The following is a 127,416-nucleotide window of genomic DNA, read 5'->3' on the forward strand; positions in this document are numbered from 1 at the left end:
GGAACTGGTTTGAAAGCACTAACAAAATAAATAAGCCCCTAGCATGACTGATCAAGGAAGAAAGAGAACGAAAGAGGGTAACACTACAGATCCCACGGACAATAACAGGACAAAGAAATACTGTGAACAACTCTCACCCAACACACTTGGCAGCTCAGAGCACATGGACGCGCCCTCTGAAGTACACAACGCCCCCAGTGACACAGATGACATAACAGATCTCAACAGCCCTGTGTCTGAATCGAATCTGTTACCAAACACCACCTCACAAAGAAAACTCTTGGACCAGAGATTCTAGTGGTGAATTCTAACAAATATTTAAGAGGAAAAATAACTCCAAGCTTAGACACACTCTTTCAGAAGCGAGAAGAAGAGGGTATAGTTACCAGATCATTTTGTGAGGCCAGCATAACCCTGATTCTGAAACCTGACAAAGACATAATAGGAAAAGAAAATTGCCTGCACAGTCCTCTCGAATATAGATGTGAAAATCCTCAACAAAAGGTCAGCAAATAACAGAGGAGGGGGCACTGTTGATAGGAGAATGCCAGCTCGAGCCCTGCGCGGACACTGGCCCAGCCGGTCAAAGCTGAGGGAGGGAGGTGCGGTCTTCCCGGAGCTCTGCCGCTGCTTCCAGAAGGGCAGGTGGCACCCTGAAGAAACCCGACAGGGCCACCTGTACGTTCAAGTTCTCAGCGTGGACATCACCCCACCCACGCGGGTTCAAGTCCTGTGTCTCCCCCCACGCCTCACCGAGAACATCCCGTTTCTGTGACGCTCCTGGGGAGACGCAGTCGGATCAGACATGAGACGCCAAAGCCCACCGAGAGGCGTTCCGCCAGAGCTCTGGCCTGTCCACTCCCAAAGCCCAGGAGCACAGTCCCAGAGCAGTGGGACCCGAGGGCCGTGACAACTGCGCACTGGGCCCGTGACAAATGCCAACACTGATCAAGGGCGGTGGGGGAGAGACCTCAGCACTGTGTCACCAATTTCCCGATTTTGATTACTAGATTATGCTTGTAGAAGACAGAATTTCCTGCCTTTTAAGATACACACACTGAAGTGTTCAGCTGTAAAGAGGCACAGTGGCTCCAATTTGCTGTCAAATGGTTTGGAGAATTGTGTACATATACGTATACATACCTATGCGCACGCACAAGTGTGTGTGCCTGCTCGCGAGCAGAGAGAGACGACAATAAAACAGCTAAATAGAAACTATTAGACAAGCTGGACAGTGGATACACAGGAGTTCCATTACTCTTCTTTTCTGAAAGTTTGAAATAAAAATGACAAGTGATCAAAAAAAACAAAAAAAAACCAAACCTGTACAAAGAACGCTCCAAACCTGTCCTCACGCCCAGTGTCGTTTGCTTTGAGGAGGAAGACGGTTGTTTGGACAGCAATGACGACGTCACTCGGGACGCCTGCAGCCCTTATCGGAGCAGGGTCTGGGTTTGAATCCAGCTCTGCTCCAGACTCCAGCTTCCTGCTAATGTGGACCCTGGGAGGCCGTGGTCGTGGGGTCCCTGCCATCCATGTGGGAGACCCGGACTCAGTTCTGGCCTCGGCCTGACCCAGCCTTGGCTGCTGCAGCCATTTGGGGAGTGAACCAGTAGATGGAAGATCTCGCTCTCTCTCCTTTTCAAATAAATAAAATAAACAAAAATTTGAAAGGAAGAACAATGGAGGCGGGCCGGCTGGGAAGGCAGAAGTGGCAGGAGGGAGGAAGGACCTCTTGTCCGTGGAGCCCACCGTCCTCCTCACGGCAGATACGGCCTCTTCCCGTAGAGCGGGGCCAGGCCGAGCAAACCACCTGCCATGCTCTTTGGGATCCGCACACAAGCAGACAAGAGAGGATGGCAGAAGGGGACGCCAGCCCCACACACAAATAAGGCAAGGCTTGTGTCATGTTTCTGATCTGGCGTTCGCCAGGGCTGTCGAGTGACAGCCACAATAAAGGGGGACGTGAGGCTTCTGTATCCAGGGTAACAGGCAGCCAGAGTGTCCAGTGTCTCTGTCCACCCCTCTCCACCTCCCCCGCCCACACGGCCTTATTACTACACAGTATGAAACACTTCCAGAATCATTAAAAGTCAGCCCCTCGAGTGACACGAAATGACATTCCTGCGGCCTGGGAGCCACCGGGGTACGAAGACAGCCCTCCCTGAGTTGCTGGGAGCCAACTATTCTTCGCAGCACAAAACCACACATTCCTTCTAAATAAATGCACGAATAAAAATGAGCTGAACACAGGAATGACGTCAAAAAGATGAGGAAGCCGTCACGTGAAAGCATGTTGAGAGAGGGACACGGCTCCCGACGATGAGTTATCATCTCGGAATGCTAATGGCCTGTTTGTCCTGTCCAGATATAATTACGAGATACAGCGCTTGCAGTTTTTCCTGATTCCTTCATCCCACAACATTTATTGTGTACCGACCCTGGGCCTGGCACTGTGCTGGGTGACGAGGCTGTAAAGATGCACGGTCCCGTGCGTAAGAAGCTCACTGTCTTGAGGGAGAAACAGGCAAACAGCTGACCCTGCGTCTCAATTGCTAAGCCCTGGAAGACAGGTCTGGAGCAACCTTCTGACTGTACACAGGAGAGTCACTAAGGCTGCTCGTGGCATCTCGGAAGACCGCACGCACCATCCAGGTGAGAAACCCACCAGCCCGTGTGCCCACGTCCCCGCAGGGAAGCCGCCGGCACGTCTCCATGGTAAAAGGCCCCGGGCAGGTGCACTGGGCTATGTGGTTTTCCCAATCAGGAGCTATTAGCACCAGAATCCACTGGCTGCAGCTTCCAGTGAGAAGAAGTCTGACAGAGACACAGATGTTTCGTCCACGTGGTTTGCAGCTTGTCACAGCAGTCAGAAGCAGCTCCTTCGACATGGCACAGTTCCGAGTGGGTGTGTGTTCCCGGATACACAAACGGAGCGACGTTCGCCCCGATGGCTACAAAGACAGCCCAGTTTGCTTCTTTCCTCCTCTATCTCTCTGCAAGAATCACCTCCTAAGAAGCAACCAGGGGCCAGAGCTGTGGCGTAGCGGGTAAAGCCGCTGCCTGAAGTGCCAGCATCCCATATGGGCACCGGTTCAAGACCCAGCTGCTCCACTTCTGATCCAGCTCTCTGCTATGGCCTGGGAAAGCAGTAGAAGATGGCCCAAGTCCTCGGGCCCCTGCACCCGCGTGGGAGACCCGGAAGAAGCTCCTGGCTTTGAATTGGCACAGCTCCAGCCATTCTAGTTACCTGGGAAGTGAACCAGTGGATGGAAGACCTCTCTCTCTCTCTCTCTGTCTGCTTCTTCTCTCTGTGTGTAACTCTGACTTTCAAATAAATAAATAAATCTTAAAAAAAAAAAAAGAAGAAGCAACCATTGGGGCCCACGGTGTCACACAGCAGCTGAATCAGGCCCTGCCCTCCAGGGGCGCATTGCAAAGCACACCCAGGGCTTTCTTTTCCTTCAACGATGAATGCCCCACTTCACCCGTTGTCATCGCCCAGGAAGGAAGACAGCTCTCTCTACGCTCATGGACCCAACGAGGAGAGGGGTCCCTTCCAAGACCCTCTGTCTCCATGCTCCGGAGAAGGAACTGGACCAAAGCATGCATGGGCAGATGACATCCCTGTGAGGCTCTTGTCGGGCTCTGTGGGAGGAGAAGACAGGGCCAGGAAGCCATGGGGAAACAGACAGGCACCCAGCCCGGGGCCAGGCTGCAGGGCACACTGGAGTGCTCCGCGCACACAGCCACGCTGCAGGCCACGGCACAGCAACTCACTTTAACTGAGAAACAAGCTACGTGAACCAGTTTGTTCTGGATGGAGCTTTCTAAAGGCTTTGTTGTCATTTCCAAATATTTCTTTCTTTCTTTCTTTCTTTTTTTTTTTTTTTGACAGGCAGAGTGGACAGTGAGAGAGAGAGACAGAGAGAAAGGTCTTCCTTTTGCCGTTGGTTCACCCTCCAATGGCCGCTGCGGCCGGCACATCGTGTTGATCCGAAGCCAGGAGCCAGGTGCTTCTCCTGGTCTCCCATGGGGTGCAGGGCCCAAGCACTTGGGCCATCCTCCACTGCACTCCCGGGCCATAGCAAAGAGCTGGCCTGGAAGAGGGGCAACCGGGATAGAAACCGGCACCCCGACCGGGACTAGAACCCGGTGTGCCGGCGCCACAAGGCAGAAGATTAGCCTGTTAAGCCACGGCGCCGGCCATTTCCAAATATTTCTACCAGGAAAATAAAAAAGGAGAAGGATATTGCTAGACAAGAATGAAATGTTTGGGAACAAAACAAAATAAAATGTACGCAAAGTTGTCTTTAGCATCATTCTTCCCGGTATTGTCAGTCTTTAGGGATAAGGTATGTGGTTGTCAGTTGTACCCTTGGAAACTCGCCTAACCAACATACAAATGGAAAAGATCGGGTTGCCGAAGTTCACTGCTCAGCCACCAAGAACCCCAACTAAATGCTAGCAGCCAGGTTCATCTTGCAAACCAAATTTAATTTCTTACAGGGAAAATTTGAAATTTATATAAAAGAACCCTAGAGAATTTGAATTTTAATAATCAATTATTCTTCAGCCTGATTCATCTTATAAACATACTGAATATGCAAAAATTAAATTACTTTAAAAAGCTAGACCTTCAACGCATAGTTGAAGAAAACTCTTACATAAATGAAGAATAATTACCAAATGTTCTGGTGCTATAATACAATTTTTTAGCTCCACGGTGTATGAAGTTTCTGCACTCTGGAAAAGAAAAGAATTCTTTTCTCTAACATTTTTCTTTTTCTTTTTTTTTTAAATTTATTTATTTGAAAGTCAGAGTTACATAGAGAGTGAAGGAGAGGCAGAGAGAGAGAGAGAGAGAGAGAGAGAGAGAGAGAGAGGTCTTCCATCCGATGGGTCACTCCCCAATTGGCCACAATGGCTGGAAATGCACTGATCCGAAGCCAGGAGCCAGGAGTTTCTGCCAGGTCTCCCACGTAGGTGCAGGGACCCAAGGACTTGGGCCACCTTCTGCTGCTTTCCCAGGCCACAGCAGAGAGCTGGATCAGAAGTGCAGCAGCCAGGACTTGAACTGCTGCCCATATGGGATGCTGGCATTGCAGGCGGCAGCTTTACCTGCTATGCCACAGCGCCAGTCCAATTTTTTTTAAAAATTTTTCTTTTTCAAACAAGAAAATAACCATCGTCTGTATCCTTTATTTTACTCATAACAAAGACTTACCAACTTTTAAGTCCTTTACATGTGACTTCTTCCTAGAGTGCTGGAATGTGCCTGGAGCCACTCACACAGTAACACAAACACAGTGGGCCATGCCCATGGCATCGTCTCTCAGGTCAGTGGAGAAGCAGCAGCCAAAGGAGGCAGGGTGGTCCACGGCGACCTCCCGTGAACCACACAGGAGGAGGTGCAAGGACAACCAGGCCAGTGGCCGAGGGGCTGCAACGCCGACGCCAGCCCATCAGCTGCCACGTTTTCCAACAAGGGCCCCGGCAGTGCGTGGGAAGTCCTGGTTGACAGTACAATCGGTTAACAGCGGGGACAGGAACTCACAAACGCAGGACAGCATGTTGTGAACCATGACACGTAGAACACGTGGTCCTTGTGTAACTGATCCCCAAACTGCGGCAAAGACTTGGGTCTCATCTGCGTTCAGCAGCTCTTCTTATGGGCGGACAGCCCTGTTTAGTCTTCTCTCAGTCTATAAAATTCATACACAGGCCTGTTAATTTTTTTTCTTAACTATCCAAGTACCACCTAAAATTGTCCCACACACCACACCAGGTTCTTTCCATGGAGAAACAAGGCCCATGATCCAAGTAGGTTCACCGACTTCTTGCCCACAAGTCTAAGCCACCTGCCTCAGCTACCGCCCTGGTCACTTTGCCGTCCCAAGCCTTGTCTGCCTAACAGTGTCTAAGGACGATCACTCCCAAAGCGTGCTCAGAGCTGAGCTTTGAGCCTCCTCGGACCTCGGTGGAATCAATGGCCACCTAGCGTGTGGACACAGTACTGACCAGAATGGAACACGTGGAATCCTTCAGGTCACGCGTCAGCCAGCTACGGCGACAGTCCCAGCAGGTGCTGGGCAGACTCGCACTCGTGGCTTCTGACTTACATTCATCATCGTGGGCTGGCCTGGACAGCTCCTGCAGAATAGGACACGTTTTGCCCTCAACATCACGCTAGAAAATTCGGTCTCGTTCCGGAAGAATCCAGAGCACTTCCTGACTTGATTCTCTAACCCAGAAGAGGGAAAAGGCAGCAGGTGAAACCCAAACCTGAGACGTGCTCTCAGGACCAGAGACAAGTCTCTGAGCAGACACTGTGCCCCAGCCCTGCGGTGAGTGACCACCGGGCCTCCCGCCCTGCTGCCCCAGCCCTGCTGTGAGTGGCCACGAGTGACCACCGGGCCTCCCGCCCTGCTGCCCCAGCCCCTGTGTCCCCTGCTGTGAGTGACCACGAGTGACCACCGGGCCTCCCGCCCTGCTGCCCCAGCCCTGCTGTGAGTGACCACGAGTGACCACCGGGCCTCCTGCCCTGCTACCTCCAGCCCCCACTGTGAGTGACCACGAGTGACCACCGGGCCCCCCACCCTGCTACCTCCAGCCCCCACTGTGAGTGACCACGAGTGACCACCGGGCCTCCCACCCTGCTGCCACCAGCCCCTGTGTCCCCTGCTGTGAGTGACCACTGGGCCTTCCTGCCCTGCTGTCCCCAGCCCCTGCTGTGAGTGACCACTGGGCCTCCCACCCTGCTGCCACCAGTCCTTGCTGTGAGTGACCACGAGTGACCACCGGGCCTCCCGCCCTGCTGCCACCAGCCCCTGCTGTGAGTGACCACTGGGCCTTCCCATCCTGCTTCCCCCAGCCCCCGTGTCTCTGGCTGTGAGTGACCTCTGGGCCTTCCGGCCCTGCTGCCCCCAGCCCCTGCTGTGAGTGACCACTGGGCCTTCCTGCCCTGCTGCCCCCAGCCCCTGTGTCTCTGGCTGGAGTGACCACTGGGCCTTCCTGTCCTGCTTCCCCCAGCCCCTGTGTCTATGGCTGTGAGTGACCTCTGGGCCTTCCGGCCCTGCTGCCACCAGCCCCTGTGTCCCTGGCTGTGAGTGACCACCAGGCCTCCCACCCTGCTGCCACCAAACCCTGCGTCCCCAGCTGTGAGTGACCACTGGACCTCCTGTCCTGCTGCCACCCCTCCGGCCTGACACCATTCCTCCACTCAGCCCAGAGCCCCTCTTCTCCCCGACCCCAGTGGGGCCAGGGCCTCAGTGTACACATGAACTGTTGCCAGATTCCTGCAAACACGTTCTCGCACGTGCACACATCTCCAGTGCCACCCTTCAGTGCCAGTAGATGGACAGTCGCAGGCGATGGGTGGACAGCAGGTGGTTCAAGGAGGGCAGAACCTGGAGCCCCAGTGCACGGCAACACTGGCACTTCAAACCGGTGACAAAGGAAAACAGTATTTCAGAAAGACCACTCTGCCGGTGCGGGCTGAGTAGGTGGAGGCGATGAAAGCTCAGAGCAGGGAGGTCAGCACGGTAGCTACTGCAACACTGCCGGTGGGGGGAGGGGGCTGGGCTGGCACCAGTGCAGAGGAGAGGTGACGCTCCCGCAATGTTACCCAGGGACCGGGGACAGGCTGCGGGGTCCAACTGGAAGCAGCGAATGTCCGTGGAAACGCTAAGGTGTCCAACTCTGATTGAGGACCTGGCGTTGGCAGGAGGCGAGAACATGACAGGAGCAGGCAAAGACGGACAAATCCACAGCCTCCTTGCTGCACATGGTTCGGGCGATATGTCGGGGACACACAAAGGTGGCAGGGATGGCGTCAGGCCTCGAGCAGCCGACACAGAGTCAGAGGCTAAGACGGGCATGAGTATGTCAGGTAGTGGGTGGAGTCGTAGCCCCCGAAAGGTATGTTCTTGTCAACCCCCAAACCCTGACTGTGACCGCCTTTGGGAAGGTCTTAGATCACCCAGGGTTGCTCAGGCGGGCCCTAAATTAAATCAGGAACGTTCTGATAAGCGAAAGACACGAGGAGAAAACATGGAAGGAAGAGGAGAGAGGCCACACGAGATGAGGGTCCCTCTCCCCACCTCACGATGACACCTGAGCTCGGCTTCTGGCCTGATAGCTGTGGGATGACCCACGTCTGCTACGCCGAGTCACCCGGCTTCTGGATTGGTCATTGCAGCCCCAGGAAGCTAGCCCAAGCAAGGAGAGGGAAGGAGAGGGTCTTCCTGCCTGAGCCCTGGGGAGGCAGAGGCCTGCGTGGAATGTCACAGTGGCAGCTGCAGGGAACTAAGTCCACACTGAGACAGCGACGCCCCGCTGAGACCACCAGTGGTCATTCCAGGCGCAATGGGGAATGACCAGGAGTGACCACATGAGAGCAGGCCAGGAGCTCCCGCTCAGGGCTGTAATCAGCAGAAGGGAGAGGGGGGAGTTGAGACGCTGGAGAGGACAGCTGGGCGTGGCCCCCAGCACAACCACAGAAGCCAAAGTTACTCTGCCATCTTTGTCCGCTACCAAGGACCAAATGGGAAAGCAAGGTGGAGGTTAAGGAGGACAGGATGGGCACTGGAGTCTGAGCTCAGGTGACCAGGCCACCTGACGGAGCCGTCCAGCGGGCTGTGGCAGTGCAGGGCAATGGGTCGTGAACGCCTGGGGCTTGCGCAAGACAGCAGCCTGCATCCAGCTGCGTGTAGACTCTCTACGGGGCCACAGCAGCAGGGGAGTCCACACAGGGAACCTGGCATCGCGAGAAAATGAAGACCAGACACTCTCCTGAGAACACCCACGCCAAAGCACAAGCAGGGGGCAGGGCCGACCATGGACGCCGGGGAAGATGCAGGCACAAAGCCGGGAAACAGCAGCGAGGGACACCCAGGGCTCACTCTGGCTGCGGAGTGCGGCGCCATGGCCCCGTCCGTGTTCTGCTTCTCGCCGAGTGGTCTTGGGAAGCGAGCTGGCCTCTTGGAGCCTCGGCTTCCCATCTGTGAAACCGGACGACACAGACGCGCCTCGACTTCCAGTGGGGCTCCCTCCCGGCAAACCTGCAGTCACCTTGGAAATAGTGTAACGGAAAATGCATGTAATACGCCTGACCCGCCAGACAGCCTAGACAGCCCTGCCCCCCTCAGACGAGCTCAGAACACGGACCTCAGCCTACGTTGGGCAAAACCACCTAACACTTTATTTTACAGATATTTATTTTACGATAAGATGTTGAGTATGTAATGTATTGATTATTGCACTGAAGGTGGAAAACAGAATGGCGGTACAGGTGCACTTCTGATCCGCCCTAAAGATGCACCACCATCAGTCGGGGACCATTTGCAGTGCCCGTCTCACAGGGCTGTGGTGGAGAGGAAAGGCTTGGAGCAGTGCCTGGGACCCAGAACACCATTCTCGTTACACGCAAAGGGAGGGAAGTGTTTGGAGGACCCCTGTCCACGGTCCAGGGCTGCAGAAGGATCGGGGACACATCTGATGGCCTCTTCTTCCCACCCCCTGTGGTGCAGTGCTAGCAAATCCCCAGCGGCCATTCAGTAAAGGCTTTTTTCAAAAACCCCAAAGCAGTTCACAGTTACAATTCATAGGAATGGATCAAGCAGAGGGAAAAAAAGCCACTGGACAAAAAAATTATGAGAAATACGTAAGTGCAACACCATACAAATCACAATGAGTGAGCAGGAGCCACCTGGGTCGGTGGATGGGTCTCAGAGAGACCACGGGGATGGGCAGGGCCATGTGCAGTCTGAAGCCCTCGGGGTAAGGTCTCCCGGAGCCCAGACTGACGCTCTGGGCCCCTGAGAGCACTGTTGTCAGCAAGGTGACCGGGAAGGACCCACCCACGCTCCTGTGCAAGGGGTGCGAGGGGAAGTGGCACTGAACAGCTGTGAGCGTATCCACAGTCTCCATTTAAAAAACAGAAAGGAAAACAATTAACCATGAGTAAACAAATAAATATTTAAAATAGAAGGGTATGAAGGAAAACCGTGAAACGTTACCATTTGTTTAACAGGAGCTGTGGGCACCTGAGTGTTGAGTGCACAACACGTCCATGTGTAATTACAGTATTTCAGGCTTTAACAACTAAAACTGTTAACAAATAAATTTTAAAAAGAGGCAAGTTTGGCATGCCAGGTAAGACACAGGTTGAGATGCCTGTGTTGACCTCCTACAGAAATACCTGGGTTCAAGTTCCAGCTCTGCTCCCAATTCTAGCTTCCCACTGACGCGCACCCTGAGATGCAGGGGGTGATGGCTCCCATGCCTGGGTCCCTGCCACTCATGTGGGTGACCTGGGTTGAGTTCCCAGCTCCCAGGTGCAGCCGGCCCAACCCTGGCCATTGCGGGCATTTGGGGAAAGAACCAGAGAATGGGAGCTCTGTGTTTGTCTATCTCTCTCTTTCCCTCTGCCTCCCTGTCTCTTAAATAAATAATATTCAAAAATAAAAAAGCATCTGATTGCACAAGGACCAGACCAGCTGCGTCCATGGCAAGACACCCACCCCTGAGCTCACAGGAATGGGAGCCACTGCACCGGGAGTCGGGGGACACGTGAGCAGGAGTCCGGAGGAGGAGGCATGTTCCCACTCCACCCCCTTACGAAGAACTCTGTGTCTGAGCTGAATTCAAATCCTGATTCACTAGGGACTCTCGGGCATTCCTGGTGAGCCCCCTGTGGACAGGTGGGGCAGAGACCAGTGGGAGTGAGAGGAAGAACAAGCAAGTCGGAATACGCCGGTGCCAGCTCCGGACCAGGCAGACGCTGGCGGAGTTCAGGGCGGGACCGGGCAGCTGGTCCACTGAGGAGTCCGGGCCGCTCCTCAGGGCACCAAGGAGTCGGAAGAATGAATGTTCAGGAAGGTAGAATGCTCAGGAAGGTAGTTCCGTATTTGAGGATGATGGGAATGGAGGGGGGGTTATGGATTTACAGTGGGAACAAAGGAGACAGGGTGAGGGTCTAGTGGGATGGGGGAGGGAAGAAGGAAGGATTCTGAGGGTTCCCAGGTTGTGGCTCTGGGGAACTGAATAAAGTAGGCAATGATTCCACTCATTGCCATAGGGGATGAAGACTGAAGGTCACCTGCTTGGTTGGAGGCCGGGCGAGGCGAGGGGCCCAATGAAAGTGGCAAAGGTCTAAAGAGCTGCCAAAGATAATGTGGAAAGCAGCCGAGGTGGGACAAGACTGATGGCCAAGCAGCGCTGCAAGCCCGCTGCGGCGGGAAACCATCAGTTTGCAATGGCGTCAATCAATGCATGACGGGAGGAAGGAGCCGGTAGGGGGCCGGGGCTCTGCAGATGGAGTCAGTGTGGCTACAGCACTGTCCAAAGAGGGGAACAAAAAAAGCAGGTGATTGTTGGGAGGGGTCTTGCAAGAGTGGGATGAGAGAGGGAGCAGCTCAAGAACAGGAAGTGCACACCAGGGAGCTGTGGGACCAGAGCCTTCAGGGACAGGCGGGCCCAGGTCAGGGGCAGGGAAGACAGAGGGCGCGCGTGTCGGAGCGTGGAAGGCATCCTCCGGCTTTCAGGGGTGCTGCAGCTCTGGGGGGGGCGGGACCTGAACCGTGGAAGCAGTGTGGGCTGACAGCAAGGAGCCCCTGCTCTCAACCCGACACGCCTGCGCACACCAGCGCTGCCCGGGGCCAGGGACCATGCTGACCCTGGGCTCCCTCCCTGCCTCTACCCTTTTGGACCAGAATACACCACAGAGACACGTGACCAAGGTTAGGACAATGTCAAATCCCCTGGCCCAATAGATCCTCATTTTCGAGAATGCTTGAAGGAAAAAGGTAAGCCAACCAAAGAACAAAACTGCACCCTTTCGACGCTCGCTGTGTCTACGGGACAAAAACGCTGAAATGAATGAACCTAACATCAACAGAATTAAAATTATGAAGCCTGTGAAAAAGCAGGGTAAACTGTGTCCTGTGGACGAGCTTTCTAAGGACAGAACACCGTCCTCCTCTCTCTGTCCCCAGGCACAAAGCACCACACTCATTCACAATAGGCACTCAGACAGGGTCAGGACACCGAGCGCGGGAACGAAGTGGCAGCACGTTAGGATCAGACTCAGGCGGAAAAGACAGGAGTGCAGAAAGAGGAAAACCCCCACGTCAGCAGAGCGGGAAAAGCATGGCTGTTCCCTTTATTTGAAAATTCCATTTAATCCCGTCATACTGTTTAACAGCTAAAAATGAGTGTTTACTCTTTTAAAAATGCTTGGATCAAAGAACAAATTCAAAGCAAAATTGTGGGATTTCGTAAAGATAATAAAAAGATGGCATGGCATTAAAAATTAAATACATCTTTCTGGGGAAAGGCATCCCCAAACTACAGAAGCACAAGAGAAATGAGGCAAGGCTATTCAATGCAGTAATTGTAAAGCAGCAAAAGACTAGGAATAATAATAACAACTGCAACAACAATAATAATAATGTCTACTGATAACTCTGCTCCACAGACCACAACGTCCGCTCTGCTCAGGGAGAAGCGAGGCACAGAGCAGCAGGAAAAGCAGGCACCGGGCGTCTGCACCAGGGACACAGGGACAGAGCCCAAGGAGTTTGCTCACATGTGTGAGCTTAAGATATGAATAGGCCAAAAACATGGGGCCTAACCTGCGGCACAGCAAGTAAGCCGCTGCCTGCACTGCCAGTATCCCATGTGGGTGCCAGTTCGAGTCCTGGATGCTCAGCTTCTGACCCAGGTCCCTGTTAATGTGCCTGGGAAAGCAGCGGGGAAATGGCTCAAGTGCTTAGGCAACTGCCACCCACATGGGAGATTCAGAAGCCCCTGGCTCCTGGCTCTGGCCTGGCTCAGGCTCAGCCACTGCAGACGTCTAGAGTGAACCAGAGAATGGAAGATCTAGCGCGCGCGCTCTCTCTCTCTCTCTCTCTCTCTCTTTCTCCCCCCCCCTCTCCCTCTCTCTCTCTAATTCTGCCTTTCAAATGAATAAACAAATATTTAAAATAAAAAAGATACTAATAAGCCAGAACTTAAAGGAAACGGTGTCAGTGGGCAGGGACAAAGGGCAGACGGGTGGACAGAGATGGAAATCAGAGCTCTCTGGATGTGCTTCAGTTGACTGTGGAATCAAGAAAACGTCTAAAATCAAGATATAAAAGTTAAAGCAATTGCTAAAAATTAAAAATGAAGACAAGCTTCTATCAAGCTGGTGGCTTAACCGTCCAGACCACAGCTGATGCAAGTGACTATAAAACAAAGAACTGAGATCAATATCATGGAGTAGCAGGTTAAGCCATTGTCTGCAACACCAGCATCCCATATGGGCGCCGGTTCAAGTCCCAGCTGCTCCACTTCCCATCCAGCTCCCTGCCACCCACGTGGGAGACCCAGATAGGGTTCCTGGCTGCTGGCTTCAGCCTGGCCCAGCCCTGGTCACTGTAGCCATTTGGGGGGTGAACCAGTGAATGGGAGATCTCTCTCTCTCTCTCTGTTTCTCCCTCTTTTTGTATCTCTGCCTTTCAAATAAATAAATAAATCTCTCCCCACCCCCGGCAAAAGAGATTTATTTATTTGAAAGGCAGAGTTACAGAGAGAGAGGGAGAGACTGCCAATTCACTCCCCAGATGGCCACAATGACTGGAGCTGGGCTGGGCCAAAGCCAGAAGCCAGGAGCTTCTTCATGGTCTCCCACATGGGTGGCAGGGGCCCAAGGACTTGAACCATCTTCCTTCTGCTTTCCCAGGCACGTTAGCAGGGAGCTGGGTCAGAAGTGGAACAGCCGGACTCAAATTGGCACCCACATGGGACCCAGGCATAGCAGGCAGCGGCTTTACCTGCTACCCTGCCCCCCTATATAAATCCGTTTAAAATTTGTTTTTAAAAATAAACACGAATATGGCTGTGTGTCTCTAGCAGGAAGAGGCATAGAAACAAAAAGGCATCTTCAACTATGCTCAATAACCCTATTATATTGTTAGTAATAACACTACGGTTTTGAGTTCAGATACACACATACGTGAGCATCATTATAAGCAAGATTTATAGCAGGAAAATGAAAAATAAAAAGGTACAAATACAAAATCAACGACATTAAGTAAAAACCCTCTAATCCTAAATTTCAGCTGGAAACATCAGTAGCAATTCATGAGCAGTTTTTACTAAAAATAAATAAATAAATTTCTTTTGCTGTGTCAGTAGAAGCCATGAGCACCCCCAGTAGTCACATTCTGGTTTCTTATTATCATTTCTCTTGCAAAGGTACCCTAGCTCCCTGGAGAAACGGCCACTTCCGGGAAGGGGTGCGATCCGTCTACTGTGTCATGCCGGTAGGATTCTGTAGAAGGGCTCCTCCCAGCCAGAGCTCAAGAACAGGTTGATCATCAAGAAAAACAATGACTGAGATGAACAGAAACAGATCTGATATGTTAAAATCCAGGAGTTCAGAACAATAAACAAATCAGCATTTAACTGTAGACAGGTATGACATCAACTTATTATTTCTGGAAACTCAAAAATAAAGTAGGGGGAAAAGGCATTTATCCTGTCTTCCCCATACAGACTGGTTGTCAGGGTTACCCACTGGTTGACAAGGGAAGTTCTCGAGGAGAATTCTCGCTCCTACACTCAGAAGGCGCAGTGGAGTGAGTGCGTCAGAGTTTGCGCACCTGTGATGAAGACCTGGGTCTGAGCACGGACTGTCAGTGTTCAGTGGCGCTCACAGGCTGATGGGGAACCAACTAGGAAAGGCGGGGCTGCCAACCCCTGGGTCCAGAGACCAAATGCAACTCTCGGAAGAGAACAATCCGGGCTTTTGTCTCCCTGACGTGATGCAGCAGGAAAACACAACGCCAGCCACCAGGTATCTTGCTAAGACAGAAAAACTGAGCCTCATCGAACATCAAGATGCAGATATCGGTTTACAGGAAATACTTGGAACATAAAACATCTGATCAGCGGCCAACGCTGTGGTGTAGCAGCTCAAGCTGCCGTCTGCAGTGCCGGCATCCCACACGAGCGCCAGTTCAAGTCCCGGCTTCTCCACTTCCGATCCAGCTCTCTGCTGTGGCCAGGGAAAGCAGAAGAAGATGGCCCAAGTCCTTGGGCCTCTGCACCCGCGTGGGAGACCCAGAAGAGACTCCTGGCTTCGGATCAGCCCAGCTCTGGCCGTTGCGGCCATTTAGGGAGTGAACTGGCAGATGGAAGACCTCCCTCTCTCTCTGCCTCTGCTTCTACCTCTCTGCAACTCTGCCTTTCAAATAAATAAATCTTTTTTTAAAAAAAAATCTAAACACTATACAGATGCAATCAACCAGATCCAAAATGTGGGAAATTCTATAGGTCAAAGGCTGGTCTCCTCAGCAAATAAATAGCAAGGGGAGAGAAGAGGTGGAGCAGCTGTTATAAGTTTAATGAGATTTAACAGATGTATCACTAGACTCAAGGACTGGAACTTAATGTATTCTGATTTGAAGAGACCATCTGCCAAAATCACATTTATCCAATAACTGGATACTAGATGATATTAAGCACCTATTGATAATTTTTATACTGATAGTAGTGATATAATACTGTCATAAAGTTTGCTTGTTTAAGATTTATTTACTTGAAAGGTGGAGTTACAGAGAGAGAGAAGCAGAGGCAGAGAGAGAGAGAGAGAGAGAGATCTTCTACCCCGTTTCAGTCTTCAAATGGCTGTAATGGCCAGGGCTGCGCCAGGCCGAAGCCAGGAGCCAGGAGCTTCACCAGGTCTCCCACATGGATGGCAGGGGCCCAAGTACCTGGGCCATCTTCCACTGCTTTCCCAGGCACAGCAGCAGGGAGCTGGGCTGGAAGTGGAGCAGCCGGGACTCAAATTGGCACCGTATGGGATCCTGGTGCCGCAGGTGGCAGCTTTACCTGGGACGCCACAGCGCTGGCCCCAAATATTTTTAATGTATTTTAGAGTGACACGGAAGTATTCACAGTTGAGATGATGTGGTGTCTAGAATTGCTTTTATCTGGGGTGGATTTTATCTGGAGGAGAGAAATGCAAAAGACTAGTCAAATGTTAATGATGGTTGAAGCTGGCTGAAGGGGACACCAGCATTCATGGTAATATTCCTCTATTGCTATGTGTGTTTGAAAATTTCCATAATAAAAAGTTAAAGAAAAAAAGCAGCGGTCTCGTGGTAATAAGAAAGAGTGCTGTCTGCCTCCTGCGTGCCAGGGCGCGGGCACACACAGACCTGGTCCTCAGCGGCCTGGCTCTGAGAAGCCGTTTTCTGCTTTATGAATATCAGCTAAAATAACACTAAAGAGAATTTGCTAAAGGCATCTTAAACTCACAATTTTTCAAACCTGATTATTTGGATCTGCGCAGTATCTTGTGACAATACGAATGAGGTATTCAGAGAACAACACTGGAAAATTTGATCTGTTTTCTTGTAAAAAAAAAAAAAAAGAAAGAAAGAAACTGGCAATGGGGGAATTTGTTGCATCAGCCCAGTCCACACGGTGGGCTCTCAGCAACAAAAGGGGAAAAGGAGGAGAATTACATTAAGAGCCAGCATAATGTCTCATACAGCGTGCCCTGAGAGCGTCTAGCTTTTCTTACTAAAATACTTCATCAAGGAAATTAGACAAATGCAGTTTAAAAATCATTTCCCATTCAGAGTATTTATGCTACAGACAGGCTTAAAAAGCTAATAAGCTACAAAGCGATATAAAAACATAGAGAGAAGAGAGAATGACAACTCTATTAGAACAAGCCATGTATAAATCAAGGAAGAGCAAGGAGCCTGCACGCTGGGCCGGCGTCCAGAAGCCATTACGACTGATGGCTTGTATGCCAGACCTATGGGCTGAGCTTATTTAAATTCCAGCCAGAATGTATACATTATAAATAATTCTTTCATAAATGCACTCCCCCACAATCCACATATCCCAATTATTTCCAAGGCAAAGCATTAACCAAAAGAGCGACTGCAGCTCCAATCTACCACATTAAATCTAACACAGACATATAATTGCTGCAGCACGGTAAATGGTGACTCGTTTATAAGGAGAATCCATTTAAAGACTCCAAACGTCCACTTGGGCCTTTTTAAAGGCGTTGTGTCACATTGCTATGAATATTTTAAACTCATATGGAAGCTATATGGAAGGCTTACTTTTCTATTTTCACTTAAAATGATCACATCCTAAAGCCGGAACTTCTGAAACTCTCCGTTCATCCGGGCTGCGGGGCGGCTGTCAGTGCCGGCGGCCCCGGCGCTCGCTCACCTTCCTGGGCTTCCCGGCGAGGCCGGGCGGGGCGGACGGCATCCCAGCCTCCGCCGTGCAGCAATGCGCTTTTCTCCCAGAACAGCGATCACGAAGCGGAAGAGAGAGGAAAGGAAAATCAAGTATAGCCCACAAAGGTCATAGGTCGTAGGTGAGGGAAACCAACAACTGGGATTGTTCTGACCCAGAGGATTTCTGTTTTTATTATTTGATATTTCTTCGCAACCAAGAGCCTGGCCACACTCAAGAAAGATCAAAGGCCTAACTGCCAAGGCAAAGAGCATTCACAGCCATCAGCCACCCTAACTCTAAAAATAAGGACGATCGGAGCCGTAGTCAAATAAAAAGCCCATTCTTCATGACCAGATCCATTCATAGATACCGCACACAATTGATCAGTTAATAATCAGGTTTTACAAATTAGCTTCCATTGGTTAAATACGCTTTCGTATAAGTGCAAATGTAAAACACTAACATTAGACAGTGATGACAGAAACCTGCGTCCCAGCTAGGAAGCCGTGTTGTCGTCACTAAGCCCTGAGGACATCGAGGAGTCCTCTGGCTCTGACGTGACTATGGAGACAAGCAACAACGGCACACCACGTAGGCCACGCTGTCCAGAGGACTGCCACACTCCCGGCGCTGTGCTGTGAGCACATAATACAAATACGGAGACTCTGCTGTGGCCTGGAAAGCAGTAGAAGATGGGCCAAGTCCTTGGGCCCCTGCACCCACGTGGGAGACCCGGAAGAAGCTCCTGGCTCCTGGCTTTGGATCGGCACAGCTCCGGCCGTTGCGGCCAATTGGGGAGCGAACCAGCGGATGGACGACCTCTCTCTCTTTCTCCCTCTCTTTCTCTCTCTCTGCCTCTCCTCTCTCTGTGTAACTCTGCCTTTCAAATAAATAAATAAATCTTTTTAAAAAAATGGAGCAAAAGAAAGTCGCAAGCTCTGTTCAGAGTGGGACAGAGGCTTTCCAGGAATATTCAAAGACAGTCGCCCCAACACAGATCAGATCCCTTGGGCGCAGGGACCCACAGCCTTTCTGGCAGCCATTAGAGGTCAAAATTATTCACTTGCTGTGTGGGTTAAGCCGCTGCCTGCAACGCCCGCATCCCAGATAAGCGCCGGTTCCAGTCCTGGCTGCTCCACTTCCAATCGAGCTCCCTGCTAATGCACCAGGGAGAGCAGCAGAGACGGCCTGAGTACCTGGGCCTCTGCTACCCATGTGGGAGACCCAGATGGAGTTCCTGGTTTCCAGCTTCAGGATGGCCAGCCCCGGCCACTGTGGCCATTTGAGGAGTGAACCAGCAGACAGAAGATCTTTCTGTCTCTTCCTCTGTCTCTGAAATAAAAGAAAAATCTTTTAAAAAAAAAAAAAGGAAAAAAACTAAAAATTTCTCTCTTCTTTTCTGACTGATTGTTGGAGTCTAGACAGCCTTGCAGGAAAGTCTCATGTGTGGCAGCGAGTGACTGACACACGCAAGGAAAAGGCCCCAAGAGGGGCCGGCGCCGTGGCTCACTAGGCTAATCCTCCGCCTTGCGGCGCCGGCACACCGGCTTCTAGTCCCGGTCGGGGCACCGATCCTGTCCCGGTTGCCCCTCTTCCAGGCCAGCTCTCTGCTATGGCCCGGGAGTGCAGTGGAGGATGGCCCAAGTGCTTGGGCCCTGCACCCCATAGGAGACCAGGAGAAGCACCTGGCTCCTGCCATCGGATCAGCGCGGTGTGCTGGCCGCAGCGCGCCTACCGCGGCGGCCATTGGAGGGTGAACCAATGGCAAAGGAAGACCTTTCTCTCTGTCTCTCTCTCAGTGTCCACTCTGCCTGTCAAAAAATAAAATAAATAAATAAATAAATAAATAAAAGAAAAGGCCCCAAGAGGGATCTGACGGCCTCGTGAGGACCGTCTGAGGAACCACGAACTGTACGAGCCTTGCGAGATGTTTTTAACTCAGACAATTTCAGCCCCTGCCCCACTTAGTAGTTTTGCTTTCCCATTATCCTCTGATTAACCACAAAACCCCAAAATGAAAAGGACCTGCAAAGCTGGAAAGAAAGGAAGGAAAAGACAAGCTGGGGAGAGGCCACAGGGCCAGAGCAGGCGTGGCCAAGGCAGAGGCCGCCGGTGTCAGCCACCTAAGGAAGCAAGCCGCCCTAGGCCACGGGGCAGCCTGTGGTGGAGGAGCAGGCCTGGACCCAGAGAGGAGAGCTAGGGCAGCTCGCACTCACGACGGCAAAGGCCCTGAACACGCTCGGGCACTCCAAACAGAAGCGCTGGCCGTCAGGGACAAAACAGGAATGCCACCACGGGACTACGTGTCCACAGTCCATCCTCATCAGAATCGGGGCGGTCGAAGGCCTACTCAAGAGAAATCCCAAGGTCTCTGCTATGGTGAACCCAGTTTGCTGATCAGGGGAGGGGGCACGCTGACCGCGTGGGGCCTTAGGGACCAGTGGAGCCACCAGTGCCGGACGCCACTGTGACCTGCAGCTGGCCTGGGGTGACCCAACGACAGGAGACAGGAAGTGAATAAAGATCCTTTTACATTGAACAACGGGATGAATCCATCACCAGAATCCATCCTGTAAGAAATGATACAGGAAATCCTTTAGGCAGAAAGTTAATGACACCAGGTGGAAATTCTACAGAAAGGAGTAGATCATAACCAGAAATTATAACTACATGGAAAGGTATATACAGCTTTATCTCATTATTTTAATCTTTAAGAAATAATTGACATGGGGAGGGCGCTGTGGTGCAGTGGGTTAAAGCCCTGGCCTGCAGTGCCAGCATCCCATATGGGCGCCGGTTCTAGTCCCCACTGCTCCTCTTCTGATCCGGCTATCTGCTGTGGTCTGAGAATGTAGAAGATGGTCCAAGTCCTTGGGCTCCTGCACCCACATGGGAGAAGAAGCTCCTGGCTCCTGGCTTCAGATCAGCACAGTTCCAGCTGTTGCAGCCATCTGGGGAGTGAACCAGTGGATGGAAGACCTCTCTCTCTCTCTGCCTCTGCCTCTCTGTAACTCTGCCTTTCAAATAATAAGTAAATAAATCTTAAAAAGAAGAAGAAGAAGAAGAAGAAGAAGAAGAAGAAGAAGAAGAAGCAGCAGCAGCAGCAGCAACTCACAAGGGCCGGCGCTGTGGCACAGTAGATAAAGCTGCCGCCTGCAGTGCTGGCATCCCACATGGATGGGAGACTCCTCTCATTCTCTCTCACCTCTGATTCTCTGTAATTCTGCCTTTGAAATAAATAAATAAATCTTTTAAAAAATGAAATGCAGGGGAAAAATAGCATAGAGACTAGAAAAGGGGAAGTTAAGTCATACTATTATAGGGTACTGTACTATATATCTTTTTTTATTTTTTGACAGGCAGAGTGGACACTGAGAGAGAGAGAGAGAGAGAGAGAGAGAGAGAAAGTTCTTCCTTTTTTTGCCATTGGTTCACCCTCCAATGGCCACCGCGGCTGGTGCACTGCGGCCAGCACATCACGCTGATCCGAAGCCAGGAGCCAGGTGCTTCTCCTGGTCTCCCATGGGGTGCAGGACCCAAGGACCTGGGCCATCCTCCACTGCACTCCCGGGCCACAGCAGAGAGCTGGCCTGGAAGAGGGGCAACCGGGACAGAATCCGGCACCCCGACTGGGACTAGAAGCCGGTGTGCCGGCGCCGCAAGGTGGAGGATTAGCCTATTGAGCCGCGGCGCCGGCCTGGGTACTGTACTATATATCAAGTGGTAACACGTCACTAGAAGGTAGACTGTGATATATGCTGTAAATGTTAAGGCAAATGCTAAAATAAAACAAAGCAATAATTCATAGCATACAAGCTACTTTAACAAGACAGACTGAACTTGTAAACAAAATATTCAATGAATCCAAGAGAAGGGACACACAGAACAAGCAGGGAAAAAAATAGATGTGACAAATATAAAAATTAGCAAGATAATTGCCTTAAAACTAATTACATTAATAATTGCATTAAATTTAAGTGGTCTAAACAGCCCAACTAAAAGATAAAGATTGACAGAATGGATCAAACTGAGAACACACTGCTTAGAAGAACCCACACTTCAAAGGTTAAGCTGGGGGATGTGTGAGTGGCTCACAGCTGAGACGGCCACAGCCCCCCCTGGGGCGCCTGATTTGATCCTGGCTCTTCTTCCAGTCCAGGCTCCTGCTAACACACATCCTAGGAAGCAGCAGGTGACGGCTCGAGTACTTGGGTCCCTGCCACCCACCTGGGAGACCACACGGAGTTCCAGGATCCTGGCTTTGATCCGGTCCAGCCCTGGCTGTTGTAGACACTGAGGAGTGAGCCGGTGGATGGAAGATCTCTGTCTTTCTTCCTTTTAAGTAAAATAAAGAAAAGAAAATCCAGAAATTTATTTTAAAAAAATAAAGATGCAAAAAAACAGTCAAAAGGCAGCTGGAATGCCTCCATTAATATCAAACACAATAGGTTTTAGGACAAAGATGATCATCAGAGATAAAGGACATTTCACAACGATAAAGGGGCAAGTATATAAGGAAAATATAAAATGTTTATGTGCCTAATATCAGAACTTCAGAACACATGAAGCAAACACCCACAGAACTGCAAAGAGAAGCAGACAAAGGCTCTGCGAGAGCTCACAGAGTGACACAGGGTCTCGGGTGAGCCACAAGGCTCTGCGAGAGCCCACAGAGTAACACAGGGTCTCAGGTGAGCCACAAGGCTCTGCGAGAGCTCACAGAGTGACACAGGGTCTCGGGTGAGCCACAAGGCTCTGGGAGAGCCCACAGAGTGACACAGGGTCTCGGGTGAGCCACAAGGCTCTGGGAGAGCCCACAGAGTGACACAGGGTCTCGGGTGAGCCACAAGGCTCTGGGAGAGCCCACAGAGTGACACAGGGTCTCGGGTGAGCCACAAGGCTCTGTGAGAGCCCACAGAGTGACACAGGGTCTCGGGTGAGCCACAAGGCTCTGGGAGAGCCCACAGAGTGACACAGGGTCTCGGGTGAGCCACAAGGCTCTGCGAGAGCCCACAGAGTGACACAGGGTCTCGGGTGAGCCACAAGGCTCTGCGAGAGCTCACAGAGTGACACAGGGTCTCGGGTGAGCCACAAGGCACGGCGAGAGCTCACAGAGTGCACAGGGTCTCGGGTGAGCCACAAGGCTCTGCGAGAGCTCACAGAGTGACACAGGGTCTCGGGTGAGCCACAAGGCTCTGCGAGAGCTCACAGAGTGACACAGGGTCTCGGGTGAGCCACAAGGCTCTGCGAGAGCTCACAGAGTGACACAGGGTCTCGGGTGAGCTTTCTCACAGAAGAGAACAAGGAAAGGATAGCCTTTTCAAAAAGTGATGCCAAAACAGATATTCATATAAGGGAGAAAATGAGACTTGGTCCAGCACAGGTCAAGCTGCTGCTTGCCACACAGGCGTTCCACATCAGAGCAACGATCCGCTCCCTGCTGATGCGCCTGGGAAGCCAGCAGATGCTGGCCAAGTACTTGGGTCCCTGCCACCCACATGGGAGACCTGGATGGAGTTCCTGGCTCTTGGCTTTGACCTGGCCCAGCCCCGCCATTGTGGTCATTTGGGAAGTGAGCCAGCAGATGAAGATAACTAACTCTCTCTCTTTTTCTCCCTCTCTCTCTCTCTCATTCTGACATTCAAGTGAATAAACAAATCTTTTTATAAAATCAACCCTCTTATCTCATACCATACCCAAAAGTTAATTCAAAATTGAATACAGATGTAAATGCAAGAGGTCAAACATAAAACTTCCCGGGGAAGAAAGGACAAAAACAGAAAAAAGCTTTTGTGGCCTGACATGAGGCAAAGATTTCTGAGGACTCAGAATACACAAACCACAAAAGGAACTGACCGATAAGATGGTCACTGGCAAAGTTTAAAACTTTATACCCCAATCCATACCATCAAGAAAATCAAAAAGATATACCATGGACTAGGGAAAGCAACTTAGAAAGACTGTTCACAGGATACGTAAGCAATTCTTACACTGTTACAACTCAGTAATAAGAAAACAGCCCAATTTTTTAAAAGGAAACTGCTCACAGATGATCCCAGTACCACGATTCACAATAGCTAGCGTCGGAAACAACTGAAATACCTATCACCTGGTTGAAGAATAAACCACACGTATCCATTCGATGGACTGAAGAACAACGGACTGACACCTGCTACAGCACGGCCAACCCTGAATACAGCAGACACATGCCACAGCATTACATTTCTGGAAAAAAATCTAGAATTGGTAAATCAGTAGAGAAAGAAAGTTAAGTTTGTAGTCGCCGTCTCAGACTGAAAACTGTCTGGGTTTGAAAACAACAGATGCCAGGTCAGTGGCTGCCCGGGCCCATGGCAGTGGGGGAGGACAGGACTGCCAAGGGGCACACAGGATTTGCTGGGTAACGAAAATTTTCCAACTTGATTGTGGTGATGGCTGGATGAATACACACAGACCCAAACTCATGCCAACAAATGCTTAAAGCCGGGGAATTCTAGTGCATGTAGAACACGCACCGTGAAACTGCTTTAAACAAAGGCCGATGAGGGGAAAGTGAGGGCGCTCGTCAGCGGCCATGGGGGCCATGTGCGTGCGCAGGGACCGTAGTTCCCAGAAGCTCCGTGTAAGCAAGCAAAGAGGAGGGGGCTCCGGCCGGCTTCTGTCTGCTCCCCTGGGAACTGGCCATCCAGCAATGATGAATGCATGCACCAAAATTAGCAGAAGTCAAAAACCCACGCTGATTTTCAGGGAAAGATTAGAAATGAGGGATTCCAAGAGGCCGTCCTTTGGCCCAGCGTATGACAGGAAGAAATCCATCAGCTCCGTGAGAGACTTACACCTCCCTGGGGATGAAAGGTTGCGATCTGAACGCCGGGGGGGCTGGGAAAGCCAGACACTATAAAGTCACTGATTGCATTTCACTGGACCACATCCAGGTCCGCCTCCCCTGGGAAATCAAGCACCAAGCTCCCCAGTCTGCGTCTAAGGCCGTAGCACAGGTCTGCGTCCAGCCTCAAGTGCTCACAAGGGACCTGCTCGCTTCAGGAAAGAGAAGGAGAGGATCAGAGACAGCCACGGATCAGGGACAAACCTACCCCAGTGAATACAGAATGGGAGAGAGCTGGAGACTCACACGGTGCTTTGGGAGCCACACTCTGGAAACTCTGGCTGCTTTCCATTGGAACGGCCTGGAGAAGCCAGAGCAGATGGGCAGAGCCCCAAAGCCCTGGCTCAGGACCTCCCACTGTCAGCGGAGCAGCAGAGGCTGGAAAGAGTGTCCCAAGGGCACACACAGGGAGCCTGCAGCATGGTCTCTGGCTCCGGTAAGCCCTCCAGAGTGTCAGCCTGAGTCTACGATGAGATCAAAGAGTTACAATCAACCTTTTTGTTTTTAAGATTTATTTTATTTATTCAAAAGACAGAGTTACAGAGAGAGGTAGAGCCTGAGAGAGAAAGAGGTCTTCCACCCGCTGGTTCACTCCCCAAATGACTGCAATGGCCAGAGCTGAGCTGATCCGAAGCCAGGAGTCAGGAGCTTCTTCCAGGTCTCCCACACGGGTGCAGGGGCCCAAGGACTTGGGCCATCATCCACTGCTTTCCCAGAGCTGGATTGGAAGTGGAGCAGCCAGGACTCGAATCAGCGCCCATATGGGATGCCAGCACTGTGGGCCAGGGCTTTAACCCTCTGTGCCACAGCACTGGCCCCTGCAATCAACCTTAATGTGGACCAACAAAGGGAAGTTTATGTAAATCAGATCTCTCCCTTGGCATTATTATATAATTATTTTTTAAAAGATTTATTTCTTTATTTGAAAGGCAGAGTTACAGAGAGGCAGAGGCAGAGAGAGAGAGAGAGAGAGAGAGAGAGAGGTCTTCCATCCACTGGTTCACTCCCTAGATGGCTGCAATGGCCTGAGTTGCACTGATCCAAAACCAGGAGCCAGGAGCTTCCTCTGAGTCTCCCACGCAGGTGCAGGGGCCCAAGGACTTGGGCCATCTTCTTCTGCTTTCCCAGGCCACAGCAGAGAGCTGCATCAGAAGTGGAGCAGCTGGGACTCGAACCGGTGCCCATATGGGATGCTGGCATTGCAGGCGGCAGCTTTACCCACTATGCCACAGCGTAGTATATACAACTATTTTTTTTTTCATTTATTTGACAGATAGAGTTAGACAGTGAGAGAGAGAGAGACAGAGAAAAGTCTTCCTTCTGTTGGTTCACCCCTCAAATGGCCACTACGGCCGGAGCTACGCTGATCTGAAGCCAGGAACCAGGTGCTTCTCCTGGTCTTCCATGCTGGTGCAGGGGCCCAAGCACTTGGGCCATCCTCCACTGCACTCCCGGGCCACAGCAGAGAGCTGGCCTGGAAGAGGAGCAACTGGGACCAGAACCCGGCGCCCATATGGGATGCCAGCACCGCAGGCAGAGGATTAATCTAGTGAGCCACGGCACCGGCCCCTATACAACTATTTTTAAAGGGACTGTTAGGTGTGTGCCAACTTAGAAAGATGTCCATAAAATAACAGAAAAAAAAAAAGGTAAAAAGTTTTACAGAGGAACTCATTTCTTAACATTTTCTGTGTGTAGGTTTATATGTGCAGAACATGTACACACGAACACGTTACATATATCTGCTCATTTAGGACACAGTCTGTTCACAGTTATTAGCAAGACTGCATTGGGCAGGAAGGGAAACCCAACTATTTAAATTCCCGAAATTGCCAAATGCTCCACTGAACAAGAACTTGTATTATTTGTATGGATCCTTTTAAATATAAAGAAAGAAGATGGTTCCGTTTGATGTGGCCACGGGCCCAGTGTTCCCGGGAAACGTTCGGAATGGCAGCAGCCCGTCATGTCTTACCCCCAGCTGCTCATCCAGCTGTGACCCTGTGCTGGACCCAGCCAGCTCTCAGCTCAGCACAGCAAGCTTGGGATACAAGCAAGAGCAGGGCACAGGCCTGGCCACATGAGCTCAGCCCATCCCTGGAGACAGGCAAGAAAACCAGCAATGACCCACAGCGATGGAATCCACAAGAGCCAGCCAGGGAGATGAGGAGTGACGGGGGACTGACAAACCAACAGACCACACACAGCGTTTTTCCTATACCCAGGGAAAACTGGACACAGATTGACAGACCGGAAGGAAGTAGTACTAATTTTATTGAGTGTGGAAACGACAGTGCGGATTTACTTTAAAATACACCAGCAGGGCCAGGTGCTATGGTGCGACAGATTAGGCCACGGCTTGAGAAGCCCACATCCCGTATCAGAGTGCTGGTTCGGATCCCGGCTGCTCCAGCATTCCTGCTACTGGGCCTGGGAGGCAGTGGATCAGGACCCAGGTACTTGGGTTCCTGCCACCCACGTAGGAGATCCAGATGCAGTTCTTGGCTCCTGACTTAGGCCTGGCCCAGTCCCCGCTGCTGCGGGCATTTGAGAAATAAACCAGCAGACGGCAGATCTCTCTCTGCCTCTTTCTCCCTCTCTCTGTTACTCTGTCTTTCCAGTAAATAAATAAATCTTTTAAAAAGATAAATAAAGTACACCAGCAAAGCCAACCACATAACTTCTACCCAGGAAATGATCAGACCTGACAGGCCGGGACGAGGGACAGTGATCATCACAGGCGACCACAAGGGCCGAAATGCAGAAGAGCCACGGAACTCCCACAGCCCTGAGAAAAAGCCACTCCTCCCGCTACCCCTCCAACAGACTGGACAGGCACCTCCCAGGAAAGAAATGAGAGGCCCAGCAATGAACAGGCCGCACAAGCCTAGCAAGGAGGGTGAAAGCTCACGTCACAGGGGCCACTGTTACATAAACCACACTAGGAGGCTGACTGACACGGTCATCTCGGACAATACGGACCACAGATAGAACTGCAGGGCAGAGGAAGGGCTGTAACTGAGACGGCCACTGGGGAAGGTGCGTGCCCTGTGGAGAGGCTCTGACCGCCCCAGGTGCACTCACCAGCCCCCAACAACGGCCGCTGGAGAAATGTCAGGATATCAAGAACACTGCCCCAAGAGGAATAAGCTCAGCTACAGGCAAACTCCACAAAGTGAATCCTGGATCATCTCACGTATTTTGCGTTCAGAAACAAAATTAAATTATATTATTTGGAGACAGATACTTGGGTGCTAAGAACAGAAAGAAAATTAAAGATGTGACTAACACAGAAGGGCAGACCGTACTGCTGGGAAGGAGGAAGCTGCGATCCGCCACGGGGCGGGGTCCGGGTGGGTGGGAGGGGCGGGAGGGAGGATCCTCAGGGAGGACACAGATCCATGGGCATTACCTTCACAATTCCTTAGACGGACGCACGTGTTAGACAATTTTCCCTATGTGCTATATTGCACAATAATAAAAGTTTAGATAAAGTTTTAAAAAGAAGGTTTTAAAAGAAGAAAAAAACCTGGTAATCTCAATAGATATTAAAAATATAAAATCCTGACTTCATTGATGATTTGAAAAACTCTTAGTGAAACAAGTTGATTTTACAAAACAAGGAATCTGTTCTCTTCAAAAATGCCAATACGAGGAGAGGCGAAGGAAAGCTGAGAGAATTCAAGGTTAAAGGACACTAAGCACACATAGAAATTACATGCAACACGTGATGGCAGATTTGGGTGCTGGACCTACAAAAACAAACAACAGAAGACTGATAAAAGGCACATTATCAGGGCAGTTGGAAAATGTTTTATTAAAATACATAATTAGATAACAGTATATCAGTTAAGCCACTTGGAGTTGATCATTGCACTGTGATAGGAGTGATGGATGCCCTTGTTCTTAGAAAAATGCACACTGACGTATGAGGGCATTTCAAAGAACTCCACTGCAAAATGAGATTAAAAGATAATTACTGCAATACAAAAAAAGTTTGAGATCCATGCACAGTTTTTCATAATATGAACTTTCTGAAGACCTTCTGTGACTGGGGAAAAGCAACATGGGGTCCACGACCTATTCTCAAATGGTTCAGATAACACAACATAAAAATAGAGGGTGAGAAAGCTAATGGAGCAAAATGCTAGCAACGGACGTGTCGTAGGAAGGGACAGAAAAGAACGCCTTCGACTCCTCCTGAAACTTCTCCTGTTATTATTGCCAAAAATTAAAAATAATCTCTCAGCAAACCAGCAATATGAAGGTCACTAAGCTGACAAAGGGGCGTCATTAAGAATATAATAAGGGAAAGTAAGAATGTCATCTTTCGCAAACAGCATCACTGTATCCTGTAGAAACCCTAAAAGAACCCACAGGAAATTAGTCAATGAACTTAGTATAGTCAAAGGACACGAGGAGAAGTATAAAAATTAAGCCCATCTTCAGGTACCAGTAAAAATTAGAAGGTTTAAGAACTGACACAATTTGTATTAGCATAAAAAAATCAAACGCCAGGGAATGCAGCTGGCATGGCAGTCGGAACACCACTTGGGAAGCCGGCAGCCCACACTGGAGCAGCTGGGCTTGCGTCCCCACTCCACTCCAGGTTCCAGCTTCCTGCTCAGGATGCACACATGGAGGCTCAAGCAGCTGAGCCCCTGCCACCCATGTGGGAGAGCTCGATTAAACTCCAGGCTCTTGGGGCCAGTGCTGTGGCACAGTAGGTAAAACCGCTGCCTGCAGTGCCAGCATCCCCTGTGGGCACTGGTTCAAGTCCCAGCTGCTCCTCTTCCGATCCAGCTCTCTGCTGTGGCCTGGAAAAGCAGCAGAAGATGGCCCAAGTCCTTGGGTCCCTGCACCCTGTATGGGAGACCCGGAAGAAGCTCCTGGCTCCTGGTTTCGGATTGGCGCAACTCCAGCAGTTGTGGCCAATTGGAGAGTGAACCAGTAGATGGAAGGCCTCTCTCTCTCTCTCTCTCTCTCTCTCTCTCTCTCTCTCTGCTTCTCCTTCTCTGTGTGTGTGTAACTCTTTCAAATAAATAAATCTTTGTCTTGGCCCAGCCCTGGATATCAGCAGACAGCTGAGAATTAAACTAACAGATGGAAGATGTCTCTCTACCTCTCTTTCTATCTCTGTCTCCCTCCTTGTCTGTCTTTCAAATCAATCAATCAATCTTAAAATCAAGTACTTAGAATGAAATCTAACCAGACACAGATGTCTGCAACACAGAACTATGTACTGCAGCTTTAAATGCCCATGTATGTATACACAGAGAAAGTGGAGCTCTGTGGAAGGATTCGAAGACTGACTACTGCCTAGAAAGTGATGAGCTGATGTATCTGAAAAGAATGGCCAGGGCCGGGGCCGGCACTGTGGCATAACAAGTTAAGCCTCCACCTGCAATGTCAGTATCCCATATGGACACCAGTTCGAGTCCCAGCTGCTCCACTTCCAATCCAGCTCTCTGCTATGACCTGGGAAAGCAGCGGAAGATGGCCCAAGTCCTTGGGCCCCTGCACCAGCACGGGAGACCCTGAAGAAGCTCCTGGCTCCTGGCTCCTGGCTTTGGATTGGCCCAGCTCCAGCATTTGCAGCCATTTGGGGAATGATCCAGCAAATGGAAGACCTCTTTCTCTCTGCCTCTCCTTCTCTCTGTAATTCTGCCTCTCAAATAAACAAACAAATCTTAAAGAGAAAGACCAGACTAGAAGAACAAGACGGAGAACTCACGCTGTTTAACACCAAGACTGCATTGATGACATTCAGGTAGAAGATGCAGAACTGGAGCAGTGTCAGGTGGAGACCCGACGTGCACACCCGATTTAAGAAAGAAGTGGCAGTGCATGGCATAGACAAAGGAGTCCATTTAATGACAGAGCTGGGTGGACCGAGCTCCACTAGAAGGAAACGAAACCTGACCCCACCTCCTACCGCCCACAACCCAGAACCAGTCACTCCAGGGGGACTGTGCGCCCAGCTGCAAACGTGTGGAAACTCCTGGAACATAATCCAAAAGTACTTTGAAAAGCTTATGAAAAAAGTGCAGTACATTTTATCCAGATTTATTTATTATTTGAGAGGCAGAGTTACAGACAAGAGAGAGGGAGACACAGAGAGGTCTTCCATCCACTGGTTCACTCTCCAGTTGGCCATAATGGCCAGAGCTGGATAGATCTGAAGCAAGGAGCCAGGAGTTTCTTCCAGGTCTCCCATGCAGGTGCAGGGGCCCAAGCACTTGGGCCATCGTCCGCTGCTTTCCCAGGCACATGAGCAGGGAGTTGGATTGGAAGTGGGGCAGCTGGGATGCGAACCGATGCCCGTAGGGGATACTTGTGCTGCAGGCAGAGGCTTCACCTACTACACCACAGTGCCAGATCTGCGCATTCCCCTTTAATTCTGTTTTTTCAGAAACTTTTTGAAGTCTCTCAAATAACAGCATATAAGTCAGATCTGGGACAGGCAAGTGTTCCTTTACGTGATGCGGAACACTCTGACTATAAAAAATAAAAGCTGACAAACCATGAACTATATTTAAATTAAGCCTTTCATCAAAAGACACGGTTCAGAGCCATCCTTTCCCCATCTATAAAATGGGGATAATAACTGGAGTCACTGGTAACACGGCCGTGAGCTTCCTGTGATCCAACAGATGGTGGCACAGAACGTACGTCTACAAGTACCGGTGGGTGACAGGTAAGGGCCGGGCCCGTCAGCATCACCTGGCACTCACTGCGGGGCGCTGCTTCTGGGGAGCAACAGGGAAGCCCAGGGAGACGGACAGGAAGCAGGCACTGGGCCAGCCGAAGGGGCTGAACAAGAGGAGAGCCACTGCCCCTGTGAGACAGGCGGGAAGAAGGCTCAGCGCCGGCAGCTGGGCGATGGAGAACGGAGGGCTGCCTTAGTTGTTTCCTTCAGGAAACAAGGAAATCAAGGGCATCTGCTGCAAGCAAGAACCCAGGGGCCGAAACCTGCCAGCGCCACACGGGGCGACGGCGGAGCACGGCGGGACACGTGCCACAGAGGTCCCTGCAGCCCTGTGAGGTCAAAGACCAAAGCCAGCAGACAGCGCCTCCCCGCTTCCCAGCGCGTCCTCCCGGTACTGCATTTCCATCATTTAAACACCATTAGATTTCACTACCACTTCCGTTCTGGCTTGCAGGTGGCCCGTAAACATGGTGGCATCCAGACACAGTCCCGCCGTGCTGAAGACAGCCAGGATCCCACCTCATCTGAGTCTCCTCAGAGCTGTCAGAGAGGCGGCCACCAGCGTCACCTTACAGAAACACAGCACAGGGCCAGCTCACCGGTTGAAGACGTCGCTGAGAGCACACGTTTCCTGGCGAGTGAGCGGGGGCGGATTACCCTGGCCTGGGACGTCCTACAAGGCCGTCACCCTCTTGCTCTCCTAATCTGGACCACAGTCTCCAAATCCATCTAAGGGAAGATGGGAAAAAGCTGTACTCATTAAGTGACAGGCCCCCCGCCCCCAGGCAAAGAAGAGGCCTTGTGCCGGCCTCCCACCTTCAGCTCTTCCCAGCAAAGCCTCTTGGAATTGCAAACTTGAGACTTCCTCTAAAACCCAGTGCGCAGCTGGTTTTAGAAACCAGGAAAGAAAGGTAGGGAGGTCCAGAGCCGTCAGGAGAAGCAGGTGTCTTTCTGGCAGTGTGGACGGCCTGGCACAGGAGTCAGCCCCAGTCACGCAAGTAGGAGCTCCCTGGGGAGCTGAGGAACAAGGTAGTGCAGCTGCTCAGCCCCAGAGAACCTGGGTTCAACACCCAGTTCCAGCTCCTAACTCCAATCTCCTGTTAATGCAGACCTGGGAGGGAACCATGATGGCTGGGTTCCTGCCATCCACGTGAGACCTGGATGGAACTCCCGGCTCCCAGCTTCGGCACAGCCCTGGCTGTTGTGGGCATTTGAGGGGTAAACCAGCAGATGAAGGCTTTCTCTCTCTCCTCCCCCTTCTCCCACTCAAATACATAAATACAAATTTTTTAAAGATTTATTTATTTGAAAGTCAGAGTTACACAGAGAGAGGAGAGGCAGAGAGACAGAGAGGTTTTCCATCCGCTGGTTCACTCCCCAATTGGCCACAATGGCTAGAGCTGAACAGATCCGAAACCAGGAGCCAGGAGCTTCTTCTGGGTCTCCCACACAGGTGCAGGGGCCCAAGGACTTGGGCCATCCTCCACTGCTTTTCCAGGCCATAGCAAAGAGCTGGATCAGAAGTGGAGCAGCCAGGACTCGAACCGGCGCCCATATGGAATGCTAGCCCTGCAGGCAGCGGCTTTACCTGCTACGCCATAGCACTGGTCCCCCAAAATTTTTTAAAAAGAAAAAAATACAGACAATTCAGCCTTCACCAGTCAGGGGCTGGGCCAGGTGAGCCCATGGAGGTGAAGACCCGTGATTCTGGGCCCCATCCCTTTCACAACCAGGCTCTGGTCTTGGAAACACTGGGGGTTCTCACATCCCCAAGGCCTCCTGCAAACACTGTGCCCCACCTGCTCTCTCCTCCATGGACCTGAGGTTTCAGACAAGGCTCGGCTTCTCCGGGAAGCCCGCCCTGCCTGCTCTCCTGAAGCGGGCAGTGCTCCTGGGGGCGGCAGGCTGCGCTGGCCTCCACGGCAGTGCTGCAGGGGCCTCGCCTACATCAGTGCTCCCAGGGGCAGCACAGCTCAGTTGCCGCTGGATTTTCTGAGCCTAGCATCTCGTGTGGCCTACAGTAGATGTTCATTAAACATATAACGAGTAAGTTCACTTCAAAGCCATGCATCTCACCAAGGAAGCTCTTAGCCAGCCACTAAGTCAATTAATCTTTGCATCTCCTCTATAAAACACACTAATTCCCAGGCACACTGGACACTCAGAACTCAGAGGATTCTAAGATGACGGTGTCAAGAGGAATTGAGGTGGGCAGTAACAATAATGAAAACAATGGCTGTGGCGTTTGAGTACTTGTGAGGGAGCCAGGGTCAGAGGAGTGGCTGATGGTCTGATTCAACTCCCAAAGCAACTCAACCAAGCAAGGACTGTTCTTATCCTCAGCTGAAGACAAGCCGACCGACACCGGAAGATTCCAGGAACCTTCCTCCAGTCACCCGGTCTGCCCGACAGAAGCACCTGCTCCCTAGAGGGCGTTCCTGGCTTCCCAGACCTGTCCCAGCCTACCATCCTTCCTGCTCTGACCCCAATACTCAGTGAATTACCGTGAGAACCTGCAAAATAAAGTTCTTCTCAATATTAGTTTAAATTCTTCAGAAAGATTTGATCAAGATGAATTACTAAAATACACCTGCCAACGTGGGTGTGGAAAACACTGTGAGCACGTTGGGAAAAGCTGCCAGAACTGAGTGCGTGTTCCTTAGCACGGGACTCTGAACCTGGACTCAGGCCTGAGGCCTTACAGGTGTGGTCCAGGAAGGAGGGGAGAGGGCCCACAACCCAAGACAAGGCCTCGGCTCAGATCGCATCCCTATTTTTAGGTTAAGATAAATAACATTCGAAATGTGCGCATCTTTCTGGACAACGTCACCAGAACGGCACCCTGTTCTGTGAAGTGGACAGCTCCGGTCCTGGGGAGACAGCCACCTCCAAGACCAGGCGGCAGGGACCTGCCTGGACCCAAAATTCAATTCTCACGAGAACTCTCGCTGTTTCAGGAAGAGGCTGGCTGGCGTTTGAGCTTTGCACCCAGCAGAATCCTCTAAACTTTGTATTTTAACCTGGAAGAATAAGAGCTGGAGAAACAGCCGCCAAGGCCTTCCCCGGGGCTGGTCTTGGCACGAGCGCAGCCTCCACAGTTACTTCTGGAAAGGCTGCCGGCCTTGCTGCAGAGCTGTGACTGCCTCCCTGCCACTCTGCGCTGAAAATGAGACAGCCGGGCGAGCGGCACCGCAGGTGCACAAGGCGGCGGCGGCCTCTCGGGCAGACAGGAAAACCACGGGCAACTTAAGCAGGAGAGGCAGGGCTTACAGAGATGCCAAACATGTGTCTGCCCTCTCTGAAACACTAACCACATTTTTTCCCCCGACTAATTCTTCTAGGCCAGTACTAAGAGCTTATTAAAAACTTACACCATGTAACAGAGAATTTTAGTAAAGAATTACACCTTGTGTGGCAATCAAGTGTGTCATCTCTGTACAGTCCCTGGCTTGCATGAACGGGTCCACACTGGATCACAGCCAAACCCAATGACACGGTCCCTTGGTGTGAACTCTTCTCAGTACAGTCCCCACCCCACAGGTACCCCACAGCCAGACCCAGCCTGGGGTGGGCTTGAAAACATTATGTTTAAAACAGTGATTCCCGGGACCAGCACTGTGGCGTACCGGGTAAAGCTGCTACCTACAGTGCCAGTATCCCATATGGGTGCCGGTTTGAGTCCTGGCTACTCCACTTCTGATCCAGCTCTCTGAAATGGCCTGGAAAATCAGTAGAAGATGGCCCAAGTGCTTGGGCCCTTACATCCACATGGGAAGTTCCTGGCTCCTGGCTTCGGATCAGCCCAGCTCTGGCCATTGCAGCCATTTGGAAACTGAATCAGTGGATGAAGATCTCTCTCTCTCTCACTCTGCCTTTGCCTCTCTGTAACTCTGCCTTTTCAAGTAAATAAATAAATCTTTAAAAAAATTATTCCCAAATTTCTGAGGTCACAGAAATAGCTTTGAACCTGAAGATACTCACAGACACACACTCAAAATTTTTCTCACGGGATTCTCGTGGTGGGGGGAGACATTCAAAAGGTCCTCGGAGACGCTGGCACTGTGGCACAGCAGGTTAAGCCATCATCTCCAGTGACGTCATTCCACATGGGTGCTGGTTCAAGTCCCGGCTGCTCTGCTTCTGATCCAGCTCTCTGCTAATACACAAGTATGCCTGGGAAGAAGATGGCCCATGTCCCTGGGCCCCTGCTATCCACGTGGGAGGCCTGGATGAAGTTCCTGGCTCCTGGCTTTGGCCTGGCCCAGTCCTGGTCATTGTGGCCATTTGGGGAGTGAACTAGTGGATGGAAGATCTTTCTTTCTCTCTCTCTCTCCCCCTCTCTCTCTGCAATTCTGACTTTTGAATAAATAAATAAATCTTTAAGTATATATATAATTTATGATAGGATCACAAGTATGAAATTCTTGGAAAAACTGAACAAATGACATGCAAATCTTGGCCGAGAGAAATGCGGAAAGAACTTTGTAAATGGTTATGCCACTTTCACAGATCAGAGGACTCAACACTGCTACCAGGTCAGTTCTTCCCAAGTTTACTGGAATATTGCACAGAGAAGTAAAGAGATAGAAAAGCAACAAGGATGCCTGAAGAATCAAATGCTAACGTCCAAGACAAGTACAAAGGGATTTCCAGAGGTAGGGATAAGTAAAACTTGGAAGGGGCGATAGTCAAAGAGATAATGCACAATAGTTTGCCACAGTAAAACAAAGGATGAGGATTCGATTTGAAGTAGTGCAAATCCTAAACTGATTAAGTACAAGCCCATAGCTAGCTGCATCACAGAACACCAAGGGCAAAAACAAAAACCAGAACAATGGAAGATTAGGTCCCAGACTCCTCACTAAAAAGACGCTAGCGGCACTGCTGTGTGGTAAGCAGGCGTGGGGGCCTTGGGTTGGATACCTGATGCTGACATCCACCCCTGCCTCTCACTAAGTGCACAGCCTTGAACCAGTGTCTCACCTCTCCAGTCCCCACCGTCCTCAGCAGCACATGGGCACGGCCAAGCTACCTCAGAGGATTGCCGTAGTGAAGCCTCAATGGCCACGAGGCAGAAGGACAGAGAGCCAGCCCCAGCTATACGGCATCTGACACGCACGAGCACTTGGGAAGTACCCACTGCTGTTTTGATTATTATTAAATCACCGTTTATGATAATAGTGATATTGTTTATGATTCTGTCTCCAGACTTCAAGACGATCATATCATTGGAAGGGGTGCAGGGGAGGGAGGAGGCAGCTCAGACCGGGGAAGCCTACCCACCCTGGCTTAATTTTTTAACCATCCATTTGTGTGGCAAAGTCTGAGCTAAGGCTGGAAGTACTGAACAAAGATTTGGATGTTATCTGCTGTAGGAAAGAAAAGTAAACAGTTTGACCTCAGTCAACTTAAGAGCCTACTAAAACAAAAGAAACACAGTCATAATAAAATCAGTACTCTTTGGAGGCAGGTAGCAGAATCCAGACGTTCCACCACACATAACATTCACAAAATCCAGGTTGCGATCCAAAAGTACTCAAAAAGGAACAGGAAAACATGAACTCACTGAAAGAGTAAAAAATTTAAAACTGACTCAAATGATTCAAATGTTGAAACTACCACAAGCATTTTTACACCAACTATTACAATAACGCTTGGGACCGCACAGGGAAATATGGTGATGGAGGAAAATAAAAGGAATCTCAGCGAAGATATGTGAACTACAAAAAGGCACCAAGTAAAAACTCTAGAACTGAAATAACAGCTGAAATTTAAAAATTCACTACATGGGCTTAACACAAAGATGGAAATGACAAGATGATAACCAGAACGGCATCCCAGACTGGAGCACTGGCTCACGTCCCAGCTACGTGGCTTCCGATCCAGCTTCCTGCTAATCCACCTGGGAAAGCAGATGATGGCCCAAGTGCCTGGGCCCCTGCCACCGCCGAGGGAGACCCGGACGGAGTCCTGGCTGCTGGCTTCGGCCTGGCCCAGTCCTGGCTGTTGCAGTCATTTGGGGAGTGAATCGGTAGATGGAAAATCTCTCTCTCTCTCTCTCTCTCTCTCTCTCTCTTGCTCCCTCCTTCCCGTAACTCTGCCTTTAAAATAAATAAAAAAGCTAAAGAAAAAAAAAAGTCTTAGTGAGCCCCAGGGGAATAAATACACACACAAAAATCCCACCTCAACACATCATAGGCAAACTGCTGACGACCAAATGTGGCAATTCTGAAAGCCACAGAGGAAAACAAACACTGCACACACAGGGTAATGACCCGAATGACCTCTAGCAGTGGAAGGCATGAAAGAAAAACTGTGCACCCAGAATCCGCTCTCAGCGAGACGGCCTTCAGAAATGAAAATGGAATGCGGGCAGTACCCGACTTTTCTACGAACCTGGAATTTTATTTCTAACACAGCACTTGTACCACCAGCCGCTGACAGGGACTCCGGGAACCGCGCTGGAGAGACAGCATCCGGGATTTCTCCTCGTCCAAAGGAACCACGAGCACTGGACATGGTAAACATAAAACTGCTCCCCTCTCGATGTCTCTAACAGTGAAGGGAACACAAAAACCTTGTGCTGTGAGATGTCCACCAGAGAGGCATTATGGGAGAGTTCATGGGAAGCCCACGTTACGAAAAACCTGCTCAGGCTTCAGTATTTTTGACACCAAATTAAGCATCTCTGAATGACATTTCCCATGAAACTTCAAAAGTGTCCTTGTACATAGTAAACACTGTACCACAGAGGGGAGCGCAGCAAACGGCCCTCCGCAGACGTCAGGTCTGGCCGTTGACATGGGCTGGCCAACCGCGGCTGTAGGCAGGCTGCTCCTGCCCCACGGCCGGCGTGGAGGGCCTTCGAGTGCCGGGCCGTGGCACACAGCGTGCGGCACACTTCTGTAGAAATCGGTCTCATGAGACTTTGTTTTATTTTGTTTTGTTTGTTTTTTGACAGGCAGAGTGGACAGTGAGAGAGAGACAGAGAGAAAGGTCTTCCTTTGCCGTTGGTCCACCCTCCAATGGCCGCTGTGGCCGGCGCACCGCACTGATCCGAAGCCAGGAGCCAGGTGCTTCTCCTGGTCTCCCATGGGGTGCAGGTCCCAAGCACCTGGGCCATCCTCCACTGCACTCCCTGGCCACAGCAGAGAGCTGGCCTGGAAGAGGGGCAACCGGGACAGAATCCAGCACCCCGACCAGGACTAGAACCCGGGGTGCCGGTGCCGCAGGCAGAGGATCAGCCTAGTGAGCTATGGCGGCGCCGGGAAGTCTCCTGAGACTTTGATTGCCGGGATTCAGCTTCCTCCGAGAACCCGAGGGGCAGCCTCCAGCCCCGAGTCGCCCCGGCCGCGCCCACACTGGGAGCTAAACAGCAAAAAGGCGTTAATTAATTCTCTTCTGTTTACAAAAATGAGACATCTCGGTTTCAGAAACGGGAGAAAACAGGTCCAAAACTAGTATGAAACCGTTCAAATAAAATTAGTGAAGTCTCACATTCAATGCAACGTACATGATTAATCAAAACTCAATCAGCTGACAACGAACATAAAATGCTGGAAGTTCAGGCTAGGGAGGTAGGGGGTAGATGCACAAAATTCATCCAAAAGGAAGAAATCTGAATTACACGGATTTTTGTTTTAAGAAATGGAATTGCAATCTTGGCCCTCCACAGAACAAAGCACCAGACTGCCTGACCGCTACCTCCCGGAGAGAGTTCTGCATTCACACAGCTGGTGCGAGCCGCAGCCAGAGAGCGCCCGTCTCCGTGTGTGGATCACTAACGGCTTCCACGCCGTCTGGCAGCAGCTCTGAGCCCAGCCAGCCACGCTGCAAGTACGCAGCCTGGTCACCAGGCCCCAGTGTACAGCCATATGGGGACAGCAAACCCCCAAGTGTGACACATTAAATGGCATTAGAGATACGTCAGGGGGCACCGTGCCGTGCAGCACGTTGTCCTTGGGACACCGATATCCGGTATCGAGCGCCAGATTCCAGTGCTGCCTGCTCTACTTCCGATGCAGCTTCCTGCAGATGTGTCTGGGAAGGCACCAGTTGATGATTCAAGTACCCGAGGCCCTGTCACCAGGAGGGCACCTGGCTGGGGACCCTGGCTTTGGCCTGGCCCTGCCATGGCTGTTGCTCCCATTTGCATGGTGAACCAGCAGATGGAAGCTCACTTGCTCGCTCGCTCTCTCTCTCGCTCTCCTTCTCTCTGTCATCCTACCTTTCAAATAAATAAATAAACCTTTTTGGCCGGCGCCGTGGCTTAACAGGCTAATCCTCCGCCTTGCGGCGCCGGCACACCGGGTTCTAGTCCCGGTTGGGGCGCCGGATTCTATCCCGGTTGCCCCTCTTCCAGGCCAGCTCTCTGCTGTGGCCCGGGAAGGCAGTGGAGGATGGCCCAAGTCCTTGGGCCCTGCACCCGCATGGGAGACCAGGAGAAGCACCTGGCTCCTGGCTTCGGATCAGCGAGATGAGCTGGCCGCAGCGGCCATTGGAGGGTGAACCAACGGCAAAAAGGAAGACCTTTCTCTCTCTCTCTCTCTCTATCCACTCTGCCTGTAAAATAAATAAATAAATAAATAAATAAACCTTTTTTTCTACCAAAAATAAAAAAAAGTCTACATTAAATATCCTTCAATCACACAGTGGGGAAGCTAGTCCTCTCTTCTCTAATTAAATCCAAGAAAGTTTCCTTTTGGTCCTGGAGTGTCCTGAATCTTCCCTTAGACTGGGAATTTTCCTTCTATGAAGATGATTGTTCCTTTTAACATGAAGCAGGTCTCGCCCCCAAAATCACTTCCAGGAAACTGTGTCTGTCTAGAGTTTAATAATGTTAGTTCATGGCTACTTTATCATATTTTAGCTAGCTGTTACAGGCATTTGGGGAATAAACCAGGAGATGGAAGGTCTCTCTGTGTCTGTCTTTAAATAAAATGGAAATCAATATTTTAAAAACTATAGGTGGCACAGCGATAAAATGAAAGTACAACACTTGGTACACGAGTGTGAACAACACTGGACACGATCCAGGGAACACATTTCTCCATACACAAGGAATAGTATCTTTTACTCCAAGTATTGGGAATCGATTTCTTTTTCACATAAGTAAACGTGTTCCCTTGTGTGGATCAAATTCCTGGATCCTTTCAAAACTAGAAGAGCCCACTGTAGTCTAAATTAATTGATTATCAGCAAGATTATGACTGTTTACTGCGAATGATGTGGCCCCTTGAACTGCCACTGAAATACCAGCTTTTACCGAAACGTGCGGGCAGGACCGGGGCCCCTTCCTCCATGAGAGCAGAGCAGCTGGCGTCAGCCCCAGGGCCAGCGTCAAGGCATCCTGGCCCCCGCTGTGATTTCACAGCCTCTTCCTGCGACGCTTTAATGGTTTTTTCTTTATTAAGTCTTCAGCGACAAACAGCTGAAGGACTACAGAACACGGAGCAGCGCTTCTCGGGCTTGGCCCTGCCCGCCTTCTGGGCCAGCTAGTTCTTTGCTGTGGGGTGGTCTGTGTACCACAGGATGTCAGCAGCGGCCCTGGCTTCCCCCTCATGTGCCCGGAGCACCCCCATTTAAGTGTGGTGCTGCCAGGCACGTGGGGCGTGGGGGGACACAGGGTGATAGTCACCCCAGCTGACTGAAACTGGTTTTTTTTTTTTTTTTTGACAGAGTGGACAGTGAGAGAGAGAGACAGAGAGAAAGGTCTTCCTTTGCCGTTGGTTCACCCTCCAATGGCCGCTGCGGCCGGCGCACCGTGCTGATCCGAAGGCAGGAGCCAGGTGCTTCTCCTGGTCTCCCATGCGGGTGCAGGGCCCAAGGACTTGGGCCATCCTCCACTGCACTCCCTGGCCACAGCAGAGAGCTGGCCTGGAAGAGGGGCAACCGGGACAGAATCCGGCGCCCCGATCGGGACTAGAACCCGGGGTACCGGCGCCGCAGGTGGAGGATTAGCCTAGTGAGCCGCGGCACCGGCCCAGAAACTGTTAACGTGTGTGTGTGCACGGGTGACAAACGCACCCGCAGCGGAGACTCCGTGACAGACGTGGACCTATGAGGCATTGCGAGCGGACAGCTCCCGGTCAAGAGGAAGTGCGGCCCACCCTTCTCAGACCTCAGTTCGGGCTCCCTCCTCCCCGCCCCCATCCCCTCTGGTCTCAGGGCCTGCAGGCTCTTCCCAGATGTCGTGGTCACTTCCCAGCCAGGGGCCTTCGCTCTGGCTGCTCCCTGGGCCTCCCCGCGCTGTCAGGGAATTGTCCTCTGACAGCTTGGCTCAGCGAGGCCTTCCACAGACACCACCTGCACCACCCTCGCCCTGGTCCACTTTTCTATTTTTCCAGGGAACTCATCTCGTAACACACAAAACATCTTCCTCCTCTGTCTACTGCTTATGCGCTACATCCGTCCATCCCCCAGAACCCCGCCCCAGGCCAGAATCGTCCATTAACTCATTAAAATGCCTGGCGCGGAGCAGGAACTCGATGAACGTTGCTGAACGAATGCAAAGGCCACCAGCTAGCTGGCCGTGCCCCTTGACAACTGGACCAGGACACAGAATGACCCCTGCTCTCAAGAAGAATTTTCCAGTATTTGCATCTCCAGCTGCTACAGGAGCAAGGAGTTGAGATCCCCATGGTGGTGCCACAGCAGTCAGTTCTCCTGGGGCCTGGCGAGTTCAGTCCACACATAAACGGGGGGAAATCTTGAAGTCAGAAATGAAATTGGAATCAGCATAGAAATGATGTTAGGGCCGGTGCTGTGGTGTAGCAGGTAAAGCCGCCGCCTGCAGTGCTGGCATCTTATATGGGCATCAGTTCAACTTCCGGCTGCTCCACTTCCCACCCAGCTCTCTGCTAATGGCCTGGGAAAGCAGTGAAAGATGGCCCAAGCGCTTGAGCCTCCGCACCCGCGTGGGAGACCAGGAAGAATCTCCTGGCTCCTGGCTTTGGATCAGCACAGCTCCGGCCATTGCAGCCAACTGGTGAGTGAACCAGCGGATGGAAGACCTGTCTCTCTCTCTCTCTCTCTCTCTCTCTCTCTGCCTTTCAAATAAATAAATCAATCTTTAAAAATAAATAAATAATTTATTGCTCAAAAGCTTAATGTCAGGCAGAAAAGTAAAGTTTTCTAAAGAAAATCTAACTAACTTCCTGCTTCCTTGTTCCTATTTAAAATACAGATTACACCAATATCGACCATGTTTTGACTTCATTTCCCATCTATGCCATGATGAACTTCAGAAGTTGGAGCTGCCACGTATCACGTTCACTGGCAAGCTTACTTGGGATATCGTGGATTCTTCACCAAGATCAATTAAAGCCAACAAAGAAGAGCAGGGGGAGGTCTGGAAGATTTACAAGGGCTGACGGCCCTCCCTTCATCCCACTGCTCAGCACCTGTGCCTGTGACGCACGCACACTGCCGTCTCCCTGGCTGGTGTGCCCAGCGTCTGTGAGGCACACACACAGACTGCCGTCTCCCTGCCTGGTGTGCCCAGCGTCTGTGACGCACACACACACACACTGCCGTCTCCCTGGCTGGTGTGCCCAGCGTCTGTTATGCACACAGACTGCCGTCTTCCTGGCTGGTGTGCCCAGCGTCTGTGAGGCACACACACACACTGCCATCTCCCTGGCTGGTGTGCCCAGCGTCTGTGAGGCACACACAGACTGCCGTCTCCCTGGCTGGTGTGCCCAGCGTCTGTGAGGCACACACACACACACTGCCGTCTCCCTGGCTGGTGTGCCCAGCGTCTGTGAGGCACACACAGACTGCCGTCTCCCTGGCTGGTGTGCCCAGCGTCTGTGAGGCACACACACACTGCCGTCTCCCTGGCTGGTGTGCCCAGCGTCTGTGAGGCACACACACACACACTGCCGTCTCCCTGGCTGGTGTGCCCAGCGTCTGTGAGGCACACACACACACTGCCATCTCCCTGGCTGGTGTGCCCAGCGTCTGTGAGGCACACACACACACTGCCGTCTCCCTGGCTGGTGTGCCCAGCGTCTGTGAGGCACACACAGACTGCCGTCTCCCTGGCTGGTGTGCCCAGCGTCTGTGAGGCACACACACTGCCGTCTCCCTGGCTGGTGTGTCCAGCGTCTGTTATGCACACAGACTGCCGTCTCCCTGGCTGGTGTGCCCAGCGTCTGTGAGGCACACACACACACAGTGCCGTCTCCCTGGCTGGTGTGCCCAGCGTCTGTGAGACACACACACACTGACATCTCCCTGGCCTGTGTGCCCAGCGTCTGTGAGGCACACACACACACACTGCCGTCTCCCTGGCTGGTGTGCCCAGCGTCTGTGACGCACACACACACACTGCCGTCTCACTGGCTGGTGTGCCCATTGTCTGTGATGCACACACACAGACTGCCGTCTCCCTGGCTGGTGTGCCCAGCGTCTGTGAGGCACACACAGACTGCCATCTCCCTGGCTGGTGTGCCCAGCGTCTGTGAGGCACACACAGACTGCCGTCTCCCTGGCTGGTGTGCCCAGCGTCTGTGACGCACACACACACTGCCGTCTCCCTGGCTGGTGTGCCCAGCGTCTGTGAGGCACACACACTGCCGTCTCCCTGGCTGGTGTGCCCAGCGTCTGTGAGGCACACACACTGCCGTCTCCCTGGCTGGTGTGCCCAGCGTCTGTGAGGCACACACACACACACTGCCGTCTCCCTGGCTGGTGTGCCCAGCGTCTGTGATGCACACACACTGCCGTCTCACTGGCTGGTGTGCCCAGCGTCTGTGATGCACACACACAGACTGCCGTCTCCCTGGCTGGTGTGCCCAGCGTCTGTGAGGCACACACAGACTGCCATCTCCCTGGCTGGTGTGCCCAGCGTCTGTGAGGCACACACACACACTGCCGTCTCCCTGGCTGGTGTGCCCAGCGTCTGTGACGCACACACAGACTGCCGTCTCCCTGGCTGGTGTGCCCAGCGTCTGTGACGCACACACACACTGCCGTCTCCCTGGCTGGTGTGCCCATTGTCTGTGATGCACACACACAGACTGCCGTCTCCCTGGCTGGTGTGCCCAGCGTCTGTGAGGCACACACACACACTGCCATCTCCCTGGCTGGTGTGCCCAGCGTCTGTGAGGCACACACACACACTGCCGTCTCCCTGGCTGGTGTGCCCAGCGTCTGTGAGGCACACACACACTGCCGTCTCCCTGGCTGGTGTGCCCAGCGTCTGTGAGGCACACACACTGCCGTCTCCCTGGCTGGTGTGTCCAGCGTCTGTGAGGCACACAGACTGCCGTCTCCCTGGCTGGTGTGCCCAGCGTCTGTGAGGCACACACACACACTGCCGTCTCCCTGGCTGGTGTGCCCAGCGTCTGTGATGCACACACAGACTGCCGTCTCCCTGGCTGGAGTGCCCAGCGTCTGTGACGCACACACACACACACTGCCGTCTCCCTGGCTGGTGTGCCCAGCGTCTGTGACGCACACACACACTGCCGTCTCCCTGGCTGGTGTGCCCAGCGTCTGTGAGGCACACACATACAGACTGCCGTCTCCCTGGCTGGTGTGCCCAGCGTCTGTGAGGCACACACAGACTGCCATCTCCCTGGCTGGTGTGCCCAGCGTCTGTGAGGCACACACACACTGCCGTCTTCCTGGCTGGTGTGCCCAGCGTCTGTGAGGCACACACAGACTGCCGTCTCCCTGGCTGGTGTGCCCAGCGTCTGTGACGCACACACACACTGTCGTCTCCTTGGCTGGTGTGCCCAGCGTCTGTGAGGCACACACACACACTGCCGTCTCCCTGGCTGGTGTGCCCAGCGTCTGTGATGCACACACACTGCCGTCTCCCTGGCTGGTGTGCCCAGCGTCTGTGAGGCACACACACTGCCATCTCCCTGGCTGGTGTGCCCAGCGTCTGTGAGGCACACACACACACAGTGCCGTCTCCCTGGCTGGTGTGCCCAGCGTCTGTGATGCACACACACAGACTGCCGTCTCCCTGGCTGGTGTGCCCAGCGTCTGTGAGGCACACACACAGACTGCCATCTCCCTGGCTGGTGTGCCCAGCGTCTGTGAGGCACACACACACACTGCCGTCTCCCTGGCTGGTGTGCCCAGCGTCTGTGATGCACACACACAGAATTCCGTCTTCCTGGCTGGTGTGCCCAGCATCTGTGAGGCACACACACTGCCGTCTCCCTGGCTGGTGTGCCCAGCGTCTGTGAGGCACACACACACTGCCGTCTCCCTGGCTGGTGTGCCCAGCGTCTGTGATGCACACACACAGACTTCCGTCTTCCTGGCTGGTGTGCCCAGCATCTGTGAGGCACACACACTGCCGTCTCCCTGGCTGGTGTGCCCAGCGTCTGCGAGGCACACACAGACTGCCGTCTCCCTGGCTGGTGTGCCCAGCATCTGTGAGGCACACACAGACTGCCGTCTCCCTGGCTGGTGTGCCCAGCGTCTGTGACGCACACACACACTGCCGTCTCCCTGGCTGGTGTGCCCAGCGTCTGTGAGGCACACACACACACTGCCGTCTCCCTGGCTGGTGTGCCCAGCGTCTGTGAGGCACACACAGACTGCCGTCTCCCTGGCTGGTGTGCCCAGCGTCTGTGAGGCACACACACACACACTGCCGTCTCCCTGGCTGGTGTGCCCAGCGTCTGTGAGGCACACACAGACTGCCGTCTCCCTGGCTGGTGTGCCCAGCGTCTGTGAGGCACACACACACTGCCGTCTCCCTGGCTGGTGTGCCCAGCGTCTGTGACGCACACACACAGTGCCGTCTCCCTGGCTGGTGTGCCCATTGTCTGTGAGGCACACACACACTGCCGTCTCACTGGCTGGTGTGCCCATTGTCTGTGATGCACACACACAGACTGCCGTCTCCCTGGCTGGTGTGCCCAGTGTCTGTGAGGCACACACAGACTGCCGTCTCCCTGGCTGGTGTGCCCAGCATCTGTGAGGCACACACACACACTGCTGTCTCCCTGGCTGGTGTGCCCAGCGTCTGTGACGCACACACACACTGCCGTCTCCCTGGCTGGTGTGCCCAGCGTCTGTGATGCACACACAGACTGCCGTCTCCCTGGCTGGTGTGCCCAACACCCCAGAAGCTGCGCATGTTAGCTGCTGAAGCTGCTTCCTGCCCACCTGGGGCGCAGGCCGAGTGAAACCTCCACCAGCTAAGACGGTCAGCGCACCTATACCTCCCAACCCCAACCAGAGTGGTTCTGAGCTGACAACCAGACCAGGTCTGGACCCTCTTCAGCCAAGGCAAAGAATCATGGGAATACTCTGTGGCCCTGAAGCCAAACAACACAAGAACAGATTTAACTGTACCCAGCTAAAAGGCCAACAAAAGAATAAAAAACACATTTCTGGAATCTACAGCTCTAGGAAAAAAGATATGCCCTCCTCTATGCTAACTGGTTACTTTTAAGTGTTCACTACCAAACTGGCAAACACTGTCCGTGGCCCCGCCAGGAGAGACAGCCTGGGATACCAAATAAATCAAATGAGGACGAGGTAGCGAAAATGCACCAGGCAGCCTTGAGTTCTTGCCTACACCAGTGCTTTTCACAAGACACCAAAGGGTCTTAAAACAGGTGAAGGGCGAGCTAATGGTAGGTGAAAGCGCTCTACAGGTTCACACAAATACAATTCAATAAAGGGAGAGAAATGGACAATCACTTGACACAGCCGTCAAGACGCTGCTTGGGATGCCTGTTCCCATATTGGAATGCCTGAGTTTGAGTCCCAGCTCCACTTCCAATTTCTAGCTTCCTGCTGGTGTGCACCCTGGGAGGCAGGAGTCATGGCTGTGCTGCCTAGCTCCTTACCACTTGTGTGGGAGACCCAGACTGACCTGTAGGCTCCCGACTTTGACCTGGCCCAGCCCTGACTGGGCAAGTATTTGGGGAGTAAATCAGCAGATGGAAGATATGTGTGTGTGTGTGTGTCTGCCGTTCAAAAAAATAAAAATAATTTTTTTCAAAACTAAAATGAGAGAAATAATAGAAAATTCTCAGATCATTCTGCAGCAACAAAAGGTAAAAAAGATCAGTATAAAAAAAAAAAACAGAGGCCGGCCAGCGCTGCAGCTCAATAGGCTAATCCTCTGCCTGCGGCACCGGCATCCCAGGTTCTAGTCCCGGTCGGGGTGCCGGATTCTGTCCCAGCTGCTCCTCTTCCAGTCCAGCTCTCTGCTGTGGCCCGGGAGTGCAGTGGAGGATGGCCCAAGTGCTTGGGCCCTACACCCGGATGGGAGACCAGGAGAAGCACCTGGTTCCTGGCTTCAGATCAGCATGATGCGCCGGCCGCAGTGGCCATTGGGGAGTGAACCAATGGAAAAGGAAGACCTTTCTCTCTGTCTCTCTCTCTGTCCACTCTGCCTGTCTCAAAAAAAAAACAAAAACAAAAACAAACAAACAAAAAAAAACACCCCAGAGGCCTAGGGGGGCCACTACTGTGGTGTGGCAGGCTAAGGCTCTGCCTACGGCACCGGCATCCCATATGGGCGCCAGTTCATATCCTGGCTGCTCCTCTTCTGATCCAGCTCTCTGCTGTGGCCTGGGAAAGCAGTAGAAGATGGCCCAAGTGCTTGGGCCCCTTGCACCCATGTGGGGCACCCAGAAGAAGCTCCTGGCTCCTGATCTGCCCAGCTCTGGCTGTTGTGACCATTTGGGGAGTAAAGCAAGGATGAAAGACCTTTCTCTCTGTCTCTCCCTCTCTCTATCAGTAACTCTGCCTCTCAAATAAATAAATATTTTTAAAAATGCAGAGGCCTGCGGCCAGTCTATGGAATTAGGGGTAAAGCTGCCACCTGCGATGCGGGCATCCCATATGGGCGCTGGCTCGAGTCCAGCTGCTCCACTTCCAGTCCAGCTCCCTGCTTATGCGCCTCAGAAAACAGTGGAAGATGGGCCCAGTGCTTGGCTCCCGGCACCCACATGGGAGACCCCATGAAGATCTGGCTCCTGGCTTCAGCCTGGCCCAGCCCTTATCACTGAGGCCATTTGGGGAGTGAACCAGTGGATGGAAGAGCTCGCTCTCTCTCTCTCTGCCTCTGCCACTCCTTCTCTGTAACTCTTTCAAGTAAAAAGATAATTTTTTTTTAAAGAGAAGCCTATTAATAGCAAATCCACCTTGAATACACATGAAGGTTAACACACGTTAAGGTCAGGTAACAACAGCTAACCACAATTCAACAGAGTATTGGGGGTTCAGAGATGAGAAGTCAGGATTCCCCCGTGCCAAAAGCGCCCAAGGGAACGGAGGTCACCATATCAACACCGCTAACACCACAGTGGCAACAGCTAGGGGACACGGCTATGAACAAATGACGGGGGGACCGGCGCTGCTGGGAAGAAGGCGGAAGAGAGGGTGAAAGCACCCCGGGACAGAAGTGATGCGTGAGCTGGGTCCTGAAGACTGAGTGGGAATCGCCACACAGGAAGAGGGGGGTCTGGGAGAGGCAGAGGAACATTCTAGACAAAGAGATGCGCACAACGGAGGGGAGCAACACTGCCGGCCGCCTTGCGAGGTTCAGGGGTGCCAGAGATTCCATGGGAAGCCACCGGGCTCTGAAGGAGACCCACACTATCATTGGTTGTAAGTGGAAAGGCGAGAAAAAAAATAAACACAATAAAACATACTCAATGAGATACCTTTATTGGCCCAGACATGAACAGAGCTAGAGCCGGAGGCAGAATGCGAGGGTGCGTCTATCCCAGCAAGCATTTTCATTAAGAATCCGTTCTCCAGGCATTCCCAATATTTACGATTCTCCACTCAACATGTCATCCTGTCACTATAACTCTATGTGAGATGTGCCACCCTAGGCCAGACCAATTATCCATGCGATCCAATATTCTGTCCCTGACAGCGCAAGAGGGGACACAGCACGGGGAACATGATAGACGTGGCCACTATGTTTACGTCCGACTCAAAGGCTGGAAGATTGGCTGATGGCGGCCACAGAGGCCAGCCTTTTCTGTATAATTTGTACTTAAAAAAATGAGAGAGAAAAATGTATTAATGTTGAACTTATAAAAAAAATGGTTTGTAGAAGGTATCAATAGCCGCTCTTTGATGGACAATAACTTAGTAAAGTCATCAGTGCTTTGATGGTAACTAGAATAAACCATGTGTTTATTTATTCAGAATGTGTTTTGTTCCTCTTGCTAACAGGCTGACAAGTCCTAATGCAGATCCCCAAACTGAGACTATTTCTAAAGACCAGTCTAGAAAAACCTGACCCATCTCAAAGGCGGGTTTCCATTCTTCACCGGCACCCGCTGCAGGTCTTCAATTGCAATGGCACGTGGCCCAGGCAAGCGTCCTCTGAGCGTCTCTCTCCCGAAGACCCACACTGGTGTATTGGCTCTCACAGGAGAAGACCCACGCCATGTGTGATGTTTGCCACTGCGCATGGTTGAGGGCCACTGACGTCACTGCCAGTGCCACACGGTGGGCTGGCTGAGAGGACCCACCTCGCCTTCCCACACCGTGCATGCAGGCAAACTCCTCTGTGATTTGTGGCCGTAATCAGGGCTTCCAAAACCTGTCGTTATTTACGACTGACTTTTACACTGACGGTCAGTGGGAAACATTTACTTGAATTACCTCACAGGAAAGAACCCTGCAGCTGGAAGGAGTTCATATGCTCACTTTGATATTACACATTTCAATTTTCCTACCAGCTCAACCAGTCGGGGGACAGAAGTAGAGGGTGGGAGGCGGAAGAGGCGGGTGGAATCTACTCAAGGTTAACGAACGGAACAACAGGACTCAAAAGTACGACTCGAGGCTCGTTCAAAGGGGAAAACCGGCTGCAGGTTGCCGGCGCTGGGGCACAGCAGGTAAAGCTGCCACCTGCAGTGCCGGCATCCCATATGGGCGCCAGTTCGAGTCCTGGCTGCTCCATTTCTGACCCAGCTCTGTGCTATGGCCTGGGAAAGCAGAAGATGGTCCAATTCCTTGGGCCCTTGCACCCATGTGGCAGACCGGGAAGAAGCTCCTAGCTCCTGGCTTCACACTGGCTCAGCTCCAGCCATTGTGGCCAATTGGGGAACGCGTGAACCAGCAGATGGAAGAACTCTATCTCTCTCTCCCTCTCCCTCTCCCTCTCCCTCTCCCTCTCTGCCTCTCCTTCTCTCTCTGTGTAACTCTTACAAATAAATAAATATTTTTTATAACAAGAATCACATTTTAAAAAAACAAAGAAAATGGGCTGCAGAAGAAAGCTAGCAACCTTGGGGCTGGCGTTGTGGCGTCACAGGTTAAACCCCAATCAGAGCGCCGATCTGAGTCCCGGCTGCTCCGCCTCCCCATCCAGTGCCCTGGGAATGCACCTAGGAAGGCGCGGGGCCCTGCCACCCACGTGGGAGACCTGCGTGGAGCTGCAGGCTCTGGCTTCAGGTTGGCCCAGTCCTGGCCATTGCGGCCATTTGGGGCGTGAACCAGCAGGTGGAAGATCTTGCTCTCTCTGTCTCTCCCTCTCTCTATAACTCTGCCATTCTAATAAGTAAAATCTTAAAAGAAAAAAAAAAACCTTTATTAGTGGGTTTTCTTTTTTTAATATTTAATAATGCATGAACATTATCACAATTGCTCCAGACTTTTTTTTTTTTTTTTTTTTGACAGAGTGGATAGTGAGAGAGAGACAGAAAGGTCTTCCTTTTTGCCGTTGGTTCACCCTCCAATGGCCACTGCGGACGGTGCATCACGCTGATCCGAAGCCAGGGGCCAGGTGCTTCTCCTGGTCTCCCATGCGGGTGCAGGGTCCAAGGACTTGGGCCATCCTCCACTGCCTTCCCGGGCCACAGCAGAGAGCTGGCCAGGAAGAGGGGCAACCGGGACAGAATCCGGCGCCCCAACCGGGACTAGAACCCGGTGTGCCGGCGCCGCAAGGCGGAGGATTAACCTGTTAAGCCACAGCACCGGCCATATTAGTGGGTTTTCAAAAAGAAAAGAAAGTAATCCAATAATGTGTATGGTTGTTGAATGGGGGTGTGCTATGTTCCCACAGTTCAAAACACGTAATCAAACAATGCTAAGCAAAATAAAGGCACTCACTTCTCTGTCACCCACCTGGGCCAAACTGCCAGAGGGCTGTCCTCGTCCTTCCACAAAGAGGTGGACTCACCAGCAGCTGCACGGGGCTGCACTGCCGGCTGCCACAGCGCAGTCCTCCGCCTGCTCGCTCCCTCCTCCCTCACTCGGACTGCTTCCCCTCAGCCCAGAAATGCTCTCCCCCTCCTTCACTTCATTTTATTGGAAGTAGAACAAACACACAGAATAACAGCGTGGAAGTAAGAAATGCACCACTTGAATTTCCCCAACAGAACGTGCCTGTGACCAGCACACAGCACCTCCAAACCATCTCCCGCTCCTCTCCAAGGGTCAGCCCTCTCCTGCCCACGGTGGCTCCCCCAGCTTTTGTTCTAGACAATTCATTCTTACAACTGTGGTTTTCCATTGTGCAAACGTGCCACACTTTATAATCCATCGTACTCACAAAGGACATTTGAGCAGGTTCCAGCTTCTGACTCCTTAGAGCAATGCTACTATGAGCAAGTCTTTGTGAGAATGTGTCTTTTTTGAGAACATGTGTTCACTTTTTGTTGGGCATTTAACCAGGAGTAGAATTACTGGGTCACTCGAATCCCTTTGTTTGTTTTGAAGGTTTTCGGAGCACAAACAGTGCAGATGTATCCCGTTCTCATCCACCCTTGAAGAAAACCTCTCCAGCTTCCTGTCTCCCACTGAGCCTCCAGGAGCAGTGACCCCTCCCCGAAGTGGCCACTGCCCAACAGCACCTGCAACAGAGTGGGTGACCAATGGCCACTCCCGAGCTATGGGACTGCCAGCTACACTGCCTCAACTCCCAGTGCCTCCCCAGCTACTCTGAGCCGGCCCCTGCTCCTCACTGTGGTCACTGAAACACCCCATGGCCTCTCTCAGTCCTCCTGTTCCCTATGCAAGTGACATAAATAAACGGTCACCCCAGTAAAGCCCCGGCTTCAAGGGCCTCCTGGTTTCTTACCTCCACGGCCAGTGAGCAGGCTTCTGCTCCCCGGAGTTCTCACCCTCGCCTTCTCCTCCAACACCCAGCTCCTGCTGCTCTCAGATTCTCCCATGCTCCAGCTACCACGCGTCGCCAAGGACTCTGGGTCCTGTGCTCCAGAACCCTACAAAGAGGCTCTCCAACGGCCCGGAGAGCGACACCAGGATCTCCTGGGAGCACTGTCTCAGACAGAAGCAGTAACTGTACTGCTCCCCTCCCCCCCAAAGCACGCTTCCCACATACTGGCCAGTGCCATCCACAGTGCTGGTCCACCGTGAACCACAGACAGAGATGGACCCACAGATGGCCATGCCCGAGCTTACAAGCTGCCACAGGGTGACACAGGGTTCAAGGAGCACAAAGAAGGTGGACCTAACTCAATCTGGGTAGACGGGAGTGGGGCTGGCAAAAAAATCCCTAAAGGCCCTGCCTCTGAGCGGACTCCTTCCTGCCCACCAGACATCTGCCCCCACGCCCCTTTGAGACTCCACTCCCTTGCCCAGATCCATTAGGAACATGGTGGGTATCCTGTCTCTGACTCGTTGACTTACTTTTATTATTTTTAAAGATTTATTTATTCATTGCAAAGGCAGAGTTACAAAGAGAGAGAGAGAGGAAGAGAGACAGACAGATTTCCCATTTGCTGGTTCACTCCCCAAATGGCTGCAACGGCAGGCTGGAGCCAGGAGCTTCTTCCAGTGGGTGCAGGGGCCCAAGCACTTAACGCCACCCTCCAATGCTCTCCCAGGCACATGAGCAGGGAGCTGGACCAGAAGTGGACAGCCAGGTCTCAGACCGGTGTCCGTATGGGATGCCAGCATCGCACGCTGCGGCTTTACCAGCTTCGCTAAGCGGGCCCCTCTGATTCACGTTCTCAGCAGTCCGCCCATTGTTCAGTGCATAACTCAGCTCTAGTCCCTTCCTTGGTTGAAGTTCGCCAGTGGTGGGGCAGACACCTGGCCTAGCGGCTAAGACGGTCCCAGCCATGTCTACGTTAGAGCACCGGGTTCAATCCCCGGCTCAGACAGACGCCAGCTTCCTGCCAATCACAGCAGTGGTGACTCGAGCCACCGAGTTCCTGTCACCGACATCAGAGACCTGGACTGAGCTGCGGGCCCAGAACTCCTGCAGGCATTCGGGAAGTGAACCAGCAGAGGGGAGCTCGCTCTCTCAAGGAAAATTTTTAAATTAAGAAACAAAAAAAAAAAAAAAGAAAGAAAAAGAAAAAGACAGCTGGCACTGTGGCTTAACAGGCTAATCCTCCGCCTGCGGCGCCGGCACCCCAGGTTCTAGTCCCAGTCGGGGTGCCGGATTCTGTCCCGGTTGCCCCTCTTCCAGGCCAGCTCTCTGCTGTGGGTGCAGTGGAGGATGGCCCAGGTCCTTGGGCCCTGCACCCCATGGGAGACCAGGAGAAGCACCTGGCTCCTGCCTTCGGATCAGCGCAGCGCGCCGGCCGTGGCAGCCATTGGAGGGTGAACCAGCGGCAAAAAGGAAGACCTTTCTCTCTGTCTCTCTCACTATCCACTCTGCCTGTCAAAAATAAAAAAATAAAATAAAATAAATTAAAAAAAAAAAAAAGAAACTCTCCAATACCTCCCCATGACTATTTGCAGGAAAGGCCAACACTTTAGCCTTGCGATGGGCGTAAGGACACGGGTGGCATGCCCCGCCCACCCCTTTCACCCACACTCCATTCCTCACACACAGGCCTTCCCACTGGTCCTCAGGGAGGAAGAGTACCCAGGACGCTTTCTCCCACCCTTCATGTGAATGTCTGCATGTTGTCACTCACATCTCAACTCACAAGCACCTCTCAGAGCGCCAGAGCGCCTTCTCTGGCCCCTGGATGAAAACAACACCTGCACCCACCCAGCACCTGGCCCCTCGATGAACACTTGCACCCACCCAGCACCTGGCCCCTGGATGAACCAACACCTGCACCCACCCAGCACCTGGCCCCTCGATGAACCAACACCCGCACCCACCCAGCACCTGGCCCTGATGAACCAACACCCGCACCCACCCAGCACCTGGCCCCTCGATGAACCAACACCTGCACCCAACCAGCACCTGGCCCCTCGATGAACACTTGCACCCAACCAGCACCTGGCCCCTCGATGAACCAACACCCGCACCCACCCAGCACCTGGCCCCTCGATGAACCAACACCCGCACCCAACCAGCACCTGGCCCCTCGATGAACCAACACCCGCACCCAACCAGCACCTGGCCCCTCGATGAACCAACACCCGCACCCACCCAGCACCTGGCCCCTCGATGAACCAACACCCGCACCCCTCCAGCACCTAGCCCTGATGAACCAACACCCGCACCCAACCAGCACCTGGCCCCTGGATGAACCAACACCTGCACCCCTCCAGCACCTGGCCCTGATGAACCAACACCCGCACCCACCCAGCACCTGGCCCCTGGATGAACCAACACCTGCACCCCTCCAGCACCTCCCTTCACACCCGCGCCACACGTCCTTCACTGCCCCAATCCCATCTGACGTTCCTGTGCTCGTTCATGTTTACCTGCTCACTGTCTCTGCCGTGGGACTGAAAGCTCCATGAGGCAAGACCAGGTTTGTTTTACTCACCCGGGTATTCACAAATCACCTGAACCTAAGTCCTCAGTGAACACTGGACAAATGAATGAGTGAATGAATACATGAATGCAGAGAGTCCCTCGTGGCTAAGGTGACTTCCGCAGCCAGACCGCCTGGCTTCACCTGCAGCTCGGCCACCGCCAGCTGTGTTGGCAACTTTGCCTTTCTGCCCCTCAGGAGCCCTACTCAGCAATAAGTGGGGTTAAAAATTCTGCCTCAAGGTATTTTTTTAAGATTTATTTATTTATTTGAAAGTCAGAGTTACAGAGAGGTAGAGACAGAGAGAGAGAGGTTTTCCATCCGCTGGTTCACTCCCCAGATGGCGGCAATGGCCGGAGCTGAGCTGATCCGAAGCCAGGAGCCAGGAGCTTCTTCCAGGTCTCCCACGTAGGTACCATCTTCCACTGCTTTCCCAGGCCATAGCAGAGAGCTGGATCAAAAGAGGAGCAGATGGGATTAGAACCGGCGCCCATATGGGAGGCCGGCACTTCAGGCCAAGGCTTTAACCTGCTGTGCCACAGTGCCGGCACCTCAAGGTATTTTTTACTTCAAGGTACTGTTTATGCCAGTGCTGGGATACCTACAACCTACATTAGATACCCAGTTCAAGCCCCAGCTACTCGGCACTTCCAACCCGGCTTCGTGCCAATACAGGGAATGATGGCCCAAGTACCTGGGTCCCTGCCACCTACTTGGGAGACCCAGATGGCATTCCTGGCTCACTGGCTCAGCCTGGCCTAGCCCTGGCTGCTGCAAGCAGGCGGGGAGTGAGTCAGCAGACAGAAGCACCCTCTCTCTCTCTCTCTTTCTCTCTCCTCCTCCTCCTCCTCTCAGTCACTCTGCCTTTCAAATAATTTCAAAACAAAAACACTACCTCATAGGTTTTTATCCTTGAATTAAAATCTAGAATACTCAGAGCAGAGGCTGGCACACGGGTAGCCCAGAAGAAATGGCCACTTCTGCACCGCTGCTTGGGTTGCCTTCCTAAGTGCCAGCCAAAACACAGTCTCTACCACTCCCAGGCCAAGCCAGAGCCGGTTGACCAGAGGCAACCACGACTGAGGGCTCCCAGCCTCACCCCACTTCCTCCTCCCACACCCCCTGTTCTCCAATCTCTGACCTGCTTGCCAGGCCCTCTCCAAACTCCACCTGAGCACACACACTGCTCCGATTCCCACCCCCTTCTTCGGCCTAACCCAACGCCCACGTGACCTCCCCTCGGAAGCCCTCCTCTCTACTCCCAGCAGGTTGAGTTCTCTTTCCAGTGCCCCAGCTCTTTGCTCATTCCTGCACCCAGGGCAGGCCCTGGACCCCCAGCCCCTGAGCTATCCTTCCCGTCGACCCCCCCTCCAGGCTGTCAGTGTCAGGGGCTGAGGCCAAGGCTTACTCACACCTCTGTGCTCAGCACCAGCGGAGCCGGAGAAACATCTGTCCCGTGGACGAGTGACTTTGTGACCAGCCCTGCTCTTAGCCTTTGCCCGTAAGAGAAGTAACTGGCGTTCTAAAGGTCAAAGCCACTTTCTCTTTCATTAGCTAGGTTCTGTCGCAAATGTGCCATTTAAAGGTTTATTTTTGTGATAAGTCATTTTAAAACCTTTTTTTAAGCAGACAATTGCTGATGTTTGTTTTTTTGCCTCACAGGAAATGGAAGATGCCAAGCAACAGAGTGATGGCATCACCATGATGGGGCAGACTGCTCCCACCACTCGCTCTTTTGTTCCTCGTGGGGTCTCATCAGGCTGCGAGGAAGAAGATTCACGTTTTTATGTCCAACACATCAACAGGAGAAACAAGACGTGAATTTTGGGCACGTTGTCAAGAGTGATTCAACAAAGCAGAAAGCCCAGCTCTTTTAACTGCACCCGGCGGCGGAGTCGGGATCCAGCGGGCTCAGCTAATGCAGACTTAGGGACTTGAAGGGCATGAAACCAAGTTTGATTTAGAGCCAGGTGCCAAATTCAGCCTAGCGCCTGTTTGTAAATAAAGTTTTATTAAGACACAGCCAGACCCACTCATATCTGTGCCGTTTATAGCTGCTTCCTGGCTACGGCAGCAGAGCTGAGTGGTGGTGTCACACTCCTGGCCGGCACAGCCTGAAATATTTACTCTCTGATTCTCTACAGAAAAAAATGTGCTTGTCTCTGATTTAGAAAACAGTTTGATGCCTGGGTTTTTGTTTTTGTTTTTTTTTTTTTTCTGCTTCCCATGTATTAAGATACTCAACTACTTTTTTATCTTGTTCAAATTATCTCACTTGACAGGGAGATTTTTATATATATCAAATTAGCACTCTGATTCAAGCTTATATTATAATTTTGACAAAAGGTTCAATGGTTTGGCTTAGGACTCAAATGATGATAGTATCTCCGCTACTGGGACACACAGCTTTGTTGCAGACCTTGAAGCGAGCATTTTTACAAACATGGAACAAAGTGGGCAGGCGAAATGAAGACGCTTTTGCTCTGAAAGATGTCTTTTACTAAGGCTGAACACAGACTGCTCCCTCCAGAATGCAGCTCTGAGGCGTCTGTTCACATCCCACCAGCTGATCATCTTGCTGTCAGCGAAGGCCCAGAGATCATTTGCTGGCATCTCACTCTTCTCACAAATAAATCTTCCCTTTCTTCCAAGTTCTTCCACAGATACCTCTGAAAACGACACATTCGACAAGAAATGCACTGTACCTCGAACACTAATCTTTCCAGTCACTTCAAGCTAAATGCACCTTCCAGCAGCTTTCCCGGGTCTTCAGAATGGAAACCCAGCCTCTCAAGTGTCCCTGCTGACCTCTGATCAGATGTTGACACTCTCATTGCATTTTTAAAACCTTTTGCCATGGAAATTTTCAAACACATGCAAAAACAGAGAAAAGCCCCCAGCTTCCACAACCAGTTTCCACAAGTATCAACATTCTGACATTTTTTTCCCATTTATTCCTCCTCCTGACTTATTATTATATACTACAGTATTAGACGGCACTTCACCAAGAAATCATTTCAACCATCAGTGTTTATTTCGGTTAGATGAGGTCCTTTTCCCTTGAACAAAACCATGACACCACTCTGACAGCCAACAAAATTAGCAGTTCTCAATACCTAATGCCAGGTCCAAGTTCAACGTTCCCCAAGTGTCTCAACACTGTCTTTATATTCGGTTTGTTCTACTAAGGATCCAAACATGACCGCACACTGCCTTTTGCTGACAGGTCTCTTCGGTGTCTCCCTATCTGCAATAGATTCCCCTCTTTTTCTTTTCTTTTTCTTTTTTCTTTTGCTCGCCCGTCACTGGTGTTCACTTAAACCCCAAGCGGCAAAGCAAACGTATCCACAGTAACACCTCTTCAGGCTCGGTTTGCAAACTCAGACACTCACGAGCCTTCAGACTCCTAGGCAGAGACTCACGCAGCTCCACGTGCCCTGCACAACCCAACACAAAAACCAGCCTGCCAGGCCACCCCACGTCTGTCTGCTCTCAAGAGAAGGAATTTAGATTGCTTCGGCAAACCCATTCTCTAAAATTAAATCTCTTCCGAGCTGTGATGGCCCCAAGACTCTGAATGATTAAAAAAAAAAAAAGGCATCCACTTGTTAAAGCTTCTTTTTTAAATTAGTCAAACTTAATCAAGAATCACGAAGTGCATCAGACAAGCCTCCTAATCCATGACCACTTACTGCAGCCACATTCACGGAGCACTCGGATCCGGCAGGACACTGGGTTACAAAAAGGATGACCTGCATCCCTGCCCAAAGGGACCTGCAGTCTAAATGGAAAAGCCTACTATCATTTAGACAAAAATACGGCTCCATCCAGCCAACACCACGCATGCCCCACCCCCTGGGTTAAGAGAGCTTGTGAGAGCGATTTGCATGGCAGAATAAAAGAGAACAAGAGAAGAGTTTGAAGGTTGGGTCTACCATTTATGAGTTGTGCCACACTAGCTAAGTTACCTAACCTCTCTAATTTTCAATTTTGTCATTTGTAAAGATTTATTTTATTTATTATTTGAAAGTCAGAGTTACACAGAAGAGAGGCAGAGAGAGAGAGAGAGAGAGGTTTTCCATCTGCTGGTTCACTCCCCAGATGGCCGCAACAGCCGGAACTGTGCCAATCTGAAGCCAGGAGCTAGGAGCTTCTTCCAGGTCTCCCATGCGGGTACAGGGGCCCAAGTCCTCTTCCACTGCTATCCCAGGCCATAGCAGAGAGCTGGATCGGAAGAGGAGCAGCCGGGACTAGAACCGGCGCCCATATGGGATGCTGGCGCTTCAGGCCAGGGCTTTAACCCACTGCACCACAGCGCCGGCCCCCAATTTTATCATTTGTAAAACAGGAATAATCCCACATCCCTCATAGGGTAGCAGCTATGAACACTGAATCAGAAGATCTTAAATTAAAGCCTGGTGACGTGCATGACGACAACCAGCCCACTGAGTGGAACACCACCATGACAGCACGGGCTACGATGCTCCCGGTGCACCGCCTCATCGAAGCAGTCCTCATTCTCGGGCCATGTTCCAGACAGAGAAACTGAGCAGAGTGGGTGAGTGACCCACCCAAGCTAAGACAGCCACAACTACGGGAGAGCCAGGACAGGACATCAGAGACCTTGCTGTCAATCACGTGCTAACGTGGCCCAGATACCACGTGGTGTGATACAAGGACCACATGGTGTGATACAAGGACCACGTGGTATGATACAAGGACCATGTGGTGTGATACAAGAACCACATGGTGTGATACAAGGACCACGTGGTATGATACAAGGACCATGTGGTGTGATACAAGGACCACGCGGTGTGATACAAGGACCACGCGGTGTGATACAAGGAACACGCGGTGTGATACAAGGACCACGCGGTGTGATACAAGGACCACGCGGTGTGATACAAGGACCATGTGGTGTGATACAAGGACCACGCGGTGTGATACAAGGACCATGCGGTGTGATACAAGGACCACATGGTGTGATACAAGGACCATGCGGTATGATACAAGGACCACGTGGTGTGATACAAGGACCACGTGGTGTGATACAAGAACCACAGGGTATGATACAAGGACCACGCGGTGTGATACAAGGACCACGTGGTGTGATACAAGGACCACGTGGTGTGATACAAGGACCACGCGGTGTGATACAAGGACCATGCGGTGTGATACAAGGACTACATGGTATGATACAAGGACCACGTGGTGTGATACAAGGACCACGCGGTGTGATACAAGGACCACGCGGTGTGATACAAGGACCACAGGGTATGATACAAGAACCACGTGGTGTGATACAAGGACCACGTGGTGTGATACAAGGACCATGCAGTGTGATACAAGGACTACATGGTGTGATACAAAGACCACGCGGTGTGATACAAGAACCACGCGGTATGATACAAGGACTACTTGGTATGATACAAGGACCACGCAGTGTGATACAAGGACCACGTGGTATGATACAAGGACTACGTGGTATGATACAAGGACCATGTGGTGTGATACAAGGACCACGCGGTGTGATACAAGGACCACGCGGTGTGATACAAGAACTACAGGGTATGATACAAGGACCACGTGGTGTGATACAAGGACTACGTGGTGTGATACAAGGACCATGTGGTGTGATACAAGAACCACGTGGTGTGATACAAGGACCACGTGGTGTGATACAAGAACCACGTGGTGTGATACAAGAACCACGTGGTGTGATACAAGGACCACGTGGTGTGATACAAGGACCACAGGGTATGATACAAGAACCACGTGGTGTGATACAAGGACTACGTGGTGTGATACAAAGACCACGCGGTATGATACAAAGACCACGTGGTGTGATACAAGGACCACGCGGTGTGATACAAGGACCACGTGGTATGATACAAGGACCACGCGGTGTGATACAAGGACCACATGGTGTGATACAAGGACTACATGGTGTGATACAAGGACCACGTGGTGTGATACAAAGACCACATGGTGTGATACAAGGACCACGTGGTGTGATACAAGGACCACAGGGTATGATACAAGAACCACGTGGTGTGATACAAGGACTACATGGTGTGATACAAAGACCACGCGGTATGATACAAGGACCACGTGGTGTGATACAAGGACCACGCGGTGTGATACAAGGACCACGTGGTATGATACAAGGACCACGCGGTGTGATACAAGGACCACATGGTGTGATACAAGGGTAGGACCCAGAGGAGCATGCACGGGGGTTCTGGTTTCATGGTTACCAGATTAACTCACCAGGAAGTCATAAGGTAGGGTACCTGCCCCTCCCCCACTCCTGCCCCAAGAGTATCCCAGAGTCTTCCCATCCAAGGCCTGGTGACAGTCCGCCACGATGATGGCAGCTCTTCAGCCTGTCTCACTACAAGTTCCAAACAGCCAAGATCTGTTCCAATAGGGCCGAAGTAAAATCACAATCCTACATAATCCCACATAATCTCTTACTTCCTGTTCACAGACACACACACACACACACACACAAAGCCGAGGGAAGCTACCGTCTAGAAGAGTTCCACTCCTCTGTGACCACCATGACCTAGCCGAGCTGGGTCTGTGCCTTCCCAGGGTCCCAGAGACCACACGGCGTAGAAGCGCCACACAGTGAACCCCCAGAGTTGTGCAGAGCAATGCAAGGCTGTTAGCTGAAGCTGTTGGTCTCTAGGGCGGTTGGACAACCAGGACTGCGGGGAGCCGGCTTCTCCAGCCAGCCCATTCGACCTACCTACTGGAAGCGCCTTGCCCGCTGCTCGACGCGGTTCATGGAAATGGCCACGGCATTCCTTCAGTCGAAGATGCCCCGGGCTGAAGCCATCAGGCCTCTCCCCACCTGCCATGCGCACCGGCCATGTAGTAACAGCCACAGGGAGTCAATAGTCACCAAGCATTTCAGCGCGAGGCTTTAGGCTAGGCCCTTTGTCACGAATGCCCTTGGGTGAGCCCACAGATGAGGCCACTGACCCTCGGTATGGCCCCGCGATTTCCCGGAATCTCAGCGCCGGCAAACACCGGGCAGGCCGTGCCACGCCAGGACCGGGGCTCCTAACCACTGGCTCGCACCGCCCCTTCCAGGGTCAGATGACTTGAACACGGCTGCGCCCGGCCAGGTGTTCCGTCCACGCCAACGGTGGCGACCCGCAAGGAAGGGAAGAGGCGAGAAGTGCCGTCTGCGAGCGGCATACAGCCAGCGCCCACTTCGTGTCGGCCGTGTCAGGCCCCTGCAGCCCGGGTCTGGGCGTCCACGGTCAGGCGCAGGCTGGAGCCCCGGGGGCGCTCGGCCCCCCACCTGCTGTCGGTCACCTCGCCCAGGAGCCACTGGCCACGGCCCTGGCCACTCCAGCGCCGGGAGAGGGCGGGGAGGGCCGGGCCCAGGGACCCCGGGCCCCCAGTCACGGAGAGCGGGGCAGGGGGCGCCCACGGGGACGCGGCAGGAGGAGGAAGCCCCGCGCGGGGAGGGCGCCGGGCTCCGGCGGTTCGGGTCCCCGGGACGGCGTGACGGGGCCCAGGAGGGGCGGGCGCCCCGCGCGGGGAGGGCGCCGGGCTCCGGCGGTTCGGGTCCCCGGGACGGCGTGACGGGGCCCAGGAGGGGCGGGCGCCCCGCGCGGGGAGGGCGCCGGGCTCCGGCGGTTCGGGTCCCCGGGACGGCGTGACGGGGCCCAGGAGGGGCGGGCGCCCGACTGTTACTTACAGTCGCCTAAGTCCTCCTGCAAGTCCACCAAGCACAGGGCCGCTCTGAAAACCACACACACCCACGGGGTCACGAGGGGACCGCGGCGGCCAGCGCTCCCCCAAACCCCGGCTTTGCGGGGCGGCCCCAGGCGCCTCAGGAGCCGAGCCCCGCTCGCCCGCCATCTTGGGACGCGCTGGAGGCGGGGGCGGGGCCTGGGAGAGGGGCGGGGACTCGGCCCCAGACCCCGCCCCCTGGCCCGCCTCCCCGCGAGCCTCGCGCGCCGGCGGCCCCGCCCTCGCGGCGAAGGTGGCTGCCGAGGTGGGCGGGGAGGTCAGGTGACCCGGCCGGCGTCCCAAGATGGCGGCGGCGGCGGCGGCCGGGAGGCCCTGGCGGCGTCCCGGCTACTAAGGCGAGCTGTGCGCGGCTGGCAGCGGACGGGCCGCGCCGAGGGCCGGCGGACAGGCGGCCGCTGTGCCCCCGCGCTCCGCGGCCGGGGCTGGGCCGTGTGGCGGCGGCGCCGGGGAATGCTTGTGCTGGGCCCGGCCTCTCCTTCCTCAACTTAGGGCGGCGGCGGGCCCGCGCCCCTGGGTCCCGGGCCATGGCGCTGCGGGAGCTCAAAGTGTGTCTGCTGGGGGTGAGTGGCGGCGGCGGGCCGGGCGGGCGGGGACCCCGGCGCCCCCTCCCCTTCCCCGGCGTCTGCCCGGGACGCCGCCCGCCCTCCCCGCGGACCCTGCGCCCAGCCCCGGCCGGGCGGGTCCTGGAGACCGGAGGGCCCCCCACCTGCTCCCGGGGGTCTCCGGCCGCCCCCCACAGTGCATCCGGGCCGAGAGCAGCTTTCACACAGCTTGCTCCCAGCTGACCGACGGGCTGGTCGGGAGCCGGCCGAGTCTTGCAGGGCAACCCCAGTGCCAGGTCTCAGGTGTGAGCAGCACCCGGGCCTGCCTCCCCTCGGTCGGGTGGGACCCCCGACACCTCTCACGGAGTTCCCTGGCCCAGCAACTCTCCCTGTGGGGAAGGGGGCTGCTCCGGCGCCCAAGCTGCAGTTTCCTGTCTGGTCGGGACAACGTGGCCATCCGAGGCGGACCCTCTGCGTCCCTCCGCCTTCAGGGAAGGAGTCCCAGGACCTGTTCCGGTGCCCCCCACGTGGGACGAGCCCGAGTTCAGGCATTGCTCGGAAGGCACCGGGAGTTGGCATTGCACTAATGCATGTTGGGAAGCAGGTGGGCTTGTCGCGTGGCAAAGCCGCAGCGCCCTCCCCTAGAGCGCGTTTTGCAATCTCCTGGTTACCCCACCGAGTGTTGAGCGGAACCTCCCGCGTGTCCCCAGTCGGTAGAATTCAGACACCGAGGGTAGCTTCTCGACAACGTGGACCTCCGTTCCCCAGTGCGGTTTTCGGAGCCTGCAGGCCAGTGAACCCGTCTCGTTCTCTTTCAGGATACGGGTGTTGGTAAATCAAGCATCGTCTGGCGGTTTGTGGAAGACAGTTTCGATCCGAACATCAACCCAACCATAGGGTAAGAGCTTGTTTACCGTCATCTCCAGGGGCACAGAGTCCTCCCGGATGAGTGACACGTGTGGGTGTGGCCCTGCCGCCCCAGGCGCTGGTTCCAGTCACCTCTATGAGGACCTGAAAGAACACAGTGAGGGCTGCGGCGTTTTTAGGAAGATGGTCCTCAGGTCTGTGGGGCGTGAAAGCTTGCTCGTTGTCAGAATAGTCTTGGAAGCTTCCGTCTGGATACTCCTTGAAGGCAGGCAGGGCAGACGGGCCCCGTGTTGCCGGTGTGTCAGCCACGAGGTGCTTAGGTGGTCTTCGTCTTTGCTGAGAACCCTTCTCACACATCCCTGTACTCGTAGCAGTACTGAGTTAGTAAAAGTAATGTTGACGTGGAAGGTTTTTTTCGGGTGTCTGGTTCTTTGGGTCAGTGAAGTTGTGCCTGCAGGTACACGCTTCGCAGGGTGTGTGTGAGTTTCTCCGTGTGAGCGGGGCTGATTGTACGCCAGGCTTGTGACGCCGGGTAGCTGGTGTGCTCCCTTGTCGATCCCTCCGTTTAATGAGAACCTCGATGTTCTCCATCGTAAGGATGGAATCCGTGTTTGTGCTCTGTGCAGAGTGGGCTCTGCCTGACCTGCCAGATTGCCCGCTGCGGCGCGGGAAGCCCCTGTTGTCAGTTTACGCACTCAAAATCTTTGGTACGCGCTTTGTGAACTCTGGGTTTCCTACACGTTTGAAGCCAGGGGATGGAATCCACCCCCAACTAGTTCTGTAATTAACATGCCTCACACGAAAGAACTGGGTGTGTCCCCATGTTTGAAGTCTGACCTCACCCTCGGGAGAGCCTGCCTGTCGCTACCTGCGTGGAGAAGGGAAGTTGACAGGGAGTTGACAGCACGTAGCACTGATGACTCCTGAGTGACAGCCTCACACTGAGTCAGAACTGGAACCCTCCGCCACCGTGGTTAGGCGAGAATGAAGGGTGTAGCTGGGTCCCTGCTGGTGAGGCCGTGGCTCCTCCCAGCCTCACTGTGGCCTCTGTCAGTGGCTCCTGAGCCTGCGCTCATGGCTCTGCACCAGATCTCGGCTCACGTCTCACAGGAGAGAGGAATGCATGGCTCCCTCTTCGTTCCCTCCCGCCTCCCTTTCCTTTCTCACCACCCTGGGCCCTGGAACCCCAGTGTCTTCCTCGCTTACCCCTTTCTTCCCAGCACCGCCCTCCGGTCGACACCTGCAGCCATGTTCCCGACCGCCCGCTCCTCTGCGGGAACAGCCCCTCCCTGCTGCTCAGTCCTGGGCTCCCAGGAGAGGCCAGTGTTTCCTCAGCTGCTGCTCCTTCCTGGCCACGGGCATCTTTTCTTTGGACCCTGTGGTAGGAAAAAGGGACCGGTGTGTCCTCAGTCACTCAGGCCTGCTACGGGAGCACCCTTCTGCCGCCCACTCCTGACTCCACACCCCTCCCTCCCCACCAGCGGCAAGTTACTCGCTCCTGTGCAGGCCTGGGCCTCCTGGCTGTCCCAGCACTGACTGCTGGTGTCTGATTCCTGGGCCCTCACCTTGCCTTGTGGGGACGAGAGCCGACACCGGCAGCCGGCTGGACCACAAGTCTGCCACTTGCCAGCCAGTCACCCTGGACGGTTCAGTACCTGATCCATTTCCTCATCAGGACAGGGCCAGCTTCAGGTTGTCAGGTGAGTTCCGTGAGAGATGCGTTGAAATACTTAGCAAAGTGCCGGGGCGCTGCGGGAGCTCAATAAATAGCTGCTAGCTTTATTTTTAAAATCAAGTCTTTAAGATTATTTTTGTTGGGGTGGGCATTTGGCACCGTGGTGAAGCTGCCACGGGAGACCCACGTTCCGTATCTGAATGTCTGGTTCCAGTCCCAGCTCCACTTCCCGTCCAGCTTCCTGCCGACACACACGCTGGGAAGCAGCCGATGCCGGCTCATGTGTTTGCGTCCCTCCCACCGTGTGGGATACCCAGATGCAGTTAAGACTCCTGATACCAGCGTGGCCGAGCCCTGGCTGTGGCCGGCATCTGGGGCATGACCCAGCCTATGGAAGCTCTTTCTCCCTGTCTCTCTGCTTTTCAAATAAAGTGAAAACAGAATTTTTAAAAATACATTTTAAGAGAAATTTTTATCAATGTATCATGTATGTATAATATCTGTGGAAAATAATGTTTCAGAACTGATAAGTTCAGTTTAATATTTAATATTGCCCTGGTCCACCCGATTGCTCCCTCCAGGCATTTAGCTCTGTTTCCTGACCTCTCCTGGTGTTTCAGACACGCGTGTACTGACAGGTCATGAGCCCGACTCCTGCGCTCCACTTTTAAGTATTAGCCACTGATTTTTTTTTCCCACCTCCTTCTGCTCGTTCGCCTCCCTGCACGTTGGTGTCGCGGTTCCGTGACTGAGAAGAGGTTGTGCTTAGTGTTTACCACACAGACACCCGAGCCAGGTGTCCTGCCCTCTCCTCCCAGCTCCAGCACTGCGTTTAACATCTTTGTGACTGACTTTGCACATTCGGGAAAACTCTGTGGCATCTAACGTACAGAGTTGTAAAATCAAGTTAGAACAGAAAAATTACTTAGAATGGTGCTTGCCATTTTTTACTTCTTAGCAATTTTTTTTATTTTTATTTTTTAATTTATTTGACAGGTAGAGTTATAGACAGTGAGAGACAGAGAGAAAGGTCTTCCTTCTGTTGGTTCACCACCCCCCAGATGGCCGCTACGGCCAGCACTGCACCGATCGGAAGCCAGGAGCCAGGTGCTTCCTTCTGGTCTCCCATGTGGGTGCAGGGCCCAAGCACTTGGGCCATCCTCCACTGCCTTCCCGGGCCACAGCAGAGAGCCGGACTGGAAGAGGAGCAGCCGGGATTAGAACCGGCACCCATATGGGATGCCGGCGCTGCAGGTGGAGGATTAACCAAGTGAGCCACGGTGCCAACCCAGCAGGTTATTTTTTTTTTTTTTAATCTAGCACTAGTTTTGAATGTTACATAGATGGGATTGGGCAGGACGTGTGTATTTCATGTGTCGGTTTTCAAGAATTCGGAGATTCATCTCTGCCGTTCCCTGTGGGAGCAGTGTATTCACTTTTGTCACTGGGAATCAGTGTCCCATTGATTGAATAGACCATAGTTTGCCAATATTTGTCTGTTCCATGGTTGGCGATTTTGTTTCTCAGTTGGACATTTGATGTTAATTTGAGGTTATTATGCCTAATTCTGTGAACATTCTTGTACCCATATTTATAAATTGTTTTGGTGGATATTTACAAGCAGCCATCAAAAAGGTCATGGATATGTGTATTATCTTTAAAAAAAATTATTGTTATTTATTTGAAAGAGTTACAGAGAGAGAGACAGAGTTCTTCCATCTGCTGTTCACTCCCCAATGACTGCAACAGCTGGAGCTGGGCCGATCCAAAGCCAGGAGCCAGGAGCCTCCTCCTGGTCTCCCACGTGGGTGCAGGGGCCCAAGCACTTGGGCCATCTTCTGCTGCTTTCCCAGGTAACAGCAGAGAGCTGGATCGGAAGTGGAGCAGCTGGGACTCGAACCGGCACCCATATGGAATGCCAGCACTTCAGGCCAGGGATTTATCCCACTGCGCCACAGCACCGGCCCCTGTGTGTTATCTTTAGTTTTATATTTAGTTTTATTTTTCCATGAACTTTTTTGAAGCTTGTTGGTGTGTGTGTGTCTGTCTCTCTCGCTCTCGCTCGCTCGCTCTCTCTCTCTCTCTCTCTCTCTCTAGCAGTGCAATTGCCAGATCACAGGAAATAAATTCGTGAAAAGAATTAAAAGATTACTTTGATGCAGAAACGTTTTGACACTTGTTGCATGGTTTTTTATAATGCTCGCTCCCTGGGAACTCCCTCAGCTATCTTCAACTCTGATCTGTCCATCAGTTGCTCTATGGCCTCCACGACTCTTGGTATGATCAGTCCTTAATTTGTGCGCTGCTGTCTCATTTTGTGTCCCTGAGGGCTAAAGCTGTTGATCGATTTTTTACGTGTTGATTGGCCGTTCGGACATCAGGCCTTGTGAAGCACTCATTTCTCACGGTGTTGACACACACTTGGAGTGTCTCGTGGAGACTTGTCGTATGTTGGCTTCCGGAAGATCAGAAGTTCTTATTTTTAATGTAGCCCATTTGTTTAATCTGTCTTTTCCTATATGGTTGGTGCTTTTTAGGTCCTGTTTAAGAAACTTTGATTTACCAAGTTTATGAAAATATTTTCCTCTTTAATAGAAACTTTGCTTTTCCAATTTATATCAAAAACTCACTAGAGGTGTTTTTCGGGTGAAATATAAGATAGAGACTAAGTTGTGGGGAGCTGGGTTATTTTGTTTTGTGGCTAATTTCAGTGAGCATGTCCAGTGGTCCTGCCCAAATCTTACAGCCACCTGTAACCACTGCTCTGTTCTGAGCCATAGTTGTCATTAATTGATCCGTCTATGTTTATAAGGCTCTGTATATGAATTTTCTGTTATAATCCATTGCTCTGTGTTGTTAATTGACTTTATTAAGTGCAGTTTACATTCAGTAAAATGCACCTATTTTGAGTGAACTTCCGGTGGATTTTCACAGATTTTGCATAAATCGCCAGCACAGTCAGGATGGGATACACCTCCCTCCCCTAGTAGGTTCTCTTTCGCTCCATCCTTTTGAGCCCCACACCTGCCCCTGGCTCCAGGCCACCACTGATTAAACTTTGCACTTTAAATTTTATTGTCTTTTATAGAGGGTTTCATGTGAACGCAGCTGCTGTCTGTGTGCTCTGTATGTCTAGATGATATTTTTTTGAGATTCGCCTATAGTGTTCTTTTAAAGATTGTTGATCTGAAAGACAGAGTGACAAAGAGAGATCTTACACCTGCTCGTTCACTCCGCAAATGTCCACAACAACCAGGACTAGGCCAGGCTGAAGCCAGGAACCCAGAACTCCAGACCCAAGTGGGTGGCAGGGACCGAAGCACTTAAGCCATCACCTGCTGCCTCCAGAATGCACTAGCGGGAAACTGGACGGGAAGTGGAATATCTGGGACCCGAACGACCTCGGAATGCAGGCGGTCCTAGTGGTGGCTTCATCTACACACTTCTACCCCAGTAGCTTGGTGCTTTGAATTTTGGTTGATGGCCTGTTGCTACTGGTTTTTGTTTATTGTGTGAGGTAGAGGTGAAGGATCATTGTGTCATTACAGTCATTCTAGCAACGTTTAATAATGTTGAGTTCAGCTTGTGTTGTGTTTCCTTGGCACCTTTCTCAAGAGAAGTGTGTGTGTGTGTGTGTGTGTGGTGTGTTTCTGGATTTCCCCGTTCTATTCCATTCATCTCTTTATCCTTCAGAGCAAGATCGTGTTGATTGCTGTAGATTTATGGGAAGTCTTGAAATTGGGTAGTGTGTGTCATCCAGTTACAGACTGATTTTTCGGATTTGTTTGATTCCTCTATATCAGGAGTGGGGAACCTTTTTTTCTGCCATATAGATATTTATAACATCATTTGCAGGACATACGAAATTATTAGCTTAAAAATTCACCCGCTATAGATTCATTGAATTTTGAATCCCCTGGAATCGCCCTGGCAGGACCAGACCAGATGATTTCACGAGGCTTATGTGGCCAGCGGCTCTACCCCACTTCCAGGCCCCAGCTCAGGTGCCTCTGCCAACATTGCCTCCTCTAATTCTCCTCCATGGCCTTCCCTGTCCCTTTATAGCAACGCGCATCTCTGCTGACTTTTCTTTCCTTTTTAAGATTTAGTTATTTCTTTGAAAGGCAGAGTTAGAGAGAGGGTGAGAGAGATCTTCACATCTACTGGTTCACTCCCCAGATTGCCGTGACGTTGGAGCTGGGCCAAGCCAGGAGCCAGGAGCTTCTTCCTGATCTCTCCCACATGGGTGCAGGGGCCCAAGCACTTGAGTCACTCCACTGCTTTCCCAGTGTGCATCAGCCAAGAGCTGGATCGGATTGGAAATGGAGCAGCTGGGACTTGAACCAGTGCCTATATGGGATGCTGGTATGACAGGTGGCAGCTTAATCCACTATGCCCCAATGGCAGCCCTGGTTTTTTGTTTGTTTGTTTGTTTAGTTTATTTTGGTTTGAAGTTGTTCCTACAATTCTGATTGTCCTGACCTCTTTTAAATATTTATTTGCAAGACCAGTACTGTGGTGTAGCAGGTAAAGCCACCGCCTGCAGTGCTGGCACCCCATGTGGGCGCGGGTTCGGGTCCCAGCTGCTCTACTTCCAAACCAGCTCTCTGCGATGGCCCAGGAAAGCAGTAGAAGACGGCCCAGGTGCACCAGAAGCAGAGGAAGAGACAGAGACAATCTTCCATCTGCTGATTCACTCCCCAGATGGCGACGCCAGCGAGGTCTGGACCAGGCTCAGGCCAGGAGCCAGGAACTCCGTTCATGTTTTCCATATGGTGGCAGGGGCCCAAGTACCTGAGCCATCTTCTGCTGCCCTCCCAGTATCAGAAGTGAAGCACCCAGGATCCACCCAACGCTGATATGGGAAGCAGGCATCACAAGTGGTGGCTTAACGCACTGTGCCACACAGCCCCACTCCCTTATCCTTTTAACATCATTAGGATCGATAGTGATAATGGCCTCTCTCATCCTTGGTATTTGTAATTTGAGTCCTTTCTCTTTTTCTTTTTTTAAGATTTATTTTGGAGCCAGCGTTGTGGCGCTGGCATCCCAGATAGACACCGGTTGAGTTCCAGCTTCTCCACCTCCAACCAGCTCCCTGCTAATGGCCTGGGAAAGCAGTGGAAGATGGCCTAGGTGCCTGGGACTCTGCACCCTTATGGGAGACCCAGAAGAAGGAAGAAGCTCTTGGCTCCAGCCATTGTGGCCATTTGGGGATGGAAGACCTCTCTCTCTCTTTCTGTCTCTGCCCCCCCCCCCCTCTCTTTCTCTGTAACTCTGCCTCTCACATAAATAAATCTTGAAAAAAAATTTATTTATTTGAAAGGCAGATATATATATATATATATATATATATATATATAGAGAGAGAGAGAGAGAGAGAGAGAGAGAGAGAGAGATGTCCTCCATCAGCTGGTTCACTCCCCAAATGGGCACAGTGGCCAGGTCTGGACCAGGACAAAACCAGGAGCCAATAACTTCTTCCGGATGTCCCATGTGGGTGCAGGAGCCCAAGGACTTGGGCCATCTTCTGCTGATCTCCCAGGCACATTAGCAGGGAGCTGGATCAGAAGTGGAGCAGCTGGGACTCAAGTGGCACCCATGTGGGATGCCAGTGCTACACAGGCAGCTCCTTAACCGGCTACACCACAGCACCAGCCCCAAGTCCTCCTTTCCCCTGGTCTGTCCAGCTACAAGTTTATCAATTTTATTAGCCTTTCAAATAAGCAATTTTTTTGTTTCATTAATATTTGCCGTGTTCTACTTAATTGATTTTTGCTTTCACCTTCTTTTATTGTTTGATTTAATGTGTTCTTTTTCCAGGTTTTTATTGGAAGTTTAGGCCATTTTTTTTAAAGATTTATTTATTTATTTGAAAGGCTGGAGTTTAGAGAGAGAGACAGAGACAGGTCTTCCATCTGCTGGTCCATTCCCCAGGTGGCAACAGTGGCTGGGGCTGGGTCAGGCCGAAGCCAGGAGCTTTCATCTGGGTTCCCATGTCGGTGGCAGGTGTCCTACTTGGACCGCCTTCCGGTGCCCTCCCAGGCACGTTAGCAAGGAGTTGTGGAGAGCTAAGACTCGAACCAGTGCTCATGTGGATGCCAGCATCATAGGCTGGGACTTAACCCAATGCCTTGGGCCATTGATTTTAAGGACCTTTTTTCCCCTTATGTGAGCACTTAGAAATCTAAATTGCCCTGTACTTGTTTAGGTCAATCTCACACATTTTAAAAAATTGTATCAGGGCTGGCGTTTTGGTGCAGCAGGTTAAGCTAGCGCCTGTAATGCCGGCATCCCATGTGAGCGCTGGTTTGAGTCTCGACTGCTCCACTTCCAACCCATCTCCCTGCCAGTGCTCCTGGAGCAGCAGCAGATGGCCCAAATACTTGGACCCCTGTCACCACTGTGGGAGACCCCGGTGGAGTTCTGGTTGTAGCCTGCCCCAGCCCTGGCCATTCCTGGCGTTTGAGGGGAACCAGCAAATGGGAGCATGCTCTTGCTCTGACTCTGTCTTTCAAATAAATAGTTTTTAAAAATAAAAAATAAAAATTTAACTAATTTTTAATTTATTTGAGAAAGAGTTCCTATCCACAAGTGTCTGTGAAGACCCACAAAGGCACGTGGCAGAGCAGGGAAGTTAGTCTGTGTCTCGAATGTGGACGTCAGAGACCCAGTTACTTGAGTCAGCACGTGCTGCTGCCCAGGTGTGCACAATCAGGAGCAGGACCGGGACCTAGGTATCCCAAGCAGCATTTCTTTTTTTAAGACTTCTATTTACTGGGGCCGGTGCTGTGGGGCAGTAGGTTAATCCTCCACCTGCGGCACCAGCATCCCATATGGGTGCTGGATATAGTCCCGGCTGCTCCTCTTCCAACCCAGCTCTCTGCTGCGGCCTGGGAAGGCAGTGGAAGATGGCACAGATGCTTGGGCCCTGTACCCGCATGGGAGACCAGGAAGAATTACCTGGCTCCTGGCTTCAGATCAGCACAGCTCCGGCCATTGTGGCCATCTGGGGAGTGAACCAATGGAAGGAAGACCTTTCTCTCTGTCTCTCTCTCTCTCACTGTCTGTAACTCTACCTCTCAAATAAATAAATAAAATTTTTTTTAAAAAAGACTTCTATTTATTTATTTGAGAGGTAGAGTTACAAAAAGGGACATCCCCAGATGTCCGCACAGCCAAAGCTGGGCCAAGCCAAGCCAAGCGCCCTGTCCCAATCTCCCACATGGTCAGCAGGGGCCCAAACACTTGGGCCACCTTCCGCTCCTTCTCTCAGGCCATCAGCAGGGAGCAAGATTGGAAGTGGAGCAGCCAGGACACTAACTGCTGCCTGCACGGGATGCCAGCCTCGCAGGCAGCGTTACCTGCTCTGCAACAGCGTCGGCCCTCAACCTACCCACAGCCCCAGCAGCTTCTTAACTGCTAAGCCAAGTGCCCGCCTCAGAGTCCAACAACTTTTTTCCTTTTTTTCTGTTTTTTTTTTTTTTTTTTTTTTTTTTAGATTTATTGATTGATTTGAAAGGCAGAGTTAAAGAGGAAGAGACAAAATCTTCCACCCTCTAATTCACTCCCTAAAAGGCTGCAATGACCAGGACTGGCCCAGGTCGAAGCCAGGAGCTACATCCAGGTCTCCTACACGGATAGTAAGGGCCCAGGCACTTGGGCCTTCTTCCACGTCTTTCCCGGTGCACTAGCAGGGAGCTGGATTAGCAGGGAAGTATCTGGGGCTCCACCCAGTGCTCCTCTGAGATGCCGGCTCAGTGCACGGTGCCGTGGTGCCAGCCATCCCAGATTCTGACGCTGAGTTTTCATTTTCGTTTAGTTCTCATGGCTTCTAACTTGTGACTTATTTGTTCCTTGACTGTTTGAAAAGCATGTTTTCTAATTTCCAATAATTTGTGCAATTTTCATTAATTGATTTCTAGTTTATATCTATTGGGGTGGGGACGATGCTGTGGCATAGTAGGTTAGGCTGCCACCTGCAGTGCCAGCATCCCGTGTGGCCACCGGTTCAAGTCCCAGTTGCTCCACTTCCAATCCAGCTCTCTGCTATGGCCTGGGAAAGCAGTGGAAAATGGCCCAAGTCCTTGGGCCCCTGCACCCATGTGGGAGACCCGGAAGAAGCTCCTGGCTCCTGGCTTCGGATCGGCCCAGCTCCAGCCATTGCAGTCATTTGGGGAGTGAACCAGAGGATAGAAGACCCCTCCCTCCCTCCCTCCCTCTCCCTCTCCCTCTCCCTCTCCCTCTCCCCCTCCCCCTCCCCCCTCCCCTTCCCCCTCCCCCTCTCCCTCTCCCTCTTCCTCTCTCTGTAACTCTGCCTTTCAAATAAATCTTTAAAAAAAATCTATTGGTTACAGAGCGTACTCTGTGTTTGACATTGGCTTTCTGGTCTAGGATGTGGTCTGTCCCTGTGCATGTTCCACACGCACTGGAGAAGTGTGTTCTGATGTGTGGAATGTTCTGTAAATGTTAAGTAAATGATGAGCTTGGTGAATAACATTACTCATTTCTGCATCCTTGCTGTTTTTTTTCCTCTTATTTGCAGTGAAAAGAGTGAAGCTAATTGAGGATCTGTTTCTTCCCATCAATTTTTGCTTCACATTCTGAAGCTGCTGTTACCGAGCTGCATATGTGTGTAGCTCTGTTTTCTTGATGGCTTGACCCTTTCCCACCGTGGAATGTCCCTCTTCCCTGATACGGACGCTGGGTCTGAATCTACTTTGTCTGATTCTTTATTTAGGCTCTTCGGCATTCTTTTTGACATCTCCCAGTCCACGTACAACTTGTTTTAAGTAGGTTTGTTGTAGACAGATCTATGTGTTTGCTCTTACTTCTAATACAGTTGTCTCCGTCTTTTGATGAGAGTGTGTAGCCCTGCAGTGACTAGTATTGTTGCCAGTAACCACCTATTAGGACTACAAATTCAGGCCTTCAGTCATGCGAGCTACGTTTCAGTTTTCATCACTGAAAACTCTCTGTACAAGCACTGGCCTAGACCATTCTTACTGTTGTAACGGTCAGTATGGCTTAGTTTATGCCTACCATCTGGTTATATTTTTGTCTTTGACCCACATTAAAGATTCCTTTTTGTTTCAGTTATTGTCTTGTTGGCTCTGTGTCTTGTTTTTACTATGACTGGTGAGGGTTACAGTGTACCACTTTGTCTATCCACATTCAGATGATAAACAGTTTCACGTGTGCTGTAAGACTCTTAGGAGCCTATGCTTCTGTTTCCCTTCCCTGTGCTCGTGCTGTGACTGTCACGCTTTACCGCCATAGTCTGTGAAATCCACAGCGCACACAGTGTTTGTTAAAGTGGTGATCTTTTTTAAAGGGTTTTTTTTTTTTTTTTTTTAAAGATTTATGTATTGGCGGGCGCCATGGCTTAACAGGCTAATCCTCCGCCTTGCGGCGCCGGCACACCCAGTTCTAGTCCCGGTTGGGGCACCGGATTCTATCCCGGTTGCCCCTCTTCCAGGCCAGCTCTCTGCTATGGCCTGGGAAGGCAGTGGAGGATGGCCCAAGTCCTTGGGCCCTGCACCCGCATGGGAAACCAGGAGAAGAACCTGGCTCCTGGCTTCAGATCAGCACGATGCGCCAGCCGCAGCGGCCATTGGAGGGTGAACCAACGGCAAAAGGGAAGACCTTTCGCTCTGTCTCTCTCTCACTATCCACTCTGTCAAAAAAAAAAAAAAAAACCTTTATGTATTTATTTGAAAGGCAGAATTACAGAGAGAGAGAGAGAGGAAGAGACAGAGCTGGTTCACCTCTAAAATGGCTGCAGCGTTCAGAGCTGGGCCAGACCACAGCCAGGGGCCAGGAGCCAGGAGCTTCCTCCAGGACTCCCGCGTGGGTGCAGGGGCCCAAGGACTTGGGCCATTCTCCACTGCTCTCCAGGGCCATCAGCAGGGAGCTGGATCAGAAGTGGAGCAGCCAGATCACTCTAACCAGTGCCCAGATGGGATGCCGGCGGCAGCCTAACCCGCTACTCCACAGCACAGTCCCCAAGTGGCGATCTTGTAGAGACAGTCTTTTTGTTCTGTTCTCTTGTCAGCGTGGTAATTGCTTAATTTCTGTGTTTTGGTAAAAGTCTTCATGTCCAGAGGCGTGAGTCTTCCTGTCACTCTGCAGGAACGGTTCTCGACCTGTTGCATTCACAAGTGAACGTAAAACCACGCCGTCTGCTTTCACACACACCAGGAGCCGATCCCCACTGTGGTTTTGAGTGGCATTGCGTTGAATTTTTAGGTCAGTTTGCGGAGAAATGACATCTCTCCAAATAAGATTGAATCTTCTAATACATGAGCATAGATTATCCTTCCATTTAATGATTCGTTATTTTGCAGGTTTTTTTCTGCTTCTCTGTCTAGTGAACTTGCACATCTTTCATTAGATTTATTCCAAGAGGCCTAATATTTTTAATGCAGTAAATTTCATTGTTTTGGGATTTTCATTTTCTTTTCATTTGTTGATTGTATACAGAAATGTAACTAATTTTTTAATTGAGCTTCTATCCAATGACCTTGCTAAGTTTACTTACTTCATAGGACTTGTGTGTATGGATTCTTTTGTATTTCTGTGTACACTTTTGTATCATCTAGAAATGGCAGGTGTTTTTTTTTTAATGTTTATATCTAATCCTTAAACTTTTTAGTTCTTATTGGATCAAATAGGATTTCCGTACAGTAATGACAAGAAATGTTGTTGTGGGTATTCTGATCCTATCCTGCTCTTTGGAGGAAAAACTTTTTTTTTTTTTTTTTTTTGACAGTCTGAGTGGATAGTGAGAGAGAGAGAGAGAGAAAGGTCTTCCTTTTTACCCGTGCGGCCAGCGCACCGCGCTGATCCGAAGCCAGGAGCCAGGTGTTTCTCCTGGTCTCCCATGTGGGTGCAGGGCCCAAGGACTTGGGCTATCCTCCACTGCACTCCCGGGCCATAGCAGAGAGCTGGACTGGAAGAGGGGCAACTGGGACAGAATCCAGCACCCCGACCAGGACTAGAACCCGGTGTGCCAGTGCCGCAAGGTGGAGGATTAGCCTATTGAGCCGCGGCGCCGGCCGGGAAAAATTTTGCTATTATATCATTAAATATGTTTGCCGTGGGTTCCTTGTACATATATCTTATCACATTATCCAAGTGTCCTGTTCTTGGTCATTTTCCAGGTCTTTTTTTATAACATGGAGTATGGAATTTATCAAAAGATTTTTCTATGTATACTAAGCTGATCACATATTATTCTCTTTTATGCCATTAACAGTAAATTTCATTGCTGAAATTTCACGGACTGAATCTACGTGGATTCTGACTTCTTTTACCTCAGTGGCTTCGTCACTCTTGTGAAGTTCTTGTGGTGTTGTGTTTCTGTTTCAGGATGGTCTTGTCATGTTCATGTTGGGTTTGGCATCAGTGTTGTGCTTGCTTTGTAAAACTGTCCAGGAGCTCTGCTAGGGCGAGGTGGTGTGACGTTGATCTTACATGACAACACAGATCAGTGTCGCCGCCTGGGCTCAGATTGCCTGCTCCTCTCCTAGTGGTGAGGTGATGCTCAGATTTCCTGTTTGGGGATTTTCATTTTGTTTTTTTAAGAATTTGACTCTCGTATGGTTTTTCCAATTTGTAGACATGAAGGTGTTCATATTCTATGCTGATGTCTCTTCCTGATAGTTGTCTTGCTCTGATCAGCTCTGGGGGTGTCTGTTCCCCATCGTTCTCTAGTGTTTCTGTCCTGTGGACGTGCTGTTCTTTCTCCAGCTTCTTGAGAGAGGTGGCAGCATCACTGCTTCCAGTCCTTTGCAGTTATAGGCCTTAGACTTTAAAAGTGTAGCTGGGGCTTCTGCTAAAATCTAATCCGTTTTTAGGATCATCATTTCATTGTCATTCAGTTCAAAATATCTCCCAGTTTTCACTATGATTTCATCTTCATTCAAGTGTCATTCAGGTGCGTTTCTCAGTTCCTCAAGCGTAGATGTTTTCCAGTTAACTCTGTTGTTGTTGGCGTAATTATTTTGAAGTAACAGAACATAATTTGTGTAATTTAAATCCTCTGAAGTCTGTATGGCCCAGCATATGGTCAATTTTGGTAAATGTTCAGTGTTTATTTGAAAAGACTGTGTACTCGGCAGCTGTTGGGTGCTGTGTTCTGTGAATGGAATTAAGTCAAGCTTATTAGTCATGTTGATTCCTTTTGTTATCCTTGCTGGTTTTTTGTTCTCCCTGACTTTATCTCTTACCAAGAGAAATGAGCCAAGATCTGCCACTGTCGTTAATTTGTCTGTTTCTCCTTTTCATTCCGTCACTTTCATTTTATCCATTTCTCAGCTACATTAGGTACCTACAAGTTCAGAATCTATATCTTACCGATAAAGCACACTTTGTAACATTTTGAAATGTACTCTTCAGCTCTAAGAGTGTGTTTTGCCTTAGAGACCAGTGTGTCTGTTACTAATACAACAACACTCTCCTTCGGTCTGTGCCTCGTGCATTTTTCTCCATCCTTTTGTTTTTAACCTTTCTTGAGCCATCTTTACTGCTTTCCCAGGCTGTGGCAGAGAGCTGGATCGGAAATGGAGCATCTGGGACACAAACCAGTGCCCTTGTGGGATGCCGGCAGGCGGAGGATTAACCTACTGCGCCACAGCGCCGGCCCCTCCAGTTGGTTTTTGACTAGTGTGAGTATAGATGCTGTGGACATTCTTCTATAGCTCTTTTTGTAGACAGATTTTCATTTCCTTTGGGTAAATCAGGAAGAGTACAATTACTAGTTCCTAGGGTAGATGCTGAGGGATCTAGTCAGTTGCCAACAGTTCTGTAGGGAGTTTGTATAAAAAACCCTCCCTCCAGCCATGGACAGAGTTCTGGTTGCCCCGAGTCCTCCCCAGTGTTTGGTGCTGTCTCTAGCTTTAGACATCCGCGTCAATAAACAGTGGCATCTCCAGGCCAGTGTGCAGCGTGTGGGCCCGCCAGCAGAAGATGGCCCACGTAGGTGGGCTCCTGCCGCTCACGTGGGAGACCCCAAAGAAGCTCCTAGCTCCTGGCTCCTGGCTTTGGCCTGGCCCATCTGGGGAGTGAACCAGTGGATGGAAGATATCTTTCTCTCTAACTCCAGATTTCAAATAATCTTGTTTTTTTAAAGTGGTATCTCATTGTGGTTTTAATGTAGGTTTACCAGATGACTGATAATGTTAGCCATCTTTGCATGTGCCTATTTGTAATTTGCATATCTTTTATGAAGTCACTCTTAAGACTTTTGTCTATTTTTAATTGGGTTTTGTTTTACTTCATATTAATTTATAGAGATTATTTATATATTATAGGTGTAACTCTTGTCAAATAGTTTCTATGACTATTACCTTTCATTCTGTGACTTGCCTTTCATTTTTTTAAAAGATTTATTTATTTATTTATTTATTTATTTATTTGAGAGGCAGAGTTACAGACAGAGAGGAGGTGAGACAGAAAGAGAGATCTTCCTTCCATCCACTGGTTCACTTCCCAGATGTCCACAGCAGTGGACCTGGGCTGATCCGAAGCCAGGAGCTTCTTCCAGTTTCCCACATGCAGGACCCAAGCATTTGGGCCATCTTCCACTGCTTTCCCAGGGGGTTGAATTGGAAGTGGAATAGCTGAGACTCAAACCGGCACCCCTGTGGGATGCCGGCACTGCAGGCAGAAGCTTGACCTACCACGCCACAGCACCGGCCCCGCCTTTTCATTTCTTAATAATATCTTCTGATAACGTGGTGCTTCAATCGTAGTGAGGTCCCTGTTAGAGACTTTGTGTGTGGTTCATCTTTTCTCTCTCTTTTTTTTTTTTTTTTTTTCCGTCCTCCTTATGTAATCTCTGCTTGCCCTGAGATCTCAAAGCTATTCTCCAGTGTCTTCTGGAGTCTGGTTTTAACCTCACGTGGAGCTCTTGGAGCCACCACATACTGTTCTGTATTGTGGGACGTAGAGGTAGTCACTGTTTCCTCATATGCTTCTCCAGCTGTCCCAGCATTTGTTGAAAGATTCTCATTTCTCCATGGCGTGGCCTTGGCACTTCAGTCAGAAAGCATAATGTTAAGGCTTTTGATCTGCAGGCACGGTGTGCCTGCCTGTGCTCCTCGCTCTGTCTCTGCATCTCCCTCCCCACTTACTTAGATCTTTAATTTTCTCTGCATTATTTTGTAGTTTCTAGTGTGGAAGTCTTGAAAGTATTTTTGTAAAATTTTTCCTAAGTATTTAATGTTTTACAATTATTATAAATAGAACTATATTTACCCAGAAAACCATGACTTTTGTATATTAGCCTTACATACTTTGATCCTGTTGGATTCATTTCCTCGTTCAGTAGCTGTCTGGTGGATTCCTGTGGTTGTGCACACACAGGACTGTGAAGACAGTCTGACTCTGACTGCTTCCTCTTCTTCGAGTTGTTTCCCTTCCCTTTGTGTGCTGGCAAGGACCCCTCGTGCCACACTGGCTGGAAATGGTGAGAGCCAGCATCCTGTCTTCTCCCAGCCTGGATGGGAAGCGCTCCGTGCTGTGTGCTAAGTCTGCTAGCTGGGAAGCGCTCCGTGCTGTGTGCTAAGTCTGCTAGCTGGGAAGCGCGCTCCGTGCTGTGTGCTAAGTCTGCTAGCTGGGAAGCGCTCCGTGCTGTGTGCTAAGTCTGCTAGATGGGAAGCGCTCGGTGCTGTGTGCTAAGTATGCTAATGATAGGGTGCTCATTCCTAGAATTAGGCTGTTTCCTTCTACTTTTGGTTTACTGAGAGTTTTTATCTAGAATGATTGTTGAATTTTGTCTTAATACATTTTTTAAAGATTTATTTTTTATTTATTTGAAAGGCAGAGTTACAGAGAGGAAGAGGAAGAGAGAGAGAGAGGTCTTCCATCCACTGGTTCACCCCGCAAATGACTGCAATGGCCAGAGCTGGACCGGTCCAAAGCCATGAGCTTCTTCTGGGTCTCCCATGCGGGTGCAGGGGCCCAAAGACTTGGTCCATCTTCCACTGCTTTCCCAAGCCATAGCAGAGAGCTGGATCAGAAGTGGAGCTGCTGGGGCTTGAACCAGTGCCCATACGGGATGCTGGCACTGCAGGCTGGGGCTTTAACCCGCTGTGACACAGTGCCGGCCCTTGTCTTAATATATTTTTTACATCTATTTAGATGATAATATTATCTCCTTTATTCTTTCTTTTTCAGCCAAAACACAAAATTTTGAATGTTTATTTTGAATAAAAATATACTTAATATAGATCTGAAAAGGTTATATATGTAGGAGCTGGCACTGTGGCTTAGCAGTTAAAGCCACCGCCTACAGTGCTGGCATCCCATATGGGTGCCACTTCAAGTCCCAGCTGCTCCACTTCTGATCCAGCTCTCTGCTATGGCCTGGGAAAGTAGTAGAAGATGGCCCAAGTCCTTGGGCCCCTGCACTCGAGTGGGAGACCCGGAAGAAGCTCCTGGCTCTTGGCTTCGGATCAGCCCAGTTCCTGCCATTGCGGCTGTTTGGGGAGTGAGCCAGCAGATGAAAGACCTCTCTCTCCCTCTGCCTCTGCCTCTCTGTGACTCTGCCTTTCAAATAAATAAATAAATCTTTTTTAAAATATTAAAAAAATGAGTACCTACGAGCTAAATACTTTTTTTAAAAAAAAAAAGGTTATAATAGTAGTATTAATTCCCTAAGGCTATAACAAATTACAGTAAAAGAACAACATTTGTCCTCTGACAGTTCAGGGCCTTTATTCTTTTAATATGGTGGGTTATCCTATACTGCTGAGTAACAAATTACTCCAGTACTTAACAGCTTGAAACAGCAAGCTCACGTGTGTTACCTTCATCTCCTGTGAATGTGGAGTCCAGGTCGCCTAGCTGTGGTTCTAAGGAGGGTCTCAGGGTGTCAGCTGGTACTGCAGTTACCTGAAGGGTTGGCCAGGGCTTGGGGGGTGGCTCTGTGTAAGGCTGCTGGGGTGTCCTCACCCCAAAGTAGCCAACTTCCCCTTCCCCCAGAGCAGGGGATAGCAGAGAGCAAGGAGGAATCCGCAGTGTGTTCGTGGCCCACTCCTTGACATCGCGCCGTGCCTTCTGTGCAGTAGAATGGAGTTACTGTGCCCGTGCAGAACGCGCGTGTAGGGCACGAGCTGCACTCTGGAAAGGAAGAGTGTCACACACAGAAAAGTGAACACGCCCACGTTGTGTACCCACCGCAGTCACACAAACTGAATTTCAGAAGTTTCAACGTTTCTTTTGGCGTATGCTACATCTACTGGTGAGTAAACATCAAACAAACCCCATTTGAGAAACATTTGACAAAGCGACTGTCTTGTGATCGTCAACACTCACAAGATCTAAAGAGTCGAGGAGAGAGGGAGACGCTGACCAGAGTGGAGGCGACTGAAGTCGTAACCACTGAATGCAGCACGAGCTTCGAGCCGGGTGTTTTGCTGAAAGGATATTACTGGGACAGTTGGCAGAACCCAGATGGATTCTGAGGAACAGATGGCAGCAGTGTGCCAGTGTGCATTTCACAGTTTTGATGATCTTACTTTGCCTGTGGGAAACGTGCGCTAATGTTCAGGATCAGATGGCTCAAGGTAAGAACATTCCACACTCGCCGGTGTCTGTAAGGGGGAGGCTGTCTGCGTGGTGATCGGTTCACTGGAAAGCACTCTTCCTCCAACATCATTAAAAGACAACTGGCTATTTGAGATTAAAAAAAATATTAGATTGTGTTGTTGACCCCTGTTGACCATATGGAACCTGGGCCCTAACAGCCCATACCCAGAGCTGCCTTAGTGTCCCGTTAGCAGGACAAGGGCTCTCTGGCTATTTCTAACCTCATTCATGGGCCATACAAAATTATCAACTTAAAAATTAATCTGCTATAGATTCAATTTCTTTATTTTCCTGATTTATTTATTTAAAGAATTAGAGAGAGAGAGGTCTTCCCTCAGATGGTTCCCTCTCCCAATGGCCACAGTGGCCAAGGCTGGCAAGGACCCAAGTACTCAGGCCCTCGTCTGCTGCTTTCCCAATGCATTAGCAGGGAGCTGGATCGGAAGCGGAGCAGCTGGGACACAGACCGGTGCCCGTATGGGATGCCGGCACGAGGAGCAGCCAGGACACAGACCGGTGCCCGTATGGGATGCCGGCCCTGCAGGCTGGGGCTTAGCCTGTTCCTCCGCAGCACCAGCCCCTCCGGTTGGGTTTTGATACCGCATTCTAAGCTACCTTTCCTTCCCCTACCTCCCATCATGGATGCCTACCTGCTTGGCTCCCCGAATAGCAACTACGGGACTGAGTAGTCATAAAGAACAAAAATCATTTCGTTTACGCAAATATTACCATTTTCATTGCTCCATGCCTTCCTGTAGAGTTGAGTTTTCGTTTACCTTCAGTGTGAAGACTTTCTTGTCATGTTTCATGTATTCAGGGTTACTGGGCACCGCTTTCCTAGGTATTTGTTTACCTGGTAACATCTGCGTTCCGTCCTTGATTTTGCATGATATTTTTGCTGGATTTCTGGGTTGATTTTTTTTCCTTTCAGTGCTGTTTTGTCCTGGCCTCCGCTGTTTTTCTTGAGTAGCCTGCCGTCGTCCCTTTGCGCCCCCGTGTGCAATGTAACTTTTTATTCTCTGGCTGCTCTTTATCGTTTGTTTTCAGGAATTTGCTGTAATATTCTTAGTGTGTGATGTACTCTGGCTGCACTGAGCTGCTTGGATATAAATCTGATTTTTATGAAATTTGGGGCATTTGCAGTCAGTATTTCTTCAAGTATTTCCCAACTCCATTCTCGGTTCACGTAGAGGATTCCAGCTACGCACAAACTGCTGGGTATGTCACAGGCCGCAGAGGCTCTGGGCTTGTCTGCCACCTTCCCCAGCCCCCCATGTCTGTCTTCTTAGGATCACATAACTTACGCTGATGTGTCTTTAAGTTCAGCTGTTTGCAGTGCTCTTTTCACCATGTCTCATTTTCTTATTTTTCCTTTCTATCTAGATACTGTCTGAATTACGGGATTTTCATTTGGTCTTTTATAAGCTCAGATTACCATCTGCCCACTCAGCACATCCCTTTTTTTAGGTCTTCATTCCATTGATAGTAGCTCCTTTTACTGTCCATACCTGCTACTGCCAGCCTCTGGGCATCTGGATCTATTACTACTTTTTTGGCTGGACCTGGATTACATTTTCTGTGCATATCTAATAATTTTTATTGTGGACTGAACACTGCAGAACATGTATCAGGGAGATTTCAGATTCTCTTACCTTCTGAAGAGTACTATTGTATTTAGCATCATCCAGAACTTGGGGCTGCTTGGTTTTACATGTTGTTAAGACAGTTGTGTTGGGGGCCGGCGCCACGACTCAATAGGCTAATCCTCCGCCTGCGGCGCCGGCACCCCGGGTTCTAGTCTTGGTCTGGGCGCTGGATTCTGTCCCGGTTGCTCCTCTTCCAGTACAGCTCTCTGCTGTGGCCAGGGAGTGCAGTGGAGGATGGCCCAAGTGCTTGGGCCCTGCACCCCATGGGAGACCAGGAGAAGCACCTGGCTCCTGGCTTCGGATCGGTGCAGCGCGCCAGCCGCAATGCATCGCCCATGGCGGCCACTTGGGGGGATGAACCAATGGAAAAAGGAAGACCTTTCTGTCTGTCTCTCTCTCTCTCACTGTCTAACTCTGCCTGTCAAAAAAAAAAAAAGACAGTTGTGTTGGAGTGTTGGCTTTAGCCTTGTGGTAAATCTTTGTTCCTTCCTGGGTCGTTGTAACTTGGCAGGATTCAGACCCCATCCCTCCCCCTCCCCGCCGGCAGTTGTCAGGGACTGGAGTCTCCTCAGCCTCGTGTGTGGCTGAGGCCTGGGGAGGAGTCCTGCGCAGGTGTGCGGCTCTTCCTCTCCAGGACATCCCTGCTCTGCTTCTGGCCCCATGGCCGCCCCAGCCTCGTCCTCCTAACACCTGCGGCCGGTGCTGGTGGTCTGTCTTCACCGTGGCTTCTGGCTGGCCTGCCTTTCCCAGATGACCCTTCTTCCCAAACACTGACTCCCTCTCGCAGTCCAGAGCCTTTTGTGTTTGCTCTTCACTCATTCTGAAATGTTCTCTTCCTTCCAGAGGTTTGTAGGGTTGGGTCTTCTCCCTGTGAGGGCTCATTCCCTGCCAGTCCCTGGCTTGTTCTCTTCCTCGTAAGCGTGAAAGTCCACAGTGATCGGACTGCTCGTTTAGTCAGTCCTTGTCTGTCTGTCGGTTCTACAAGAGGAAGAGCCTCGTCTGGGAACACCACCGTGTGTCCCCAGCCCATAATAGATAAGCAGTAAAACAACTCTTCTTTCAGGATTTTTGTAGGTGTGTGCGTTCGTTGCCTCTACTGACCAATTCTGTATTTAGCTTCTGCCCTCGTTGTTCCTCTGAAATCAGTTGTGAAGTTTAACATCATCTTGTGAATGATCAGATATAATTCACAGATTATTCTTTTTAAGGTTTGTTTATTTATTTGAGAAGCAGACTGACACAGAGAGAGGCTGATCAATCAATCTTCCATCCACTGGTTTACTCCTCAAATGGCCACATGGCCTGGGCTGGTCCAGGCCAAAGCCAGGAGTCAGGAGCCCCGTCTGAGTCTGTGTGGGTAGAGGGGCTCCACATCTGCTGCTGCCTTCCCAGACTCATCAGCAGGGCGCTGGATTGACAGGGAAGCAGGCCAGACTCCAGCCAGCACTCCAGTGTGGGCGCTGGCGCTGTACCCCAGCTCGCCCCATCAGATCCTTGTGTGTTGTGCTTGCCCTCCCTAGAAGTAGCTGACATTACGGGATGCTGTTGTTTGTCTAATCCTCTTGTTACCTAGGGCGCAGTTCTGTCTCCTTCTTCCTGCACCTCAGGGCCGCCTTGCTCCTGGCTCTCGGCCTCGTGTGCACTCCTAAGATACTGACGCAGTGAGGGTTTCTTGCACAGCCTCTGTATCTTCCTAGGCGATTTTATCACTCTCAGAAGTCCGAGGGACACCTTTTTCTTGTGACTCCAGGTGATGGCTTTCTCCGCCCAGGAACACCAGGGACCCAGCTTATCTACCAGTGACCTCTTCTTGTCACTCTCTCCGCAGAGACCTGGTCCTGGGTTAGTAAGGGAGCAATCAACAAGTCAGCCATCGAGTTTCAATGAGTATACCACTCTGAAGGACAGCCTGATGAATTGAACAGTAGTAATAATGAGGTACTTATTATACTGGGGTAATTCTGTCCTTCAAATAGCCTTGTGCTTTCCAGCTCAGGCAGAAAAGATCACAAGAGACTGTCATTCTGTGAACGACCAAAACAAGTAAGAAGTTGTGTATCACATTGAGAGGCAAAGAGACAAAGGCCTCTTATTCACTGGTTCACTCCCCAGGTAACAGCAACAGAGCCGAGAGCTCAGTCCACGTCTCCCACGTGGGTAGCTAGACCCCACCTAGGAGCCGTCCCCTGCCGCCTCCTGGGCGTGCATTAACAGGGTGCTGGAGTCAGGAACTGAGCCAGAAGTTGAACCCAGGTCCCCTGACCACTGGGCTGAATGCCTGCCCTAAGCAGGAGAACGTTTGAATAGCCCATTTGAGAGCACAAAAAAGAACCTAAAAGAACTAAACTTCAGAAAGCAACAAGCCACTCGGAAGAGATTTGTGGCCACCTTCTTCCTCTGCTGGACCAGAGAGGTGGAGAATCTGCCCTGGGAGTCACGCTCGGGCAGGCGGCTGCGGAGACTCGAGGCGAGCAGGGGCCCTCAGCACCCTCTCCATAGAAACCCAGGAACTGGCAAAGAAAGAAGTCCTCAAAATATTGTTTTAAAGATTTATTTTTACTTATTTGAAAGTCAGAGTTACACAGAGAGAGAAGGAGAGGCAGAGAGAGAGAGAGAGAGAGAGAGAGAGAGAGAGAGAGAGGTCTTCCATCGGCTGGCTCCCTCCCCAATTGGCCACAACAACCAGATCTGCACTGATCTGAAGCCAGGAACCAGGAGCTTCCTCCGGGTCTCCCACGTGGGTGCAGGGGCCCAAGGACTTGGGCCATCTTCTACTGCTTTCCCAGGCCACAGCAGAGAGCTGGATAGGAAGTGGAGCAGCCAGGACTCTAACCGGTGCCCATATGGGATGCCGGCACTGCAGGCGGTGGCCTCACCTGCTGCACTACAGTGCTGGCCCCTCAAAATCTTAATCCCATTCACTGATCCCCTCCTCTACTGTGTCCAGTCTGCTGTTAAACCTTTCTGTCTTCCAAGAAAATATCCTTTTAAAGTCAAGCCAGTAAAATATTTACAAACAGAAACACAAAGGAAGAAAGAGATTTTTTAAAAAAGAAAAGACACCCAAGAATTGTAGGATACTGTCAGTCTCACAGGCTTACCATTGGCTGCCCAGGAAGAAAGCAAAAAGAGTGGAGGAAGTCATTCAAGGCATAAAAGGCAAGAACTTCCTAGAACGGATGAAAGTGATCAATGTGCACGTGCAGGAGTGTCTGCAGATTCTAGTCAGAATAAACACAAAGTGGACCACAGTCTGAGCAGGCTGCCACCCCGCTCCCGAAGGCCAAAAGGAAAGAGCGGATCTTAAAACCATCAGAAGAGTAGTAACACATTCTGTACAAGGGAACAGTGACCCTGCCTCTACAAGCGCAGTGTGCCAGAAGACGGTGACCCGACATCTTAACACGGCATTGAAAAGGAAAACGCTGCCAATGATAACAGATCCAGCAGAAATTTTCTTCAAAGATGGAATTATGGGGCCACTGTTGTGGCGTAGGGGGCAAAGCTGCCACCTGCAACATCCGCCTTCCATGTGAGCACCTGTTTGTGTCCTGGCTGCACCACTTCCAGTCCAGCTCCCTGCTAATGGCCTGGGGAAAGCATCAGGGAGGATGGCCCAAACGCCTCTCCCCTGCTGCCCGCATGGGAGACCCAGATGAAGCCCCTGGCTCCTGATCCCAGTCCCATCTGTATGAAATTCAAGGGTGTTCAAAAGTGAAGTAAAGTGAAATGATTTGTCTGTGGTAGGGACAAGAATTCACTGGAAAAGGGTGTAAGAGAACTTTCTGGGGTTCTCTTATTTGGGGCCATAGTTACAGGAAACTGAAATCTGGAAACTTCCTAGAACTGAAGACCTGCACTCTGCATTCTGTTGTACATAAATTACACCTCAGTAGAAATGTCTGTAATGTGGAAAGGCCGTGTTGTGAATACTGAAGTTATTCCCAATTTTCAGATGAGAGAACTCAGGTAAAGAGAAGTTAAGTGGCTTACCTAGCAGTACAAGGCTGGTGGCAGAACTGCTTAACAAAGAGGGAGGGGCTGCGTCGTGGTGTAGCGGGTAAAACCACCTCCTGCAGGTTTGGCATCCTGTGGATGCTGGTTTGTGTCCAACTGCTCCACTTCTTTTTTTTTTTTTTTTTTTTTTTTTGACAGGCAGAGTTAGTGAGAGAGAGAGACAGAGAGAAAGGTCTTCCTTTTTGCCGTTGCTTCACCCTCCAATGGCCACTGTGGACGGCGTATCACGCTGATCCGAAGCCAGGAGCCAGGTGCTTCTCCTGGTCTCCCAAGCGGGTGCAGGGCCCAAGGACCTGGGCCATCCTCCACTGCCTTCCCGGGCCATAGCAGAGAGCTGGCCTGGAAGAGGGGCAACTGGGACAGAATCCAGCGCCCTGACCAGGACTAGAACCCGGTTTGCCGGCGCCGCAAGGCAGAGGATTAGCCTGTTAAGCCATGGCGCCGGCCAACTGCTCCATTTCTGATCCACTCCCTGATAATGGCCCGGGAAGACCAGCAGAAAACGGCCCAAGTGACTGGGCTCCTGCACCCACGTGAGAGACCTGGATGAAACTCTGGGCTCCTGGCTTTGGCCTGGCCCAGCCCTGGCCATTATGGCCTCCTGGATAGTGAACCAGTGGATGGAAGACCTCGCTGTAACTCTGGCTTTCAAAGTAGAATATTTAAAATGACTTTTAAATAAAAAGAGAGCGACTGGGCTTGAAAATCTGCACTCCTAACCAGGATGCCATTGTCTTTTAAGATATTTTGGAGGCCGGCGCCACGGCTCACTAGGCTAATCCTCCGCCTGCGGCGCCGGCACCCCAGGTTCTAGTCCTGGTTGGAGAGCCGGAATCTGTCCCGGTTGCCGCTTTTCCAGTCCAGCTCTCTGCTGTGGCCCCAGAGTGCAGTGGAGGATGGCCCAAGTGCTTGGGCCCTGCACCTGCATGGGAGACCAGGAGGAAGCACTTGTCTCCTGGCTTCTGGAGACAAGTTGGTGCGTCGGCCACAACACGCCAGCCATAGTGGCCACTTGTGGGGATGAACCAACAGAAAAAGGAAGACCTTTCTCTCTGTCTCTCTCTCTCTCACTAACTCTGCCTGTCAAAAAAAAAAGATATTTTGGACTTTCTAGGACATTTCCTGGAGATAACCGTATAGAAGGTGCAAAGAACAGATTCATAGTTGCACAGGGCTAGCACAGCATTATTGATAAGCAGGGTCTGATATAAGTTACAGTGTGGTCACTCGGTATAATACAGTAACGGGAACAAGTCAGCTTGAGAAAGCATGCGTCATCTTAGATGATTTCCTGGGTATAGTGTAGGTGGAAAAAACTGAGATGTGAGGTTGTGTTACAGGGGAACCGCACACACACACACACACACACACGCTGCATAAACCTAACGCTGATTCTGGGCGTGCGTTTGGCACAGCAGTAAAGATGCCGCATCTCATACTGGAGTGCGTGTGTTTGGTGCAGAGCTCCATCCTGATTCCAGCTTCTGCTAATGTACTCCCTGAGAGGCAGGGGGTGATGGTCCAGGTAGATGGGTCCCTGCCACCCACATAGCAGTCCTGGACGGAATTCCGGAGCCCTGGCTTCAGCCTGGCCAGGTCCTGGCTGTTGTACGCATTTCAGGAGCAAATAGCACATGGAAGTCATTCTCTTTCTCTCCCTTCCTTCCTGCTGCCCCCTCTACTCTCTTCCCCTTGTCTCCCTCTCTCATTCTCTGACTTTCAAATAAGTAAAAGTAAATCAATTTTTTAAAAAGGATGTATGTATTTGAAAGTCAGAGTTAGAGAGAGAGAGAGAGAGATCTTCCATCCTCTGGTTCACTCCCCAGCAATCTGCAATGGTCAGGGCTGGGCCAGGCAGAAGCCAGGTATTCATCTGGGTCTTCCATGTGAGTGGTGGGGCTCGAGTACCTGGGCCATCTCCCGCGGCTTTTCCAAGCACAGTAACAGGCAGCTGGATCCAGAAGTGGAGCGGCTAGCATTCTAACCAGCACCCATAGGGATGCCAGCATTGCAGGCAACAGCTTAACCTGCTGTGCCATGGTAGTGGTCCCTAAATCAACACTTGTAAAACTAAGGTATTTCTGAAAGGAGATCCAAGAATCTGTTAAGATCAAGTTCCCAAGAAGAAGAATCAGATGACTGGAAGGTGTAGGAGGAAAGAGTTTCGGTGTCTACCTAGTTTGCACATTTTGTTTTTTTATTTTTTTTTTAAAGATTTTATTTTTTATTTATTTGAAAAACAGAATTGCAGAGAGAGGTAGAAACAGAGAGAGAGGTCTTCCATCCAGTGGTTCACTCCCCAGGTGACCGCAACAGCTGGAACTGCGCTGATACAGAGCCAGGAGCTTCTTCTGGGTCTCCTATGTGGTACAGAGGCCCAAGGACTCAGGCCATCTTCCACTGCTTTCCCAGGCCATAGCGGAGAGCTGGATCAGAAGTAGAGCAGCCGGGACTAGAACCGGCACCCATATGGGATGCCGGTGCTTCAGGCCAGGGCTTTAACCCGCTGTGCCACAGCGCCGGCCCCAAGTTTGCACATTTTGGAATTAAAGCATATGAATGCATCACCTGTTCACAGATTGAAGGGGCACAGTTACAATTTGGAAATGAGCGGAAGAGCCCATCACACACAGTTGCCAGTGGTGACGGAGCCTGCCTCAGAGACCCGTTCCCCACCCCAGTCAGTAGTTGGTGGGTTTTGTCCGTCTCAGAGGATCCCTTTGTCCCTCCCTGCGCGTCGTGCCTACTGCGTCTTTTCCCAGGATCATTTCCAGAGGCCACGTGATGTGCTTCCCTCCTTTGATCCCTTCTCTGTGCCCCTCCACCCCCGTGCGCCCCAGCTTCAGCGCTGCTTCTGCCTCACAGCTCGGTTCGCCCGTCCGTGAGTGCCCCGGGCCTGGTCTGTGGGAGGCGAGCCTGCATAGGAAGACTTGGCTTCCTGCTTGCACTTGCGTGCTTTGTCCACGCCTCGGTTCTCTCGTGGGCTGCTTGCCTTACAGTCATCTGTCTTTCCCGCGTTCACCTCCTCAAATAGGCCTGATAGCATTGTCCCTCCTTCCCCGTCAGTGGCTCCCTTTCACTTTCAGCTCTCTTTTCCAAAACACCGTGCGAGAGGTGAGTTTGGATGATAACACAGGTGAACCCTTTTAATTTACATCGCTAAGTATTTTATCATCTGGGAAGAAAAATAAAATTCACCCATAAAACCTGGGGGCTTTTCACTCTACCAGCAATGTTGCTTAGACAGTCTGTTTAGTGAGCGTGGCTTCTGAGAGATGCAGTAGTAGTAAAATGAGACAGATGCCGCGGCGATGGCAGCACCGGGGCCTGCCTCTGGGACGTGCTGGCTTATATGAGGGAGACAGGAGGCGCTCGTGGCTAGCCTCACCCACTGTCTCCTGCTGCCTGCAGCCTTTGCTGTGGCCGCCTAACTGCCCTCAACCACCCAGCCTGCCTGCCCAGTCTCTCCCTTCACAACAGCCGGGCTGCTGTTGCAAAGGCACAGTTCCCTGCAGTGACCCCTGCTCTTGGTCGTCCTGCACTGTGATGCCCTAGGTCCTCACCCCACCTGCAGGGCAGACCTCCCTGTCCTGGGTACAGCTAGCACTTTGCCTCCTCGCTGACGTCTTCCCTGCTGTGTTCAGCTCCTCTCACTGCGGACTGGTGGCTTAACACGGATTTATGCTGCTACAGATCAGAAGTCCAACGTCAGTGTCGTTGGCTTAAATTTAGGGTACCAATTAGCTGGTCCCGTCTAGAGACTCTGAGGGGAGCTTCTGCCTTGCTGTGTCTGTCAGCTCCTCGTTACCACAGTGAATACCTGCGACAGCCCGACTTGATAAATGACAGATTGATTCTGACTGGTCCTGGAGACTGGCAGTCACGATCAAGCAGGCCTCGTTGGTTCGGCATCTGGTGATGGTGTGTTTGTCACAGAGCATCATCATAGGCGAGAGGCAGAGTGTGCGTGTCTGTGTGAGCATCAGGCTTCAGTCATGGGGGCTCCAGCCTAGTGGTCAATCCCAAAGGCCCCGCCTCCAAACACCAGAATTGGATGAAGTTCTCCCCCTCTTAGTACCATTAACGCAAGATTTTGGAGACCAAACCTCCAATGGGCGCTCGGGAGACATCCCACATCCAAACTAATACCCAAACCGTAGCACTCGCCTTTGCCGGCTTCTGGTGGCTGCTTTGGCTCGTGGCCCACTCCGACGTCCACTTCCCTCTTGACCTCACCTTCTCTTCTGCCCCTGAGTCCTCCAGCTCCCTTTTACAAGGACCCTTGTGATTACTGTGGCTCAGCCTGGTTAATCCAGGATCACTCTCACTATCACAAAATCCTTACTCACATCCAGCAAGGCATTGAGGGGGTGGCGTTATTCCACCTCCTGGGCCTCGTCCTGCCCCTTCTCGCGCGTAGGAAGACTTGGCTTCCTGCTTGCACTTGGATTCTTTGTCCACTCCTCGGTTCTCTCATGGGATGTTTGCCTTACAGTCATCTGTTCACCTGACCAGTGCCCGTACGTAAGCCTCTAGAGGCCCAGTTCAGAGCATAGGCCAGGGCTTGACCACCTGGCCTGAATGCTAGCTGCGGCACTCACTGGCTCTGTCGGTGTATTTTCCATAAAATGGTGGTGAAGAATTTAACTCAAAGCCAGGGCTCACCACGCGTGTTCACGCAGCACACGTGTGAAAGTGCAGGATTTCCCGGCAGTCAGGAACAGCTGGTGTCGGCAGCTACTTCTGTCTGTTAGTGTGGATCTTACTGTTATGATGTGAAAGGATGTTTGTTATAGAAGTCATTCTGGACAGACTTGACAAAGGGGAGGCTAAACCTTTCATTTAGATATCTATGTTAAATATTTTCCATCCCCTGGGTTCACGCCCCCAAAAGCCTGCAATAGCTGGGCCAGACCCAAGCCAAGAGCCACAAACCCCATCTGGGTCTCTCACTTGGGTTACAGGGATCTAAGTACTTGGGGCCATCATTCAGTGCCTTCCCAGGCACATTAGCAAGAAGCTGAATCAGAAGTGTGCAGTGAGGGGCCAGCGCCGTGGCTCACTTGGCTAATCCTCCGCGCGGCGCCGGCACCCCGGGTTCTAGTCCCGGTCGGGGCGCCGGATTCTGTCCCGGTTGCTCCTCTTCCAGGCCAGCTCTCTGCTGTGGCCTGGGAAGGCAGTGGAGGATGGCCCAGGTCCTTGGGCCCTGCAGCCACATGGGAGACCAGGAGGAAGCACCTGGCTCCTGGCTTCAGATCGGCGCAGCACCGGCCGTGGCGGCCATTTGGGGAGTGAACCAACGGAGGGAAGACCTTTCTCTCTGTCTCTCTCTCACTCTCTATAACTCTCTGTCTCTGTCTCTCATTGTCTAACTCTGCCTGTCAAAAATTAAAAATAAAATGTTAAAGTGTGCAGCGAGCCCTTGGACCAGCACCCTGATGCCCTGCACAGTGACGGTAGCACCCCCAGACTTCCTGGGTTTTGTGGGCACTCTGACTTGAGCACAGGTGGTGTCTGTCCAGCTAACGCTCACTGAGCTCCTGTCAGTTCTAGACCTTCTCGAAGGCCTGGGGTGTCTCTTCTGGGTGAGCCGCTCATGCTGTGCCCCTTCTGGCTTTGCCTGTCTCAGCCTTGTGTACTCAGTGGGGTCTGTCGGCCTGTATCACCAAAGACCCTGCCATTGTGTGTGTGTGAGATTTCGTGTGTTTAGGAGGTAGGGTCTTCTGTGAATTTGTAAATGTACTGAGTTGTTCCTCTTTAAAGGCAGAACCATTGTAGAGGCCACGGCATCTCCTCCGTGTTTCACAGAGCAGAGCTACGGTAAACAGAGGTTCTGGAGGGCGCTGTCCGCACACCCGTGTGCCGAGAGCGCTGGCAGGTCTGCTGCAGTCAAAGAAAAGGCGTTTGTCAAACCGCCTGTAGCAAGTGTTTCCGTTGGGAACACGTGCTCTGACCAGAGTCGTGGCTGCTTGGTGTGCATGGAACTTGAACTTCTAGAACGTCATGAGAAATGGAGGAGTATGTGAAAGCATCCTAGCTTTAGGAAGTAATGCTCGTAGGGATTTCAGATGAAAGAGGTACTAAGATCTGCCTAGGCAGAGGGAAGAGAGACGGATTAGTAGTGAAAAATAAGGTGATCAGACAAGTCAGCGGCAGCCTGGAAAATAAAAATGTATCATTGGAACGGTGAGGAGTCATTGCCTGTTTTTCAAAAAGCAAGATATTGAAGTTACCTTACCCGGCATCATTTAACTTCAGCCTTACAGGAGTGATCCTGGGGTTTGAGTGGCAATGGCAGGAAGAAGATGCAGGCGTCCTGCTCCCCGGTTAGGGTCTGATGAGTGGGTTTGTTTCCGGGCGTGAGGTTCAGGTGCAGATTAGATACAGAATGAAGAGCGGGTCGCACTGCTGCAGGACTCGGTGCAGGCAGCTCAGGGCGGAGAGTAGCGGCAGGCGGCTGGCCTGGCACAGGCGCAGCGCCCCGTGCCTGGACATGGGGACAGCTAGGGCAGCCTGGAAATGCTGTGTGGGGTGCTGACGCCGTGTCTGATGTGCACATGCAAGCGTCAGGGAGATTTGGGAAGGTGCTGTCCTCCGCAGAGAAGGCTGAATTCACTTTGGAATCCGGCTGGAGGCCTCAGCCCGTGTTAGCCCAGAGCTCGGTGGGACGTTTGGGAAAGACCAGGCAGTCCCCTCCCCCAAGTCTGACCCTGAGTGCAGGTGTTAGCACTGTACAGAGGAGTAAAATGTGAATGCTGAGAGGAGGAGGTGGTTCCAGTCCCCCAAAATCGTCAGAGATGGGGACCAGTGCTGCTGCAGAGCAGGCGCAGCCACCACCTGCAGTGCCAACATCCCCTCCGGCCACTGGAGCAGTCGGGTCTCAGCCGCTCCACTTCCAATCCAGCCCCCTGCTCATGTAGCAGAAGACGGCCCCAGTGCTTGGACCCCTGCCGAGCACGTGGGAGACCTGGACAGATGTGTCCCTGGCTCCTTGCTTCAACCTGGCTCAGCCCTGGCTGTTACAGCCACTAGGGGAGTGAACCAGCGGGTGGAAGACCTCTGTCTCTCCCTCTCTATAACTCTGACTTCCAAATAAATAAATACATCTTTTTAGAAAGTCATCTGAGATGCCTGTTGCTATAAAGGGGCATTGTGGGACCAGGGGAGGAGAATCACGAGCGAGAATCTCAGCATGACCTCCTGAGCGGAGCCTGGAGGTGGGCGGAGCTCCTGGTGCAGCACTCGGGTGGGGAGCGGAGTCTCCTTTGCAGAATCCTAGAGGGTGAGAGGCACACAGTGACAGTTTGCAACTTGTTGCCTGTTGCCTAGGGCAGGGGTTAGAGCTGGTGGCCAAGCAGGAGAAGGCAGTGGTACCTGTGCCGTGAGCCACTTTCCTTATCCCTAGAAGCCACACAGCTGGCTACAGGGAAAGAGCCAAGGACTCCTCTGACCTCAGCTCTTGGCCTCTGCTTCAGTTGTACTCCCCTGAGGCTCCAGGAGCATTCGGCCAGGACACCAGGAAATGTCAGTGACTGGCTGCCAAGTAGCCTGCGGGCAGCGCAGTAACTTGGATAAAGTCCTAGAGTAGCTAGGAGAGCAGTGAGGAGCCTACTTGTGCTGGCGAGGGCAGACTTCAGTAATTATCCACACTTGAGCCGAGATCTAGAGAGGGTGGGGTGGCTGCCCGGGGAGAGCCAGTGGGGAAATATACAGGGAACAGGAGTAGTAGATGGGAAGGTAGAAACAGGAGCAGTTGGGAGGATTCGAGACTGGAGGGAGAGAGCTATTTGGGGACTGCATGACCAGACAGGTTGTTCTGGGGTCATGAACCAGGGCAATGGTGATGTGTGAGCCAGAGATGTCTTTGCTCAGCCAAAGCCAGGAAGTGGCAGTCGCATCCCGTGGCAGTGGACAGCCATCTGTTCTTGAGTGAGGGCACTGGCGAGAGAGCTGCTGGGAGTCGTGGGGCTCCTCTGATAAGGGTGCCACAAGCTGTGGTCCTGAGGAGGAGAGCACTAGGAAGGCATGCAGAGAGCTGGAGGAGACGGGAGACTGCGCATTAAAGGCCGCATGAGCTGGGGAAGGGCTGGGGGCAGACTCCGCGGGCGCTCGGGACAATCTGTGCTGGCCCATGGAGCTTTGTGATTTCCCTCCAGCCAGCCAGCCACCCTTCTGGTGGGTAGAGGAAGCAGCTGGAAAGACTATTCGAGACTTCTCTGGGTGTTTTGGACGAGACAGACACGATGGCTGGCAGTGTGGATGAGCGATGCTGGTGATAAAAGGACAGGAAGCCAACAGGTGCAGATACAGACCGAGAAGAGAGCTTTGGACACACGAAGACCTCAGGGTGACAGGAAGGAGGCAGGGTGAGGGTGAGAGTGACGGCGAGGGACAGCTCGGAAATGTTAGGGTCAGAGATGGGAGTCGAGTTTGATCTTAACTTTAAGGCACCTTCATCACATCACAGCTGCTGTTTGTCTCCTGATTTGGTGGCAGGTCTGTTTGCATTGAAGGGAAACGACTGGCAGGTAGGTGGACCCTCAGGGAGTGCCGATGCTGTAATGAAACATGTCCTGTTAGGTGCCGCCTGAGCCTTCCTCCGCCTTCCGTGCACCTGAAGCGTGTGCCTTCTCCCGTCCTCTGGGCACCACGGTGGGTGTGTCAGAGCTCGGGCTCTGCAAGCAGCTCTGCCGGCAGCTGCTGTCGCTCAGGTGCAGCACCACAGTCATAACTGATGGAGTTGACTTGCAAGCTTTTAGGACTAATTGCAAAGTTTGAACTAAAACATTTCCTGGAGCAGCCTTGAAATAATAATCCTCACACCTTGTATGGGTGCAGTGCTTTGAGTCTACAGAGCGCTTTCACGTACACAGCTCATTTCCTCTTCACAGTAAACAGTGGTTTCTGAATGTTTAGGTCTTTGCTAAGTGAGAAGTCACGGTGCACATCCTGACTTAATCATGGCAAGATGCCAAAAGTTCTGAGCCAGTACCCATTCATTGAGCACCTTCTGTGCACAAGCCACTTCACCGAGGATACCAAAGGGTAAATATTCAATAAGTAAATATTCAATAAATAGAGCCTACCCAATAGAAGCGATCTTGCCTCCTAATTTACTTTCCCTTCCTCATTGCAGGCACTATTTTGGAAGCCACTCACTGCCATAAATTCATATAAATATTGCAGAAATGCATCGTATCAGGGCAGAAGTTTTTAAGACCTAGATGCTGATACTTGTCTAAGCTCAGTGATTTATAGAAGGTCATTCCATATCGACTTGCAGCTTCTGGAAGATTTTCTCGTAGTAGAATCTCAACAACAATATCTCAGGCTCGCAGCACGTGCCTAGCGTTTGTGTTCATTGTCCTGGTCGGGGTGATCTGGGGGTGATGGGAGCATGCATCTTGGCCCCTGACCCCAGAAGGCTTGCTATTCAGTAAAGAATGGCTGTCTCGGGTTCTGGGAGCCAGCCCAGGAGGCCAGACTTCCCTTGGGTACTGCCCTCTAGGTGAGATGGGCAGAAGTAGTCTTCGTATGACTGGTCTTGGGCTCTGTCTGCTGGAGTTACCCCGAATGCTTAGGCAGGTGCTCTGGGCGTCGTGGCTCCTCAGGGAATTTGCAGGCTTTGAGGTGACATGAGATCCTCTAAAATAACAGGAACCCTTGCCTTCAAAGCCACGTTGGCCAGAGTGGCTCCCTCAGAGTAAGCGATGGGACCTGCACCCCAGGAGTCCATCTCCAGAAGGGCTGGGTTTGCCGTCCGAAAGGCCTGCCTTGGTGATGAAACACGGGTGGCCACAGGGTGCTGAGGGGTGCCAGTGATGAGCCAGGTCCCTCCGTGCAGCCTCGCTCCAGCAGGCTCTCTGTTCCTTGTTGGCACTCCCGACTTGGTGAACTCCAGCCTTAGCACTCACTCTCACTCGACTGCTTATGTGGCCTGGGAATCTGAGCCGGGGCAGCCGGATATTTCGTGAGCACACGCCTTCCTGAGCACTCCGTAGCGATTTCCACGATAATACCTTTCAGTAAGAGCTTCTCTATTCCACAAGGCTGCCTCCTCTTCTGATGGGCGCTTAGGCCATCAAAAGCCAAAGAAGAACTCTTCCTTCTTCGTGGTGGGCAGGTGTGCCTAGTGCTTGTGTGTCAGAATGTGCAGCCAGCGTCTAAGCGTCCCCTCGGTGCTCCAGAGAGCACAGGTAGGACAGAATGTGGAGCTGGGCCTCTGAGGGTTACGTCTGAGTGATGTTCCGACTGGGGCTGGAAGCGTGCTTTCCATATTGTGTTCTGACCATTTAGGTCTCTCTTTGTAGGGCATCTTTTATGACCAAGACTGTCCAGTACCAAAATGAGCTCCATAAATTCCTAATCTGGGACACAGCGGGACAAGAACGAGTAAGTCACTCTTTCATTTACTATGTGTTTCTCTGAGGCCCAAGGTAAAGCGCCAGCTGAACTGCCACCGTCCCTGTCACTTCCCGTTCCTCCTTCCCTTCCGTGTGCCAGAGAGCGCTTCTCTCCTTTGCGTGGGCCAGTTGGAGCCACAGAGCCACTAATGGAGAAAGCAATGACACGCACGCCGGCTGACGGCCTGACAGTCGCGCTCAGCGTTGTGTCATTTGGGCCCATCCTCTAGTGAAGATATAAAAGAATTGCTGCTGCAAACGGAGAGGCCACACAACTCATTTATGGCCGCCTTTTAGAAGCTTGAGAGGGAGCTTTATAGCATACAGAGTTGGAGGTGAAGTGACGTGGGTGAGCAAACGCGGAGTCCTGCAGTGGGTATTTAAATAATGCCTGGTGATGGAGTTGACCATGATGGTGTTCTGCTTAAGGAAGACCCTGAAGCAGAGTGGGGCCTGGCAAGCCCACCCCATCAGGAGGGGTAAGGAGGGCACAGACAGCCTGTGGCTTCCTCCTCCTCTGGGCCCCAAGTCCTTCTCCCTGCCGGGGAGCCTCTGGCAGCCACCCCATTGTTCAGCTGCTGTTGAATTTTGTTTGCAAACAGCACCATCACAACACTGATGGATGCACAGTGCTCTCTTACCCCTGAAGTACACCAGAAGTGCTCGGGAAGAGGGGGTCTGTCCTCACAGTGCTCTCCGAGACAGACTCTGTGGTGTCAAATCTGACGACTCGACAAGGAGAGGAAATGTACACACCATGACTGCTGTCCCGGATGTGGAATGACACCGTTGTAGAACTTACTGTCTTGGCTGGCGCTGCGGCTCACTAGGCTAATCCTCCGCCTGCGGCGCCGGCACCCCAGGTTCTAGTCCCAGTCGGGGTGCCGGATTCTGTCCCGGTTGCCCCTCTTCCAGGCCAGCTCTCTGCTGTGGCCCAGGAGTGCAGTGGAGGATGGCCCAGGTCCTTGGGCCCTGCACCCCATGGGAGACCAGGAGAAGCACCTGGCTCCTGGCTTCGAATCAGCGCAGTGCGCCAGCCGCAGCGCACTGGTTGCGGCGACCATTGGAGGGTGAACCAACGGCAAAAGGAAAACCTTTCTGTGTCTTTCTCTCTCTCACTGTCCACTCTGCCTGTCAAAAAAAAAAAAAAAAAGCTTACTGTCTTAGTTTGCTCTGTCTGGCTCCCTCTGTTTTCAGTGCTGGATGTCGTGCCCCTGTCCAGTGACGGCTGAGATGCGTCTGCTTGCAGTCCTCCGTTCCCCGCTCCTTCTCCTCCACTTGTGCTGTGTGTCCAGAGTGGGGCACTCAGGACGGCTGTGCCCTTGCTAGTGTCGCCCTCCCCTCTCTGTAAGGCTGCTTCCCGGGGCCCTGCGTGTGTCTGTGGGCACAGCCCTCAGCTCAGTCCCGTTAGCACCAGCCTGCGGGCTCTCCCTGCCAGTGCCCTGTGTCCCCTACACTGAATGCCATGTGTGTGTCTCCCCTCACAGTCTGTGATGGTACAGCAGAGCCCTCAGCAGGGGACCCCCTGGGTGGGCGTGTGGTGCACTAGGAAAGGTGCTGCTTGGGATACCTGCAGGCAGGAAACCAGCAGATGTACGATGTCTCTCTCTGTCTCTGTTTGCCTTTCAAGTTAAAAAAAATGAAAATAACTTTTTTTAAAACCATACTGTGGGACCGCATCACGATGCAGCAGGCCAAGCCTCGTGCAGCACCGCGCATCCCGAGTGAGCCCCAGGTGTCCCCGCCGCTCTGCCTCTGACCCGCTCCCTGCTAGCCTGCCTAGGAAAGCAGCAGATGCCCAAGCACTTGGGCTCCTGCCACCGACCAGGCGGAATTCAAGGCTCCTGGGTTGAGCCTGGCCCAACCCTGGCCATTGCAGCAATTTGGGCAGTGAACCAACAGATGGAAGATCTCTTTCTCACTCTTTTTCTGTCTCTCCTTCCCTCCCTCCCTCTCTTTCTCTTTCTCTAGCTCTGCCTTTCAAATTAAATAAATAAAGCATACTGTATATAATACGGGTTACTTTGGGTCTGAGCCTGTCCTGGTGTACACAGTGATGTACAATACAACATGTCTTTTTTTCTGGAACACAAGAAAATAGCACAAGGGGATGTGCTTTGTGACAGCTGAAGTCTGAAGGTTTGGGATTAGCTGGTTTGCCCGCCTCTTGTTTGCCCACTCCTGATTGGTTTTTCAGCAGCATTAGTGCTCTGAGACTCAAACCTGCCTCCGACCGGAAGCACCGTCATGCAGCCCAGAGGGCCGTGCCGCAGGCCAGGGGCACTGCCTGACCAGGAGGGAGCAGGCCACCACTCACCCCGCCGGTTGTTGGCAGCGCCCATGTCCAGAGCTGCTGGGTCACAGGCTGAAGAAGGAAATCCGGACAGTGACAAATAGTCACAAAAACTGAAACGCAAGATCACCCAGAACACACCTGTGAACCTGCCCCCTTGTCCTGGACAAGGCCTTCAGGGACCTGACTGTACCAACCAGAGCCTGAGTCATCGTAGCTGTTCCACCCCAGCCCATCCCCTGGTACCATGTCATGGTTGTGAGCCTTGGACCCATGCTCACACCTTTCGCCCTCAAAATCCTCCTCTGATGTCACCTGGCGGGACACTTTGCCAGCTATCCCTGGTGTTCTCGGCCAAGTAGCCACATTGTCACCCACCGTGTTGTAGAACCGGATCTAGAAGTCGTCTGATCCCTGCCTCACCTGTGCCGCTCTGCTGTGTAAGCACCTGTCCGACAGGCTCACTTTTCTGTCCCTCAACCTTCTCTCCACGTCACCTGAGTATTCCTTCAGCTGTTTAAGCAGCCTCCCCGCTTGCCCTAAACCCAGCACTGGCCCACAGAAATCCTTTTTAAAAAATGTATTTATTTTGAGAGGTAGAGTTACAGATAAGAGAGGGAGAGACAGCGAGATCTTCCATCATCTGGTTCACTCCCCAAATGGCTGGAGCTGGGCTGATCAGGGACCCAAGTGCTTCTTCCAGGTCTCCCACACAGATGCAGAGGCCCAAGCACTTGGGCTGTCTTCTGCTGCTTTCCTAGGCCATAGCAGAGAGCTGGATGGGAGCAGGAGCAGCCAGGACACAAGCCAGTGCCCGTATGGGATGCCAGTGCGTACTATGCCAGTGCTGGCCCCCAGAGGGATCTTTTGAAATCATTAGTCAGACCCTCTTCTCTTCCCAGTTGTACCCTGCGGTAACTGATGGGAAGCTGTGTCCTGGACAGAGGTTTACAGTGAGGGCTCCACGCTGTTCCACCTTCTCTCTTCAGTGTGCCCTCCGGGCCCACCTTCCTTCTCCCCACCGAGTCCCGGCTGCTGGCCGCCGTTTGGCTCCTTAAGCACTCCTTACCTTCAGGTCTTCACACACACTCCTCCTCCTCACTGGAGCTCTTCCCCACCTTGCAGCATGGCTAGCCGGCTCGTTACCGGCCTCTGGGTCTCGCGTTAAATGTCATCCCCCAGAGTTTTCCCAGCCCCAGAACCTCAGCAGTGGCCGCAGTTCTTCAGCGTCACTGTCCTCAGTAACTGCTCAGGATGGTCGGTCCAGGTTGTGGCCAGACCGCCTGTGTACTCAGCTTTCTTGCCGGTCTCCCACCAGACGGTAAAGTGTGAGAGCTGGGCCCACAGCCTCTGCTGCTGTATCTGCAGAGCCTAACCCAGCACCTGGCAGGCCGTCAGTATTCCTTTATTAGTTGGATGAATAAGAAGTGAGCTCTGGGATACTCCACTGTATGCTGAATTGTCTTCGGTTGCCCCCAAACGGGACTGTCGAGCCGTGTCCTTCCTTGTCTGCCTTCCATTAGGCTGCTCCCTGGGGCAGGGACAGTCTTCACACCTCTGCTCTCAGCCCCTGGCACATGGTTCTGATACCAGAGGATTTATGTCCACTGACCGCCAGCCCTGCCCGGGCAAAGATGAGGACAGATCAGCTGTCCACTTTGATCCTGTGAGTCATGCATGCCTCAGTTTGTAAATCTCGTGTTCCATTATTTAGTTCTCTGTAGGTAAAAGATTGACTATGGAACCAAAAGTTATCATAAAATGAAACTCTTTTCTGATGAACTGACCATTCAGAAACCCTCTCTATTTCACCCTAGCATCTTTCACCACACAGCTTTTTTGCTTATGTTGTTGTAAGATCTGTTTTTGTGAAAGGCAGAGTTATAGGGGCTGGCGCCGTGGCACACTAGGTTAATCCTCCGCCTGCAGCGCGGCATCTCATATGAACACTGGTTCTAGTACCAGCCACTCCTCTTCTAGTCCAGCTCTCTGCTGTGGCCTGGGATAGCAGTGAAAGATGGCCCAAGTCCTTGGGCCCCTGCATCCGCGTGGGAGGCCTGGAGGAAGCTCCTGGCTCCTGGCTTTAGATCGGCGTAGTTCCCAGCCATTGCAGCCAATTGGGGAGTGAACCAGCCAATGGAGGACCTTTTTCTCTCTGCCTCTCCTTCTCTCTGTGTAACTCTGACTTTCAAAGAAATAAATTAATCTTTTTTAAAAAATTAAGAAAAATACCAGGATGATGATATAAATGGATCACAAGATAGTGATTTGTGTATCGAAGGGTTAAGGGAGACCTGAGGAAAATTGATGGAGCTGACAAATATTTTTGTAAAAATTACTGTTTTGATGGTGGGCTCCGAGATCACATATGCAGTGAAGTATGTTGTGTTGTGCGTGTAGCTCTAGCAGAGGACTCAACAGCCAGGTTTTCAGTCAGCTTTGATTCAGCGTTCATCTAGAAAATGAGCTCCTACCTGTGATAATAAAGCTAAGTGTTTTCAGATGCCTGGCAAAATGAAACTTGTTTGCATGACTTAAGTGTGTTTTCTCAGGAGAGAGCCTCTGTGAGCCCTTTCTGTCTCTGCTATTTGCTGTCCTGAATGAATTCATTTTGTCGCCTTTTCCACCAGTTGTCTTTCCCTAGCAAAGACTCCTGTGCTGGAGCTGAGAGCCACACAGCACAGACGTACACAGCCAGCGTGGCAGAGCGTTGCCGCCGCTGCCGTGCTCACCTGTGACGACAGGACACGGCTGCAGGGGGCGTCTGCACAGCGGCTAAGATGCCCATCTCAGGTGCCTGATTTGAGGCCCAGCCCCTCCGCTTACAATGCAGCTTCCTACTCGCACACACCCCTGGAGGCTGCAGGTAATGCTCAGGTCCCTTGGTCTCTGCCATCCATCCAGGAGACCCAGACTGAGTTCTGGGCTCCTCGCCTCAGTTCCAGGCTCTTGGCCCAGCGCTGGCTGTCGAGGTCTTTGGGGAGTGAGGCAGCAGGTCAAAGATCTATCTGTCCCCGTCGCTTTATGTCTGTCTGCCTTTCAAAATAAAAAAAAAAATTTTAATTTTTTAAAAAAAGCTCAACCAGAGTGGAGTGACGTGCCATCCAGACCTTAGGGATGTATATCCCTGTGTCTTAATGTAGAGTCTCCTGACAACTACTTCCACAAGGGTCACAAGACACAGGCTTACTTATTGTCACAGTAGTCACATGTGGAATGGTTCTTACGCTTAAAATCAGGAGGGGCCGGCGCTGTGGCGTAGCGGGTAAAGCCGCTGCCTGCCGTGGCAGCATCCCATGTGGGCGCCGCTTTGAGTCTGGCTGCTCCACTGTTGATCCAGCTCTCTGCTGTGGCCTGGGAAAGCAGTACAGGATGGCCCAAGTCCTCAGGCCCTGCACGGCGTGGGAGACCCAGAAGAAGCTCCTGGCTCCTGGCTTCTGACTTCAGATCGGCACAGCTCCAGCCGTTGTGGCCATTTAGGGAGTGAACCAGTAGATGGGAGATCTCTGTCTCTGTCTCTCATTCTCTCTCTGTGTAACTCTGACTTTCAAATAAATCTTTAAAATGAAAAAAGTAAAATCAGAAACAAGTATATGAATTAGTACCATCTAGAGTTGGGATCACAAATACAACCACAAAGCTGAAGACTTTTACTGTTTGTGCCTTAGCGGAAAATGTTTGCTGCCCCTGATACAGAGGCAGCTCTGGAGCAGAGTGCTGACGTCTCCCGAGTCTCCTCACCTGCTCTGCCTCCTTTCTTACCCCGGAAGGCGCAGAACGAGTTCTGATGCCAGCAGAGTGCCTCATCAAGGACTGGCTCTCCCCAGATGGCAGCTGTGGGAGTATCTGAACCCTCTACTGAACACTTGGAAAACAGCTGTTTGAAGGCACTGCAGAGCAGCCTAAAGCAGTGAGAAACTACAAAGGGAGCTGTGTTGAACGAGGTCCACGTTGGTACAGCTTTTCCCAGTGGGCACTCCCCGGCCTGCGTGGCAGAGGTCACCAGCCTGTCCTTGCAGCTTATGGCCTTGGAGAAGGGAGGTGGAGACAGCCAGGACAGCTGGAAATCTGTAAAGGCAGGCAAGCACCAGAAAAGATGGAATCAGTCGGGAAGAACACCCAAGAGGCTCCTCCCCACAGGAGCTTCTGGCAGGTGTTTTAGCTACAGTAACAAAAAACGACTAATGCAAGTGGTCTTAACTGGAGATGGGAAATCTCACCAGAACGTAGCCGATGAAGAATCAAAGCCAAGCAGGAGTTGCAGTGCCTAAGGTGAAAGTCTACTGGCTGGCCAGTAAACTAATCAGAAGAACAAGAAGAACAGCAAAATAGGAACAGTCTCCATACCACAGGAGCAAATTCAGACAGTTTAACACAGTGTAATCGGAGACCCAGAAAAAACAGAGAAGAGGGCTGAGAAAGTATTTTAAGGAATAGTGGCTTAAAATGTTCCCCAGTTTGGTGAAACATCAACTCACAATCCAAAAAGTTGAGCAAACCTATGAATATACAGAAACCCACAAAGGTGCCTCGTTGTAAAACTGCTGAAAACCAAAGACGAAGAGAGAATCTGCAAGCCCCCAGAGCTAAGGGCACACTCCACCAGGGACACCCGTGTGCACGCTGCCTGACGCCTGCGCAAACACTGGAGCCGGACGTCTGTAGAACAGTGACCTTAAAGGCTGAGAGCGGAACACGGTCAGTCTCTGGGAGGTGTCTTTCAATACGAAGTCGAAGTAAGCACATTTTCAGAAAAACAGAAGTGGAGAGTTCAGCAGCAGCATCCCTCGAGAACTTTTCAGGCTAAAGAGAAGTGACCCTAGATGGCAACTCAGATCCACTGGACACTGTGGAAGTCCCTCCTCCTCAGCTTCTTTAAAAGACAGCGTGGCTGTTTAATTCAAAAATTACAATGGCTGGTGCCATGGCTCACTTGGCTAATCTGCCTGCGGCGCCGGCATCCCACATGGGCACCTGGTTCTAGTCCCGGCTGCTCCTCTTCCAGTCCAGCTCTCTGCTGTGGCCTGGGAGGGCAGTGGAGGATGGCCCACATGCTTGGGCCCTGCAGCCACATGGGAGACCAGGAGGAAGCTCCTGGCTTCTGGCTTCAGATAGGCACAGCGCCGGCTGTGGTGGCTATTTGGGGGTGAACCAATGGAAGGAAGACCTCTCTCTGTCTGTCTCTCTCACTGTCTAACTCTGCCTGTCAGAGAAAAAAAAAGTCATTGGATTGCACTGATTATAGTGTGTATAGATTTAAAATGTTTGCCAACAGTAGCACCGAGGATGGGGGTGTGCCAGAAATTAGACTCCTGCTGTATTCTGATATTTTACATGAAGAGGTTCGTGTTGCACTCTTAGGCTATAGGAAGTGTATGTTGTTGTTACAGGGCAAACACTATTTAAAGCACTGTAAGGAAGTACAGCTGAATCCCAAAACATAATGCAAAAGAGCAGAGGAACAGAATTTAAAAATAAATGGAGCAAATATAAAACAAATGAAATATAAGACTCAAATCCAAATAGGATAGTATGTAAATTAAATGTAGAGGAATGGAACATTCCACTTAAAATAGGTTGGGGGCCGGTGCTGTGGCATGGTGGGTAAAGCTGCCGCCTACAGGGCCGGCATCCCATACGAGTGCCAGTTCGAATCCCAGGTGCTCCACTTCACATCCAGCTCCCTGCTAATGCTCCTGGGAAAGCAGCAGAAGATGGCTTGAGTGCTTGGACCCCTGCACCCTTGTCAGAGACCCAGATGAAGCGCCTGGCTTTTGCCTGGCTCAGCCCTGGCCATTGTGGCCATCTGGGGAGTGAACCGGCAGAGGGAAGACTTCTCCCTATCTGCCTCTCCTCTCTGTAACTCTTGAGTTTCAAATAAGTAAATGTTTGAAAAAAGAAAAAAGAGGTAGTCGTGTTAGATCAAAAAGCTGGCCCAGCAGTGTGTTGGTTAAACGAGGATTAGGTAGCAAAACCAAGATACATTAAAAACAAGAGAATAGGAAAGGATGCTCTATGTAAACCATAAGCATGTATTAGTAGTGACAGACTAATGTCAGTAATACAGATTCTTTTTATTTTTAAAAGATTTATTTACTTTGAAAGTCAGAGTTATACAAAGAGAGAAGGAGAGGCAGAGAGAGAGAGAGGTCTTCCATCCAATGGTTCACTCCCCAATTGGCCACAACAGTTGGAAATGCGCCGATCCGAAGCCAGGAGCTAGGAGCTTCTTCTAAGCTTCCCACGCGGGTGCCGGGGCCCAAGGACTTGGGCCATCTTCTACTGCTATCCCAGGTCATAGCAGAGAGCTGGATCAGAAGTGGAGCAGCTGGGATTAGAACCAGCACCCATATGGGATGCCGGCACCGCAGGCCAGGGCGTCAACCCACTGCACCACAGTGCCGGCCCCAGTAGTGCAGATTCGCAGATAGGTCATTATCAAGGTCGGGGGGGGGGGGGGGGGCATGGTAAGAAGTGTTAAGGAACTTTCTGTGTTCGTGGAATATTTTGTATCTTGGTGTGGAGTGTTTACAGGTTGTGTACGTTGGTCAGCTTGTCAGACCGTGCAGTGGTGTTCTTTATGTGAATTTACGTTACACATTGGGATCAAGAAGAGGAGGACCCAGTAAGGACCTTCAGCAGAAGTGCATCAACGAGGAGGCCAGCGCCGTGCCTTGGCCCCGTCTGTGTCCTCTGGTTGGTGTGCGGCAGAGGTTGTGTCTCTCTCCTAGTGAGGTCGTTTCCTTTTGTATAACGCTTTCTTGGTTTCAACTCCCATTTTCTTCTAAAACCTGACATTTTATTGGAAACCAGCGGGCTCTCACCTCGGGGGCAGGTGGTTTCTCAGAAAGCCCAATAGAAGTGTCTGTGCGTGGACCCCTGGTCCAGCGTGTGGTTTGACTGCCCCGTCCTCACCCAGCTCTCCATGAGGCAATCACTAATTCTTGGTTCCCTGAGATAAAATGTTGTACTAAATAGATCCGGTGTCTGCTCTCAGGGCGTTAGCAGTCATGATTTCACTTTTGTGAGAAACCAAGTATTAATAGGGGAGCCCAAAAGCCAAAAGGTTAGTAAGCTCGTTGGATGAGGAGTACAAAGCCCACTGTCCACTCGTTACTCACGTGGACAGGTTGCTTCCCTGTGATGACAAGTCCTGTCCGTGCTTGGCAACAGGAGCCGGGCCGGGTGTGAGCACCGTGGTGCCCAGCGTGTGCAGGGTTCAGGGTGATGAAGTAGAAGCACAGATTTGAATGCCGGCACCACGTTTAGTGTAAGATGCTTGCACTGGCCCATCTCCCAGGAAGTGGGGTTGACTCGGGAAAGGGCTCCCCATTTTCCATCTCCTACTCATCAGGAGAAATGGCTCACTGATCACCCTGGCTATTCAAATGGTTGTCCTCTCCCTGTCCTCTCCTCTCGGTTGTGTGTGGTGGAGCAGGGGCCAGGAGGGTGGGTGGCATGAAGCTGGTTAGGAGTTGGAGCCACAGAAATGAAATGAGACTGGGAATTGGCGCGCGGGTGGCGATGATCAGAACAGAAGCTGCAAACACAGCCCAGTGGTGAGTGTGGACGTGCGCTCATTTCAGTAGGACGGTCAGCACTTCCATCCCAGGGTTCTCTGTACGACTCCCTAATGCAGCCCCTTCTCTAGGGAGCCATTTACCGCATTGTTTTTTTTATCTCCTAGATGGTTTGGGAAGCCAGAGTTTAAAGAACTGTGGAACAAATGAATTTAGGAATTGTAACACTGAGTTCAATTAAAAAGCCTTTCTAGCTGAAACAGGTGTTGATAGCACCGTATTTAATTCCTAGAAAACTGTATTGTAAACTCTTCTGAGAGACATTTCGGTGTTACATTGAAAGTTGTTGCCTTTGGTAATTACTGGTTCATTTGCTTTAAAGCGTTGTGTCATCATCTTTGGCTTAAGAGAAAGATTACCTTTTGTGCCTGGCTAATAGGCTAGAAAGTCTAGTGAACAGCGTATTTAACTGGCTGCCTCACTCTGGTTCTTTATTTTTCCCTCCACAGTTCCGTGCCTTAGCGCCAATGTACTATCGCGGGTCGGCTGCAGCTATAATCGTCTATGACATTACGAAAGAAGTAAGACTCTAAGCAGTTGTCTGTGGGCGGCGTTCAGGGTTCTCTTTGGGTCGTTCTGATCCGCACTTGCTCTTCCCTGTGTCACAGGAGACATTCTCCACGTTAAAGAACTGGGTAAAGGAGCTTCGACAGCACGGGCCGCCCAATATTGTAGTTGCCATTGCAGGAAATAAGTGTGATCTTATCGACGTCAGGTAAGTTGTTAGAACACGAGATTACCGTGCGGTTATCTGTTCCTTTTCTTAATGAGCAATGTTCACCATAAAAACCTTGCTGTTATTTTATCTCTGACGTTGAAAAATTCCTTTTTGTTGTATGGTTGCAGTCCTGAAGTTTCAAACTGAAATTACAGTTTGGAGCTAATTCTGTTACTTCCATAGCGGGTGTGGTTTATGTAAGCGTTGATTGCACCACACTTGACGAGATCTGAACTCAGTGCAGCCCTGAACACTTGGGTGCTCAGGCACTGACTGGGAGTGTCTCTGTGCTACTTCCATGACTCCCAGAACGGGGCTTTGTGGGTTTTTGTGTTGTTTAATTTGGGTGAGGGTGGAGGGATGCCTGCCAGTCCCTGGTCATTCCATTAGCTGCATTGCTGGTGGTTGTGAGCTTTGCTTTGTTGTTTTCTAACCAAAGAAGTGGTCTCCTCGGAAGAACGTGGGGTCAGTTCTTCCTTCACAGCCATTCAGGACATCCTGTGTCGTCACAAATCTGGCTGACTGCTAGGTAGGTGGGGATAGCATAAAGAACTTAATGGGTAGAATTTCTGATTTGCAATTTTTGCCTTCCAGAGAAGTCATGGAGAGAGATGCTAAGGACTATGCCGACTCCATTCATGCAATTTTTGTAGAGACCAGCGCAAAAAACGCGATAAACATAAATGAACTCTTTATAGAAATTAGTGAGTATCTGTATGCCTTACGGGTTTCCTCTGTGCAGAGCAAGTTAAAATAGAATTATCTTTCTGGTTAGAATTCCCACCTTGCTCAGAGCAGTCCAGGCTCTGATACTTGTCCTCAGTGAAATGAGATTTGAGGATAAGAGTAACAGCCGGCTCCATGTCATCGTGGAATTGCGGGAGAGCTGCTGCCTGAGGACAATGGCCCTCCCAGAAAGAGCGTTGCCACTGAATAAATAAGCCCAGGGTGTTGAGGTCGTGGAAGCTGTCATCTCTCCCTCTTTCTCTATTTAATGTTTCAGTTGGTCGTTCAAGGTCATTGAAAATGAACAAAATAAATAAAGGGGAATGAAATACAGGTGTAATCTCACTGAAAGAAAACCCTCAAAAAGGAATACATGCAGGAGAAAGGGAAGCCCTCTCCCCGGCGCTGCCCTCCCCGCCCCGTGGCTCTGCTGTGCTGCCGCTAGGCAGGAGCTGGCCTGCTGCAGCCTCTGGGGTGCCCTGCAGATTGCAGCTGTGCGTGTTCGATGCATTCAGACTGATCGGGAACGGCCCAGGCCCAGAGGAGACGGCCGTCCGGAAGAGAATCACAGCCCCTGCTCCCCTACAGTGAGCGTTCTGCCGAGGGAGGCACACCCTGAACGCCAGATAGATAGGAGCATTTCAGATAGCAATAAGTGATAAAAAGGAAATAATTTAGAGTGAATTTTTTTTGTTGTTATTTGACAGGTAGAGTTATAGACAGAGAGAGACAGAGAGAAAGGTCTTCCCTCCTTTGGTCCATTCCCCAAATGGCCACCATGGCTGGCGCTGCGCCGATCCAAAGCCAGGAGCCAGGAGCTTCTTCCGGGTCCCTCAAGTGCGTGCAGGGCCCAAGCACCTGGGCCATCCTCCACTGCCTTCCCGGGCCACAGCAGAGAGCTGGCCTGGAAGAGGAGCATCCGGGACAGAACACGGAGCCCATATGGGATGCCGGTGCTGCAAGTGGAGGATTAACCAAGTGAGCCACAGCGCAGGCCCCCAGAGTGAAATTTTTGAAAGAAGTACGTTTGCAGGTGGTCGGGGAAGGCTTCTCTGGGGAGATGGTCTTAGAGCTGAGGGCTGAGGGAGCAGGCCTTGCCGATGTGTGTGGAGTCCCATGAACTGAACAGACCACCAGCCTCTGAGCTCGGTGCCCTTGCCGTGCAGAGCCACCGCTTGTTGAGATCCCAGGGGCCTAAAGCTGGAGGAGCTCCTGGCGATTGTGGAGAGGAGGCAGCACAAGCGCCAGGCGTGGACGGCCCTGAGTGGAACAGCCTCAGAAGCACTAGGGACCCTCAGAGATGGCAGCTTGGACCAGCTCTGCAGTTGGGGGTCATGGTGGAATGTGGACCCCTGATTTACCCAGTTGCTGGAGTTGTTTTGGGTTGTTTTGTTCTACTAATCTTGTTTTTGTTTTGTTGTGACATTGTTGGTTTGTTCAGAGAAACTGGAAATATGATTTTCTATGTAGGATATCCTATTTTTGCTTTTTAAGACTTTTTTTATTTATTTATTTGAGAGGTAGAGTTACAGACAGAGGGAGAGACAGAGGGAAAGGTCTTCCATCTGCTGGTTCACTCCCCAAATGGCCCCAATGGCCGGAGCTGAGCCAATGCGAAGCCAGGAGCTTCTTCCTGGTCTCCCACACAGGTGCCAGGGGCCCAAGCACTTAGGCCATCATCCACTGCTTTCCCAGGCCACAGCAGAGAGCGGATTGAAAGAGGAGCAGCCAAGACTTGAACCAACGCCCATGTGGGATGCTGGTGCTGGAGGCGGAAGCTTTGCGACCTGCGCCACAGTGCCAGCCCCACATATCCTGTTTTTATTTGGCTACTAATTCAAATATTTTCAGAGTACTTTGCAGACCTAAGGAGACCACCAGCCGCCATGTTTGGTCTGTGGACTGCTGTAGGCAGGCCTTAGGGGCAGCCCCTTCATTTCACCATGAAAAAGTTGTGATATTTTGGTTGACCTAGTTGTAAGCAGCAGGTTCCCATATGCATTCTTGATAGGCAACCCAAGGCCAGTGAGGAATTTTTCATAGTTGAGTCAGAACGTCCAAGTGTGTGGTATTATATGTTAAAATTGTCACTATTTTTTAAGTGTTCTTTACAATAGCAGTATTGAAAACAGGAAGATAGTAAACTGTACCAACAGAAAATTATTACATAAAAATGAGTATCTATATACTCATTTTAACTGTGGAACAAAGAATATATATCCATGGGGCTAGCGTTGTGGTGCAGTGGGTTATAAGCTACCACCTGACACCAGCATTCCATGTGAGTTTCAGTTCAAGTCCTGGCCGCTCCACTTCTGATCCAGCTCCCTTCTGGTGCTCCTGGGAAAGCAGTGTAAGATGGCCCAAATACTTGGGCCCCTGTCACCCACATGGGAGACTCGGATGGAGCTTCTGGCTCCTGGCTTTGGCCTGGCCCATCCCTGGCTGTTGAGGCTATTTGGGGAGTAAACCAGTGGATGGAAGATCTCTTTCTCTGTCCCTGCCTGCCCCTCCCTGTCTCTCTCTCTCTCTGTCTTTCAAATAAAATAAATAAATCTTCAAACATATGTATATTCATAAAGATTAGAAAATTTGAAAGAGCTGTAAGAAGAATCTCTGCGGGGTCTGGTCGTGAGCACAGTACATGATGTGCTGACTGTGGTGAAGGGTATGAGACAGTTAGAAAGGTGCACATGTCAGAAGTACCCACTCTGAATTCTCACAAACGGAGTAGACTCCTGTGCTTGGACTCAGATCAGAACACAGCAGCTGCTCCCAGGGCGCCCATCATCCCAACTGCTAACTCTTCCCATTGGTTTTTCCTGGTTTTGTCTACATATACTGTGTGCTTCAGTAAGACAAAAAACGCTCACTCACCGGCAGTGGGAAACAGCACGCGAGGGGTCAGAGTGACTTCCACACACATCACAGGTGCCAAAGGTGTGCAGGTGGCCCTTGTTACTGTTTTATTTTTAGTTTGTTAGCGAGGCAGACATAGCAGGGAGAGAAAGCTCCTGTCCACTGATTGTCTCTCTCAAATGCCTACAACAGCCAGGTCTAGGCTTGGCTAAAGCCAGGAGCCAGGCACGCCACATAGGTGGCAAGAACTCAGCTCCTGCGGGGGTGGCGTTAGCAAGCAACTGGAGTCCGGAGTTGGAGGCAGGGATTGAACCCAGGCTCCAACGGGGACGCAGGTGGTCCAACCAGCATCTTCATCCCGAGGCTGGAAGGCCACCTCTGCTCTCTGTTGTGTGAGACATAATCTATTTACGCTCGTGTCTGGCTTCTTTGTTCTGAGTTACATTTTTAGGCCATCTGTCTTGTCGCATGCAGCTGTGAAGGGTGTGTTCTCGCTAACCCTGAACGCCGTGTGTCACGGCAGTCTGCCGTGTGGCTGCCCCTCCGCTGGCTAGCATTGGGCATTGTTTCTGACTGAGGGCTACTCACAGACGGTACTGCTCTGAGCCACGGTAGATTCCTGTGCATGTGTTTGTCAGGGCGTCTGCACGCAGAGGAGAACCGCTGTGTGGCTGGGGAGCGCGTGTTCAGTCCAGCTCACTGCCGGCAGCCCCTGCCTGTCTCCGGTGGGCAGGTGCTGAGTGATCTGCATTTCTGTGACAGTGAACGAAGTGGAGCGCCTCTCTAGAGGTTCTGAGCATCTCTTTAGTATCTGGGTATTTTCTCCCGTAAAGTGCCTGTGAAGTCTTCAGCCTGTTTTCTTTTGAGTCACTAACATTGTTCTTAATGTTGTGTAGTTCTTTATTCTGAAAATGAGTCCTGCGTTGACCATGTGTGTTGGAAACTCATGTATCTTCTAATCCACAGCTTGGCTTTCATTTTTTAAATCCATTCTTCAGTGAACAGAAGTTTTCATTCTGACATGAATTTGCTGATCCTCGGTTTCTTTCGTAGTTAGCATAAAGGATGTTGGTTCTGTTTAAGGAATCATTGCCTACTCCCAGATCAGAAAGATGTTCTTCTCTGCTTTCTTTTAAAAACACTGTTTGTTTTAAAATTTGTTACGCGTCACATTGTTCAGTCGCCTCAGTGGCACCGGCTGTATTTCAGTATCCAGTTGTTGAAAAGTATATAGCGACAAGAAGCTCCAGGAAGGCTTTTCCATTGTCAGCACTTGAAAAGCAGCCGTGGGACATCTGGGGACACACTGTGCTCAGCGTGCTCCCCTGCCACTTGCAGGTGGCCCGCAATGGGAGGTGCTCAAGGTTTGGCAGCCAGGGGTCTGCGAGTTGGCAGACACCTTAGCCTGCCTAGAGTTGGAAGATGTGCGTGCCTTCCACCTTTTCCCCAAATATTTCTGTAGGTCCTGGGGGAGTGGATACTGGTAGCCCAAGACAGGACCTGCCCAAAGAGCCTGGGTCTCATGGGAAACGGAGAGGCGTGCCTCTGGTGTCCCAATCACGCGGAGTGCGGAGGCGTTGGGGCAGCTAGGACGGGAGGGTGTCAGCAAAGCCTGTGTGCAGAAAGCAGCCGCTAGGTGGACGGGTGATTTAGGGCTTCGCTCGGAAGTGACGTTGTGCTTCACAGAGAGTCGAGTGAAGCCTGTTCGTTCTCATGCATCGTTGGCAGGAGAATACAGTGCGCGGCCTCTTTGGAGAGCAGTTTGGCAGCATCCATCAGAGTTGAAATTGCGCGTCCTCCTTGCGCGTGTGCTGGATCTACACGGAGATACAGTGCGCGTCAGACCGGCACCCAGGAGTAGAATAGCTGTGACCTACCTCCTCTGCTCGTGTTCGTTTATCCTGCACTTCCGCCGTTGGGCATAGTACCAGAATGCTGGAAACAAACGGAAAAGCCAGCAGTAAAGGAGGGATTAAACCAAGTGTGGTCCATCGCACTGAGTGGTGTTTTAGAGCGGCTCTCCTCGTGCTGCAGTGGAGCAGCCCCCAGGTGCACGGAGCCGCGCGCTGCGAGCTCCCGTTTGTGCTCACCAGGGAGGAGGCGCGGAGAGGGTGGCTCTGGAGGGCACACAGAGCAGCTCATGGTGGGCACCGCTGCTGTGCTGCAGAGACCGGGGATTTGTTGTTTAAAATGTGTGTCTATTACCTACTCAAAACAAAATGTTTTCAAAGTATAATTTTTTTTAATTAAAAAGTTCGACTAGACAGTGTGATATCCTTGTTTGGATTCCGGGACAGAAACAAGACATTAGTGGAAAAACTGTTGACGTTTGAAAACAGTCTGGAGTGAACAGTAACGTGGCAGTGTTGAATGTTCATTTTGACGCGTGTCCCTTGTTAATACTCGTTTATACCAACATGAAAGGAAGTTGGGGAAGAGGTAGAGAGAAACTCTGTATATGATCTCTGCAACCTTTCTGTGAGTCTAACATTATACTAAAGTAAAAATTTAATTTTCTTTTTTCAACTTTAATGAAACCTGTCAAATTGCATCTGTAAAATTGCTGTGTGAGAACCAACAGATTTGAGAAATTAAAGCTCATTCCTTTCCCCCTCTTGTCTTGGTCTAGGTCGAAGAATTCCCTCCGGGGACACCAACCAGCCATCTGGCGGTAAGGGCTTCAAACTCCGAAGGCAGCCTTCAGAGCCGAGGCGGAGCTGCTGCTGACGACCCGGCCTCCCTGACTCGAGGGAGAATAGGTGCTCCTGAGAGCAGGAGGGCTGAGGCTCCCGCCCCCAGTGTTCGCTTGGCCGGTCTCGAGTTCACTCAGAACAGATTCTCAGACGCGGACCAGTTCTGTCCTTGAAGCCTGTGCACCTCTGTTGTGTGAAGGCGCTCTGGCGCACAAAGGGAATTCGTCCTTGGCTTTTGACCTTGCCAACAAGGAGCATAGGATTATGTGGACGTAGGAGTAAGTTGTTAAGTAGTTTTGTAATCAAGATTTTATGTAACATTTGTAAAGGGAAAATTAGCACTTTCATGGTTCTTGAGGGAAAAAAGAGACCTGGTGGAGATGATAATTTCCTTGGGTTTCCCACTAGCACCGTTAGAGGAGCTGTGTTATTTAACATGTGGTGGGATATGGTAAGTGGAGGGATGGCGGTGATGATTGGAAGCTAAAATGGGTTATTTATAAAACTGGTGGGGACAGTCTCATCGCTGCCATCTCTGAAGCACCTCTCATTGAGTATGTGAGCCTCAGACTCCACAGTAAATTAACAGTGGGAGCCGCGCTGCGTCCTCGCCGGCCCGGGTTTGCTTGTGACCCCATCAGGGATGTGTCGCCAAAGGCGTTATTGGCCCCTCTTAAATAAGCTCCCGGGACCGAGGCCGCAGCGGGTGAGACGCTTCCTGGAATAAAGTGAATGGCACGTGCTCTGTGCTGCCTGGCAGTGGTTTCAAAAAAGAGGAAGATGAGAGAGAGAGAGAGTGAAGAAAGCAGTGTGAATGCTGTCAGTTTTTTATTTAACCCAAGTATTTTGGTGGGGAAAAACAAGTATCTCTTGCTTAGCATATGTAAAGTTGTAGTCTATATTTATGAGACCGTTGCTTAAAGATTATAAATTATGTAAATACATGAATAAATTCTGCATTCCATCCAGCACTTCCTTGAACCCTGCACCCAGTCTTGTGTGTGCCCACCCACTCGTAAGCCTGGCCGTGGAGACTCCGCAGCACATTTGGTGTCGTGCAGAGACAGAGCACTTAATCCACAGGCCTTAGGACCGCTCTGCCTTCCCTGCCCCCACCCCTCCCCTCCCCGGCCCATCTGGAAACCATAATGAAGACATATGCCACTTGGACAAGCCTGGCTGGGCCGTGCTCGCCTTGGGGAAAAGATCGAGCTCCAAGCTGGAGTCGTTCACCTGGTCTTGGCGATGAGCTGCCTTCAGCTGCCACAGCAGCCCCCGCCCAGCTGTCTTAGAGAGCTTTCCTCGTGACAGTTCAGCTCATCTCCCCCTCCTTTCCCCGGCCTCTCTCAGTGGTTAACACTCTTCCCTCAGGGAGCCTAATGAGGTTTTTAATATAATCTAAAAATAAAGCACTGGCGTGAGGTTGGTGCGAATTGGTTCCTGGCCTAATTTGGCACCCTTCCAGGCCGAGCATTGTACGGGAGGAAATTTACAAGATTCAGTAGGAAATGAAACAGCTTGAATTTCAGACTAAATTGTGTTTTCAGAGTTATCCTTAAACTGAACAGTCACAACTTTGAAAACAATTGATGTTTCTAGGTGCCCCCAGCTGGAAGTGAATGGATCATAATGGGGAAATGACAACTCAGATTAAGTGGGAAATAATCCCTCGTTCCCTCTGTTCTGTATCTTAGGCATTTGAAGTTATTTTATTCTCTTACTGACACTGTATACCAAGAACGCAGTCGGTGCAGATCGTAACGTTTCACGTAAGATGCGTGAGCCGCCCACCGCCTCAGCCCCAGCTCAGAAGGCAGCGTGGGATTTGCAGGGCTAGGCTGCCACACCTGAAGGTGGTTTGACTTCATTTGATGTACATCGGTGGTGGATCCTGGGCACGCAGCCATCGCCCTGGTAGGCCCCCAGGTCCAGCTGCTGGGCCTCTGTTTCCAAGACGACAAAATAAAAACAGAGGTTGACTGGCTGCTCACCAAAAGGACCCTGAGTGGGCGGCCCTCCCTGTCTCGCTTCACGGCCTTCGCCTGTTGTCTGCAGATGTAGGTGACTGCACGGCCTCTGGCTGACAGGGAGGAAGGGGGTCCCCTGGCCTGGGCCCCGCTGCGAGGCCGCCAGCGCCGCTCACCCCCGCCGTGGCCGGCTCTGGCCCCGGGCACTGGTCTCCGTCCGTGATTTCTCAAACTCCACTCAAGCATGCCGCCTTGTCACCCCGCACGAGGGGCTTGTGGCTGGGCCCTTCCGGGCCTCTCCCCCTTCAGCTCCGTCGTGTTTACGTGGATACGGCATTGTTTCTCATGTTCTGTCTTTTTAATGCTTAACAACAATAGCAACAAGTTTGTATCCCAAATCCATAGTCCATACACGGTGAAAATGGGGAAATGTTTCCACTCTTTGCTCACATTTCGAGTGCAAAGATGAGTCTGAGAGTGAACCAGCGTTTTGTCTCGGACACATCTGAGTTAGTAGCCATGCTAAGCAGTGGTCTGATCCGCAGTTCCTATTTTCTTTACTATATCTTAAGAGAAAAGACCAGATTTCCCAGGAGTTGAGTCATAGCCCGTCTTTAAAAATCTGCTGGCTCCCTGTTGACACAGGGCCGTTTTTTAAAATTTCTGGAACTGAACAGAAGAGAAAAATCATTAATTAGCCACAGTGAGTATCGATCCCGTCCAGAGGACGTGAGATAAGCTCGAGGTGTCCGGGCCTGGGGACTTGGTCGCCAGCGCTGTTTTCACACAAGTGTGTGCTGGTTCTGTGACAGCTGCTTCGCCACCGCTGGGTGACTAGAACAGAGGAAGCGTATGATTCAGTGTCCTTCATTTTAAACTCTAAGAAGTGACCGGGCAGAAGGACCTGTTGTAAGCCCTTCTGGTTCCAAATGAAACCCCCGTCACCTCCTTGTCAGCCGTGGTGAGAAGTCCTGCCGAGGCGGCAGCTGGAAGATCGGCTCCTTTTATATCCTGTCCTTTCCTGATCCCCCCGATGCTTGTGAAGTGCCTGCCTCCATGGCACACGCGGCTCCCGAGGCCCGCCTGTGTCGGAGAGGACCAGGGCTGGCCCTAGAGGTGCCTCCCTCCAGTTGGCCAGTGTCTGTCCGGGGCTCTCTCAGTCCCCTTTATCTTGAAATACGCAAGGGGGAAGAAAACCACACTGAATTCCAGAACTTCAAGTCTTGTCTTTCTGTTCTCAGGGAGGAAGATCGGTCTGAGAGACCTTGTGATTTACACTCTGGGAGGTCGGATGGCCAGTCCTGGCTTTGCTGCCGCTGTCCAATCAGGGCGCGCGTGTGTGTGTGTGGCATTGTGGGAACAGGCAGGGTGGGTTCCGGTCGCACTGCACCTGCTGGCGTCTGCTCGGCCCTGCACTTCGGAGCCGTTCCTTGCTGCAGGCAGCTGCCGTGTCGGAGAGTGAATGGCGGACGATCACGGACGATCACGCACGTTCCTTTTAGCGCTCTGTCAGAACACACCAAGGCGTGGGCCCTTGCGGTAAAAGATGCGGGCACACAGTGTGTTGTTTATATCACAGATGAGCCCTTACGCGTGCAGTTTAGGTAATGGGAGGATCCTTTCCTTCCAAAGTAACTACCTGAACTGTAGTAGGAGCCAGGTTCAGGACACCTGGGGGCACGGTGGGCCGGCCAGGCGGCTCCGCAGGCCCTCCGGGCAGCAGGTGTCGGTCCTGAGTCACTGTGGGAGGTCACAGCGGTGGCCAGCTAGACAGTGCAAACCTGTGAAACCTGCGTCACGGGATCCGGCTGAAAGGGGCCAGCAGCACCGCGTGCTCACTGTCTGACCGCAGAGGCTCTGCCTCAGCTCATGTGTTACAAAGGAGGGTGGGGAGCACGCCTTCGTGGAGTGAGCTGTTACTACATCCCTCCCTCAGCAGCCGGCTCATCAGAAAAAAGTAAATCCTGTAAGGTGACATGTAGGAGATTTGTCTTCGCTCCTGTGGTGGTAGGATTTAAAAAAAAAAAATATTGTCCAAGCAACAAATTATCTGGGAGATAAACCTGATGCTGCGTAGTTCTAGAAAGGGGGCGAGGGGGTGGGGAGACGTGTAGCCCAGGACTTGAAGAGACAGCGCCGCACGGTTCTGCAGACAGCAGAGCCGCTTGTCTGACTCCTAGTAATAGAGATCCAGGCAGTCTGATCATCCGATTTGCAGGAAACGTTAATGGAATTCTGGGGCAGTTGTCCTGTTTCGTGTGCAAATGAAAGTAAAAAATACCAGAAGGGTACTGCATTTTTCAGGAGCCTCCGCTGTTTGAGTCTAAGAGAACGATAAGTGAGAGCCCTGTTGGGATGGCGTCTCCTGAGACGATGAGGGAGGTGCACAGACAGAACCTGGAGTCTCCGCACTTCACGGTTTGTCCTTCAGGGCTCTCAGCATATAGGAAGATGATTACCGTCCGGATCCACAGGCCCTCCAGCGGCGTAGATGAGGTTTGGTTTGGTGCTCTGGGCCATCAGCAGTGACTAATCCCTGTTCCTTCCTTTCCGAGCGATCCATCACAGATGTGCTAGAATATTTCTAGCTTCAAAACAGACGAATTCAGGAGTTTAATAAGAAAAGAAAACTCCAGCCTTCCATCCATTCCTTTTATTATGTCAAACATTCTAGATAAGGATGTATCATCAGCAGATAGTGAAATTAAAACCATGGTGTCTAAACAAAAAAAAATGTGTTTTATTTAGCCTGCAAGTTTTATTTCTAAACCTGTGGCACCCGGCGCCTCGTCAGAACGCTTTGTAATTGCGACAGACAAAATTCCGGGTAGCTTTCCATGAAAGGGCGTTCAAGTGCCAAGTTCTAGCAGCCAATTAATGCGAGTCCTCCGATAGTGATGACTTCTGAAGGAGCCCTCTTTGGTTGACAGTTCTAAACTGTGGGCCGCAATGCTCTCCTGAGCCACGCAGCGGTTGTCCTGATGCCACGTCTCGATTTGGGAGCTTGCCACTGCTTCAGGAGACAAATTGTTTAACGCCGTGTTTCTTTAAAATGAGCACTTCGTTACCTGGGGCCAGTAGTCTCTCCTCAGAACTGAAACTGCCAAATTCCTGAAACATCTCCTGTCTTGTTACCTGAGGCCGGGCACACGGCTTCCCCCAGAGCCCACTGCCCACCTGCTAGCAGGGTGCCCTCCACCATGGGCAGTCCCTGCACCCAGCCCTGCAGTGGCGTTTGGACTTTGGGGCTTGATCCTAACATCACTTGGCCATTATTAATTTTACACTAAATTTATATTTGAACGGTCAGTTCCCCCCCCCCCCCCCGAAAAATGTGGAACCTTCCTCTTATTTTGAGTATGCAGTTGTGGCATAGAAACTCTGACAGTGTGGATCAGGCACAGGGCGTCGGAGGGACCGGTGGATCGCGTGCTGCGGGGGAGGGCTGGCAGCTGGCTGCCAGTGAGAGCGGGGGGGGGGGGGCGGCTCTGTTCTTAAACCATTTGCCGTGCTGTGTAGGCAGAGCTCCATTGCCCCGGCAGATTTTCTTTACCTCTCACCCAGCTGAGTCTCTCCATCACGAGTCAGATGATCGTCCGTCATTCCTCTGACCTTCAGAATTGGCGTCCTGCCCGTCCGTCCGTGATCAAAGCAGACTCTCGCTTTATTCCCCTATTCTCATTTTTCTGCGAGCTCTCCCTAAGAGTTGCATGGCCCGGCCACCTGCTCAGCAGGCCACAGGCCTTCCTCCGCTCACTGTCACCGGGCAGGGTTTCCCGCCCCTGGCGGGTGCTTTTAGGTGAGGGACCCCAGGACTTCCAGAAGGGGAAGGGCGGGGCGGGAACAGAACGCCGTTTCCCAGGGGTGACGGGACAGTTCGCGTTCGTGTGGGCGCTCTGTCAGGTGTCACAGAGCGTTTGTTAAAACGCGTGAGCGCGCAAGTCAGAAGTCTAGAGAGACAGCCGTGGGGAGAAGCAAAGCAGACGGAAGGCTGCGCCGTCGCACCAGCACGTCTGGTTCCTCCTGCAGACGCCATGCCTTCTTGGGACCCGGTGCAAGGAGTGATATTTCTGTGCCTTTTGTAACAGCGCCACAGCCCTGCCACAGCCCACACCCCGTCGTGGCTGCTCTGCTTGCCACGGCGCCTGCCTACCTGTGCTGAGACCGTAGTGCCCGTTCTCCGAGCCCCTGTGGACGTTTGCAGCCTTAACCTTGGGCTGGACCTAAGTCTTTGTGAACCCTATGATGTCTGTGTGGTTTATAGATGCTGACCGAAAAAAGCCAGACCTTTTGATTTTTGTTAAGAGTTGTTTTCCTTTCTGTACTCACGCTGGTAGCAGTTTGCACATGAAGGTTGATTTGGCACACTCTAGAGCGGTTCTGTTCTAGCTTGAATATTCTCCCGTAGGTTTTGTAGAGCATAACATGCTGAAGCGCTATGAACTTTGTTGTAAGAAGGGTGTACACATTTTGGTAATAAAACGCTATGTTTACAAATACATGCATTTGCCTTTCAAGTGGTCGTCTTTGTCATGTTATTCATTCACCACCTTCGGAGACAGCAGGGCAAGAGCTCTGACGGCTCTGTGCCTGGTGTCGGTGCGTGCAGCCTCTCCGGCTCCCGACGTCTTCCTCTGATAGCTCAGGTGGGGAGCCTTGCTGGGCCAGGGCCCGACACGCGGCACACGCTGCGGTCCCCCACCCCCAGCAGCAGAAGCAGCAGCCAGGTGCCTCGGCTCGTGGGGGAAGACAGTGTCCGCTGGTCCGCGCTGGGGGTCTCATCGCAGGTGCCATGATTTTCCATCCCCGCGTGGCCGTGAGGGCTGCCGTCCCTCAGCGCGGCACACACCTCCGCACCCCAGGCCGCTCCAGCTGTCCCTCTCGGAAGCAGACTCGCCTCTAGGCCACCACGGCCGTGTTGAGAGGACCTGCCTGCAGCCGTGGAGATGAACAAACCAGAGACCAGAGAGGGCTCGAGCGAGACAGCCTTGAGTTTGAATCCCAGCCCCTTTCCGGGTTGGGGGAGCCTCACGGGGTCCGCACCCTCTGCGTGGCGTGTCCTTGGTCCTCCCAAAGGGAGAAGAGCTCACCCCGTGTGGCTGTTTGGGCGGAACCCCCCAGAGCCGCGCCTAGCGCAGTACGAAGAGTACGCACGTACGCACGCAGAGGGAACGTTTTAGAGGCCGACTCCATGATCCCTCCTGACCTAGGAGAAGCGACTCTTCGGTGTCAGTGGCTTGGCGGTTTGCTGTTTTGGTTTTTATGTTTTCTAAGTAGAACACATACAGAAACTGCCATGACTTGTGTGTAGCTTAACGAGTCTCACAAAGGCCACCCCTGTACGCCAGCCCTCAGACCACAAGCTCAGAGCAGCAGCACCCGCGTGCCGGAAACCCTCGCCTGTATGTGGCCAGCCTCCTGCTTTTTGACATCACAGATCAATTGTGTCTGGTTTTGAACTTTTTAAAATTTATCTTCATTTTATTTGGAAGTAAGAGAACCTGAGAATGAGAGGAACACACATCTCCCGTTGCTGGTTCACTCCCCAGGTGCCTGCGGCAGCCTGGACTGAGCCAGACTGAGCCAGGCTCCCCAGACTCGATCCAGGCTTCCCGTATCAGTAGCAGGGGCCCCGGTATCTGCTGCCCCCTACGCCAGAAGCTGGAATCGGAAGCAGAGACGGGACTCCAGCCCAGGCAGTCTGACACGGGATGTGGCCGCCCCAAGACCCACAGCCGGTTCTGCACTTCCCCTCGCCGTGTGACTGCGCTCCAGGGTCTGGCCTCTTCCCGTCCAGTGACGGTGTATAGTCATTTGCGTCTGTTTCTCTGCTGTCCGGCGTGTGATTGGGGGAACCCGCCACCGTGGATGTTCCGTCCTGTGCCGATAGGCAGTGATTTTTGCCGCTACCCGTGTGCCTCGATGACAGCCTTGTTCGTGTGTCTGGTGCACACGGCTGGGTTCTGGGCACATTCTGGAATGTCACAGGGAGACAACGCCCCTCTGCACATCTGTGTTTCCCTTGGGTTTGCTCGAGCAGTGGGTCAGTGTCGCTCCCTGGCTCAGCACCGCTGCTCACACTCGATACCTTCTGCGCCCCAGGCTGTGAGTAGTGTATCCAAGAGGACAGGCTGTGGTGACAGAACTGTCGCCTTTTTTTTTTTTTCCACTTGCTACTTGTGTGTGCTAAATTACTTCTAAAATTCGTTACCATGAAGTTGGGGGAGGTTTTTTGTTTGTTTGTTTGTTTTTAATAAAAGCGAAGGCAGGGGGCGTTGTGTGCAGCAGCTCAGCAGCCCTCGGGGCGCCCGTGCCGTATGGGAGGGGCGGCCTGTGGGAGGCCCGGCCACCCCGCTTCCAATCCAGCTTCCGCTTACACACCCTGGGAGGCAGCTCCCCGGAGCGCTAGGCTCCTGGGTTTGTCGGGCCCAGCACTCGCTGCTCTACATACTTGGGGCGCAAACCAGTGAATGGAAAATGAGGCTCGCCTCGCTCTTCTCTGTCTCTGCCTTTCAAGTAGATGAAAATAAGAAACATTTTTAGAACATCAGGAACCCCGGCCGGCGCCATGGCTCACTTGGTTAATCCTCCACCTGCGGGCGCTGGCATCCCATATGGGCGCCGGGTTCTAGTCCTGGCTGCTGCTCTTCCAGGCCAGCTCTCTGCTGTGGCCTGGGAAGGCAGTGGAGGATGGCCCAGGTGCTTGGGCCCTGCACCTGCATGGGAGACCTGGAGGAAGCACCTGGCTCCTGGCTTCGGATTGGTGCAGCGCGGGCCATAGCAGCCATTTGGGGAATGAACCAACAGAAGGAAGACCTTTCTGTCTGTCTGTCTGTCTGTCTCATTGTCTAACTCCATCTGTCAAAAAAAAAAAATCAGGAACCCCTGCACCCTAATCCTGTCTTCAGATCCTTAACAAAAGCTGACCCCTGCGCACTGGAACCGCGTTTGTCTCATTTCCCCTTTTAAAGAGACACACGCCCTGCTCGATTTTGTCAGTAAGACGCTCACGCCCAGAGCTGAGGCAAGTGTGTCATTGAGGCAAACACACGTTCACGTCATTCCGTGTCCAATATGTGCCTTTTCTATTTATGTTCGAAAGTCCAAGTTACAGAGAGAGAGCTTCCATCCACTGGTTCATCCCCCAAATGGCCACAACGACCAAGGTGGGGCCAAGCCCAAGCCAGGAGCTTCTCCCAGGTCTCTCCCATGGGTGGCAGGGGCCCAAGCACGTGGGCCATCCTCCACTGCCTTCCGAGGCCACAGCAGAGAGCTGTATGGGAAGTGTAGAGGCTGGGGCATGAACTGACACTCCTGGAATCCTGGCATTGGGGGTAGCGGCTTTACCCGCTACGCCGCAGCGCCGGCCCCAAAACCTATCTCTTCAAATTGCCCTAAATCCTCTTGGAAGAACACGGGGTGAGGGGGTCAGTAGCGCACTCAGTGTGAAAAGAAAGAACATTCTGGCGTGGTGTGTCGCGATAGCGCTGGCAGAAGCCGGTCTCATTTCTAGATGCCAAGAAAAAGGGGGTGATGACGCCAAAAACCAGCAGCGGCAAACCCTCACACGCCCCAAACGAACAGGGGTGCTGTATGCGCACGCTCGCTGCTGGCCTTAGAGGACAGGACAGACAGACAGACGCGGGCTTCAAGGTAGCCGAATATGCTTCCATTTGAATTTGAGAAGCCGACTTTTCCGCCGCAGGGCCTCTTGCCTTTTCCGCCGCAGGGCCTCTTGCGGGCTCATAATGCCAGCGGGAACGTGCCTCTGCCGAGGGTGGCCAAGCCTTCTCTCTCCACCAGCGGGACACTGATGGAGCTGGTGAGAGGGGGAAAAGAGAACAAAGCGTCCCGGCTTCACACCTGTCAGAGTGCGTCACTGCTGGGACTGGGGCCTCTGGTCGCTTCGATTATTTTATTTCCAGCGCACCTGTTCCGTCTCTTCCAGGAACCAGCGTTAAGGGTACAAGGACCACCTCTTGAGAAAATGTTCGCAAGGATGCTGTGAAGTCTACCGCTGGCAGGCTTCTCTTTCTTAATATTGAGGGCACCCTGGCCCTTCAAGCTTCTGTTTAATGAAAAAGTGGAGTTTTACCCTGGGAAAGCAAGCAGGGTGCACTCCATTGGAGGAAGGCTCCTTACTCAAACAGTATTTTACACTTTATGTTCTGTGTGGGGGCAAACTGATGAAATCTTTACTTAATATCTACTAAATCGATCTCCTGTATATAAAGAGAACTGAAAATGAATCTTGACGTGAATGGAATGGGAGAGGGAGCGGGAGAGGGGAGGGGTGCGGGTGGGAGCGAGGTTATTGGGGGGGGGGGGAGCCATTGTAATCCATAAACTGTACTTTGGAAATTATATTTACTAAATAAAAGTTTTTTTTAAAAGCTCCTTAAGAAGATTGTGAGGTCATGAATGTGAATTTGAGGTTAATGCACATTGGCACTGAAGGGGCGCCATTGGTATACCATCAACATTAAAATCGCCGCGAGTTTGCATATAAACAACACGTGGCCGGCGCCGTGGCTTAATAGGCTAATCCTCCGCCTGCGGCACCAGCACACCAGGTTCTAGTCCCGGTTGGGGCGTCTGATTCTATCCCGATTGCCCCTCTTCCAGGCCAGCTCTCTGCTATGGCCCAGGAGTGCAGTGGAGGATGGCCCAAGTCCTTGGGCCCTGCACCCCATGGGAGACCAGGAGAAGCACCTGGCTCCTGGCTTCAGATCAGCGCGGTGCGCTGGCAGCAGCGGCCATTGGAGGGTGAACCAACGGCAAAGGAAGACCTTTCTCTCTGTCTCTCTCTCTCACTGTCCACTCTGCCTGTCAAAAAAAAAAAAAAAAAAAAGAACACATGGCAGTTTTGTTTGGTTTTCTTTAATGAGAAAACAGCAGAGTGGCACAGAGGAGGGCCACTCCCCCAACCAAATGGTTTGCTGCTGCACTGGTCACTCCGTCCAAGCCTCCAAGCCGTCACAGAGTGGACCAGCTGGCCACTCAGAATGTTTTGCTGGGATTTTTATTGAACTGGGATCCCTGTGGGTTTTCTTTCTCTGTCTTTAGACTGTTTTCTGGGATTATAACAGGAGACAGGAGTGTCGGTGGCCAAGCGACCAAGTTTTTTTTTTTTTTTTTTTTTTTTTTTAATTTTTGACAGGCAGAGTGGACAGTGAGAGAGAGACAGAGAGAAAGGTCTTCCTTTTGCCGTTGGTTCACCCTCCAATGGCCGCCGCGGTAGCGCGCTGCGGCCGGCGCACCACGCTGTTCCGATGGCAGGAGCCAGGTGTTTATCCTGGTCTCCCATGGGGTGCAGGGCCCAAGGGCTTGGGCCATCCTCCACTGCACTCCCGGGCCACAGCAGAGAGCTGGCCTGGAAGAGGGGCAACCGGGACAGGATCGGTGCCCCGCCCGGGACTAGAACCCGGTGACCAAGTTTTTTTAACAGGCCTGCAAACGACCTCGTGCGTGCCAAAGGAAAGGCAAGTGTTGCAGCTTAGTGGTTCTCGTGTGTTTCAAATTCTGCCCCTAACAATACAGCCTCACCACAACTTAGGCAGGCACTTCACATCTGGCCTCTCCACTTCTGAAGCAGCTCCCTGCTGGTGAGCCTGGGAAGGCAGTGGAGGATGGCCCAAGTGCTAGGGCCCTGCACCCATGCAGGAGACCTGGAAGAAGCTCCTGGCTCCTGGCTTCAGCCTGGCCCTGCCCCGGCTGTTGCATCCATTTGGAGAGTGAACCAATGGGTGGAAGATCTCCCCGTGTCTCTCTCCAGCACTCTACCTTTCAAATAAATATACCCTGAAAAACCAAATCAAGAGACACAGCCACCCAGAGGGCAGAAAGGAAAACGCTGCAGCGGGGCGAGGTCTTCGGTAGTCACGGCATGGCGTGGTGAACCCCGAGTGACACCAAATCTGGCCGAGAACGTTCCAGGACGTGGGTTAGAATCCTGCTTGCTGGGACGGGGGGAGTCAGAGATGAACGACTGGGGGTCGTTTTCCAAGGGGGCTCTCAGCCAGCTAGCAAACCCCTCGTGTGGTGCTGAGCCAGTGACTGTAGCTCCTCCACTGGTGGGGTACGATTTCACTTTACCCTGTGACTGACGGGGGAGGAGGCGAGCTGTGTAAATCAATATTATCAACTGCACGAATAACAAACGTGAAAATCCCATCCCGAACCCTAGCATACCACTGCTTGTTAGAAAACCAAGTGCATTTAGAATCCGCTTGCTTCACCATGGGTCCAGTAGGGGCTGTTTTATTGTCTCCATGTTTCTATATTAAAGCCTAAAAGATATAAGAGCTTGTCTTCATTTTTCATAATGCTGTAGTTGAAAGAAAAAAATACGCCCACACATGCTTGTGTGTACACACACGAACAAAATGAAGAAAAGACAAATGGCTTAAATTCCTAAGGAAAATGAGAAAAGACAAAGACCCCTCACAGCCCTGGCTGCAGGAGGGTCGCGCGGTCGGAGGGGTTCTGTCTGGACAAGTCAGGCTCCAAGCAGGGAGCAGGAAGCCGAGAGGCAGAGCCCTGGACACAGTGCAGGTGGCCCTGGAGCCGCC

At 51.7% G+C, this 127,416-nt stretch overlaps 1 protein-coding gene and 1 long non-coding RNA gene across 2 annotated transcripts; one reads left to right on the forward strand and one right to left on the reverse strand.

Moving 5' to 3' along the window:
* Window positions 1–54,736: 54,736 nt before the first annotated feature.
* On the reverse strand, window positions 54,737–62,390 carry LOC133769155 (uncharacterized). The gene is made up of 2 exons (XR_009867111.1): window positions 62,211–62,390; window positions 54,737–54,944 (listed from the first exon to the last, which is right to left on the reverse strand). It is a non-coding gene; the product is annotated as an uncharacterized LOC133769155 (long non-coding RNA).
* A 286-nt stretch (window positions 62,391–62,676) lies between these two features.
* Window positions 62,677–121,446, forward strand: RAB22A (RAB22A, member RAS oncogene family). The gene is made up of 7 exons (XM_062204406.1): window positions 62,677–62,826; window positions 63,627–63,706; window positions 97,917–97,998; window positions 108,332–108,403; window positions 108,491–108,597; window positions 109,195–109,304; window positions 114,815–121,446. The coding sequence occupies exons 1-7, from the start codon at window positions 62,791–62,793 to the stop codon at window positions 114,910–114,912; spliced, it is 585 nt and encodes a 194-aa protein (XP_062060390.1). The 5' UTR covers window positions 62,677–62,790; the 3' UTR covers window positions 114,913–121,446.
* The last annotated feature ends 5,970 nt before the right edge of the window (window positions 121,447–127,416 follow it).

The sequence above is a fragment of the Lepus europaeus genome, chromosome 10 (assembly GCF_033115175.1).
Source record: "Lepus europaeus isolate LE1 chromosome 10, mLepTim1.pri, whole genome shotgun sequence".
Taxonomy (NCBI): domain Eukaryota; kingdom Metazoa; phylum Chordata; class Mammalia; order Lagomorpha; family Leporidae; genus Lepus; species Lepus europaeus.

What these genes read in the sequence shown, in the direction of transcription:
- RAB22A (XM_062204406.1), top strand. Translation starts at nt 62,791, where the DNA reads ATGGCGCTGCGGGAGCTCAAAGTGTGTCTGCTGGGG. An exon ending in TCAAAGTGTGTCTGCTGGGG is followed by an intron (nt 62,827 to 63,626) that starts GTGAGTGGCGGC and finishes GTTCTCTTTCAG; the next exon opens with GATACGGGTGTTGGTAAATC. An exon ending in TGTGATCTTATCGACGTCAG is followed by an intron (nt 108,598 to 109,194) that starts GTAAGTTGTTAG and finishes TTTGCCTTCCAG; the next exon opens with AGAAGTCATGGAGAGAGATG.